We start from the raw sequence: 144179 nt of genomic DNA, 5'->3' as shown, positions 1-144179 counted from the left end.
CACAAGAGACAATCTAAGAAATGATAATTAGTAACCGGACTATCAAAACGAGCAACTTTATCAGAGTCAGGCAAACAGGACGCACCCCTCCATTCCATGTTGGACCCCCTCCTTGAAGGTATTGATTGCAGAGATTGATCAGCATCACATAACGGTGGCAGAGATGACCTACCAAAAAATGTTTCTATGTCTGATGATAGATGTTAACTAGATGTTATTGCAGTGACCATTTCACAATATAAACAAATTTTGAATCTTCTACCTTTAGAGAAGGTAGAGACTAAGATTTAACAGAAGGACTGGTGAGAAGTTTTGGTAAGCTGGTGGAAGTCAAACGCTGAAGACTAAAGGAAGAGGTGTTGTGAAAGTGGACACATCCAAAACAGACTAAGTCAGGCAGTGAAAAGGAAAAATGGGGTCACACATAAATAACGAGCAGTGCATTATCCATTTTTATTTAAAGAAAATTGTATTAATTGAACCTAGTTGCCATAGTTAAGACTACCTAAAGAAATTAACATTTCTATAGTTTTAAAATTAGAAAGTAGATTTCTGCCACTGTGCTTTTTCTGTAATTTTGCAAAACTATGTTAAGGAATTAATTTTAAGTAGATTCCACATTAAGCAAAGAGCACTAGGCTAGGGCAGAAAGAATTGGCTCTGTCAGAACCAGCTGCACAACCAGAGGCAAGTCTCCACCCTTCTCTATGCCTCAGTTGTCCCATTTACAGGATGCCAAACAAATGATATCTAAGCTTCCTTCCTTCCTTCCTTCCTTCCTTCCTTCCTTCCTTCCTTCCTTCCTTCCTTCCTTCCTTCCTACCCTCCCTCCCTCCCTCCCTCCCTCCCTCCCTCCCTCCCTCCCTCCCTCCATCCCTAAAATCTAAAGATGCCAATTTGAGAAAAGATTTACCTTCTAGTGCCAGTTACTGTTAGTTACTGTTTCCTAATGGGCTTCATTTTGACCCTACTAAACAAAGCTGAAGGGCAGAAGAAATATTTTTTATTAAAAATCTAAATGATCAATAGAAGATACGCTTTCATTTTTGTAACAAAATCACCAGAAGTGCTATTTAATTCAATACAAATATATGTGGTACTGATTAAGAGAACTGATGTATTTACTAGCAATATTTTCAGAGAAAATTTACAAGCACCAAGCTGAGACTCCATCTTTTAAAGAGCATTTCTGTATGCTCTGCATAAAGACTTGATTTATAACTCTCATTCTTTGGCTTTAATAATGTGAAAATTTTCCATAGGAAACTGGGTCTGTCCTTAGCTTAATGTCTTAATTTCCCCTTGTCAAAATAGCTTTTTTTTTAAGGAGTCTCTATTGTTCTCAGTTAATTTTAACACTAAATTAAAAGTTTCATATGGTGGTGATTTTAGAACATTTTGCTTCGTATGCCAAAATGTGCCTCCTAAACTACTTTTAGTCATAATTGTTACCATCGTTACAATAAGGTTTTCATATAGAATCTCTTTTAGACCTCAAAGTGTTCAATAAAGACCACACTTTGAAATTTTGTTCTCTCAAAACATACCCCATACATTAGATAAGGGGTCTCTGACCTCATCCTACAGACTTAACAGTCATGAGAGTGCATAACTTCCCACTGGATTCAAAGGAAATAGTGGCATTTAAATCCTAAATCTAATAATCTAATGCTATTCCAGTGGCTTACCCTCTTTTTTGCCTTTTTTTTTATTCCAAGTTTTCTAAAGTCATCTGGGAAGTAATAGATCATATTTAATTGTTCTGGCTTTTATGCTGTGCTTTCTGAATCACTTCTGATTTGTGGTCTGGCTCTAGTTCAGTATTATCCAACACTAGGTTTATTTCATCGGCCCAGTATCAAAGCTTCCTCACTTTAGCCAGAAATTAAAATAATAGCTTTAAGTTTCTCCTCCCTGTCAAGGAGCTAGTCAACAACGCAATTTGCCATACTTTTTAGATGATTCTGTATGCTCCCCATAAAAGCTGGATATGTAATCCTTGTATTTATTTAAGCACAGGCACTCTCAACTTTTCGTGTACAGAGAGAGAATCTTTTTTTCCATAACTTTACTTTCTCTTGGTGTCCCAAACTGTCATGAAACCTGCAAAGGATAAACTGCCAGATTATACCTGGGTATCTGAATAAAGCCTGTGATACCTGATGTCACTTTTCCTTGCATCTCTTCTCCAAAAAGTTTTATGCAGCCAATTACCAAGTGAGGAGGGAAGAGTAAAGATACCAGCAGTGACCAAAATGGTCAGATAGTTTTAAGATGATTAAAAACAAAACCTTGCAAATACAAAAGTTATCAGAAAAAAAAAAGCTCTGTGTAGTATAAGTCATAGAGACATAACAAATACCTTCAGAGTAATCTGAACTCTTGCCTATCATTAGCACTTTTTAAAGCCCAAATGCAACCTTGATTCGAGGTATTCAGGTGCAAGGCCAAGCAATCACAGTGCCCAGAAATCTTGAGTGTTGGGTTTGCTTCTTGGCTGCCCCGAGTGACCTTCAGCAAATCACCTCAACATCCCAGTTGTAGGAAATGGAGATAATTCCACAAACTATTTACTCTCTGCCATGACTCACAGCTCCTGCCATCACCAGAGAGTGTGATATGGATTAGAGACAGGTCCTATGAAAATGAAAAATTATTATCCTATAGATGACTATTATGTAATGAGACTAATCCTCATAACATATTCCATAGTTCAGGTTAAGCCCCAAACGTTAGCACTTAACTTCCTTTCCTTAACATACTCACTTGAAAATTGAAGGTTAAGAGTTCATGACTGCAGATTCACTCCATTCTCCTGTTTACACCTAAATTTGATTTTTTAAAAATTCTTCCTTACTCGCTAACTCTTCTCAATCAAAACTACACAATACTTCAGGCATTTATACTAAAACAGTGTTCTAAATTTTCTATTTAACTTATATAGACTAAAAATAGTCATCCTAGTTAAAAGAGTAGGTGTACTTAACTTATAAATGGCAAGGTTTCAAATCTCCTCTGTTTCAAAACATAGAATGTTAGGAATAAAAAGTTAATTGATTGATGACCGAATAGCAAACAGTTTTTTGAAAACCAATGGAGATTTGCACTACCAAGGGTTTTGCTGTTCTTTGTTGTTGTTTTTGGTGGAACATGGCAAGCTGATTCAAAAATTTGTCTGAGTGCAAAGGGCCAAAGATAGCCAAGCCACTCCTGAAAAATATGATGGCAATCTTTACTCCAGCCTTATCATTAAGCTGCCATAAATAATGTGATGTAATATTAACACAAATAGATTAATGGAATGAAAAAAGACAACCCAGAAAGTAACATAGACATGTACAAATGCTGGCTATGTGGCTGAAAAGCAATGCATAGTACCATGACAAGCAGCTACACAAAAGGATCCTTCCTCACACAGTCACAAATAATTTCCAGGTGGAATCAAAGATGTAATGGGAAAGGCAAAATTATAAAGCATTTTTTAACTAAAAAGATTTTAAAAGCTAAGAGAATATTTTCATGACTTCAGGATAGGGGAAGATTCCTTAAGTGTCCAAAAGACACTAAACATAAAAGATTGATAGATTTGTCATTAAAATTAACAATTTCTGTTTATCAAAAACACCATAAAGAGAATGAAAATGCAGAGAGTAAGGATATTTAAAACAAATATAACCAAATAATAATTAGTATCAAGTATGTCCTACAAATCAGTGAGAAAAGACAGCTAACACACAACAAAAAGATGGACAAAAGACTTGAATGGGCCCTTTTCAAGAGAAGAAATACAGTGACCTATAAACATGAAGATGTTCAATGCCATTCCGAATTAGGGAAATACAAAATAAAACCACAATTATCATCTATTATAAAAAGATCATATTGGCTAAAATTAAAATTTGACTCTATCAACAGGTAATGAACTAGACGGGGGTGGTGGCAATGTTAAATGTTGTTAAAGATGTGCATATCTTATATTCCAACAGTTAAAACTCCTAGGAAAAATACCCTACAGAAATTTATGTGCACTTCACAGTAGAATAAAGTGGCATTAATGAAATGGCACATTACACAACAATGAAAATGAATAAACCACACCTGCACATGACATGAATTTTATAAGCAATCTTGAGTGAAAGACACCAGACACAACATACACTATGACTGCATTTTTATGTCAAAAGTGAGCAAAACAAATTAATCATATTGTTGCATATATAACTGGTAAAACCATTTTTTAAAGAGGAAGGAAGGATTTTCCAGTCAAGATGGAAGAGTAGGTAAACACTGTGCTCACCTCCTCTCAGGACCACATCAATTACAACTAAACCACAGAACAACCATTACTGAGAATCGCCTGAAGTCTAACTGAACCAAAGCACTAGAACTGCAGACATACAGAAGCGACCACGAGACTGGTAGGAGGGGCAGACATGCTAAACGTGCTGGACTCACAGCCATGTGTGACCATTAAAAATAGGGAGGGATAGCTTGGCCGCTGAGGTCCCCCCGGCCCCCAGGAGCAAGGGGTCCCAGCCCCTCCCCAACCCCTCTCCAGTCCAGTGCCAAGGAGAGAAGTCCCCATAAATTCTGGCTGTGAAAACTAGCACAGATTGTGGCTGAGTGAGACAGAGGGCAGCTTCATTCCCAGGCACTACTCTTAAAGGACTGCGCATGGACTTACTCATTGACGGAATCACTCACTCTGAGCTCCAGCGTTGGGGCAGCAGCTTGAAAGGTGCCAGGGACATATGGGGAGGAATGGACTTACCTAATTTCAGGGCGAGGGCCAGAGGAGCAGCTTTCTCCCAGATGGAGAGGCTGGCGGAAGCCATTGTTTCTTTGTTGAGCCCTTTCCCTCCCTTCGTGCAGACACAGGCAGACGTCATCACTCAGTCTCCATCAAACTGGCTACCACTTTTCATCAGCCCTGCCCTAGTGATTCCCTGAGACCATGCCCCACCCGACTTTCAGGCCCACCCAAGCTGCTTCCAGTGGCATTCCATACAAACGGCCTGCCTTGGCTCACGCTGAGGACTTTCCTCAAATCTCTCAATGGTTCACAAAACCCAAACAAGCAGCAACTGCCTTCAGCATGTCCCATACCTCTGGCTGAGCAGCCCTAAAACTAGCAACAGCTGCCTTGGTTTTCAGCTTGGCCTCTCAAGTCACCTCTAAGCACAGTGCAGGAGGCAGCTATCTCTGGATTGCTTTGTGGCTCATGCCAGGCAGCCCTAGGTAGGAACTTGGCCTGTAGCAGGTCCCCTCACAGGAGGCCCCAGGGCTGGTAGCCCAGTGGCCAGCGTTGGACCAGACTGGAACATCACCCAGCCATCTCCAAGGATGGCACACCCACAGAGCAAACTGGGCAGGCACCAGAGCCCCACTAAAGCAAACCCTGCTCTGTAGGGTCAGCCCCTTCACAACAGTGCCTCCACTGTAGTCACAGCCAGTCCTCACAACCAATCAACCTGAGGGTCAATCCCTCCCACTGACATGGAAACAGCAATCAAGTCTCACCTACAACAGGAGGGCACACACAACCCACACATGGGACACACATGGAGCACCGTGCTCAGGTGACAAGGGAGATTGTACCACTGGGTCTCACAGGACACCTACTACATTAGGCCACTCTACTAAGACCAGGAAGCATAGCAGCCCTACATAGAAACAAACACAGGGAGGCAACCAAAATGGGGACAAAGAAACATTTCCCAAATAACAGAACAAAGCTCCAGAAAAAGAACTAAACAAAATGGAGACAACCAATCTACCAGACACTGGTTATAAGGATGTTCAATGATCTCAGAGAGAACTTCAACAAAGAGATAGAAAACAAAAAAAAATGGAGGTAGAAAACATCAAAAAGAACCAGTCAGAAATAAAGTCTATAATAAATAGTATGAAGAATGCATTAGAATCAACAGTAGATTAGATGAAGCAGATGATTGAATCAGCGACTTAGAAGATAAAGTAGCAGACAATACCCAATCAGAATAGGCAAAAAGAAAACAGAGGAAAGTTTAAGAGGCCTATGGGACAACATCAAGTATATCAACAGTCATAGTGGTATCGGAAGAAGAGGGAGAGCAAGGAATTGAAAACCTAGTTGAGGAAATGACTGAAAACTTCCCTAACCTGGCAAAGAAAAAAGATATACAAGCCCAGGAAGTGCAGTCTCAAACAAGATGAACCTAAAGAGGCCCTTTCCAAGACACATCATAATTAAAACGCCAAAGGTTAAAGAGAAAGAATCTTAAAAGCAGCAAGAGGAAAGCAGTTAGTTACCTACAAGGGGGCTTCCATAAGACTTATCAGATAACTTCTCAACAGAAACTTTGCAGGGGATTGGCACAAAATATTCGAAGTGATGAAAAGCAAGGACCTACAACCAAGATTACTATACCCAGCAAAGCTATCATTTATAATCAAAGGACAGATAAAGAGCTTCCCAGACAAGGAAAAACTAAAGCAATTCATCACCGTCAAACCAGTATTATGAGGAATCTTAGAGGTACTTCATTAAGACAATAAATAAATTAATTAAATGGCAATAACTACATATCTATCAACAATTACTTTAAATGTAAATGGATTAAATGCTCCAATCAAATGACAGGGTTGCTAAACGTGTAAGAAAATAAGACCCTTACATATGCTACCTGCAAGAGCCTCACTTCAGATCAAAAGACACACACACAGACTGAAAGTAAAGGAATAGGAAAAAGATATTTCATGAAAATGGAATCAAAGAACAAAAAATCTGTGGTAGCAATACTTATAGCAGACAAAATAGACATTAAAACAAAGGCTATAACAAGTAACAAAAAAGGACCCAGTAATCCCACTTCTGGGTAATTATCTGAAGAAATCCAAAACACTACTTCGATCAGACGTGTACATCCATATATTCATTGCAGCATTATTTACAATGGCCAAGATGTGGAGAAAGCCTGGGTGTCTTTTGATGGAAGAATGGGTAAAGAGGAGGCGGTACATACATACAATGGAATATTGCTCAGCCATGAAAGGGAATGGGTTCTTGCTACCTGTGGCAGCATGGTTGGACCTGAAGTGTATTGCGCTAAATGCAGTATGTCAGACAGTGAAAGACAGATGCAATGTGATTTCGCTTATATGTGGAATCTAAAGAACAAAATAAACAAACAAAACAGAAACAAACTCATATAGAGAACATTTTAATGGTTGCCAGAAAGAGTGGGGGTGGGAATGGGTGAAAAATGGAAGGGATTAAGAAATACAAATTGGTTGTTACAAAGTAGTCATGGGGATGTAGGGTAAAGCATAAGGAATAAAGTCAATAATATTGCATTAACTATGTATGGTGTTAGATGGGTACTAGATTTATTGGGGCAATAGATGGGAGGAGAGTTGGGGGACAGGGTGAAGAAAGTGAAGGCATTAAGAAGTACAAATTGGTAGTTACAAAATAGTCACAGGGATTAAAGCATAGGGAACATAGTAAATAATATGGCAATAGCTATATACAGAGCCAGGTGGATACTAGTCAGGAGGATCACTTCTTAAATTATATAAATGTCTAACCACTGTGCTGCACACCTGAAATATTGAAGGTCAACTGTAATTGAAAAATTTTAAAGGTGGGGGAGGTGAAGGGGAATAAGAGGTTTAAATTTCCAGGTATAAAAGAAATCAGTCTTGGGGATGTAACATACAGCATAGGAAACATAGTCAACATTATGATAGAATAGTACAGTAGATAGAATAGTACAATAGAATAGTACAGATGGTTCTTGGATCTATAGTGATCACTTCTTTAGGTATATAAGTGTTAACTATTGTGTGCATCTGAAATATAATATAGTATGTTAGCTATATTTAAAAAAAAAAAAGAAGAGGGTAGTACCATAAAGTCAGGAGAGTAGTTATCTTTGAGGGACAAAGGATGAGCACAAGGGGACACACGGGGAGATTATGGAGTTCTGGCAGTAGCTTTTCTGCATGATTTGTGATTACATAGCTCTTTACGTTATCCATTAAAATACACGTTTTATGTACTTTTCAGTAGGTTATATTTCACAAAGTTTAAAAGAATGAAGTACTTGTACTACCAAATACTAATGCTGATTAAAGCTATAATTATCAAAGTGTGGAGAAAACTAGAAGGCCCAAGAAATTGGTCCAAGACCCAAAAGACACATGGAAATATTCTATTACAGCGTTACAAATCAATGGGGAAATGGTGGTTTGTCATACCCATCCAATTGGTCAACTATCTGCAAAAATTAAAATTAAATCTCATTTCGTACAATATCCCCAAATAAACTTGAGATGGATTAAAAATTACCTTTTTAACTAAAGGTAAGTATAAAAGTAAACAAAACTTTAAATTACTGTAAGAAAATAAGGATAAATACGTACCCATCCTCGGGGTGGAGAAAGCATGCCCAAGCACAACTGCATGGGCAGACCCCTAAAGAAAACTTCCACACCCTAGAACCATGGACTGTATCAAAAGGCAAATAACACACTAAAACAGTAAGAATACATGATCAAAGATGGGCACCTTAATTGATAAAGAACTTAAAAACCAATACAATGGCAAACTCCCCAAGAGAGTATCGTAAAGATTATGAATAAGCAATGCTCAAAAGAATGTATATAAATGGTCAATAAAGATGAAATACCACTCAACCTTCATTAAGTGATCAAACACATTTTGAAGGTAATCTTTTTGATAACTATTCAATTTACAAAGATTTGAAACAGCAATTTTCAATTCTGGGACTTGATATACTGCTATTGAGAACGTAAAGGGACACAGTCTTTGTGATGAGTGATACATCCTCAATAACTTAAAACTTTCACGGACCAATTTCATTTCTGGAAAGGGATCTTCTGAAAATGTCCTTTTCGTGCAGATGTTCTCATCTTTTAAGATGTTGATCACATCGTTATTTAGTTGCATTATATTTAACAAATTGTTAAACAATAAGTTAATTTTAAAAGTTATGGCACATCCATAAAACGGAATATTCTGCAGCTACCTAAAATGCAAAATATTTAATATGGGAAAATGTTTAGAATATATAGAACAGACTATGAGTTAATGTATAGTATGATCAGACTATTGAAAATATAAATGTATAGGTATGCATAAAAATGTAAAAGTACATATACCCAGATGTTCAGAGGCTGTCTCTGGAATTACAAGAGACTGCATGGGCATGTGAGCCCTTTCGTATTATCCGGCTTTTCAGATATAAGATGTATTGTTTTATTCTATAATGAAAGAACATCAAATAATTGTTGTGAAATAATTTACTATTAGCTTTAAAAACTAAAAATAACGAAATTGTTAGCTCAGTATAATTTTACATTTGCTTTCTGGGGGACGATGCGGGGATGGAAAGCAGTAGCTGCACCTGGAAGTGTGTGACACAGAGCTGAGCCTTTCCTACCACCTGTGCATCTTACCTAAATGTATTTTCAGTCAAATTACATATATGAGAAGTCTCTTTTACAGCAAGTTATATTTAATTAAGCACCAGTAAAACATCACCATTAACATTTTGAAGTTCTAATTTTTTATTCTTCCTTTCAAAACTGTTTAAAAGGCTCCAACAGATTCGACAAAATCTTTGATAACGTGTTAACTTCTCTGAAGACAACCATGTAATCCTTTAAAGTTACATAAACGTGTATACATGAGATTGAAGTTTCTGCAGCCTACATATGCCTCTTTGGGGGGAAAAAAGCGATGTACTAAAAATAATTCAATTGTAGCTAAAAAAACAAATTGGTTTTCTTACCAAACTGAACCTATCATTTGCTAGAGCCATGAACTCAAGTCAGGTCAAGTGTAAGAACAGCTACTCCTTTCACCTGCTACATCAGTCATCTTAGACTTCACTTCATGTTACTCTGGGCAAATATAGTCATTGCGAAAGACTATCCACCCTCCAGCATCAACTAAGTATGTAGTTATACATGATTTTTGATTGGGCAGGTCAGCACCCCTAACTTCTGTATTGTTCAAGGGTCAACTGTACTCGTTATTCATAATCAGAAAAAAGATAACATTCTTCCAAGGAAAGACAGAAGAAGGAAATAAACATTTAAGCATTTTCTATGAGTGTCCTCCTAAGTATTTCACATCCAATAACACCATGCAAACGTGCATAAAATTCTTTAGACCGCTCCCTTCATTACTCAAAGAAAGAGGGAAGTGTATCCTCCTATTTCATTTTAGGTGATACAAGGGACAACTAAATATTTCACTGAAAGGCATGTAATAAATGCTATTTGATAGAGGCAAGAATACGGAAAAAAGCAGTCACCTGCTTTCATTTGGCTTAGAGAAAAAAAATGTGCTCTACTATGTACTAAAATATCAGACAACACACAACATACTGCAAAACTTTAATACACTGTGGTTAAACACAATATTCAAACATTAAACTTTTTCAAACATGTGAAAGTTATCTTCTGAAATACATACTGAGCTATTTTTAGTTACCTTTGTGTAACTTTATAAAATTCTTTCCCTCAACACTGCCTGATACTGATCTCGATACTTGTTAGAAAGACTGATTTAAGACAATGACATGTGAACAGGCAGACTTAGGAGATCACCCCAATGCTCATCTTCAGAACTCATCGTCAGAGGCCTTCTCGTCATCTTCATCCCTTACTTCTCGGTATTTTCTCGAAGCCTCCCCTTCTGGATTATAGCTCTGCATTTTAATATTCAGTCTTTCAGCTAATTTTTGTGCTGCGAGCTTGGCTTGCATCTCCTTGAAAACAAAATGTAAAGCAAAAAGTTACACATTCACACCGTTTGTCTACCATTTTTTGCTGGGAAGTCATTTAAACAGAAACAGAAATAAAGGGGCAAACCACTGCTCTCAGTGCTCGCTACAGCAGTGTGACGAGCCTGACCGTTGCGCCTACCAGGTACCACGGCTCATCATACTGGGGAGAGCTACCAGCCTGCTCGTTGTAGTTACAGACGTGCCTTAATAAACAGCACATGGCAATGTCCCTCCTCTACATGAGAAACAGTAATCAGCTTAGCACTACAATACTTAGAAACATGGATAGACTTTTAAATATGTGGGCACACGCATGTGTATGTACAAACTCACAGAACAATCTGAGCTACCAAATGTCAAACACCACGAATGCTGTGTTGATTCTCCAACTGCCAGAATCATCTTTCCTAGATTAAACCATGGCTTCTAGGCTTAAGAGTAACATTTCTGTGCTACAATGAAAATCAAAAAATTAATACTAAAAAGCTGACTACCCTTCTCCAAATAAAGTTCCATGGAAATTACTATGCAACAAAAAGTCCAAGCAAATTTCAGACGCTGACAATGTGCTTATATACACGCAAGGACATCACCACCGACTGATGGCAGTGGCAATGCTCATCCTAATTTGGCTCTTCACTTTTGTCATGCTTCCTCCCATACCATTTGAACTTCTTTATGTCCTTTCCCTCAGGCGGTGAATATTATGGAATGGCAAGACTGAAGCAGGAGACTGAAGTGGGAGCTACTATTACTGCACTGCCATGGAAGCCAACTTCAATCTGAGAGTATAATTCAACCTAAAAATGTCTCAGGGCAGGTATTTAAGACAATTTGAACAATTCCTCAATGTTGTAGCTGAAAGTAGGCAATAATTTTAATGCACTGAAAGGAAGAAAAATGGCTTTAAAAAAGAGTGCCTTGAAAATTCCAATCCATGCCAACTGAGCTTTTATAAAAAGCTACAGCAGCATAACAGCCTGGTTTTGTATTAACTGTATTAATCAATACTTGATTTTTTAAATCAGTATCTGATTAAAATCCAGCTAAGCATATCAGGAAGTCAGGTTGCTGTTTTCCTGGAGGCTCAAATTATTGCTATCTGAGTATATTGGGCCCTTATTTTTCCTTGCTGTGGTTCTCACTCTTATTTCCTCCCATCTGGTTATTCTGTATACAAATTGTCAATATACATGTTTAAAGTTCTATGCAGAACACACAGATCTATGAAGAAAAAGTGCTACATAAACTTAAGTAGGAGATTCTTCTATCTTCACAAGGACTGGCAGATTAGGCTTTTAAGCTTAGTGTCCAAATGTCTGTTGGCAACACAACATTGCTCGCTCACCACTTTCATGTTCTCACGTACTGCAGGAGATGGAAGCTGGAAACCACATTTCCTTGATTCTCTTTGCAGGGTTCTCAGTTAGATTCCACCACTGAGAAGTTCTCTTATGAGTTTTACAAGGTGGAAGACAGGAAGCAACACTACTATTATATTAAAAGCAGGGGCTGTAACGATGTGAAATTTTGCAGTAGTCTCCTCCCACTTCCTGGTAAATACCAGAGTGACGATGCAGGTAGCTATGATCATCTCCAGCTGTTTCCTGCAAGTCTAGCAGGAAAGACCGAAAACTAGAGGTCCAAGCCTGAGCTAATGGCATCAAATGACCATTTTTCTAACACCTCATCCCTTTTGTTTTCCATCCTCCTTCAACTACCTGGAGTAAACTCTGACTTATGCAAGCAGCATCCAACATACAGACAAGAAACAATTCATACTCTTAAATACCTCATAACTCTGTTTTTGCTGTTTCTGTAGTGCCAAAGATTCTTCTATGGAGAGCAGCTGTGCAGGCATGTGGTGAAGGGGCAGAAGCCGAGCTGCTGTGATGTCATCAAGATGCTGCTTATCCCTGCGCCGCCTTTCCTCTGAGGAAACAGGAGATGCTCTTCTTTCCTGATGACCAGATGGATCATTTTGTCGTGAAGGTAACCTGAAGGAAAAACTTACGTTATACCATCAGACTACTTTCTTTTTATAGATACACATTTACAACATTCACAAACACGACAGCGGCCTTTAATTTTAGCAACTGTTTTACAAAAGTCATAGTAAGCCACTTACTGATATTGACATTGGTAGTAAGTATCTACCTTTTGAAAATATTTACTTCAAATAAACAGGAGTATTTAAATTAGCACCTCTGTTAATAGAGTATAGAGAGATAGGCTCTTGACATTTTCCTTCTCTCTTCAAACCTCATAGTTGAACTGAAGCTATCTTTTCATTTAAAAAAAAGAAATTGTATAGGGGCTTTCTGTCCAGTAGAGGGAAATAAACTTGTCAAGTTTCAGTGCAATTTACCACAGGTACCACAGGTACTGTGATACACATCTATACATAGTACACAGGAACTTACAGAAGGAAATGGTCAGTTCTAACAGGACGCAGGGAGGTTGTCAGAAACGCTTCAAAAGAGAGAAGTCTGAGGAGTCTTGGAGTAAGTGCTCACCATGTAAAGGAGGGGAGAAGGGCACCCCAGCAGGGAGTGAGGGGCACTTGGCTGCAGCACACAGGAAGTGCAAGAGGTGGAGAGCACAGAAAAGGCAGCAAGATAAGCCTGGGAAGCAGGCGGGTCCAGACAGTGGCGAGTTCTATTCTACGTAACAGGTTCAGATTTGCATTTTATAAATTTCACTCTGGCAGCAGTGGAGAAGATGGACTGGTAAAGCCTAGAGGCCGGAACAGACCAGTTACAGCCCAAGAGAGGGATGACAGTCTTTCCTTAGGAGAGAGGATGAAGATAAAAATGATTAGAGACGAAGGTCAAGGAATATATTATTTAGGTCTTCATGGCTAACAGATACGGAGATGAGGACAACGGAAGACACCTTGGGGGAAAAAACTAGGAGGGGGCACTATTAACTTAAGGAATATGGGAAAAAGTTGTGTGGGAAGAAATGAGTTCTCCTTCATACATGATAAACCCAAGGTGCCACAGACACCCACATGGTCGTGTTACATAGGTAACTGGCCGTGCAAGTCTGAAGTTCTAGAAAGACCCGAGCTAAAGGCAGGTGAGGGGCAGCTTCTAGCAGCCAAGTGTTAATGGAGCCAGAAGAGCATGTAGGAGGTCAAAGGAAGAGCAGAAAAGGAGCCAAAGGACACTACCTTACCCCACTCTCCAATCTCCAAGGGGCTCATGCCTGGGGCCCTTCAATCCCCACTGGCCTATGGCCTACTGACTGTCAAGGCCCAGGATTCCCTGAGCCCTTTCTCTTCAACTTCCTTAACCCTTGGTAGCCCTCACTGCCATTCCCTTACACCTCTCCCTCTTCCAGCTAAATAACTACAATACAAAACTGGGATCAGGGTATTTACTGACTAAGACAATGCTTCTGGTCTTCTGTCTTTCCAGTAGTGAGGAAACATATCTCATTGCACACAATGAGGTTATGTAATCAAAGATTAGTTTTTATTCCTAACTAAAAATTAATGTAATATAATCCTGATTTTCTAGATAGAAAAATAAAATGTTTTGAGGTTAAAAATAAGGAATGGTGGGGTAGGATTCAACTTTAAAGTCTCTTTATAATAATTTTAAAAAATGGTTTTAGGTATTTTTAATGAGATTTTCAGTTTTTCAAAGGCAGCAGTGCTTCAACTTTGTATGTGATGTTACATCCTCCTAAATCTATTTACATCCTAGTAAGTCTGGGCAGGTACCTGATTTGAATGTTACATTTGCAAATAATAACATCCTTTTCTCTTTAAAGAGCTTATCTTTTACAGGAGATAACAGAAACAAACTGTGAAAAGGAATTTAGAAGCAGGGTTAGTTTACCTGCAATCTGTTTTCAGTTCTTTTAACCCTTCTCAGCTCCCTTACCCCAAAGTTGTTACTATGGAGTTTAATGTTCTTCTAAGTGTGTATGTAAACCTTACCTTGAGCAGGCTTACAGAACCTAAACTCATTGAGCAGACTCTTTACTTCTGTGTCACCGTAGCACCTGCTGCTTACACAAAAAGTGAGCACACAAATATTTTTTGCTGCAGAAGTCTACCAGTTCCTACAATTCCTTTTTCCTTAGCTGACAGTCTAATCAAAGGGGGAACTGCATACCTGAAAATGGTTCTGGAAAAAAGGAGTCACAGTAAATTCGCTGTGTTTATTATGAAATACTGAGTAAGTGTCCTGAAATTTAATACTCCACCTGCTATTTAAAACCTTTTCAATTATTTGGCTAAATAGTAAAGTATTTTTCAACATGAAGCCTCCACTCCAGTCAGGCTGGTCTCACTGTTTCCACAATATGCTCATTCCTCACTACAAGTAGTTCTCACACAAAGTCCACTGAACTTAAAGCATTCTCCCAATTCTTTGAGTTTTACAAATAGTATGTTCCCGTGACTGGCCTGTTTTTGATGGTACTTACACATTGGTTTTAAATTTATGTGGCGAGGGCACTGGGTATTTGGCGCGCATATCTAGCACTTCCATGTAATGAGGCTTCTTCTGCGTCTCACTACAAAGGCCTGTCAAGTTCTCAGTACTCCGGTTTTCTTCTGAGCGGTGTTCACCTGGGTCTGTAATTGTGATCCTTTGTAACCTATCGATAAACAAGCTGTCAGAGCCGCTAGAATTATCTTCTGCTCGACTTGACACTCGATGCTGAGGGAGATGCCCACTAGCTTCGGATAAGGAAGGTGCACTGGCTCTGTCGTTGGAGGCTGGGCACTTGTTCACTGCGTACCCCGACTCTGGGGCCTCTTCATCGCCTTTCTGGGTAGAAGATACAAGTCCTTGTTGTGAGGTTGTTTCAGATGATGTGATGTTATCTACAGAGGAACAGCCAGGAACTGGTGATAAAGTATCAAGTATCTGGTCAGAATTCTGGAATTTATCCGTGTCCATCTCAACAATGGCAATTGCTTTTTGCCTTAGTTTACAGTCTAAACTAACAGGATGAAACAGTTCACTTTTTCCCATAACTTCTTCACGTTCTGCAATGGCAGCTTTCAGTTTGGCAACAGAGTCTAAGATCTTTTTACCTTTGTCGGGCAATTTGCAAATGAATTTTCTGTCAAATGGAAAAAAAAAACACACGTATACATTAGAGCCATGTTTTTAAACTTGAGATATAATGACAAAGCACTATCTTCAAAGGGAGAAAAATCAATCTGTAAGTCAAAAATCTGATTTCCAACTGCCCCGAAACATGAATGAAATAAGACAGTCATTATCCAAATACCCCCCAAAAAAACAAGGGGATCAAGGAAGAATAGGGAATATGCCTCATTTTGTCTCATCTAATTAGAATTTCAGCAAAAGTATTTTAAGCATGTAATACTCATGTGAGACATCCCAAAAGTCACCAGTTTTTAACGTATGATCTCTAAGGCCTTCCTGGGGAGAGGAGGTGAATAGATCTGTAAGGTCAAAAGTATTTTCATAGTACTACTAAGACACTGTTTACCATTTTCACTCTCCTTGTCTCACATGGGTACAGTGGAGTTTTCCTGAGGCCACAGGACATGTGATTACCATTGCTCTGCTGGCTAACAGAATGTATGAACTTGTGTTTACTTGTGCTTATGATTTCTCACTTGTAATTCCCAATACACTGACAAATGTCCACAGATACAACACACATAAAACAAGAATTCTTTAGAATACTCAATAAAACTTATGCATAGAAAGGAGTCCTGACACCACAAGTTAATTCGCTGCTACAAATTAAAAATCCACTCTCACAAAGTCAAAATATTTGCTTCTACTAGGAAGCCCCCACGTGATCATTTGTCCTTTCTGCTGAGTGACAGAGTTCCTTTTCTGATCCCCCTGTCTTTAGCCATACAATGGGGAGGGAAGGTTACCTGTCAGGCCCTCTATTCTTCCTCCCACACTACTTTCATGCCCACAATTTCAACTATTAACCTCCCTCCCGTTGAGATTCCTCTATTTTCCCAGCTTTCTCCTCTCTCGAGCCTCATGACCACTTCTCCAGCTTTTAACTAGATACAATTAACTCTCCCTTCAACTCAGCACGCCCTACGTGAAGTCAGCCTGGAATCTATTCCCCTCCCCCAGTTTCCCTGTGATTAATAGTTCTCCATACAGGCGGCAATACTCAGCCACCTGTCAACAACCTATCCAAATTATTCCAAGTCTGATGAAGTTCCCCCAACTCCTCAACTACTTTTATAGCTCACTTTCTTACAAACTCCTTGTTGGCAAAGTCTTTGAAAATATCCTCCTCCTGTCTTCTGCCTCTTATTCCTTCAAAGCACCTTGCACCAACCTGCTACATTAGGCTTCCTAAAAAAAAAAAAAAATCACTTTCACTATATCGTTTCCCTGCTAAAACGCACTGTCTGCCAACTGAATGAAAGTTCAACTCTCTCTGCCTAATAAACCACTGCTCAATGCCCCTCTTTCCATTTCCAACGGTTCCTATAAAAATAGCACCTCGGGATGAAACTGGCCGATGTTTGGGGCACGATACGGGGGCGGGGGTGGGGAACAAAGGCTCTCGGTACAGAGCCTCCTTCGGGGCACCGACACGGAGGCTGAGCCGACACACCACCGAGGAGCTAGAGGAGCTGGTGCCGACACGCCGCTCCGCAGCGAGCCCCCGCACAGGCGGTGCGCGCCGGGCCGGGACGCGCGCGGCGCTGCGGCTGGAGGCCGTCCGCCCGCGCGGGGACTGGGACGGGGCTTTCGGAGACAAGGTCACCTTCCAGGGACGGGACGGGGTGGGGGAAGGGAGAGGCGCGTCCCTGGGAACCTGAACCGGAGGAGCCTGGCGGTGACTCGGCGGAACCCAAGCTTACTCGTTGCGCAAAAGTCTCTCCTGGCGCTTCAACATCTCCCGCAGCTCCGCCAAACTCCGCTGCCCCAAGCCCTCGGGAGCTTGGGGCTCGAAGCCGCGGGGCTGCGAGGACATTCTGCGGGGGCTGCGGCTGGCGAGGCGGCGGGCACTCGGCTTCCGCGGCAGCGCCCGCTGCCAGCACCGGATCTGCGGCCGGCGGGGACTGCGGAGCACGAGCGGGAGCCGCCATTTTCCCGGAAGGACAGGTCTTCTTCGAGCCGAATCGAGCTTTATTGAAACGCCGGAAATAAACACGGACAAGGAGAAGGGGGCGCCCGGAGGAGCGGAAGTGACGGGCGATGACGTCACGCCCCGGGGGGGGGGGCGTGCGTTCGCGCCGGCTGTCGTTTCTCTGTCCATCCCGTCCTGTGTTGAATGTAAAAAGTATTTACTGAGGGCCCCCGTGACCTCGGCAAATAGCCACAGCCCCTGCTATTGTGGAGTTTACCGGTGGGTGGAGGGGGGCAGACATGAATCAAGTAGTAATAAAACCATAGTAATAGTAAGATTGGTGTGAGGACCAAGGAAGGTGTTTCTAAGATGGGAAATTAAGTCGAAACCTGCGTGACGGGTTAGCCTTCGGTGAGAGGCTGGGGTAACGTGCAGGACGGGGCCTGGGAGGCCCGGTCTATGGCGTGGCGCCCCCTCACCCAAGGCGGAGACGTCCTCCAAAGTTCCAGCTGCAAGGCCCCTGAGGGACCATCAGCGTCCCTCAGTGGGGCTCTGGCCTTGGGAGCTGGACTTTCCTCAGGGGCAGCAGGCATTGCAAGATAGTTGATGTCTGGCTTGAGAACCCCTCTTGCACAATTGCAGATTTCGCCTGTAGGAAAACAAAGGCACAGACCCGGAAGTAAATATTCCCGGCGCACAACACTAGTTAAGCGAAAACACTAGAGTGCAAATTCAAAGGCCCAGCTGCTCTGTTTAGGACACCAATTTGTAAGTCTCCGTTTTCACGTTAGGCCGATTTCCAAGTGTTTAAAATTGTTGAAAAGTGTTTTTTTTAAGGCTGTTGAGGAAGGCAGCGCAATACGCATCACCCCCAGCTCTAATCTATTCTTTATGGTTCAGCTACCAGAGCTGGGTCCCAAAGGAGGAAGGAAGAAGCATGAAACAGACACAGTAGATAGGAATTGGGAGGTTTGAATGCCCCCAGAACTTCCAACACTGCCTCCCCATTCTTTGATATGGAAATTTTAATTTTCTCAATTCTATGTAAGGTGCTATAATAGACAAAAGCAATCCCTCCTAATTAGACAAGCTCTAGAAAAAAATCTGAAGCTACTTCAGGGAGCATGGCTGAAGCCATTTCTGTGTCCTCCCCATCTAGTCCATTCTGGTGAGATTAATGTATAAACATTCTCAACTTAAACCCTGCTTTCAAGGACTTCAATAACCTGCTCCAGCCCTAGCTAAATAAATACTTGAGTAAGGCCTTTGACTTAGCTAGTCACAACTTATTGCATTGTGTATTTAAAATATGTCCAATGTCTATACCATGTCAGTTATACCCCCCAATAAAGCTGTAAAAAGTGCCCCTCTCTTCAGAGATTAGCTTCCTGAAAGACTTACTCTCCGACATATCTTCACTCTCACCAGTGCCATGAATCCTCTCCTGGTTGCCAGACCCAAGGAGCAGATTTTAGTCTTTCTCCTTGCTGCATCTGACCCTGTTGACCATTTTCTCAAAACTCATACCATGAATTCCATGTTACCAATCTCTCCAGGAGTTTCAAATCTGGAGTATTTGTTCTGGGGCTAGAATTAGAGTCAGGGTAAGGACCTTACCACCTGGATATCCCAAAGATTTCTCAGTTTCAACTTGTTCAAAACCAAAAATTTCTTCCCCTGACCCACTCTTTCTTTTTAAAATTCTCACTGTTTAATGGCAAGACCATCCACATAGTTCTCCAAACAAGAAACTAGGTATTCATACCTGACTATTCTTTTTCCCTCAATCTAACTGATTACGAAATCCTACAGCTCAAGAACCTTCTTTTCTGTACGCTCTCCCTCTTGCCACCCTTTCAGCACTTCCCCATACACCCATTGTTGCCTCCGTTGTCTTTGTCCAAGCCCTTGAGTGAACTACTATAATAGCTCCTAAAAGATCTTCCTGCCTGTAGCCTAAGCTGCCCTTAAAAATATCTAATTTTGCTTTCCTCACTTGGAATACTGATGTGGGAAACACTAATATCAATGTAGTAAAGACTGGAAGTGTTCGATTCCACACTTGTTGGGCCTCTCAGTATTCAGACACCTCTGAAGTCTTGCCACCATGTTGGGATCTTTGGAGGGTAGGAAGGGAGTACCACAGGGGGCCAGGCAGAAGCACGCCCGGGCTCTGATTAGAAATGACCAGAGTGGCAGTGGTGTGTGGTCATGGTAGCTGTGACATGTGAGGCAAGTAAATGAAAAATTTAGCCTGATCCCTGCCAAGTAGCCGGAACTTGGACAGCAGAATAATGGTTAGTGGGAGGTTCATCCCAAAAGAGAATTTAAAGGAGAGGATAGGCAGATATCAGAAACAGACAGGTTCATTAGGAACAATGATTATCAGCAAAGGAGTCTGCGATGGTTAATCTTACATATCAATTTGCCTAGGTCACAGTGCCCAGATATTTGGCCAAACATTCTAGGTGTTTCTGTAAAGATATTTTTTGGATGAGATTTACATTCAAATCAGTGGACTTTCAGTAAAGTAGATTACCCTCCATAATGTAGGTGGACCTCTTCCAATCAGTTAAGACTTTACTATAACAAAGACTGACCTCCCACGAACAGAAGGAATTCTGCCAGCAGACAGCCTTCATACTTGCACTGCAAGAGTGGTTCTCCCCTGGATCTCCAGCCTGCTAGTCTATCCTGCAGTAATAATCACATGAACCAAGTCCTTAAAATGAAAGAGGTATTTTAAGAAATTGGCTCATATGATTATATACACACACACGTAGACACATCCTGTTGGATCCTTTTCTTTGAAGAACCCTGACTAAGAGAGTCCAATAGCACTAATGTGTTAGGAAAATCAAGGCTTGATTGATGTCTGGACTTCAAGGTGATAGAGCTGACTGAGGAAAGGGAAGGCTACCTTCTGGTCTGCGCGTGCTACGTGCTGGCCACATGGAGAAGAGATGGGAACCAAGGGTCATGAACAAATTCAAAGATAATTCTATTTTCTTTTGTGTGTTTTTAAAACATCCATTTGGGAATGGAACATGCTGAACTTTCAAACAAACCATAGCAGCCATAGCTACTGGAAATTTAATAAAGAATGATAGCCTAAGATTTTATTAAACAATAATGGCTGACCTCTGTGTACCATTTACCAAACCTCCTCTTCCAGTCACTCCTTTCACGCACTGCTTTCTCAGATGAACAGAGCACTGGGGACTATCCCTATTTCACAGATGGGACTATCCCTACTTCACCCTGCGGCCTTTTCTATCTGTCCGTCAGTGCAGAACTTCACAAATAACTGACAGGAGCCCAGCAAGTTAGGGAAGAGAAAGCAAGGAAGGTAACAGGGAGTTGGAACTGGATATGAAATAAACAAAGTGAAAAAAAAAAAAGGAGAGAGAAAGGAACTGGTAAAGAAGAAGACAAAAAAAAAATGGAAGGGATAGTAAGAGGGATAACATTTCTCTACACAGAAATCAGAAACAGAAAGCTTTGGAGGAAGCTTTGTGCTGAGGAATTCACAAATTCTTCATTTCCCTCCCAGCTCTAAAATTCTATACTTCTACAAAATGTCACATTTCCCCTCTTTGTATTTCACTGTGACCCCACTGCAACAAAAGGTTTTCCTCAGCTACTCAAGGATTCAGGCTGTAAAGAACATGTACTCCACATTAAAAGTAAATTCTTGCATTAGTTATCCAAACTGTTTAAAATGAGGGACCAAATTTTCAGCTCATATCTCACTCTTTATCAGCAAATAGTAATTTAAAGCCATTTACCGGAGCTATGGCTCCCAGGTGACAGACTGTGGCCTATAAAAATTAATCCTGACAGAAGATCCTTGCTGCTTTCTCCAAGCACATTCAGGCTGTTGGTTTATGAACAGGATGAACAGCCGGCCCATCCCAGAGGGCTGGAGAGAGGAAGCACGTTAAAATGGCCGCCTGCATCTTTGTTTGCTCAGCTGCTTGGAAAAACTAAGACTGAGGGAAATGGGATTAATCAAGAGGGCAGTTGCCCATGGAAAAAAAATAGGAAGACTGGTGAGAAAATCCCAGCCAAATAAGGTTCAAATTGAAATAATTTTTTTCTTTTCAGTCTTTCACATGGTTGAATGTTGTTTGGTGACAAATCTCTTTTATCAAGCCACCACAGTGTTTTATGATCTTTTTGATAGTGTGGGAGATCATTTAGAAAAAAACATTATTGAATGTTTGATATTTTTTTATTTCGTTTAATTTTACTTTTTAATTAGCAAATTTAATGAATATTATTGTGATTGAATAACATCTTTCTATGATTTTTCATATGAATAAACTTACAAACCAGAACAAAAAAGTCCTCGAAAGATCACATGTACTGATCTTTGGTAGAGACTACATAGACATTGTAGCTGAGGCTCCCTCCTCTCAGTTTAGAAGACAGAATCTTAAACAAGATTTAAAACATCTTCCCCTCTCCACTTGACTCATTTCACTTCCCTTTGACATATTGGCTGAAATTCCACCAATAAAATTATTTGGTTAACAAGGATCTTCCTTTGAGACCATAGGTCCTTCTAGAAGGCTTGTGGCCTATCAGTCATTTACACATGAGTGTGAATTTGTTCCAAATAACTTTCTTACAAAAGCCTAGCTGAGGTGATGACTTACACTGAAAGAATGGAATTTGATAGGAGGGAAAGGGAAAAAAGTGGGAAGAATTTTGAGCAATCAGAGAGAAAGAGTAGATCAGAGAGAGTATCACAGCAGTGAGTTTAGGGTAGTAGGAAGACCCCAGAGGACCTGCTCTCCAGGACTTGGAGAATACGTAGGGCAGGCCAAAAGGGACAATGTCAAAACCAAACTTTACTTAGAATTGGTTCAAATCCCATACTAGAAAGCAAAGCCTCCTATACGTAAATGGCACGCATCTAACATTTTTCATAAGACATCCAGTACATTGTGTATCATACGTCTGGTTTATTTCATTAATAAAATATGCTCAGATAAATATGTTTGCAATTCTTTTGTGCTTAAGTAAAGATAGTTTACACACATATTTATCAGAAAACAAAAGGAGAGTAAGGGAGGTAATTTGCAAAGTCACTAAAGGGTGAGATTTTATAAATTTCCTTTCAAGGTGGGAGTTGTGGCTTTCATAGAGGGAAAGAAGACCTGGTCTCTACTACAATGTCAGCACACCATATGTCTCACTTTTTGGAGTATAATGTACCTTAGAGACCACGAAATAAAGAAATTGGTGATTGGCAGCAGGAAAGAGAAAAGTGACTACCGCTCTCCTCTCACAAGACCTGGCCAGAATCAAATGTCTGGTCACCTTTAATTTTCTGTCTGGCATGAAAAAGAACACAGCTCTGAAAAGCTTTAACTAAGGAGAGTAGAAAGGAAAGAACAAGCGATCCCCATGTAACATATAGTCAGGGGAATTATTGAGAAAAAAAATGTCCTCCTTGATATTTTTTTCCAAAAATTTGGAGGAGAGAAAAGTCAACCATAGTGTAAAGGACCATAAAAGTGATCCAGATCAGAGACTAAAAGGGTGGTGATGAAATTTATCAATCCCCAACTATGTTTTTTGGGGGGAGAGGGTTTGCACACCACTAACTTTGTGGCCAATTAACTTTTCTGAGCCTCAGTTTCCTCCTGTTTAAAAGGCGGGTATTGAACCAGACAGACTCCAAGATGCCTTTCAACACTTAAATTATATGATTCTAGGATGATTAATGTTATAATACATTCTTTGGCAACATCTGCATCTATTTAAGCTCATAAATGTTGAGAAGAAATATTTGGTATGCAGTAAACCAGGAAGCAGGTAGCTCCCTTTAAATAAATACTCATCCAACATTGATGAAGTTTCAGGTTTTATCAACCTTTGCTGGACTCCCACAGTTGCTCATATCTTATGAGACTGGATAATGTTTTCAATCACCTAGAAGTCTTGGGCTTAATTTAATTTTTATATCTAATGGATGACAGGTCTGAGTAATTTAAGATTGTTTATAAGGTTGAAAAATCTGAAGTTGTCAAAATAGCAGAAGACAAGCAAACTGTAATGAATGATGTGAGAGAAACGTCATTTCAAGCAGACTGGGGGAAAAGGAATAAGTTTTTTCTTTATAATGCACAGAAAGAAAACATTTGACAATGTAAATAAAGTCTTACAAACTGTGGGTCTTTGGCCACCTCCAATCTACAGATAGATTTGTTTGGCCACTCAGAGTTTTTCAAAATTATGAATTTAAGTGACTTTAAGATGGGCATGTACTTAAATGTGGGTGAGCATTCTCCCCGCCCCCCTCGCACCAGCCACTCACCCCCATTATCTACTCCAGACCCTTCCCACCTTTAGCAAACTTCCAGGCCACCAGGGCATTTGAGTTTGGGTGTATGATACAAGTACAAATGAAAAATTTTGCCCAACTCTTTCCTTTTCTGAAAGGCTACAATTAATAGCCACAGAAACTTCCTATATCATTAACAGAAGATATATACTTTTTTCAGCAAAGTGTCCTTTACCTCTAAATCTCAAAGTCTTCCTAAGCTTTCTGTGTTCTAAGAATCCCTACAAGTAGTTCTCAGATAATTCATATTTGAGGGGATAATTAGTATCTCCACAGACTATAAACATTATTGAAATTACAGGGTTTTGTTTTTGTTTTTGTTTCCCTAGAACCAAGTGTAAAACATGAATTTTAATTCAAAAGGATTCAGCCTTGCCTGGCAGAGGGGTAGGGGAACCAGTTTCCTTGTTTTACAGTCAGACTAATAAGTGCTCTTGTCAAAGCATATAATCCTGTTATTTTGGACAATTCCTGAAGAATTGTTTGCAAACATCTCAAACAACACATAGGCATTGTTTACTAGCCTTGATAAGGCATTTTTTTTTATCTCTACATAAAACAAAAGTCATTTTACAAGGTCAAAGAAAATAATGAATCTTTATGATCTCTGTGGACATATTAACAACTTTACAACCGCCTTTTCTACTTTAAATTCATATTGAGAATTTTGTAAGGAAAAAAAGTTTAACTTGAGACAGCCCTAATTTCCTTCCCCTCAGCACCTGCCCCCCAAAAAATGCTTAAATAAATTTGTGGATACCATAAAGACATTTTATTTTAGCGTTGGGCCACAAAGTGACCAGTTAAGTTTTTTCAGGCAGAATGTGTTTTGTTTAGGAGGTGGCAAGTTAAGAGGAAAGGGGAGAATTAAAATATTTGCAAGATGTCATTAATCTCCAGCAAGAGCCTATAGTTGTTGTTTTTTTTCCCCCCCTTCATTTCAGAACTAATCCAGCTTTCTGTTATTTGGCTCAGAAAAGTCTTAAATCTGTAACAAGAGAGTTACTTCCTGTTCTCAAGAGTAAGGCTGCCAAAGAAAACATTTACAAGAAAAGTCCCAGGGCCAAAAAATTGCCTACTAATTATTTCTCAACCCCGCCCCCACCCCTAATTCAGGAAGGTGAATGCTGTAATGCTATATGTTAAAACTCAAAAGTATGTATTGAAAAATTAAGAGAAAACCCCCAAGAACTGTTTGTCATTTATATTTTATTGCATTCAAATTACATCAGTTTTATGACCCTTGGGCACACATTAATGTTTCTTATAATATTTTGTCCGGAATTCCACAAAGATTATACTGTATCTTTATCAAAATACATTATGGAAGGTTTTACCTGGTACCTTCCCAACTGAGAAGGAGAGAAGCAGCCCACGTCATTTCGGAGCGACCTAGTACTGCCAGCTACGCCACGGGGTTGCTATATACTGGCCTGATACTTACAGCAAGGTCTTGGTGTCCTTTTTGGTGATTTATCTATTCAGGGCCATCTCAGCAACCCCTTTGTAGAAACTAACAGACTTTAAAATTCATATGGAAGTGCAAAGTACCTAGAATAGCCAAAACAACTTTGAAAAACAAAGCAAAGTTGAAAACTACCAGCTTCAAGGCCAATGATAAAGTTAATCAAGACAGTGGGTATTGGTGTCGGGAGAGGCAACTGGATCCGTGTAACAAAATAATTATAAACAGAAATAGACAAACAAAAATAGACAAACAAAACAGAAATAGAGCTATGCTTATACGGCCAATTGATTTTCAACAATGGTGCAAGAGCAATTCAGTGGTATGGTAAATGGGTAGACTTTTCAACAAATGGTGTTAAAACAATTGGATATCGATATGCAAAAAAAAACTACTTTGATTTATACTTTTCATCACGTATCAGTAATCTAATTCTGCCTAAAAATTACCTGCAAATTTAGCAGTATCTCCCTCTGGTTTCTTTGCCTCTGGTCTTTCTTTCCAGAAACACATCTCTAATCACATTTTTGGACTGTTCCTTCCCTGACAAAGTCAAATGAGGTAGCCTCAAATTTGCAGATGAGGAAAAGAGACTATAGTTTATTTTTTTCATTATTTTTTTTTAAATAAATACGTCTCTAGTGGGAAGAGTTTATACTTTCTTTTTTCTTTTTTTTCTTCTTTTTTTTCAAGATTTTATCGGGGAAGGAGAACAGGACTTTTATTGGGGAACAGTGTATACTTTCAGGACTTTTTTCCAAGTAAAGTGTTTGTCCTTTCAATCTTAGTTGTGGAGGGTGCAACTCAGCTCCAGGTTGAGTTGCCGTTGCTAGTTGCGTGGTGGGGGGGCAGCCCACCATCCCTTGAGGAGTCGAAACAGCAACCTTTTGGTTGAGAGGACCCGCTCCAACCAACTGAGCCATCTGGAAGCTCAGCGGCAGCTCAGCTCAAGGTGCCATGTTCAATCTTAGTTGCAGGGGGCGCTGCCCATCATCCCTTGCGGGACTCAAGGAATTGAACTGGCAACCTTGTTGTTGAGAGCCCACTGGCCCATGTGGGAATCGAACTGGCAGCCTTCGGAGTTAGGAGCGTGAGCTCCAACCTCCTGAGCCACTGGGCCGGCCCCCAAGACTATAGTTTATTTAATCTCCTGCTTATCTAGCCACAAGCCACATGTTTTTTTTTTTTGCTCTACTTTTCTTCTGCACAGTCCAAGTCTCTAATAGGTATCCAAAAAGAGAAAACCCTTGGGTTTACAAATATGCGTGATGTAACACCTCCTTCCGAGTAATTACTAGTAATAATAGTAGGTATTGATTATTGGCATGTCTCTGGTACAGTTCTAGGACATTTTTCCATGTTATTTTATGTTATCTACACAGCATGCCTATGTGGGGGATGCAATTCCATTTACTTCCTAGGCAAAGCTGCTTACTAAGGCACTGAGCATCAGAGAGCTGAAGTGACAGGACCAAGTGAGTATCACAATTCAGTGGCCAACCTGGGATTGACTTCAGGTTTCCCACCCATGTTGTGGAATCAGACAGGCCTTTGCGTTTGAGTTTCAAATGCCTTATCCACAAAATAGTGGTAGTATGCTGTGCCTACCTCAGTAATCTTGGTCTCCTTTACTTCTCTCAGCCGAGGCTCTTTCTGGATTACTTTTCGTTTGTAGATATCTTCATGCTCACAGAAGTTTGGAAGGGTCCTCTCCAAATTATGGTGTTTTTTATGGGAAACTACCCCCAAGGCACTTACATTACTAAAGAGACAGAAAATGGACGTGACGTCTTCCATTAGATGTTAGAGTAGCAAAGAGGGGGCCAAACATAAGTACTCCTAGGACACAGAGACAGCCAAAGATCAAGAGGGCCTGCATTCACTGGGAAAGGTCCTGGAGAGGAAAAGGATCTGGAGGTGCACTTCTTTGAGTCCCTAGCACTGGCACACAGGACGTGGCATGTGCTGGTTGAACTGACCTGGGCCTCTGAGTCTGGATGCCAAGGAAAGCACTGTGGTCGGATGTAGCCTGAGCCAGGACAGGAAGGAATCTGCCCTTCCTGTCACATCTCCCACCTCACCCCTTGTCCTGGGGACCACCCTGGATTTCCTAGAGCAGGCAGATGGCATTTTATGGGGAGAAAGTGGGTGTCCAGAGTAGACGTACAGACCAGCTCAGGGGTCAGTCTTGGTTAGCGTGCCCTCTAATGGGGTGACCATCTCGTATCACCCAACTCCAAGCACTTCCCCAATGTTGTTCCTCTCTCTCCCTGCCTGGCTCTGAAATCTGCCCTCTGGGGCATGTCCCTCAGATTCAAATCCCATCCTAGGCATGTGACCTGATTTTGTTTTCTCTCCATAGCTGGATCACTAAGCAGCAGGCTCTCTCTGACTCCAGGACCCTGGGGCACACCTGTTCCTTCTAAGCCCATTCCTGTTTCCTGTCGGCTGCCCAGGAACTCTCTGGGCCCTCAGGAAGGATGTAGGCTTACAGCTCACACATGCATTCCCTGAGCTCAGGTATCCAAGGCAATATCCTGAAGGAACTTTTCTCACTGCCTGTTTGTGGGACACGTCTGCCTCAAGCAAACAACTTTAGACCCTCCATTTCTCATCCCCAGTGCTGGCAAAGGGGTCAGCACACCACATTCTCATCCTGTTGGTGAGATTTTCAATGGATTCAAATTTCCACAGACCAAATTGGACCACGTGCACCAAAAGACTTAGACGTGCGTAACTTTTGACCCAGCAATTCCTTTTCTAGGAATTTTCCTGAGAAAATAATTAGGTAAGTGTACAAAGACGTGTAAGATATGGTTCATCAGAGGATTGCTGAAAAAGGAGTAAAGACAACCTCCAAAATTCCAACAATAGGGAGTGGATTGAGTAAATCATAGTACATCAATAAAATGGAATCCGATTAATTGTAAGAAACAACGGTGTAGATAGAGGTAAAGAATTATCATAAGTGAAAAATGGTTACAAAAGTATGTAATAATAGGTAGCATTAAGTACTTATTACACGCCAAGCACTGTTCTAAGAACTTCACGGATATTAACTTGTTTAATTTTCACACCAACCCCACTTAGGAAAAAACTGTCACTGTTCCTGTTTTACAGGGGCTTGAAGAGGTTCTGTGACTTGCCCAACACACACACTAGAACACACACACTAGTGATGGAGCTCAGCAGACACCAGATTCCACCTCCCTAAAAACCATGATTCTGCTTCTCAGAATAGGGTTGTATTTGTTTTAAAAACAAAACAAAATAAATGGAGAGAGAGAGAGAGAGAGAGAGAGAGAGAGAGAGAGAGAGAGTGTGTGTGTGTGTGTGTGTGTGTGTAAGAAAGTCTAGAAGGACTGGAATGAAAATATTGAAGCATTATTATAGGATATTGTTATTTTTCATTTTAAAAATACTATATATATATATATATATATATATATCGTTGTTTTTCATTTCAACAGAATAGCTTTCCTATTAATATGAGAGTTCTTTCTCCCAGTTCTATACATTACCCATGCTCACGAGGAGTTGAAGCACGTAAGTCTTTCAGATGGTGGGTTGGAAGGTCCACTAGAGTTAATTTTGATAAAGGATCAAGAAGAATCACCTCTATTTCTTCCAGTTTCATTCGGTACTACTTAGGAACTTTCTTCGTTTTTCTCAATAGTTCAACTAATATGGAGAATTCTCCACATGTTGAGAATACAAAAATACAAAAGGCCCAGATAGAAACCACCTTTAATGCTATAGAATGATCCCTGGCATTCTTTGAATGTAAAATTACTTGCTAATTTTTTGGTTTTCCTTTATCTTGCTAGCTTTAAGAAAAAGAGAAAGGAGGGAATATAGTGGTACTTGCAGAGCAGTTTTGATTTCTGCCTTGGTCTCATTAAAACTGACATTCTTTGTACCACTGCATTTCATTTCGAAATGGCTTCCAGATCAGCTTCTCTAGGGGCCTAAGGGCTCCCAGGACCCTCTGCCACTCTAAGTCCAGCTTCTCTCTCCTGGCCCAAGGACTGCCTTTTTCTGAAATGCTCCTTTTTTCAGGATTTGCCCAGGGCATGGCTTCTCACCACCAGAACGCCTCCATGAGTGAAGGGAATCAAGAGGCAACAGTGCTTTAAAACAAACCTGCAGAACGATCGCGCTCCCCCTTCTGCACTTAGCACCCACAGTGTCTCTGTGAGAACACCTCGTGGGACACTCACATCAGTCGGTCAGGTAGCTGTGATGATCCCAAGGTTTTAGAAGATGAAGTTGATATTCAGAGAGCGTTGATGACTTGCCCAAGGTCCCAAGTCATTGTAACTTGCACAATCATAATTTAAAGACAAATTTGGTTTCAAAAATACACTTTTTTCTTTTTCTTTACACTATCCTGACTCACAGGGATTTATCCAGCTGAGCTGTTTTGCTGTCTTTCCCTGGGTTTTTTTGAAGTGTGACAATAAGGGTGTAGGGAGCTTGGGCCCAAGGGTAGGTGATATTTTTAAAGTAAAAACTATTTTTGTATTTTATAACCATGAGTATATCTTACTCTTTTCAGAAGGTAGGTTAACTAGCTAAATTTCGGAGTTTAAATTCACACACGCACACACACACACACACACACACACGCACACCCTATCTTACGGTTTATAGATGCTTCTATGGGCTGCACTGATTGAAAGCTCACTGTGCCCTGACTTTGACACTCACTCTAGAGTCCGATTCCACGTTCTATCCCTTGTTCGTGGTCCTGGCTGAAACACAGAGACAATATCAGTAGAACAAAATATATGGCATTTATTAAACATGTGACATAGGTTATAATATCAAAGTAGAGCATGCATGAACAAATTACTCATTCGTTTCACAAAAACACCAATCAATACTGAAAACATGAAATGATTCAATTTCCACAACATAAAAAAAATTGTCTTTCAGTTAAAGTGAGAAAGAAAGGAAAAAAAATCACAGGTTGAATAAATACAGTGATTTCAGCTGGCTCCATAAAGGCATAAGGCACAAATTACACCAAGGAATTAGCACATGAGACAAGCATGTGTGCCTGCACGAGGGCCATCTTCAGCAGCAGTTCCCACAACCCTGCGCACATCCTTGGTACCGAGAGGAGACAGCACTGCGTGCTGGGAATCCTTCCCTCCCAGGGTCAAGTTTCCCCAGGTGCCCATGGTCCTGTGGACAGGCTTCTCTGTGCCAGAGAAACACTGCCTCTAATACTTTTATGGGTAAACAAAGCTTTCATACAGTAACAAATGATCCTGGCGTGAATAACATATAATTTCAAATGAATGTCCTTTTCCCTCCCAACTGAAGTCTAGTAAAACAGAAAATAAATCGTGAGGAAATGCTTCTGACAGGACTTCAGTGTCCCCATGGAAAACTAACGATGGCCCAGTACAGCCTGGTAAGCTGGTTGCGTGTTTGAAATATGACCTTGTAAACGTCTCTCCTGCCCACCCCCTCCACCTCCACTTTCCTTCATGTTTAAGAAATGGATGAGAACCTTAGTAATTTCCATTCTGTCTTAAACTGTGTATGTAAAGAAGCAACAGTCACCCTTTCCAGACTTCAAGCCACAGACTTCCAAAGCATTTGTCCGTCTGTAAAAAGTGCAAGTCTCTGAGTACCTAAGTCAGAGTTTTCTTCATGGTTAGCTCCAGGACTCGTGCGTATGGGGCATAGCCTCTGGAAGGCATTGCGATTTCACGGGGTCGATCTGTTTGGCTGAGAAATGAGAAAAGGCCGGTTAGGAAGATAAAACAAAACTCTCCATACTCGTGGGTAAGACAACTCTAAGAAATGGTTTTTCAACACTTAAAAATAGACTATAATAATGCAGTTGAATGTTTCATTTAAATGTTACAAAAAGGACCATTATTTTTAGCAACTTTTAAAGGTTTAGCATGTGCTAGGCATCGATGATTCAGAAAAATATAAAACATGCATTGAAGGAACTCATAATTTGGTGGGAACAATTTGTACATAAATAATTTTAATATGATACATGGACTATTACAATAGAGACATAAAGAGCTGTGTTGAATATTTTCCATTTGCCCATTCAGATCTATTCTCCCTCATCTCCACCTCACTCTGCGCCCTGGGAAGCTGACCTGAAGGTCGGCATCAATGGGCTCCCCCACTTTTAGCTTCCAGTTGGTTTTGACTGGGACGTGGTAGCAGGGGATGAGAAAACAGAAGGACAGAGAGGTCAGGACATTTGTTCCCTCCTAGTCCGGCAGCAGCTTGCTCTATTCCTCTAGCAAAGGCCCTCAGCTACAGCCCTCCCCTCCATCTCTCCCACCGGCTTTCTTCCCCTGCTTCTTCAGGTACAGGCTGATAACAGCTCCCACTGTTACTATCTCCAGAGTACGCCATTGTCCCTTGGTTATTTCCCTTAAAGCTGCCCAAACCTTTGTAAATAGTTCTTTCATTTACGTTTCTTCAATCTCCCCTTCCTGGCAGGACCCTGAGAAGCACAACATTTAACATTATGGGCAAACTGAAGGCAGAACAAGTTAGCATCACTTGGAGGGCACTGGGAAATTCACATGGGAAGGTGAATCTTGAAAGATGCCTGGGCATTCCTCAAGGAGGCAAAGCGGAGATGGGAATTCAAAGCGGAAGGGAGAGTATGTGCAAAGGCAAAGAAGGGTGAACACAAAGGCCATGGGGTGGAGGGGAGACAAGTTTGGTACAACCAGAGCAAAGAGTTCATAATGGAAAGTAGCAGAAGATGAGGCCTGGTGGAAGAGGGCCCTGTGTGCTCTGCTAAGGAGTTCAGAACGGGTCAGGAAGCCACTGAAATTTTTAAGGGGGCGGAGGGGACATGATATGCTCATATTTTTATTCTAGCAAGATTCCTGGGTACCACTGAGGACTGACTGCAAAGGACTCAGTCTGGAGGCAGAAGCTTAGTTAGGAGACTCTTTTTGCTATTTAGGATGTGAGAGAGAGATGACAAGAATGTGAATTCTAACAGTAACACTGGAGGTAAAGCAGCAAGAAAAGGTTTGGAAGATATTTAGGAAGAAGGCTTAATAGGATTTAGTGACACAGATGGAGACATATCCCATTTTTTCCCCTCCTGGACATATAATACAACTACATTTCCCAGCCTCCCTTGCAATTCAGTGAGCCAGTGACTAAATGGGCAGAAAGCATTTACAGTTGACCCTTGAACAACATGGGTTTGAACTGATAAATCCAAGAGTAAGTGGACTGGTGCGTTCAAACCCGTGTTGTACAAGAGTCAACTTTTTCAGTCAGCAGTTGAGAATCCATGTATGCAGTGGACCAACTTGTTATATGTGGATTTTTGCCTGCACTGGGGTTGGTACTCCTAATTCTTGCATCATTCAAGGATCGACTGTATATTACTTTCAGATTTAGCTTGTAGAAACCTTCTACATAATTCTGTATGCTTTCTCTCTTCCCTTTCATGCAGAGGGTGTAGTGGAAGACCCAAGAGGACTCCAAAACCAGGCTGAGTTGATAGATGGAAGAATCCTGTGTTCCTGAATGACTGTGTGGAATAAGACCCATGCCAAGCTTGGACTGTGGTGTGGAAATTCAGCCTTTACTGTGCTAAGCCACCAGAATCTCTGGGTTGTCGGTTACAGCAGCTACACCCCTTATCCTGACTGATGCAATGACCAACTGTGTATATGAGATATAAGACTCAACCCCCTTGCCCCTAACTTCCCATGACCCATCGTACAACAAGTAGTAAGGAATCTACCTCCCTAAATACTGTTTTGTCATCTGTCCTCTCTATTCCCTCAGCCACTGCCTTAGTTCAGGCTCTCATAATTTATCTTTGAATATTGGAATACTGTCCTAAATGGTCTCCTTGTCTTCAGTGTTGACAAAGTCTTCCTCTCCCTGAATCCACTGTCCATTTTGCTGTCAAGGATATCTTCCTAAAAAAGAGCATTATTACTGTTCTTGAAACTCTTTGAAGTCCCCCCCATTGCTCTCTGGATGAAGTTGAAACTCCTCTGCATGGTCTAAGGGCCTTTTACCGTATCCTTTTATATCTCCTGTTTGGCCTTGCTAAGCAACACATAGTTCTCATCATTTACCGCACTGCTGCATACGTCTTTGCCAATCTCATGCTGTCCCCTCCACCTTGAATGCTTCCCTAATCAAATGGATCTGATGAACTCCTGCTTATATTTCAAGACTCAAACCAAACATCACCTCCTATATGACACTTCCCTCTACTCCTTGCACCAGCGATAGAAATGATCTTTTCTTTCTTTATGCACTCACACTTTCCTTGAGCAGTGCTGCTCAATTTCCTGCTTCCCAAAGGTTCATTTTGGCTAAACTTCCCCCATCAGTAATACCTCCCATTACCCTGCACTGATTTTCAACTAAAGAGTAGTAGGGAGACAGCTTCTTAAAGAGGTCTATTAGAAACTTGGGGGTAATTTTAAACTTCACATGTCTCTCCCCAGAGATTCAATATGTCCTTTTCATGCTCACCACTCCACCCTTCCCATATACACCTTGAAAATGACTGCCCCACCAGCTTCTGACAAACCACTGGAAGCATCTTGAACCCATTAGTCATGCATTTGTCTCCTCTGCTTGGTGTATTTCTTGAAGGGTGAAAACCATTTCTCACCCATCTTCATAACTCCAGAAGCTCACTCAGGCCAAGCACAGAGCCCTCATTGCACATATGGATGACAAAGGAAACCAGAGGATGACAAAGGAAACCTAAGGGATTTTGAGAAGTGGTCAAAGTGTCACCTGCCACACAGAGGAAGCCACAGGATCTGGCAACTGAGGAGTCCCCAGTGACCTCACCAGGCCGTTTAGTGGAATGCCAGGGACAGGAGCCAGATGGCAATTTCTGCCAACTACTGTGACTATTCCACATAACAGAAATGGTCTCTGGTGACAATATCCTAAAAGCCCATAAAATGCAGAAATATTTATAAAGGTGGACCTTCTGGGTTTCAAAAGCTCTCATATCCCAAAAAGAGGTGAGGTATTTTATTTAGTTGATCAGTAGGAAACAAGATTTCAAGAATGCAAATAATTTCAACCTCATAATTGAAATTCGACCATATTTTTTAACACATTAAGGCTATTGTTAACCTTTTATGAATCCATAAAGGGGCAGTTCCCCTGTGGGAAACAATAGCAGAATCAGCAACTAAAGCTTTGACAAAAGCTACTTTGTGTTCTGATCTCTACAACAGAAATTTGAAAATGTAGGCATTTTAAAGGGCTTACTATGTGCTAGGAACTTATGACCACAGGGAATATTTTTCATTAAATTGTACCTATTAAGAAATAATTTATGAGTTTCCTGGAAACCAAGTTTCACTTGGAGAAGGAGAAAGAAGTCTCTTCTTTCGGTTTTTTGTTTTTCACTTTTCTCTGTGAACTAAGGTTAGCTGACCTGAAATTGCTCTCAATGGCTTTAATTAACATATATCAAACATTTCAAATCAAGCTCGTCAGTCTTTTATTTAAAAATAGGTGTTTAAAAGCCCCTGAAGTCACAGTGAATACCTTCTCACCTCTCCCCTCTCTCCTCGCTCTATTAAGAGATCTCTGCTCTCTAGAAACTCACGTAACACAGAGATTAGATGAAGGAGGGGAAGAATTTGAGGAGGAGTAATTGGAGGCAGATGGTACTGATTAGATATAAAGGACACTAGTCTCAAGCAGGCTGGTGGCAGTTGGAATGGAAAAGTATGAAGCAAATCATGAAGAAAGAAGACAGCACTGTATGAATGAATTGGTTTAGGAACAAATAATTCAGGCTCAAAGGTGACTGCAGTATATTGAACTTAGGTAACTGGGAAAGTTAGCAAAACAAAAATATGAAAACGTGGTCATTGCACTGGGGACATTATGCCTGTATCTCACTCAATCATTTCAGCAAGCTTCTGAGGGAATCACTATCAAAATTTTGCTATTCTAGGTGTGGAAACAGACAAAAAGAGGTTAGGAATTTGCCCAAAGCTATAGATGGAGCAAGAGGTAGATCCAAGACCCAAACCCAGATCTAACTTCCAGCCAGTGTTCTTAATCTCCACTAAGAGAAATCTTTACATGAAAAAAATTGACTCACTCAGCAACAGACAAGGTGAGTATGAAGATCAAGCAGACACGAGCTGAGAGTGTTCAGCAGGCAGCCAGAAATGAGGACTTATCACAAAGGAGAGGTTGAATTACGGGATGGCTAACCAATACAGAACCCTGAAGAGTTCCCGTGGTCTTAGAAGAAAAAGAGGAGCCATCAAAAAAGATGGAGGACAGGCCAGGGAAGTAGGAGAGAGAAGTCCTACAAGGGTAAGAAGTAGACATTCTTCTGCGTAGGAAGAATTGTCAGATGCTACAGAGGGATGGCTCCAATCAACAAATATTAAGTGCCTACCATGTGTGAAGCACTATTCTAAGTCCCAGGGAGATTGCAATTAGTGAAATGGATAAAAATCCCTGCCCACGTGGAGCTTACATTCTAGTGGGGAGAGAGAGATAAATAATAAACATAAAGAAGTAACACATTCAGCAAGAAATGCTTCTTCCTAGTTCTTTATTAAATAAATAAATCATATTATAAAACAGGTCTGCTGCCGAAGTCCCCAGTTGCTGTGTACCTTTTATTTAATCAGCCAACCAATGTTTAGTGAGCATCAAGTAAATGCTAGACCAGGGATGGAAGCCTGTGGTCCCTGTCCACAGGGGTACACAGCATTGGCAGGGACAGGTGAGATGCGGGGAGGGGTAAGGAAAAGGGCTTGATAGCTCTATAAGAAAGAAAAGGCTGGTTTCATTTATTCAGCAATACATAAAAATAGAGCAGCTCTGACAAACACTATTAGCTGTAGCACAGCATTATAACCCTTGCAGCTTCTAAGGACAAAGGACCCGCATTGGTGCCAGGTGTGCCTGGGACACGCTGGGACCACTCTGATGTCTCAGCTGACAGACCTCATCACCTACTGGGCCTTCCAGGGTTTTATGCAGTATCTAGAGGGCTTCAAAACACCAATAGTTTAATTGAAGAGCTCAGTGCATACTAAAGCCCTATATACTTGATTAAGCTTAATACATTTAATAAAATGAGCAATAACCACCAATAAAAATTAAGTTAATGGAATTGCCTTAGTACACTCAAATTCACTTCTATTTGATAGTGTCTTACATGTAAAATCAGAGTTTTTATTTAGTTAATATAATAACAGCTATTATCTGTTAAGGGGTTAACTTCGGTCTAGTTATGCTAAATAAATACTGTACATACATTTTCATGTAATCCTCATGCAACCCTATGAGATTTGATATTGCCATCTTCCTTCCCATTTTAAGGTTGAAATCACTGAGGCTTAAGAGAGATTAAGTAGCTTGCCCAAAGTTGTGTTCAGTTGACAGCTGGCGGGGCAGGGAACCCTAGCAGCCTGAGGTTCCCCAACTGGACTAAACTGCAGGGTACTTTGTGGGAGAAAAACAGATAGTAAGAACAAAACTCTTCTGAATCAATGAGACTTAATTCAATACTTTCCTATATCTACAATATTTTGGAAGAGGCTGTTCTAAAAATATTCTGAAAAACACCATGGAATCTTTCATTACTTAGATGCAATTTTGAAGTCCAAGTAAGAACCAGGAATTTTGTTAGACTGTATGCAACACAATTCAGCAACTCTCTATGCATTGAGTATTTTAAAACCACGAATGTACCACCCCAGGACTCAGAAGACCTGGTCCAAATCCTGGTTGCGTGGCTGCCAGTCAATCACTTTGTCTCTCTGAGCCTCAATTTTTGTATCTATAAAACATGGGATTAAACTAGACCAGGGGGTTCTAATTTGTTTTGACCATATAAAAAAATAACAAAACAGCTTGTTTTTGTTATTCAAACAAAAACTTATTTGAAATCCAACATATAAAACACACTAAAAGTTAAGTTTTTCTCAGCTTGTTTTCTTTTTTGTATGCAAGAGGCTCTCCACAGGTCAGCTCCTGCTAACCTCCACACCCTCAGAGACCTAGCACAGAAGAAGGCAGTTCCAAGAAGCGCAGGTGGAAAACTACTGCCCTGAATTGTCTCTAAAGCTCCTCACCACCCAGACTTGCATGGCGCCTGTCACATAGTAGGCACTTAATAAATATTTGTGAGGAAACGAATGAAATATTATTCTGCCTTTTCGGAAATACGGATATGTAGTTTTCATTTCCTCTGCTGATTGACCTAGGTAGTTAAAGTGCTAAGATGGATCCTGGGGGAAACCAAATGTTACATTTATGGAAAAGCTGCTTTTAGATACTGAAGTGGCTTCCAAGTTCACCGTGGCCATAAGTTAGGGGTCTGTCAGCACTTCCATTATGAAAACCGCTTTGTGGTTTCATAACTTCACCATAAAAGTTTGCTTCAGGCTATCCTTCGGCATACAAATTGAAAACCTTGTTTTAAGCCAAAATGTGGGAATTAGAAAACAAACAATTTATTGGTTTCAGACATAGTTTTGTACCCGTCTTAGCCAAACAAGATTTATTACGTGGGCAATTAGAGTGGACTAAGCCACTTGGTTCTTGAAAAATAAAAAAGGAGGGAAATGGCCAACTATTTATATTTCAAAAGGAGTCCCTGGACATGATCAATCATTCCTTTTGGCTATATTTTTATTATGTACTTTGTACCCCACATGGATGAGACCTGGAGTCTATTTACATATTCTTTTCCCTTTCCTAACATTTTCTGTGTATTATATCAGAATGATGAAATTGCCTTGTTTTTACCAGACAGCAAGCAATGTAAATGAGAACAACGTGACTTTGTGACTTTGGTTACCTAAATCACAAGGTACATGTAATTGGCGTCCTTCTTATATGTTTGTTTTATGCCCTCTTTGGGCCAAGCACAGTTTTGAGCACCTAGAGATGGTGGGTTAGTTACTGGTTCACAGGCTCCAATCTTACTAGGGAAAGACCCAGGCGTAGGCATGTGGAGCAGCTTCACTCCAAACACATCAGTCCTCTCGCTCAGAAGTACAACCGAATGAAGCAGACTATGGTTATTGTATATCTGCTCATGACTGAAACACATCATTTATTTTAGAATCTGATCCAGTGCTTGACAATATTCTGTTATGCTGCTGGAGAACAGATGAATTTTATTCAAGATGTAGACTTTCCCTCCTCTACATTACCAAAGCATCTCACAGGCTCCTCTTACACTATTTTAAATTACTGCTCAATATCTGTCTCCCCCTCCAGAGTCCCCCTGCCCTCTGGGACAGGAACTAAATCTCATTCTCCATATAACTGCCTGGCACAGGGAAAGTACTCAATAGATGTTTGCTGAATGAATGAATGAATGAATGAATGAATGAATGAATGAACGAATGAACAAATGAATGAAGGAACAAATACACGCACTAACTGGTAGGGCCAATTTCTCTCTGAAGCACCTTCCCCAGATCTCTCCTTGGCATCCCCTCTGCCCTGCACAATGCCCCTGCTCCCACAGAAACTAGTCAGACGCGTCAGCAGCCACCACTTATCTTTGCAGACATATTTTTGATAGAAAGAATGCAATTCTGGGAATAACAGCCCAATAAAGTATTTTCTTATGTCAAAGAAGAATTTGAGTCCGAAAAACAGGAAATTCCTAAATACCTGGGTAGAAGATCACAGCCCACTCCAATCTCTCTGGTTTCCACTTCAGACTTGGGTTGGGTTTCTGTTAAATAATCCAACCTGCTTTGTAGTTCATTATTCTAGAGATGAGGGAAAAGGTACTTTTAGTAAAGCAAATATGTCCCCCCACAGATATGCATGATACAATTTATGTGTATTATCAGACTTTCCCCCCAGGACATGGACATCACAATGTACTTACTGAGCACCTCTTATACAGTAAGAATTGAAGAAATGTATCGATTGAATCCTTTACAGATAGCTTTCTCTGCATGCACACACATATGTATCCAATTCTACATAAATGGAAACAAAATATCCTAACCTATACATAAATCTGTTTTTCTCTTAACAGTTTGTTGTGAATACCTTTCCACATTTATTAGTTTTCTTTTTATGTCAACAAACTATTTTAATGGGTTCATAGCATTCCATTGTATACATGTACATTATTTATTTAACTACTCTCTTATTGATGGGCATTTAGATATTTAATACTTTTTTTGCAATTATAAATAAGGTACAGCTCAACTTTTAATACTCCCTTATTAAACTATAAAATGAGTAAGTCTATTAATTTAATTTAGTGGGAAATACCTCTATAACTTAATAATTAGTATTTCATAGGTGTGGAAAATTCAGAATCTCAAACATATAAAGTAGAACAAGCTCCTTGGGATTAAAATTAGCATTCTAAATAGATTTTTTTTTCCAGGCCAGGGCCAAACATTACGTAGGTTGATTATTAGATGCTCAGGAATTGGAAATTTGCCCCATGGGGGAAATAAAGGAAAAAGAAGCGAAAAAGTTGAGGATATTAGAATGAAAACAGATGAAGTGATGGTGTCTGAAATCAAAGGGCAAAAACATACACAAAAAAATCATAGAGAGGTTAACAGTGGTTATCTCTGTATACTGAGGTTTTTGGAATTTTTTTAAAAAGTTCTATATTTTCCTGTAACGCTAGGCTAAATTGTCATGAGGCAATGACCATATCTATCTTCCTGGCTGTGTCCTACGAAGCACAGCACGTAGGAGGTGCAAGAAATATTTACTGAATAAATAGCATATTATTTGCATAACTAGAAAATGATTAAAGCATTTATCTTCTTTTAAATTGGAGCTGAAGCTGAAGCACTATTCTAAGGCATTACATAGTACATGAAAGTTGAAAAGTTCTATGGAAACAGAGGCTCATTTGTTTGAAAGAAAGAATGTGGGTTACAGCTCAGTAACTCCTGCTCTGAATGGGGGATATCAAGAGCAAAGCAGCAGCTCTGATACAAGCTTGTGTTCTGTAGGATATAAAGGACTATGGACTCTTTCTAATAAACGGGAAATGGTGTAAAGGAGGAGAACGCATTCCAGATTCCCTAGCAGCTGACAAGCCGTGACAGGTCTATAGACTGAATCTATCACCTGATACCCAGTATGGAAGCATGGTGCTGGCTCACTGCCAGCGGTACATCAATATTCATCCTCTCTCTCTCTCTCTCTCTCTCTCTCTCTCTCTCTCTCTCTCTCTCTCTCTCTCTCTCTCTCTCTCTCACACACACACACACACACACACACACACACCCTTCCCTGGCAATATCTGGACTCTCCCATTCGTAAGAAAAGAGAAAGGCAAAAGAGGCCTGCCCTTTAACAAGTTCCAGCAATTCCATCAGCAATTCCATTTTGGTGCAGACTTTAATCATTAGGATTTCACAGAATGCTGGGACTACCACCTGTATAGTCAGGGGCATAAAAGACAAGGTTAGCAAATATGTCTCAACTGTCACATAGTGAATAGTGGACAGGTAGCCCCAAATCCTTTGTTCTATTTCATAAGAATTCTATGTGTACACATCGGATACTCACTGACGCACTGTATTGAAAAACTTGTAAAAATGTAATGCAATCAGTAAAAAACAAACAAACAAACAAAACCAACAGGATCTACTATATATCAGATAGTGTGTAAAAGTAGGTGAGGGAAAGTAGTCAGCAGTTAAAACAAATAAAGCTTGATTTGCAACCTTTGAGAAACTCTGTCTTGTGGGGTACAGACAACTAAGCAGAAAATAACAAAGTGGTAAATCCATGTCAGAAGGACCCACAGAATATTAAGGGGGAATTCAGAGAGGATGCCTATCTCAAGATTGGGAGAAGGACTGAACTGTAAGTGAAGATTTCCTGGAGTTAAGCAAGGGAAACAGAGTAAAAGAAACAAAGGGGATGAGTATTCCAGAATTGTGGAAACATACCAGCTTGAGAAAAGGCACTTTACTGCAGTATACAGGTGGGCAGGAATTAGTTATAAAGGGCTGCCTAAGCCATTACAAACATCTTACATCCAATCCTATGAGACCATGGTCAATACTGGACTTTATTTTGATCACTTGGACTCTCGAGTTAAAATATGAGAGAAAATAAAACTACAGGTAGGAAAATCAGTCAAAGAGGTCATTAAGATTTTCCAGTTCAAAGTGAGAGCTGTACTTCTAGTGCAGAAGAATAAGTGCTTAACAAACAAGTCCTCTTGCAAAGAATAACTGTGAACTCCGGACAAAGAAGAAAGATAAACAGATTGAACAAAGACATGCAAGTTTTAGAGGGGAGGTAAAACTTGGGGCAAGTAACAAGCATAGAATGGCTTCTCCGTGATTTGCCCAAAGCATGGTAGTGGCAGCACAGATACAGTCAAAATTCAATAGAAAGGTCATCTCTTTAGTAGAATAAACAAGGAGAAAGAGTGCAGGATAACCAGGGCTATCAAAAATAAGGGGGAAGCTGAAAAGGAGATGTTGGAAATCTTAAATTCTGCGTATAGACTCAGCCCACCTCTGGCAGACCGCTGACCCTGCATGTGTGGGGCAAACTGAAAAATGTTTGTAGCCACAGGTCAAAGAACTGAACTGCAATCTGAGTCATCACCCACTCACTACAAGCATAGCAGGTTGTAATTGGGTCTAACCAAATTCATTACCTTCTAAAGCAAACCTCAATGCTCCTCAGAACAACTTAAAAGAGAATCCAAAGTTTCTACAGCAAAACATTTACAATGTCCAGATTATAATCCAGAATTAGTTGACATGGAAGAGCTAGGAAAGTGTGACCCATTCCTAAGGGAAAAGAAAACCATCAGATGCCAATCTTCAGGCAACTCAGATGTGGGAATTTTCATACAAGGACTTTAAGACAACCATTATAACTATGCTGAATGAGGTAAAAGAAAAATATGCTTGTAATTGATGAGATCATTTTTTTAAATCAACAGAAAGAAATAGAAAATATAAAAAAGAACCAAATGGAAATTTTAGAACAGAAAAACACAAAGCCTGAATTAAGAAAAAAAATCACTAGATTGATTTACAAATGGAGATGACAAAAGAAGTCACTAAACTTGAAGACACATTAATAGAAATCATTTAATCAAAATAAGATAAAAAAAAGAAAAGATTGAAAATAAGTGGAACTTCATAGAACCGTGGGACAATTTCTAAAAACCTAATATAGGGGTACTGAAATCACAGAAGGAAAAGAGAGACAAACTAGAGCAGAAAAAAATATTCAAGAAATAATGGCCGAAAATATCCAACTTTGGTCAAAACATAAATTTACAAATTTAAACTTGGCAAATCTCAAAGGGGTTAAATTCAAAGAGATACACACTTTGGCACACCATAATCAAACTACTACAAACCATAACTTAAGATAAACCTTGAAAGTAATCCTGTATAGGTGAACAATCATTTGAATTACCACAGATTTCTCATCAAAATCTTGGGAAGCCACAGGACAGTAAGTACTATGAGAAACTGCCAAGTTAGAACTCTGGATGTTTCAGTAATGATGGTGAAATAAAGACCTTACTTTCAGATAAGAGAAATGAAGTGAATTTGTCACCATTTCACCTGCACTACATGAAATGCTAAATAAGAGTTCTTCAGGCAGAAAAAGAGATGATTTCAGAGAGAAACTCAGATTTTCAGAAATGAATGAAGAATATCAGAATACATAGTATATGAGTAAATGTGAACGGCTATGTTTCCAAAGAAAACCACATTTAATATTTGGCATATTTCCTCTTGGGCCTTTATTATCCCCCATCCTCTCATGTGTAATTGGCTTATACTATAAATACTTTTGTACTTTGTTCTTTTAATTTATAAGCATTTCCTATTGTAAACATTTTAATGGCTGCATTATATTTTCTTTTAATTTCTTTAAAATACATATGATTTTAAAGCAAAAATTGTAACAATGTATTATGGGTTTATAATATATGTAAGTATAATATATATGTATGAATATGTGTGTGTGTGTGTACACATATACACATACTGGGGGTGCAAAAATTGTACACATTTTAAGAGATGTTATCTATGTATTACTTTTCAAAGTTGAATTGAATTATGGTAGTAATGTGTAGTATGACGTTTGCTCAAAAGACGGCATTAATCAAATGAATGCTAGCATCATCATTCATTATATCACAATTTTAATACAGTGTTTTCCTTTCTTAAAATGTGAACACATTTTTTGGATACGTATATATATCCAACAAGGGGAGGGGTAAATAGACCTATACCATTGCAAGACTTCTAAATTTTACATGAAGTGGTACAATATTACCTCTAAGTGGACTGTGAGTTGTTAATGATGTACATTGTAATACGTAGAACAACCACTATTTGAGAAAAGATACATAGCAAAATGCCAATTGATAAATTAAAATGTAATTCTAAATAATATTGAAATAGTTCAAAGAGAAGAAGAACAAAACAAACAAGTAAAAAAAAGAGTGGAAATGGAAAAGTAATAATAAAATGGTACACTGAAATCCAACCATATCAATAATAATTGTCAATGGACTATATACTCAAATTAAAAGACAGAGACTATCAGAATGTATATAAAAAAGGAAAGCCCAACTACATATTGTCTATAAGAGATGCCCTTTAAATATAGAAGCATGAATCAGTTGAAATAAGTGGATGGAAAATGTATACTATGCAAATATAAGGGCAGGCATGGCTATACTCATCTCAGATAAAATAGACTTCAAGACAGAGTATGAGCAAAGGTAGTGACCAACATTTCATAATAATCAACAGGACAATTCATCCCCCAGACATAACAATCAAAAATATGTATGTACCTAATAACGGAGCTTCAAAATACCTGACATCAAAAATGACAGAATGAAAGAAATAGATGATCTAAAGCCATAGAAAAGGATTTTAGTACTCTTCCTTCAGCAATTGGTAGGACAATTACACAAAAACCAGGAAAAACATAAGTAATTTAAACAATATTATCAGCCACCTAAATCTAATTGATATTTATAGAATGCACACAAAAACAGCAGGATATGTATTCTTTTTACAATATTTAACCAAGAGAAACCATATGCTGAGCCATAAAACAAGTCTCAATAAATTTAAAAGAATCAAAACCATACAAAATATGTTCTGTGACCATAACAATTAAATCAGAAATCAAAACCAATAAGATATCTAAAAAAAAACCCCTCAAATATTGGGAAGTTAAACAACACACTTCTAAATAATCCATAAGTCAAAAAAGACTAACAAAGGAAATGAGAAAATATTTTGAACTGGATGATAATGAAAATACATCATATCAAAGCTTGTAGGATATAGCTGAAGCAAAGCTTAGAGGGACATTTACAGCTTTAAAGGCTTATATTAAAAAGAAGAAAAGTCTAAAATCAATGACTTAAGGTCTACTTCAAGAAGCTAGAAAAAGAAGAGAAAAGTAATACCAAAATAATTAGAAGGAAGGGAATAATGAATATCAGAGCAAAACTCAATAAAATGGAAAACAGACAATAGAGAAAATCAATAAAACCAAAAGCCATTTTAATTTTTTTAAATCAACAAGATTGATAACCCTTCAGCTAGACTGATCAAAGAAGATGAGGGGGAAGTAAGGGAGGTACAAATTACCAATATCAAGAATTAAAGAGATACCAAAAAGAAACAATTAGGTATCTACATGGGGAAGAAATCCTTAATCCTTACTTCATACAAAACACAAAAATAAACTCCAAATTGATCATACATCTAAATTACAAAGAAAAAACTATAAAATTTTTACAGGAAATCATAGGAGAAAGTCTCTGTGACCTTATAGTGGGCAAAGATTTCTCAGGATAAAAAAAGTATAAACCACAAAAGAAAAAATTGATAAATTGAACTTGATCAAAAATAAAAACCAAAATAGCAATATCTTCAAGATATATCAAGAAATTGAAGAAGCAAATGAAATGAGAGAAAATGTTCATAATACATACATCTGACAAAGAACTGGTATCTAGACTATATCTAGATATAAAGAACTCCTACAAATCAATAAGAAAACTAAAACACATTCATAAATTAATACATGTGAAACCACTATGCTGTACACCTGAAACCAATATAAAATAATATCAAATGTCAACTATACCTGAAAAAAAAAGTCCTGGGAATATAAAGTACAGCATAGGGAATACAATCGATAATGTAATAACTATGTATGGTGTCAAATGGGTAAGAGATTTATTGGGGTTATCATTTTGTGAGGTATATAAATGTCTAATCACTATGCTGTTTTATACACCTGAAACTAATAAAAAATAACTTAAACGCTAATAAAATAATGGGCAAAATATTTGAACAGACACTTCAAAAAAACAAGATATATAGATGGCCGATAAGCATGTTAAAAGATACTCAACATCATGAGTGACCACAAAATACAAATAAAAAATCACAATGAGAGACCATCACACACTCTCTAAAATAGCTAAATTAAAAAGACTGACAATACTAAGTCAGGGTGAGGGTGTGAGAAACTGGAACTCTCGAACTGCTGGTGGAAATATAAAATATGAAGTTGGTGCAAAAGTAATTGTGGTTTAAAAGATTAAAAATAATTGCGAAAACTGCCATTACTTTTGCAACAACCTAATACCACAATCCCTTTCACAAACTGTTTGATAGTTTCTTTAAAAGTTAAGCCTACGTCTACCCTAAAACCCAGATATTACACTACTAGGAATTTACACAAGAGGAATAAAAGCATATGTCCACATATGACTTGTCCAGTAATGTTCATAGCGGCTTTACCCACAATACTCCCAAACTGGAAACAACTCAAATGTAGGTCAACGAGTGAAGGGATAAATTTTGATATAGTCATATTAGGTTGGTGCAAAAGTAATTGCAGTTTTTGCAATTGTTTCTAACCTTTTAAACCTCAATGACTTCTGCACCAACCTAATACACGAGAATACCACTCCACATACAAAGAACACATGCAACGTAGGTATATCTAAATCATTATGCTGAGGGAAAGACACTGGACACAAATGAGCACATACTATATGATTACATTTATATAAAATGCCAACAGGTACACAGTGACAAAAAGTGGTAAAAGTGACCCCTACCCCTCAAAAAAAAGTGGTTGCCTGGGGGTGAATGGAGAGAAGGATTGCCAGGGGACACAAAGAGGCAGTCTTTGGGGAGTGATGGAAATGCTGTGTCTTGATTGTGGTGGAGGTTTCACAAGTATACACAACTGTCAAAACTCATCGAATGACACACTTGATTATTTCATGGAGGTGTAATTGACACATAACATATTAGTTTCAGATACACACCATGATTTGATATTTGTATATATTACTAAATGATCACCACAATAAGTCTAGTTAACATCCATCACTATGAAATGTAAATAGATACAGTTTATTTATGTAAATTAATATACAACAAGGGAAAAAAAGATGGTGAGAGCCTGAACATGGATAGTATGAGGAAAGTCAGAGAGGGAGGGACAGATTTAAGAAATACTTAAAAAATAAAATGGACAGGACTTGATATAGAAAAACAAAGCCTATCTGTTCTCAATCTTGCAGAATATGACTTAACAAGGACCGACAAAAATCAGCTCAGACTGCTGCCTGGCCTGTGCCCTGTAAAAGATTGCTTCTAGGATTGAGAATCGAGTTCCAGGGTTTTCCTGCTTTCAAATACCACCCCCTTGTGTTTAGATGTGAAATGCAAACCACACGATGGCTTGGGAGGCTGTATACCTTCCAGGAAGGAAGGACCTAGTATGGCGCCTTTGGGCATTTGGGGGAAACTATGTCACAGATGTATGGCAGCCACCTCCTCCCCCAACGCTCTCAGGCCCAGGGGAGCGAGCAGCAGAACTGTAGCACATGCGCTAAATAAGAATGTGTGTCCAATAAAGTGTGTACGTGGAGCTCTGGTTCCTGGTGCTGCTGCCCCAGTATTCCACAGGAAAATTAATACTACTCCCAGGAATGCACAACAGACACGTGGAGAGGTTTATGGACCAGAATACATATTAACAGCAGGATGGACACAATCAAGACATTTGACTCCTTTCCTCGGACTTTTAAATGTAGCTGTGTATGTAGGATTTTCCGCAGAGAAAAATGAAATGTAATCTGTTTAGAGTTTCAGTAAGCTTATCATCCTAGGAAGATATATACTTGTCATTTTAGCTTAATAACATCTTCTATATCAAAAATAGGAGATGGGGTATTTCTTCTTTAAGAGGCGTGCAAGTAAAAAATTGTTTGGAAAAAAGAATGGGCATATTTTTGTATCAGGAAGATTTTGAATTGGATGATGAAAACGCATCTGATGGGGCCAGGCTAGACAGACATTTAGGGGTCTGGTGTGGGTGGGGATTGCAAAATCAAATGAGTTTAAGCATGAGAAAGTAAAAATGATGAATTCAGGGACCACATTTTTAAAATAATCCACATTTTTCTCTTCAAAAGAAGAAGTGGGGAGAAGGCAGAGGAAGAAGAGGAAATATATATATATACATATATATATATGTATATATATGTACATATATATATACATATATATATATATATATATATATATATCAATGACAATGAAAGGAATCCCTGGGACCTAGACAATTGAAGAAACAGTAAACACATATGGCATTTACTATGAGCCACGTACTTTTCTAATCACTTATTGTTAACTAATTTAATCCTTGTAACAACTCTATGGAGAGGATAACATTTTAAAGAGAGGACCCCTTTGACAGATGAGTAAACTAAGGCACAAGGCAGTTAAGTAATTTGCTCAAGGTCACAAAACTAGTAAATGGCAGAGCTGAGATGTCAACTCAGGCAGTCTGGCACCAGAGTCTGCAATTAGGCCCTTAGAAAAAGGTAGCTACTTCATTAATACGACGGGATATAGGAGGTTACTAGATTTGTCCACCAAAACTTTTCAAAGCAATCTGAAACACCACCATCGGCATCATTACAGTTTAAGGCAGAGGATGGAAAGTCATGGCATAAAAATGACTGGTGTTTGAATATGTCAACATAATAGAAATGCTTATGGCCAACAGAGCCTTGTATTGTAAAGCAATTTAATTACATAAACTTAGAAAACATCAGTGTGACTTCCTAATCTTAAAAAGACACATGTTTTCCCCAATTCTGTCACCACTAAAATTAGCCTAACAGTAGGCACAGCACTTCAGCCCATTATCAATTCTCAGATAGTCTTCAATATAGTTCTCCCCTAAAATGAACTGGAGCTCCTTGGAGACAAACCAATATCACATCTCAGGACAGACATGGGGATAGCTCGTAAATACCTTGTTGTTGCCTACCTGGGTAAAGAAGTTAAGGGAGGAGAACACTCCCCAGCTGAGCTGTGACAATTTGAGCATCAAAGCAAAGAGGGGAAAAAAAAGAAATAATTATTTGGGAAATAAGGTTGAGTCTGAGAAATGCCTTGTGTTCACAATGTCACTCAAAAGGAAAGTTAATATAAAGTGTACAAAAAGCAAGTTTTAATAAAAAAGAAGGGTGACTATAATAAGATATGTTACAATTTGTATTGATTTTTAAAACTAGGAAGCATTAATATATAAGGCAATGCAATTTCTTTTATAGAGTATTAATTATATGTGTGTTGATAAAATGTCTGTGTTAGGTAGGAAAGAATAACAAAAGGAATTGTATGTCAGGTTGTCTCAGGGTATCAGGGCCCATGGGACGTGTGCATGTTGTTGGTGGTCAGACAACAACCGGGTGGAAAGAGGAGCAACAATTCACTGGCATTAGTGGTCGCACACAATTAGCAAGGAGACAACAGTCAGCAGTGTGTTTGTAACAGGACAAACCAGTCACACAGCCTAAAAAGGAAAACCAAGTACTCAGACTCAATCTCATTTCCTAGGAGATGAAATCTCTACATGGTCCAACTAAGCATGGTGAAATATTAATAAGGTATGCATCATTTTTTAATAATGCTAAAGACCAGATTAATGTATCACAGTGATAAAGGGTCCTGAGTTTGAATCACCCTGAAACCACCTACCTATTCCTGTGACCCAAGAATCAGCGGGTACCTACGCATGTCCTCTAACCTTAGCTATTCAGGAAAGCAATTCTGTCTCCTTTGGATCTGAAAGATCATTGCACCTACCTGGAAAGTGCCAAAATGACGTTAAGTCTAAGGGAACACTGAAATAAGTAAAACAATAGCCTTTGGAAGATATAAAAAACGAACAGAAACAATGAAAAAATAAATCACACTCATGATATTTAATATTTTAGAATAGGTTAAAGTGTAACTGTATTATTAAATCTTGTCATTATACAATTTACTTTGTAGACGTTTTATCTGCTGTTTAAGGTGGATGCTTAAAGTGATCAAAAGGAATTAGCCACACTAATTTTGTAGTGAAATTTAAACAGTTTAAAGGGATTTAATCTATCACATTTATAATCCATGTTTAAATGCTCAAGAAAAACTGGTTTCAAAGCCTTACTTATTAGATATACACAGTAGAAATGCTAGTCCCACTCACCATTGGACACTCACCATTTCCTGACCTACCACTTGTGACTCTTAACCTGGGGGCTTCCTCTGACCATCAGAGTCCAATCGGCTCTGCCCAGTGCACGTCAGAATTGCCACAGCCCCCAGGAGTAGGCCTCAACCAATGACTGCTGGGAGTTAGTGAACAAATGCCCCAGCTTTCTGACCTTTCAGAAAGGATAACTAAGAGCCCGTTGCACATTACCACTGTGGTAATCTCCTCAGGAAGGCACCCGAGATAGCCTTTCATCCCTTCCCTGTCTCACTGTCCCACTCAGCTACTGGGACATCCTGGGATCACCACTCAAACTGTGTCGACTGATATCCATATCTCAGGGTCTGGGCAACCCTAACTAAGAGAAGAAATGAATTTAAGAAATTGGGCATTAACCAAAGCACAAATATGTGTGCAAGACCTTTCTCCATGCACAAATCCTCTAGGATAATTCATAATCTACCAGGAGGACAGCTGGCTTGAGTCGCATGGCCGGGGGAGGGAGAGTGGGGATGGGCACTGCCTTGAGTGACCTTCTGTCTCTCTTGTCAGCATCTCCTTCCTCTCTCCTGGAACCACCTTCTCTCTAGACCCACGAGCTTCCACCGGGACACTCACTCTCTGACTCTCACTGGGGAAGGTGTGATTCCTCCTACAGTGAGCTGCGATTCCAGAGGGCAATCTTAGAAATAGAAATGTCCATTCACAAGGCTGGGGCTGGACCCAGTGACCATGGAGGGGACATAGAGGTGGACAGGACAAGTATCCGTTTACTCAGGTGTCAGGACACTGAGACTCTTGGGCCTTGAATTTGCCACCAGGGCCCCATGCGCCAGGAGGGACATCTAGTCATTTTTGTAGGCAGCCCCTCAAAAACAGAGTAAATGAAGACTGAGCGCACCACCCCTATAAACACAGTGGTTAAGAGCTCAAGCTTTGAATTCAGGCTTACTCATCTCTCCTGTCACATTGGGCAGGTTCCTTAACATCCCTGAACCTCAGTGTTCCCATCTACAGAGTATACCCCCCCCCAAAAAAAATGTATACACATTTTAAGAAAGGAAAGAACTGTATAAAATTATGCTGATAGTAACTACTTTTACCACCTCTTTTAATTGCAGAAGTCAAACATGACTTGTACTCGTCTTTTGTTATCAGTATATATTGAGTATTACAATTTTAATAGTTTTTTCCTTTCTTAAAATGTGTATACATATTTTTGCCACCCTCTATATAAAATGGGGGCAATACAATGTAACCCATAGGGCATCTCTCTTAATAAAGCGCAAACAACACTAACACGTTAAACATCATCAAGTGCTTAGTAAGTACCAGGCACTTTCTGTGCATTCTTACCACATGGTCACACACTTGTAGGTGCAGCTATCGTCCTCATTTCATTAATTATAAAAAACTTCCCCAGGGTCACTCAGCTAATAAGAAGCAGAAGTCTGATTCCACTCTTAGCTTCAATGTTATAGAAAGGATGTGGGAAGTAGTTAATAGCGCCCAATGAATACTAGCTGCTTAGTAAATGCCGCTTCTTTCTTGGCTTCTTACTTCATCCTTCTCTTCTGGGCTGCCTCCCACTGGGGAAGATTACAGTGAACAGACAGACACGGAGATTCATGGAGCCTCAGGAGGAAGAGGCTCAATGCCAAGCTCTTAAGAAAGCTCATTTAGAGCAAATAGATTTTGGCTTCTCCTTCTATCAATACTTCAGCTCTTAAGGTTCTTCCAACTCCATAATTTCCTTCTCTGGAACCTACACAAAATCCTCAAAATGACTTTCAAAAAAAGCCCGGAAGTCAGGAATACTAAATAGCTTAAAAGTTTCAGATGTAATTAAGTCACCGCTAAAACTTGACTCTGTGTCATAGGAGAGCACCGAATTCGGAGTCCATCTCTCAGCCAGGCTCTGGCATTTACTCAGCAGAGTAATGCTGAGTAAATGCAGAGTAATGCTGAGCAAAGCCACTTGCCTTCTCTGTGCCTTCTTTTAAAATGTTGGTAAATGCAGACACAATAATCCTTGTCTTACTTGTTTTTAAGTTGCTATGAGAATCATATGAGGCATGCATGTGAATATACGTCACAAATTATAAAGTACTACATAAATGTGGGCAATTATTAATATTAATCAAAAGCTTATCGAACTTGATAAGAAAATTCTTGAACAAGGAAAACAAGAGCCAAAATGCCAAGGTGAGCAGTAAGTGGGAAGGAAGAGAGCCAGGTAGTAAAGAAAAACTAGCTGTCAGAACCTCATTTTCAGTGTTGGCAGTTAACCTTCAATCAATTTTATAAGGCCAGGAAATAGCCATATTTTTAATTAAGTGTAGATGGTAGGCTCAGCAACATAAAATTTAATGGTAGGGAAGATACCAACTTAAAGAAACACAACTTCTTACCTCTCCTTCTAAGAAAGATATCTTTTCTAAAAGCTGCAATATTAAGAGCTGTTTCTGTTGCACCTTTTTCTTTAATGATTCGATCTAGAAAGAAACCAATTGAAAATTGTTAGTCAAAAATATAGAATTGTACAAGTTAATCAACTAGAAGAGATGCCTCTGGTTTTCATTTAAACAGAACCTACATATTGGTTCTTTGTGTTTCAGGAACAATATTCACATGAGATACTCCATGCAGAGGGGAGTCTATGCCCAGGTAAAGTTGGGACATCAGACATTAGATTGGTGTCATTAGGTTTGTTTAACCTAAACTACCCACACTGATACTGCTCTGTAACCCTTATTACCAGCCCATAGGTATCCCAGAGAACATGCTTTGGGAAATGCAGACATAACTCTACATAAAATAATTGTTCAGCTTAAATTCATGAGGCACTCAGCATATCAAACCTTCAGCTCTGTTATTCATGGGAGTACCTTCATATTTGTTCAACCAGGTGTCAAAAATTTTGGTCTGGGGAAAGCGTCACTGTCACTGAAAGTGCTAATGAAATTCAGAGGACTGGGAAATCATGTAGCCGGGGGAAGCAAGGAAGGCTTCCCAAAGAGAGAGACTTGAGCTGAACTTTCACCTTTGTTTTTTCAATAGATATGTTCTATCATGGACTACTCTTGGTCTTTCATTCACATATCAAATCTCCGTAGATAAACTGTAGGTTCCCTAAAAGCAGGAACCAGGGTACTCTGTACCAGGCCACATTTTGGACGCTAATGGGAACAGTGTGGAGGTTCATTAAATAATTTGTGATATTTAAAGAAAGCACTAATTTTCCCCACTATCTTGTATACTGAACTTTAGCATTTGCAAAATCTTTTTAAAAAATACCACTCAGTGTGAAATTACACAGTTCCTATAGAAGGGAATCTAGCAATACCTAGAAAAAGTACAAAAATACAATTGCATTTTACCCTTTGACCCAGCAATTCCAATTCTAGGAACAGATCCCAGACACATTGGCCAACATAGGAAATGGACAAGCAAAACTGCAAAGAAAAAATAACATTGCTATTTTGAAACTATTTGATGTATTGTAGTATGATGTTTGGAACCAAGGTTTTTAGTGTAAGAGAAAGAAATGCAGGTATGAAATCCAAGAAGTAAAAAGAGTTTATTAAATTTGAAATAAAAATATTAGTATAAACTCATCATCTTTTCTTTTCTTTTGTTAAACATGCATTTCCTAATTGTGTCCACTGAGAAAAATTAGAAACAACAATAAGCACATATATATGTCCAGATCCTGGCCTCTAAATACCATCCCTCACCAAAAATACAGACTGTTTTGAAGGAACGGTCCACTTCGAGGGGCAAAAAATATACTACGTGAACCCAAGATACCTTTTTATGCCTGAAAACAAGGACATGAAGGGTCTCCCTTGAGCCAAGCATAGGACAATTTGAGCATCAAAAAAAATAATGAATGCAATTGAGTGAAACACATGGAATATATATAACCCTGAGTGTTTTATGATTCTTCAAAAACAAAAACAAAACAGCAACAACTCATTGGACATCATTGGAAGTGACAAGAGCACAATCCCCTTATTTAGAAACTTGGCAATTCAGAGAAAAGAGTTAAGTCGTTTATTCTGCCTTTCTTCTACAAACGACATTTGAGATTACTGAAAATTCCTAGTTTATGAGGGAAAATTCCTAGTTTATTCTTCTTTTCAGAATTCCAGTTAATCAATGCGGAAAGAATGACAGACTTAGAAAAAACCCCAGCGTGCAATCCCTGTGAAATAACTGACTTAAGTAGCCATCATTAATAGATGATGAGTTGCAAAGCTGATAAAGAACTTTACAACTGTGTTTGGGGCTGAATCCATGATCAGCCTTAGCATCACCCAAAGTGAGACCATCAGATATTATGTGTCCCTGAAATGATACCAAATGAATCACATAGACACAGCACGACCATGAAGTAGTTTTGCCTCTCCCCACACACAAAAAGTTGAAACCGCATCTAGTCAAGCTTCTAGAGCTAATAAGGAAACAAAAAGTCAAATCCAGAATATGGGAACTTTTATAGGACAACTGACTCAGTTCTTGCAATGTCACTGGTGGGGAGGGTAAAGTTGGAGGGGGGAGAGGTAAATAGAGAGCAGCATGCTCTAGGTTAAAAGACCAGAAACATAACCACCAAATGTAATGGCCCTTCTCTATATGCTGATTGGAACAAAGCATCAGTAAAAAGACATTTCAGAAAAATTTATCACACACTGGTTATTAAATGAATTATCATTAATTTTGGTAGGTGTGACAATGGCATTGTGATTATATAAGAAAAGTCCACATGTTTTAGAGATGCAGAGTGAATTATATAAGAAACATATGCAGAATGTCTGGGGTTTACTTTAAAATAATTACACAGAAGGGGAGAAAAAGAAGAAAAGAAGGGGTAAGTAAAGCAACGGTAGCTAAATCTTGCTATTTGCTGAATCTGGGTAATGAGTCTAGGGAGCTTCATCAATTATTCTCTCTGTCTTAATTGCATTTGACATTTTTATTATAAAATATTTTAAATTTCCACCTGGTGTCAAAAAATATAATCCTTCAGCAAACCATACAAAATAGAATATAACAAGAAACAGACTTAAGAAAAAAAAGTCGTGTTGATAATTAAAGAAATAAACAATTAAAAACAGTAGTGAGTTACTCTTTAATACCTATTAAATTTGCCCAAAACGATTGACTAAAGAAATCAGTGTTGGAAGGGCTGGGAGGGCAGCTACTCTTCTGTGTTGCAGGTGGCACTGTAAATTAGAATGGCCCTTTGGGCAATTTAGCAGTAAATATCAAGCGCCATAAAGCTGTTCTTACCCTTTGACCCACTAATCCCACTCCTGGGAATTTATCCTAAGGATATAACTCAGATGTAGCAAAAAAACCTATATATACAAAGATGTTCTTGCTCCTATTATTTATAATACAGAAAATGGGAAATAACCTTAATGTATAGCACTAAAGGAATGGGTAATAAATTATAGAATATCAATTTGATGAAATATATTATACAAACACTAAAAACAAATATATTGCAAAATGGAAACGTGTTTACAAAAAGCCCAAGGGACAGAAAAACAATGTTGAAGGTAAAGGCTAGAAGAGAAGTTAGATAAACAAAATCAGTCTGGGGTTGGGGTAGAAGTATGGACAAAAAATAAATAAAATTGTTTTGTTTAAATTTCCTTCAATTTTTATAGGAAAAAGTTTCAAAAATCATACTTATAGTGTTCCTCGTTCCTTCCTATAGTGTTGAGATTTTTAAAAATTGACTTTTACAATCTTTAAATGATAGGCAAAATGAGTACTGAAATGAACTAAAATGTTCCAAGAAGGTCAGGGATAACATTTCATCAAATAATATAAAAAGTGACTTCACACACACAAGTCACACTGTCTCTGAAGTAATCAGAGCGGTCTGTGAGTCAAGAGAAGCGAGAGATGTGCTTTGAATTCACCCTACACAACTCATAGGATTTTCATTTTAAAAAAGAAACAAATCCAAGGCAGAGATATGATCTAGATAAAGAGGTGAGGGGAAAATTCTGGGAATTCTAAGAGAACAGTGGGTTGATGCTAGAGTGAAGAGGTACCTGGTTCTGGGGAGGAAGAACTGGCTGTGGGAAGGATTTGGGGGTACTGAAGCTTCTGACCTCAGGCTCGTGTTTTCCAGCCACTGCTGCTTCAAGAAGCGATTGTGCTGAATGAATGCTGTGCATGCACATTTGTTATCAGCCTAGAGCGTTTCTTACAGAACCATCTTGCACAGTATATTCTATGACCAGGGATGACTTGTTCAGATTAGAGGAGAAAGGACACTAAGACTGGCAGGCAGTGCACAGCCGGCCCCTCGTGCCCTACAAGGGGTGCCAACTTTGAATCCCAACTTAGTCTCCCCTGGAGTCTGGCCCTGGAGCACATCCCATGCCTTCTCCCAATGTGGTACTCAGTTTCTAAAATAAGTGGACTCACCTCTTTCTGGTTTTGATAACGTTTTAGGTAACATCTGACTCCCAAGTCTTTGGCTCTTTTTACACAACTGCTAAATTACACAGCTGTGTGGGAAATGGTGCTATTTTTCACTGCCAGCTTCAAAGAGCCTTGAAATATTGTCTCCTATAACACATAGCACATGATAAACTCTCAAAAAATTAGCTACTATGTTATTATTGTATTTCTCCCTCCCTAGACTGTGGGCTTCTTAGTAAAGAAGCTCTCAGTAAGCTTAAAGACCTTGGTCATCTTTATGTTCTCAGACAATGAATGAATGAATCAACCATCCATCTCTAAACCATCCCTCTCTTAGACTAGAGGCAAGCTTGTCTGGAACAGACTCTTGGAGGCCCTGATGGTGAACCAAGGTGAATGTGGCACCAAAAGCAGCCCCCCAAAATCAGGGGCCACCCGAAATCTGGGGTACCATACAGCTGGGATATAAGTGAAATCCCCCTGGCACCTTTGCTCTCCTTTTTTTGAGTGTTTAAGTTTGTAAATTTGACCTCTAGAGGTGCCCTTCCTGAAGGTGCATTTAGGTCTAGCTGTCACCAGGTGGTGGTAAACGACCCAAGTTAGCAGGCTCAACTCAGGACATTAGGAAATGAGAAATTAGAAGCACTCCTTTGCCAGATATCACCCGTTATCCACACAAAACATAATCTTGTTGCAACGGTTAAATTGAAATGTCAACTAGTAGACCCCTTATAGAACAAAGGGAAGAAACCCTTTGGTAAAATCTGGAAGCTTTTAACTGATGTTAACAGAATTTTTTCTAATTTTTATCTCACTCATTTCGTATATTTTTTGATAACTCAAACTGAACATATGTCTTGCAGCCTAGCTGACCATGCAGGATATTAGATCTCTAAGACTACAGGCCAGTTTGATATTTAAGGGGGTGGAGGGCCTTCAAATTTCTTAGAATTGATAATGGCTTTTCCTCACATTAGCTACCATTGAGTTACCTGCATGGATGGTCTGAGCTTAGCAATCCCTCTTATCCATAGCCATGAACTGGAATCACCAGGGGGGAAGATTTTATAAAATACCAACTTCTAGGCTCAACCCCCAGAGATGCTAAATATATCACTCTCCTACTTAAAAACCCGCCTAAGCTGCCAATATTCAAACTCCCTATCATGGACAGGAGGCCCTTCTGCTGTGGTCCCACCTGATCTCTCCAGTTTCATTTCATGCCTGCAATGAACGCTATGTAACAGCCATTCCATCCTGGCAGCACTCCATGGACATACAATGGTCCTGCCTCCAGGCCTTTGCATAGACTGTGCATTTACCAGGATGCCTTTCCAGCCTCCATCCCCTTCTCCGCCAGGAAACCTCCTGCTGTCATAAAGTACTCAACAGTCACTCCCAGCCCAGCTCTTCCCAAGTTCTTTAGTCTGGCTTCATGTCTCCGTCCTCTGTTCTACCTCAGCCCTTTGAGCAAACCCCTGATAGGACACGTGACTGCCACTACCATCCTTTGTTTACATCTTGCCCTTCCACTAGACAGCAAACCCACCTGGAACAAACATTTAGTGTATCAATTATCCAATATGAAAGAGCAGTTCTCTGAGGAGGTGAAATCACCCTTATCAATCCACACATTTTTATAAACTGCTTTGGAAACAGATTACTATAGTGAAAGGATTCCTCCCAAGTTGTTTTGAAAAGAGCTTGTATGTCAACCAGAGCAAAATGAAATTGAATAAAAATTTAGTAAGGTCCTGTTACGGATCCAGAGCAATCTTGGAGATTGTTGGGCTTCTCAGCTTCCTGGAATTTTTTTCCATTAGTGACAGATGCGTAGGACACAGGTCACTTGTGTTAGATGACGGAATATGATACAGCCCCATAATTAGAATTATGTGAGTAATACTCCACTGTCCAAGACTCATGAAACATAACTCAGTATTACAGTTAGAGATGTGAAGATAAATTAAGGAATATAAGAAACGGCAGCAGTAAATAAGTATTAAATTCTAGACAGCACTTGAAAGGTTTTTTAAAGAAATTGTACTTTGGAGTTTTCTTTTACCAGCTGGCTAATGATAATATACACGTGTGTGGAAAATACCTTACATAAAACAGTAAACACACTGAAACAGAGCACAATTCTAGAAGGTATATTAAAACTGATGGTCACATTGAATGAAATTATTTAAAATCTTCTAAAGGAAAGGGAATTAGATTTTTTTTAATCCAAAATGTCTGTTTTTTATTTTATTGTTTATTTTGTTTTCATTCCAATTTTTAAAATAACCAAGGCCCACAGGCACTTTTATTCATAATCAGGGTATGAGGGCTCCGTGTATGTGTGTGCATGCGTGCACACATGTACACCTATTGTGAAACTTGACACATTTAATACAGCTTCCCAACCTCTATTACCAAGACCCCCACTTTGTTACTCCTTCCCAGGGGCCTTCACTTAAAAAGAGTTCCTACTTGAAACTGCATTGATGAAGAAATAATTCATTTTCCCATTGAAAAATATATCCAAGATGAATAACTGCCAATCAAAGCTTCTAATCAAAATGAGATAACCAGGGTTCTGGATTCTATGTCAAAGTAAAGCAATATGACACTTTGCTGTGAGTCCCTGTAGACTTTTCACAGGAAAATGATGCTATTAGTTTATTTGAAAATTTCACAAGAAAATACCATGAAGATTCCTCATTATTGTTTTCAAAACTCCTAGAGATCCAGTGAATCAGTGAACTGACCGGGGCAAGGATGGAACAGAACAGGCAAGAACTTTCTAGAGCTCACTCAGGACTTCAATCACCTTCTCTCTTTGCTTCCCCTTGCCCTAATACGTCCTTGTTTTCAACCTAAACTTTGTGGTCTGGCGAACAGCTGTCTCCCTTGCCCTCAACAAAACAGAAATCATGTTTGCTCCTCAACTACAAAAAAATGAGAATAATTGATATCTTATACTCTTCCTCTGAAAAGGCTTTTATTTTTGCCACAGTTTCTCTTAATTCTATTTTAGAAGTCTTGTAACACTGTAATTTCAGAGTTATGTATTTTTAAAGTGCATTCTCCTTGATAAAAAAACCACCATAGTAATAATTCAAAAAAAACACAATAAAGTTACCCTCTTTTCCTAAAAAATAATAAAACACCAGGAAATATGACAAGAGCAGAATCTGGCCGGCACTAATGCAGGATGAAAGAACAGTTTAAAAAGGACAAGGAAAATGGTACATTGTCTCATTTTGGGGGGAGTGAAGGAAATGAATGAAGGCCACAACAAAATGAAACTGAACAATTGCTAAATGAAGCTCTGAGTAGGGGAAATGAAAAAATCAATGAAGGAACGGAGGGAAAGAGGTACATTTTTCATCTTCATGATGCTTGAGTGGGTTTGTAGAAATTCATTTTCAATTAATGTGTCTTGTGGCATTCAGCCAGGCTAGATATGATCAGGGCACATATTTTAATCAATTTTTTCGATTAAGTTTGAAGTAATATATAATAATAGAGCTATACCATTCAAAAGGATCAGCTGAAACTGCACTCGGAGGTGAAATAATCTAATTTCGTCTGATTTCTATCTTGTATTAAAGGTAACCCAACTTCTCTTGAAGGAGAGGAATAGCAACCTGAGTCTCCTGAGTGCCTAAACATGACTGGGCTGTATAAATATCAGGGTAGGATGAATGAACTGGCTTTGCAACCTGCTTGCTTTCACAGGAAAGGAAGAAAGAGGGGTGCACTGTGCACCAGGGCTTTCACTAGGTATTATTCTCAGAAGTAACCCTAAGAGTGGCCATCCCTACAGAGGAGGAAACTGAGGCTCCTGAAACTGAGAGTTTCATGATCAGTTCCTCCCTCAACAATCACCTGTGATTATATCTGCATTGGGCCCAGTGTTAGATGCTGGGAGCACAGAGAGCTAGGAAGACTTGGTTTTCCTCAGGAACAAACATCCTGGTGAGGAAGGCAGGCGGTAAATGGGGGAAGAAATGTATAAGAAAGTGCAATAAAGGCAACAGGCAGACTGATATTTGGTACCCACACCCTGACCCCAATACAGGATGTACCTGCCAGCGGCTGATGGTGGGAGGGAACTGTTCAGACCATAGGGCTAAAGAAGGTGACCAGCTCATCCCAGCTTGCCTGGGACTTTCGAGATTTTAGTACTGGAAGTCTCATGTGCCAGGAACTTCTCATTTGCAGGCAAAGCAGGACAATTGATCACGTGAGAGCTCGACATCTCTCTGATGTCAAGGCCCAGGCTCTTTCATTCACACCACACTGATGTTCAGAGGTTTGCCTCCATCCTTCTGGCTGATCACCTATCGCTGCAATGCCAGCCGGCAATTAGGCAAGGCTGGGAAGCATGTTGGGAGATGATACCTTCTTTGACAAAGGATGTGCTGGGGCCCTAAGTCTTTAAGGTTGTTCTTTTTTCCTCTGTGACTTTAGAGGAGGAAGGTGGAATGAATAAGTGGGGAAGAGGGTTTGCTAAGCTTCTCTGTGCTTCCCTCGATGGATGCAGTATCAGGGACCAAAGAACATACACTGAACTGGAATATCCAGGGAGAGAACCCTTTCAGACTAACGTAATGAGATGATTTATATGGAAGTACCCAACTCCACACCTGGCACAAAGCTGGGTACTGAGAAAAAAAAGGTTCCTCAAGTACATGTGCCCTGGGATATGGAGCCTCACTTGCACTGGCGAGGCCTCTCCCGGGAGCCTCCTAGCTGCCCTTCCTGCCCCTCTTTCCTCCTACTTGCCGACCACCCCATGCCAGAGACATCATGCCAGGGCTCTGATGAGGCAACGGTGAGCCATTCAGGAATTTGGAGCAAAGTAGTAACAGACATTTTCTTGGCTTAGTGCTGATAACCCACAATGATTGGTTTCAACCTACATTTCCGGCCTCTTCATTACGATTTCCTCCTACGGTCTAGTCAAACCAGATTAGTGCTCCTTGAACTATCCCATACAACCTGGTCTCCACGGTTTTGTCGGCGTTCTTTTTATTTATTCTATATCTTGTCTGGCCTGTCCCTTTGCACCCATTCAGTCTCTGCCTAGAAAAAATCCAATCCATCTTGCAAGACTCAGTCAAATATCACCTCCTCCCTAAAGACTCCCCACCCACACCAGAATTAGTGAGCATTTAGGGCACTGGGAGAAGCTTAGCATGCATTATATCAGTCACTCCTCATAACAACCCTGAAGCAGATGCTATATATCATTCCCATTCTGTTGCCAAGGAAACTGATTGTCACAGGATAAATAACTTGCTCAAGTATATAAAGCCCCATCAGGAGCAGGGGCGGGAGGCAGAGCCAAATTTCACTTATTCGAAGTCTATGAGCTTAACCATTGTCTCCAGTTCCTTTGCCCCAGCACACAGCTCATACCCCTGATGAACACTTATGATATTCTGCCTTGAGTTTTAACAGGCTTTAATGTCAACCAGAAAGTCCTTTGAGGGAAGGAACTCACATCCATTTTTGCATTCGGTTCATAAAAAAAGCTTCTTAAATGTTCACTGAGTGACTCATCAAAGAAGAACCCCTCCCATAAGTTGGACCTAGCTCCTCATCACCCCCACTCAAGGGCTGGGTTTCCTGCATATGTGAGCACAGAGGCAGGAGAATGAGACTATTTGAAGACAGTGGCACAAGGGAAACAGCTCCTGCTTGATATAAAAGAACTCAGTGGGGCAAGGATAGACCATTCAATAAATGCAGTTAGAGAAACAAGCTTTACATGAGCTCCCCCTGTTCATACCATATATACAAAAAATAAATTCCACATGGATTATTCTTTATTTGTTCAATAAATATTTATTGAGCACCTCCTCTATGCCAGTGATTATTCCAGGTGTTACGGATACAGCTAAGAACAAAACAGACAATAGCCACTGCCCTTAGGGAGCTTACATTCTAGTGGAGGGAAACAGACAACAAATAAATAAGCAAAACAGATAAATGTAGAATATATTACAAGATGACAGGATAGATAGCTATGGCAAAAAGCAGAGTACTGAAGAGGTTGGAGGATATGAGTTGGGGTGGGGGTGTAATTAAAGACCTAAAGGTGAAAACAGAGCTCTAAAACTGTTACAAAATATTTTCTTACGACAAACAAGACAACACAACACAAAAAGATTGAGACTTTACACCAAAATAAAAACTTGTATATTATACAAGACACCATAAACAAACAAAAACCATTGATGTGGAGAAGATAATGGCATCCAAATGTTTTTTGATAAATGATGAATATTGATAATACACAGAGTTCCTACAAATGAGCAGGAAAAAAAAATAAACAACCAAACGGAAAAATAAACAAAAGATATCAACAGCCAACTCATAAGGGTGGAAGCCTGAATGGTCAATAAGCTTATGAAAAAACGCTCAACCTTTCCAGTCGTAATGAGTAGTAATCACGCTGACACAAATTAAAATCAAAACAAAGAGATTCTATTTCACAAATGGCAAAAATTATAGTCTAACAGTGCCAAGAGGTGGTGAGGCTGTGGGGAAATATGCCTTCCCATACATGACAGGTGGAAGTGTATGTGTACTTTGGAAAGAAATTGGGCAAGATCTAGGTGAAGGTGAAATTGTGCCAACCTGAGGCTCTGGCAATTCCTCCTCTAAGTCCATCCCCTAGCTAGAGATGCACAGAGACACATTTGGTACTGTTTGTAACAGAATAAAAATTTGGAAACAAGGTAAATGTCTATCAATAAGATACATTACAATATATTCACATAATGGAATATGAGACAGCCATTAAAATGAATAACTTAGATCTACATGTAACAACATCGAAAACAAAATTGGGAAAAGGAGTAAGTTGCAAAATATATACAATAAATTTTACTTATATATTATTTTTAAAAATTACATACATTTTCAAACTAAGCTATATTCTGATAATAAATATATATGTTGTAAAACATGGAAACATGGTCTGGATAGAGACCAAATTGCCTCTGGAGAAAAAGGGAGGGGGAATAAGGAAAAAGATCTTAACTGAGGAAGAATAAAAAGAGAACCTCTTCTTTGTAATGTTTTCTTTTTATTTAGAAAAACTCTGAAATATGGCAAAATGTTAACACTTGTCAATTTTAGAGAACAGTACCGGCGTTTTTGTTTTTATGGTTCTCTAAAATTTTCCATATTTAAACATTTTTTCCAATAACAAAAAAGAAGCAAAGAACAAATGCAGGCTTTAGAGTCAAAGATCTGGGTGTGGACCCAGCACCATTATCATTTGCTAAGGGACGGCCAGCTACTTATTTTTTAAGACTCTTTAAGTCTCAGTTTCCTGGGCTAAAACAAAAGGTGGGGGTGGCTAACAATACCTCCCATAGAGGGTTAAGGTGGGAATGCAAGGTCGAGATGCAAAACCTTGAAACATCCAATAGCTGGTAGTTACTTGGACAGGAGTGCAGCCTCACATATTCTCTATGGCAGAACCTGGGCACCTAGTCTCTAAGAAATATTTCAGAGCCAATTAGAAACAATCAACAAAGAGAAAGTGGATTCAGTGACATTTACCAAAAAACGACCTTCTCCCTTGAAAGAACAATTTGTATTGTGAATACATTCATCAGTGCATGTCATACAAGGAACCTCCAATATACCTTTCTATAATGCATAGGAAAAAAGGCTCCTATATGTATGCGCTCTCTGAGACCTTCTAAAAACTTTCCATTTTAGATTAAGTATCTAAGATTTCAAAATAAAGTGAATAATATAATGTTACATACTAGAATCTGAAACTATAACATTTTCATTTACCCTAAATAAATTCTTCCTCAGACTTTTGAGCAGCACTCCTGTGGGTCGGGGCCTGAGTGGCCATGAGACAGAATTGCAAACTTAAGAGCCCAAGGCTAATGATCCCGTTAAAGGGAGGAGCAGGGGGAGGATGTGAGCACCTCACTCAGATTTGATAAGCAATAAGTCAAGTTCACCCCATATCACAATCCCAGCAAGAAAGGGTGAAATGAGGGGCACAGACAAGGGCAGGGGGAAGTGGGTGGACGGAGGTGCTATCCAGCTGGGACCCAGATCGAGGAGATCACCAATTAGCCCAGGCCCCAGCGCCAGTTCTAGGAGGAGATGCATGAGGCGCCGGGGGCATGAAATTTGGGAGGCACTCTCAGGGTCCTGCAAACCACCTAGGCACCTATTCCACTCTCTGTGCACAAAATAAAGCCTATCTGGCTTTCAAGTACTCTGTAGCCCAAAAGAAGGAAGATGGTCCAAGGGCAGGAGAGAAGCTCATAAGGGTTGGCCCACTTTCAAGTCATTACATTCCCATTTCACACTATTTCATTTTTTGAATCTGGGTAACAAATCTACTCCACTAGAACAAATACCAGAAACTTTTCCATCAGAGACTTAGAAAACCATGAGGGCAGTGAAGGTATGTATCCCTAGACACAGTGTAGGCCACGAGGCTAGAGTGACATCTAGACAAGCGATTCTCAAACCCAACTGAAATCTCCCTAGTGGAAGTCTGGATACCCAGCAGAGTATGTGGGGATCTGCACTTAAACAGAGTGTAGGTTAACTGCTTTAACAGTTCATTACTGGTATGGAAAATTCTTCATCTGCTACCTTTCCCATCCACTGCCTACTTGCGTAAGCTGAGCAGAAGCATCTAAAATGAAAGACCAAAGACAACTATTGACAAGAACACATCTACCTGCCCACTTTGCTACGAGGAAGTAGTGGGAGTGGAGAACTGTCCAAAGTCTAAGTGATGCTCGGCCCCTTAATGAACTTAATCCATAGCCCCGTCTACAAGCTTATACAGGCCACGACCCCCCAATGACTATTTCTACCACTGCTGCTGCTACTGCTAGTTTTCAGCAACACTGTTAGGTTTTGATAAGAAAGCAGCACCTGTGGCTGTCTCAAGAAGACTTCCATAAAAATAAATCAGGCATGGTTTCTATTTCACTTCAATATATTTCAGCCAAATATATTTCTCTCTTCATCAGATATACTTCTCCTTTTCATGAAGGTAGTTGAACTGTCTATCCAGGCAAAACGTCCGTGGTGATAGAAGCCAACCAAACTTTTCTTAAACAAACAGGAAGGATGCTACGTTGACTAGTGCCGTTCATCTCCATTCAGAGCCTTCTCAGGGCCACCTCCCACATACACATATGATCAAACTGCACGGGCACTTGGCTGCTTCTGTTTTTTCAGGGGTGTGATCTGGTGGGGAGCACTTCCTTCCTGGAGCACTGCAGTTCTTCAAGCCCGTTTCCCATCTTCTTAGCAGGTGTTATCAGCAGCTTTTCCATCTGTAAGGCTCCATTTCCCAAGATCTTAGCACCAGCCTCCACCTGGCACTTTCTGAATGATATTTTAGTACAATTTTTCATTGCAGTTCCTTCTTTGGTATCTAGGAACCCAAGTTTCTAAAAATACTTTGTGGATCTTTGAGTTCTCTTGACTCTGCAGTGTGAAGTTGGACAAGCTGAGGTAATAGTATTTGGTGTTTTCAAAAAAGAGAGCCCTACATGGTCACATTTTCCTTTCAATAGCATGTCCTTCCTGTTTTGTCCATTAGCTCCTCAGATACATGCCACCTCTTCCCAGCAGAGAGAGTGCAAGTGTTCTTCTAATCACCAACCATAAAAGGAATTGCTTCCAACCCAGAGCAGGCTACCATTTTATCATCTTCCAAAGAGCCGGAGACTAAATCTGGAGAAGAGTTCGTGTGACATGATCTGGAAACAGTTCAATTGAGTGGATTATTAGGGTTGTGGGCTCAATGCTACGGCTCCTTTCCCTTACCCCATTTAGCTAATTATCAGTGATGGAGATTCATCTGAATCCTCCAAACACAGGCATTTTGGCAAATGTACATTTGTGTTGCACATTTCACCACATCACACAATAGTTTTAAAATAAATTGTGTGCTAACAAATGTCTGATCCATTCCAAATGGAAGATTCTCAGGATGAAGAGAATTTAAATTTTTTAAATTGCTTTGTGTATAAAGTCTACTCAGAGGACTAATGGCTAAGCTAGAATGCCACACAAAGCACAGAAGAGAAAAGTTTACCCAAAGATCCCATTTGGCTCACAAGACTCTCAAAGGAAAGAAGGGCAACCCTACGTATTGGTGAAAAAAATCAACCCAGCTAACTACTTTTGCTTTTAATTCATTTAACTTTACTTTGGGTATACACAGCAGGAACCCACCCACCAGTAATAATAATAATAGCAGCTAATATTTGTTGGGTATTTCCTATGTTCCAATTAATATTCTGTATTATATATACAGCTGATCCTTTAATAACACATGTCTGAACTGCATGGGTCTATTCATACACAATTTGTTTTTCACTAAATATAAAAAATGTATTTTCCCTTCCTTATGATTTTCTTAATAACATTTTCTTCTCTCTAGCTTACTTTATTGTAAGAATACAGTATGTAATACACATAACATACAAAATGTGTTAATTGACTATGTTATCGGTAAGGCTCCAGGTCAACAGTAGGCTATTAGTAATTAAGTTTTTAGGGAGTCAAAAGTTATACGTGGAATTCAACAGCATGAGGGGCTGGCTCCCCTAACCCTCATGCTGTTCAAGGGTCAACTGTACACCATCTCATTTAACTCTTACAAAAACTCCTCTCAGGTAGATACTGTTATTAACCCCATTTTACAGACAAGAAAACTAACTTTTTGAAACTCCCGTAACTAGTAAATGCAAGTCGGTCTATTTCTAAAGCCCATGTTCATCTCCATTTCCTAGGCCACCTTTCATGTTACCCATAAAGGTCTCTCACTGTACTTGTCTCAGGTCTCTAAATGCACAAGATACATGCAGACTCAAGGCCTGGGAGCTAAGTTATGGGGAGTTGAAAAAATAGAAGAGCAGCCCCATTTTGCTGACTGCCTAAAGAGCCAGAAAGCAGTAACACAAACCTCCACTCTCAGAAGAGTTACTCGTCATCTATTCTTCCTGACCTAGTTGGTCTCCCCCGAAAAACTGCTGTATTATAACAAGAGAATCACTCTTAAAAAATCTAAGGCATGATAATTAAATACTTTCAAAACAAGTTCTTAAGAATTGCAAAAATGTGCTGCTTTGTCTTGCCCTTGAGAAGTGGTCACTGTTAATACTGTGATTTCAACAAGATCCCATATCCTTCTCTTTCTAAGGAGGGAAAGTGTGGCCAAGTGTAAGGTCTTCTGTGTAGACAGAATTGGTTACTTTAAACCAAGGTGAGGCACACACAAGCACTCTGGGAAGAGGACCCATGAGAACCACTTTTGGTCTCTTTGTTAGTGGTAGGTCCTCAGCTTCCACTGGATTGGATTCTGTCCCTTTACATCTGTTATCTGTTTAAAAGTATGGCTAATCTACCTGCCTTGATAACAACGTCTCTCTAGATGGACATGGTAGCCTCTGGGAAGTTTTTATCTGGACACCACCAGGCCAGCATTGCTACTAAGAGTGAGCAGTGTGGATGTGGCTTTCAAGAAGTGCTAGATCCCCGGACAGGACCTTCAGATGGTCACACACTTGGATCAGCTCTTCCTCTTCAGTGCTCCTGGTCCCTGCTGACGGGTTTCCCAGGCTTTCTTCCCTGGAGCCTTTCTATTCCAAGTTAACTATCAGCTTTCCACCTCACGGATAGCAGCTTCTAAAGGAGGATAGCTGAATACATTAATGACATGATAACTCAACATGGAGACTCATGCCATTGTTCTAAGAGTCCAGAGCATTGGTTTTCAATCCCCTCTGCATAGTGGAATCTTGTGGAGCTTGAAACACCGACCACTTTGCTCCTCCTCGAAACCCCAACACCCAGTCCCTCCCTCCTCCCCTCCCATCTGCCAAGTTCTGGCACTTTTTAAAACTTCCTAGTGATTCTAATATGCAGCCTGCATGGAGAAGCACTGATAAGAAAATCAATTCCTTGCACCTTTGCACTCATTAAACATCTAAATTACAGAAGGGGGTGAGGGATGCAATTGCTTTCCACGAAAGAAATTTCTAAAGAATGCCTCTTCTGAAAGTGAAGGGAAACCTCTTCAGACACTTTCTGTTGGAAGAAACATTTCGCCCATCACAAATGCCAGGGAAAATTAAACGATGGAAGTGATGAAGAGAAAGGATGCCTATGGTTGATGTGGAAAAGAGTAAAGGAACTCTTTATTAAATTACTATTTATTCAGCTGAATAATATTTTCCCATGGACAAAATGTAAATCCACCCTTTTGGAGGGCAAATAAGAATCTATTTCTCCCCAGATGATTTTCCCCTTGGCAGAAAAAGCTGTTTTGTTGCTAGGGGACGGGGCCTTGGTGAAGGCAGGTAAATAAGTGTGAATGACCCTGCTGATTGAAGAAATAATATTTAAAGATGCGTCATGGTGTTCACTGCTCTGACTTCAGGTGCCTCCCAGGCTTTTGCTCCTCCTCGATCCCCTGGATTCTTTGATGACACGCTAAAGAATGCAACCTGATTGGAGGCAAAGCACCTAATCCCAAAAGAAGCAGGAAGCTCAAGCCAAGGAGGACTCTGGAACTCAGGTAACCAGACTGGAAGATCCATGAGCACAGGGCCACATCTGTCCTGCTCCCCACGGCTACGCAGCCCAGCACAGAGAAAGTGCTGGTGGATACATGCCACATGGATAGATGAGTGAATTTCCCCACGGTGCTGTTTTTTTCGGTCACTCTATGTTTTCTGGCAAACCCTTAGAAGTCAAAAGGGGCACATACAGGGCTTCTTTTCATATTCTTCTTTTTGTTTTTGTCATAGCCAGAACCAGTTGGAAGAACTAGTAATGGCAGGGAGATAACCAGTCTCTGACATTCGGTATAAAGATCTAGCCTCGCGGGGGTCGTTGGTCCCACACTTCACGCAAGGCACTTGTGTTATCTGTTTTCAATGAACTTGACCCCATAAGATATATATTAATCCTTCACTTCATAAATGCCCACCGTATTCCCTTCTTATATGCACACGTCCTTACTGAAATATACTGTCCCACACAATGAAAATCATCATCATTGAGCTAAGGACTATAAAACCTAGGCCGTTTACTTTTTATTTAGTTTATTATTATTTTTTATTAAGACATTACATTCTACTGAGATGAAAGGAAATACAATACCTAACATTAAGAATACCAAGAACCTCAGTAATAATACCTGGATGCTTGGAGCTGAAAAAGGAAGCCCGTCATGTCTTCGTAGACATGATGACTAAAATGACACCAACAATGGATAGAGGCTGGATTCCCACCCTTGGTGAATGGGAAGCTGTCACACTGACAAGCTTTCCAACTTCATGTGAGAGAAGGAAAACGTTCCCTAACATTCGCTACATGTAAAGGCTGCCTCTATTTCTAGGTCAGATGTGTCCTAACATCTGGGTAAGCTGGAGTTCATGGATAAACACATACTTTTCTTTTAAAGTCAGGGTCCAAAATTTCACAAGTAACTAATTTAGTAGTCAGGATTTTTCAAAATTTGATCCAAATGTCCTGAAGTGACTTAGTTATAATTTGTTAACTTTGCAAAGTAATTTAAGCAAAGTAACGATAATGTTGAGACCATAACAACAGGCACAGCCTAAGAAGCAATAGGGAATTCTTTATTTATAAAGAGCTCTATCTCCTTACCTCATAGGAATGCACTCGTGGTGAAGGGCTACATACCTTCCCAGGGCAGCCAATATTAGAAATGTCTTCTTTAAGTTAAACAAAGAGCTGAAATTTGCCTTTTCACAAGTGCCACCCAGTGGTTCTAGCCTGGCTTTGCATTGCAATACAAAGCAAAAATATATTCTCTCTTCTTGTTGACTGTTTTCTAAGGTATCAATTCAGCTCTTGTGTCTCTCCTGGGCCATATCTTCCCAAAGCCCTTCAACTATTCCCTGAATTACTAGAGTTCTCAACTCCTTTCCAACCTGGTCCAGCTCTTCTGAATGTGCTCATTTGTCAATGTCCCCATGTTTCTAACTTAAAAAAAAAAAAAAAAGTATTCCCATAAATGGTTACAGCAATTGAGATTTTAAGCCATCCTTTTGTTGTATAAGTTCACACGGTGTACTGGAAAAGCACATTCTTACTACCTGATTTAGATAGTTGTTTACATTTAGAATAAAAAGTTTCTCTCCCTAATTCTCCATCCACTGTTGGAACCCAGTGGGCCCCTGGGAGGTGCTCCTACTGATGGTGTCATCCTAAAATTCAGCCCGTGATTTCATTCCAATGACTGGGTCTTTCAGATGTCATCATCAGGGCTTCGAGAAGCTTATTTGGGAGATATTAAATCACAGGTAGAAAAAGAAAGGCATGGACAGTGATATTTATAGGCCTCCCTATTTTCATATGTAGACATTCCCCCACTCCCTTCAAATTGGTACGTCCATCATATTCCAGAAGTAAGTTAGAAAACAGAGAATCCTAAATTTCTTTGAAAATGTGTTTTAAAAATGTATCTCTGATTTGGGTACCAATTGCAAACGCTTAGACAAAATAATTGAATCAGAAGCCAACCAACATGAGGTTTTGTTGATTGATTCTCTAATATTAGATACAAAAACAATACAGACCACCACCCTGTGGTAAGTGGGAGAAATGCACTGCTCCACAGTCAAGGAGCCACAGGAGAAATACCAATAGCCCTGCCCCAGACTTAATGAGTGTGAAATTCAGAAGCAGAAAAATATGCTCTGACAGCCATGGTTCACTGAGATGCTAATTGTGACAAAGTAATGCTTCTCCTTAGGAAACACACTCCTGACATCTATCTGGTGTTGACAACGGGCAGGATTTCCCCAACACTGTTGCTTGCAGTGCCCCTGTCCAGGTGTGCAAAGGGACTATGAAGGTGTATCCATGGGTCTCTCATCTGAACATCTGCTCCCCATTCTTTTATTCCACTGCTCCCTCAGACTTACATACAAGCTGACAAAAGACTCATGGATTCAACACCGTACCACTGGATTACTTGTTTGGGAAGCAGATTTTATCTAACATAGGTGTATGTCCTACACATAAGAAGAAAAAAAAAAAAGCATCCCTTTCCATCCTCACAATTTCCTGACTTTAACCCCACTCCACTAATTATCTCCAACATTTTATAGATCAATCAAAGAGATGTACTTTTAAACTTTTGTCTGTCCTGTGTATGAATTATTTATTAGAAGTAGATACACTTTTAATTTTAGTAATTCTTTAATAAAAGAGATTACTTTTCATAGTACTTAATATAAGAAAAAAGTTTTTTTTCAGTTTTTCCACTGCCACCCAAATGTTTAATAAATTGAAACTTTTTCTTTTCTTTGCAAATTAGGGACTTAGACCCTCGGGAATTCTTATAGCCCTGTTAATACTAATTGCTCTTTTTTCTATCTAATTCTTTTCACTGAGCAAGAAAAAATTATAACAGTATGTGATTAGTTTTACCACAGCATGGACTTTCTTCTATTGAATATCGCCACAAGAAAAAGAGACAGATTATACTAATACGGGTTAGAAGATTTTTTTTTCTCTTACAGAAATATAAATGTTCGACTTACCTGTTTTTTTCATTTAGAAAAACAAAATAGTAAACTATGTGTAGTGTATAGTAAACTTATAATGGTTTCACACTACATAGACGGTTAAGGAGAGAAAGTATGGTGGAAAAAAGATGAAGAAGAAACAGGAGAGAAGAGAATGAGGGAAGAAGAGAGCAGAAAGAGAGGAACAGACAGGAAAAGGGAGTAAATGAGACACACCCAGAAATGAAGAAAGGACATGAGTGATAGCCTTTGGAGAGGCAGGCAGAGGGGGAGTGCAGAGAAATGAGCTGAAGTAAATTTTCTTGTCACACCCTTTGGTCCCTGAGCTGTACACACCAACGTATGGTATTGCTGTTCTCTAAAAGTGGGTGCACTTATGAACTGCATGTCATAGCTTTCTGAACTGTAACCCTTTGATCTGGAGAAAGTCCTCTTTCAGTGAGAGAAACACACAGAGGACATAGGAGGAAATCTCCCTCTGAGTCAAGATGGCAGTGACCTGAACAAGTTCGCTGTGAGCCACAGAAAACTGAGCTGAGTGAGATTGGGCTCTTGAGCTGAAATGTCCCCACCACAGGAAGCAATCATGGGCCCATGACCTTTCACAAGAGCTCACCTCCTCAACCATCTGCTTGACTTTCTTCTGCTGGCAATGCACCATGTCATCTAGGTGTCTGATCCGTTCCCGGAGGCTGGCAGACGCCTCCTCCAGCTGCTGATACCTAACACAAACAGAAGAGAGAGCAACTGAGTCCTACACCAAAGCAGCAACACAAGCATTGAAAGACACCTCTTAAAAGAAATATTGCCAAGAACAAGAAAGGGAACTCCAAGATGCACTTCTAACTTTGTATGTACCCTAGGTGATTAACTACCAATTGACCATGCCACCGTAGAAGAAATATAAAACTTTTTTTCAAGTTCCCATTTGTAAGTTTTACCCTGGACAGTTACTATATTTTCCAGGGACTGAGAGAGAACTATTTTTGTACAGGTAAGAGAGGCTCTGTCTTTTGGGATTAATACAATATTGGCACATCCAGTAAATTATTTTGATTAGGAGAACAGAAGAACAGGAGTCTAGCAACACAACAAAATATCTGAAATCAGAGCTCCCAGCAGAATTCTGGGAAGTCTGAAATTATCATTGTTCTATATAACATTACTTTGGGAAAATGAGAAATACATTGAAAGACCTACTCTGCATCAAAACAGAGTGAACCACATTATAAACATTTCATACTTTAGTTTTTCAACAGCACAAATTATTCTTTGACTTTGCTTGTTTTAAAAAAAACAAAAAACAACACCAACCAACCAAAAGATGAGCTCTTCAGTTCTTGGGTGCCACTGAATCAGAGTACGGGATGAAGGGTCTAGTGGTCTGCTTACTACTTCCTATCTCTGCCAGGTCCCTCCTCAGTACTACGTTAAAGATTAGGGAAGACTCCCATAACTTTGCAAACTCTGAAGTTGCATAAGAGGAAGGAAAACAGGTCTTTTTCTGTCACATACCATACGGCAGGCAGTACACCCAACAGCTCTCTCACAATAATAACCCAATGAGAAGGACACTGCTATTACCGTCATAAACCCCTCCTCCTTTAAAGAAGAATTCCCATTTTACAGACAAGCAAAGATTCTCAGGGTTAAGTAACTTGCCCAAAATGCTCAAATCATCCCAACCTTGTTTTCCTTCACTAGAAGAAGGACCTCTCTGCCTTTTGATTTCTAGAAGAGAACATGTACTACTTCTGCATTTTCTACACAGGGCTTTATACTCTCAGAGCCAAGGGACAAGGTAAGGTTTGACTGAGCAATGTTTGGAAACAAACAAACAAAAAAGATATTTTAAAATTCATTTCCATGGCAATACTATTAGTCACAGTTGATGAGTTTTCTCATTAACAAGATGCATTCTGGAGCTCAAGGTTACAGATAACATTGATAGACTGAAATTTAGCACTTGAGATAGTGCAAAATTAAAATGTGTTCCAATGCACAAGCCATGGGCTATAGGATGTGGCTGTAAGCTCTTTAAGAAACCAGTTCCATACTGGAAGCTCTCAGCCAAAGTTTTGCACACGTAAGTCTGCAATAAGAGATGACTAAATGAATGAAAATGCAAAGGCCAAGTGAGCACACAAACATACAGCATGTCCACCACCTAAATCCATTACAAGATAAAAGGCATTATGTCTTACCTTGCATTGTCAGACTCAGTTATTTCCCCTGACATTTCTGTTTCATGCTCTAAGAGTTGTAGTTGCAATTGATGACGTTCCTGAAACAAACAGACGCAGACATTTTCATCAATGGATTAAACCAAGTTGGACAGAGAATGTATATCAGGCAATTCCAGCACTAGAGAGTTCAAGTCTATATAACATCCCTTGGGTTTTACAGGCCCACTCACCGGAGTCCAGACAAAGCTAAAATATGCCAAACCTGTTGGTGTGTGTTTATAGACTTATTTATGAATTAGAGACAAACATCCTAGATAAAGCCATTCACAATTTCTTTTTTTTAAAGTATTCTGTCAGCCTAGGCTCAGAGAGACGTTTTGTGGAATTTAGAGTTCTACAAAAATGATAATCAATACTCTAAATCAGTGGCCTGTGGTTATTGGGAAATTCTTGATTATTTTCTGTATCATCAACAAAAGAGGCTCTAGAATATAGGAAATATCCTATACACCAATCAGGGTGGTGTTCACACCGGTGTGTTCACTTGTAAAAACGAGGTGTGGTAGTCAGGACAATGGCCCCCAATGATGGCCACATCCTAATCCCTGAAAGCTGTGAATATGTTGCCTGACATGAAAAAAGGAACTCTGCAGATGTGATTAAGGGTCCTAAAAATAGAGAAATTATCCTGGATTATCTATCCAGGCCCGTATTGGAAGGAGGAAGGAGAGTTAGAATCAGAGAGACAGAAATTGGAAAATGCTACACTGCTGGCTGCAAAGTTAGAGGATGGGGCCATGAGTCAAGGCATATGTGCGTACGTGGTCTCAAGAAGTTAGAACAGGCCGGGGAAGCGATTCTCCTCTAGAGCTTCCAAAAGGAACCCAGCCCTGTTAACATTTTGGTTTTAGGACTTCTGACCACTAGAACTATAAGAGAACAAATTCATGTTATTTTAAGCCACGAACTGTGATAATTTGTTACAGCAGCAATAGGAAACTAATACATAGATTAAGTTGTGCATTAAGATTTGTATCCTTTGCTGTTTCTATGTAAATTTACACATTTACCCCCTGAAAACAATATAAAACTATGAACAATTATTTATTTGGACAGAGTGGAAAACGTTACCAAAGCATAGTATTCACCATAACCCAATTTGCACTAGAAATACATGACCAATGTTAAAGTGTAATAAATTTCTTTAAAATGAAGTTTACCAAATCCTGCTCACTAATTGGGAGATGATTTTACTTTAGGCCCTTCTGTAAAGAGTACTAAGCTTCATCTTTATTCTCAGAAATTCTCCCCAACAAACTTTTTCTCGTTATACAGATGCCAAATCTCTTTCCTCACAAGTTATTCAAAGCAAATGTCTGAAAACTTAACACCCTCAATTTCTAAAGCTATAAACTGTGGTATACCAGGGAACAGACCAAAGAGATGGGGGAGCAATCCACCCTGGAAGGAAGAGTATATTATCATCGATGTATTTAGAGTCATAAGGGAAGACCGACTTTTGGTGGGGTTTTGTTATTATTTCTCAATCTGTACAGAGAATACACATTCTTACTGCCCAACTTGGGCAGAATGCCCCTCTTGCCTCCACATGGCAGGCCACTCGTTTACATTAGCTCTGAAATAATAGTGATGAACCTTTCACAGGTGAACTCTCCTTCCAATGCCCCTAAAAAAGCTGTCATAAAGTAGGGCAAAAGGCCTCACTTATAGCACACTTTAGAAGTTTGACTTTTTCCTAAATTGAACTCTTAATACAATAAATCTTAAGTGGACATGACACAATACTTTCTTCCTTTGTATGTACCTGATTACCTGGTGAAACCATCGCCCAGACAAGGGTTAGAACATCATCTGTTCTGCTGAAGGGTCCCTGGGAGAATACATTCCTTAAAAGATTGTTAACTACTAGAAAAGAACTGGTCCAAATACAATGCTCAAAAAAGAAACCGTAAAGGTATATAGGAGAGTAGCCATTCAAAGCACGTGGTTTATCCTTAAGGAAAATCAAAAAACTCAGTGTGAGCCGGACACAAACACTGCCACAGTTCATGCTTGTGGACACACTGTTCACATAGTGTGTGACACAGATTTGGTACAATTCCTGCTCTCAAAGATTTATCCCTAAAGGGGAAAGAGCACTACATTGGTATATCTTAGCTAAGTAAAGCAAGCATTTCTCTAGTCTAAATGGAAAAGATTTAGGGAAAGGATAATAAATTTTCAATCACTAAAGAAAAAGCCAACAAGACTTGGGGAACATTTTGTTACATAAATGTGGGCAGGGAGTGCTGGCCTTACCACTCCCCTGGCTCCTACCCACGCCTTCATACCAGCTCTACATAGAAATCAGGGGTTAAAAGCTGGGAACTTTCCGATTCACAAGGGTACAAAGAAGATAAGCTATAAAACAGGTCCAGCTAAAATAATAATAATAATAATAATAATAATAATAAATAAATAAATAAATAAATAAATAAATAAATAGAAAAGCTGACTCTGGGCAGACACTTAGGCAAGTCTGTAACAAAATAAAAATCAGAGCCCCCAATTTTTGAACCCTTACTATACATATGTTGACATCGTGCGTAGCACTTTACATGCATTTTTCTCATTTACTCCTTACAAAAGCCCTAAGATTAAGAATTAGGATTATCAGCATTTAACCAAAGAGCATACTGAGTTTGCAAAAGCCAAGTAACAGCCCACAACTAGAAAGAGAGACAAGACTGAAACCCCAGGTCTATCTCATTCTAAAACCTATGCTCCCAACCATTGCAGGGACTATTTCTCTGTAAGATGGCTCCCGGCACAAACCACCTCCCCTTGCTACCTGCTCACCTTACTTCTTTATGCTGCAGGACAATCTGTCACCCAGAGGGAGCCATCTTACCAGCATCTTCTGCTGTTGTAGGAGAGCAGTAAAATGGGAGAAAGCTCTCCCAAGTTCTAGAAAATGCCCTGTTGCCCAATCTTCACTACTGCCATCTTCAACCAATACTGACAGTCTCAGCCCTGCCACTTGTCCTCTCTTCAATAAAAGACAGGATTCTGCTTTCCAAGGGCTAGAGGTGAAACTGTAATTGACTCATGAGTTAGCTCAAGTCCCTCCCAAATAAAGATATTACATACCACGGGAACCCCCAGCAAGCCCTGAAGCTCCATGGTACTGAATTTAATGCCATTTCCTCTCTGGTTACACCTCACCTTGTCAGGGGACTGTAGAGAGGCTTATGCTGCAGATATCAGGGGTAAGGAGACTTCTTCTCAGAACCACTTGGAAGTCCAGATATTGACCTTGCTCATATTGTCATCCCCTCTCCCTCCATCATCAACCTGGAGATTCTCAGCATCCAGCATGACGTACTCGTACATGGTAATATGACACAGTCTTGGAAAATCACTGCTGTTCTGCAAACTTACATGCAGCTAGGGAGCCGTTTTCCAGAAGCCAGTCCCAGCTTTGGCCCTCAACTACCACCCCTCCCCAGAAGTCAGCTGTCACCTGCCAAAGGTCACCCTCGCTCTTTCTTCCCTGCTTCCTTCCTTTTCTCTTTCCTCTCTCCCACCCCTTCTTCCCTTTTCTCCACTTCCTGCCCAATCTCTGGCCTTTTCCCTTTCTCTAGGCTGGCTTCATTATCTCAGCTGTACTTCTGCCTTCCCCATGTCTTTCCCCATTCCCACCCATCAGCCTATTTACTCCGCCCACAGAGAAATGTGGCCCCAATCTGACATGTGGCCTGTTAAAGAAAAGCCAACCCTTCAGAAGCACGCCCCAGAAACAGCAGGCTTGGTGTATGGATGTACTGTCTAAATAGGGCCGATCACTCAACAAGGGAACTAAGTTCATGTCTGGGGCACCAGAAAAGCAAGATCACTAAAATATTCATTTTTATAAATAATTTTACATATAATGTTTTTTAAAGCATCGAAATAGTCACTATGGGAAAAATTAGAACTGTCTTGGGATTCCTCATACTTGACAGTTTTGCCTTTTTTGTTTCTTTAATCCAAAATTGCAGGGATAAGAGGAGTCCATGTTGAGGGTAACTCAGACCTTCAGATATGCCTGCAGGGGAACTGAGGAAATGCAGGGACATCTGGGCAAGTAGCAACAGGCCGAAGCTGTGTTTGTTACCTTTTCCATGCGTTCGATCAGCCTGTCCAGCTCCCCAATCCTCTGGTCTTTCTCCTCTAGGCTGATCTCTGCCGCCTGCATCTTTTTATTGGCTTCTTCAATCGCTTTCAGAAAATTATTGGTTTCTTCCTGCAAAAATAACACACTGTCCTCAGCAGAGCCATGGCGTCCCTAGGCTACCAAGCAGGGTCCAAACAGTTCTGGCCTTGCTAAATAACAACGCTTGTTTAAATGCATGAGCTTGGGGCCTAGAAGTATCTCACAGATCATGAACTCAACTTCCATGATTCTGGTTCTCACCTGTAAATAAAGACACATCACATGGCTTTGTAATGGGCCTAGTTATTTATTTTTCCTTTTTACCCTTGAGTCCTTCTGTCTAAAAGAAGCCTACGAGTGTTATTGATCCCTTGACTAGGTGCTCAGAGTGTCACTGTATGTGCCGACAATGTAAAGAGAATTGAGGACAGATTTGGAATTGAATGCAGAGCGCCCAAATCGTTCTTCCATATTGCAATGCACCAACTCAATCCATCATTCAGCACACTTATTAATCCTGTAAAGACACAAGATAAGGCAGACATGGAGCCCCTACCTTCAAAGAACTTATGCTCTGCTAGAGAAGCGAAGATATGAGACATGCAGCCCACTCTCATAACAGGTACAAGAGAATGCCACAGCACCGAGCAGCGAGAGGGGGGCTTCCCAAGGGCAGGGACACTTCTGGCTGTGGGAATGGGAAAGACTTCGTTCATGGAAAGGATGGCATTTTCAAGGCTCTTTGGGAGCGTAGGCAGGATCAAGGACAGGGAGGGAGAAAATTTCAGGTGGAGGGGAGCCAAGTGGAGTGAGGAAAGGCACAGCTGCAGGTAAGCCCCGGATCTGCTTGGATGCTGGCAAATGGTCAGATTAGCTGGAGAGAGGAGTGTATTTAGAAGCTAGAATTGGGGACTATTCTGAAGAGGGAGGGGAATGAATAAAGGAAAGGAGAGAGAAGGGAAGGGAGTGAATGGGCAAACAATAAATTCCTTGACCCCTCACCCAGTCATTACTCCACTAACATACCTCCAAGCAGAAACTCTATTATTTAAACCTCACCAACAATAATGAACCAGAAACTGTTATTTTACTGGCAGCTACAACACACTCACCAGGAGAGCTTCTTTCTCAGCACCGTGCCTCTGCTGCTCTTCATGCAGCTTTTCCTCATACTGGCTGTACAACTTCTTGGTCATTTCTCTCATCACCTCAGCATTGGCTTCTTGGGAGGACTCCACCTACAAAGAGACTCATTTCAGAGCGACAACTTTTGAAGGTTCCAGGGCCTCAGCCCCGTTCAGTCTGTATGTATGATGTGTGGACACACTAAGTGAGCCCATCGACCAGAGTTCTGCCGTGAGACAGAGGCAGCAGGAAATAATGGGGTCAGGGACAGAAGGCAGAGGAAAAGCGTGCACACGTGCACAGAAAATAAAAAGTGGCTCTTACCTTCTACTAATCTACTTGACTTTATCAGGAAAAGCTGTTCCACATGAGTACATTTTTCAAAAGGCAGAAACTTACTGAAGTATCAACTCCACACCCCAAATTTAGCCATTTTTACATTGAATTCTCTCCAAATTGACCATGCTCCACTGACTTATTAATGATCCCTTTCTTCAATGACTTTTCCTGTATAATGGTCTTTTGATCCTGGAACTTTACTATTTTTCATTCTATCAGTTTTAATAAACCTTTTTCTCTGGATAATAGGTCCATACCCGAATTGGTCCCAGAAAGATGCAGGTTTTTTAATCCTTGAATATTCTGTTGTGTGCTGAGAAATAAGATCACTACATTATTAGAATTGGGTCAGAGTAGAATAAACTATAAAATTAAAAAATAAAAAGTTTACCTATAGGAGGAAGCAGGGAATAAGGGAGGAAAGGGGATATTACAGATATAAATATTCTATTTTTGAATATATTTTGTTTTGTAACATTGACTTTGAAACCAAGTAAATTTAGCTGCATAAAAAAAATTAAACTTCAAAAAATTAGTCATCAAGACTACTCAATGGGAAATGAATAGTCTTTCCAACAAATGGTACTGGAACAACTGGGTAGCAACACGCAAAAGAATGAAATTGGATTCCTAACACACCATATACAAAAATTAACTAAAACTGGATCAAAGGCTTAAATATAAAAGCTGAAACTACAAAACTCTTATAAGAAAACATAAGGTAAATCTTTGTGATCTTTGATTAGGCAATGGCTTCTTAGAGATGACCCCAAAAGCATAACTAACAAAAAAATATATTAGACTTCATCAGTATTCAATATTGAAAACTTCTGTGCTTCAAAGGATACCATTAAGAAAGTGACAGGAGAAAATATTCGCAAATCACATATCTAATAACTTGTACCCAGACTATATAAAGAATTTTTATAACTTGATAATAAAATATAAATAACCCAATTAAAACATGGGCAAAAGATCTGATAGACACCCCAAGGAAGATATACAAATGACCTATAAGCACAAGAAATGATGCTCAATGTCATTCATTACCAGGGAAATGCAAATCCATAATGAGTTACCACTTCACATTCACTATGATGGTTATCATCAGTAAGAAGTAACAAGTGTTGGTGAGAATGTGGAGAAATCCGAATCCTCTTATACTGCTGGTGGAAATGTAAAACAGTGCCAGCATATCTCTAGATTACGTTTCATATTGTTTGACTTCCCCTCCACCCCTCTATGTGCATACATTACTTGGAAAAATACTTTATGTCAGGAAATCAGGGCAGCCTTTGGAGAGAAGTCCACATGGAGTTGAAGCTGTCCCATTGGTTGCACGGGCCAGTCAATCACTAGGAAAGACTTAAGCTCATATAAGAAATCTGGACTCTTCCTTTCCATCCCTTTATGCTTTCCCAAATGTTGCATTTGGAAACATTCCCACCTGGTTTGGGCAACACTAAGCTGGGGACTCCTGGGGGCGTGGGCAGACCCAGTTGGGAAACAACAAAAAGTCAGCAGAATTGTGGGTGAGTCGGGCTGAGGATGGAGGTGGCTGGTATTTCCTTTCTGCCCAGGCCCTGTCCTTACCTGTAAACTTCATGCCATTGATTTTATGCTACAGGAGGTTTGTTTGTGTCCCTTCCTTCCAGCTTATTGCTTGTTAAAGCTGAGTCTGCTGGATATATAACTCTGGATAAGTCAGGTGTACTCCACCCTGAATAGGTTACATGGTGCTTACTTCAAAGATGCCCTCTAATTCTCCCTTCTCATCACTGGGCAAGTTCTGCTACCAAGAAGCCACAAAAGGGAAAATCCTGAACAGAGATTATCATCAGCTGAGAGAGACCCAGTCCATCCTGCATTGTGTTTCCACTGCAAACACGGACTTCTAGAAAGGGCTCTGTGCCTCGAGTCCTGTTCACTCTGCATCCAGGTCATGTGAAACACTCAGAGTCCCATAACTTTCTATTTTTTTTTTTTTTTTTTTTTGGCAGGAGGATGGGGAGTAAAGTAAAGCATTAGTCTCTAAAATAGGCAACTGTAAGCTGGATTTTGAGGCTTGGTATCCATGGAAGCAGCCAGACTGCCAAACTGCCTAATGATGTCCCCAGATGCCTGATGTCACATCACCTCTGGAACAAAGGAGACTATCCAGGACAGACATATACAGTAGACACTCAATACATGATTGTGGAGTGAACGACAGGATAACGATCTTACGCTGAGGAAAAGACTTAAAAGAGTAACTTCAGACTTTTTCAGCTATACTCTTCTTTTTTTCAAAGTAATTTTCACTCAGAAATACAATATATGAAACAGTAAAGAAAGAGCTGCCCTGTTTGAGGCAAACACAAAGAGGAGCTGATTACTCTAGAGCTCTCTGGTCCCCCCTTCCCACAAGCACAGCAGGTGCTTGTGTTTCGCGAGTGGACTGTGGCACCACCCCATGGCAGCAATCGTAGAGACTAAGTGGTACAGTGTGGCAGCCCCGCCTCCCATTTGAGGCAGCCCGCAGGGAGGGGGACCACATGTCCCAGTCTGTTCCCCTAACTAAATTCTTAATAGCACCACCATTCACGCCCTAATATATTCCACTTTGAACAATAAGTTACCTGGATGCACTACCCATAAGGCACTCCGCTCTAGGATAGCCTGAGGCTACACTGAACACAATTTGAAAACCACAGGCTTAAATACAGACAAATTAATTCAGTAAATAATTTGTTGAGTGCCGTATATGAGCTATCTTTGGGTCTGCTCCTGCCACTGGGGAAAAAAATCTATCTATGTTTCAAATTTTGGAGGAGCATTCACACTTCTGCTCCACAGAAGCCCAGCAGTGAAATAAGCATAGCCTGGTGGGCAAGAGGGACATCGCCCAGAGTCCTTGGTCACCCATCGATTTTCTTTCTGTGTGCGCTTCAGCTCTTTACTGTCAAACCAGACAGAAGGGCCTTGGGCCTCAGCGCAAATCTACACTGTGAAGCTGCTGACGTCCCAGGCATGTGGGCACCCCAAGTGCCTCTCAGGTTATAACGGCGGTGCCACGATGACCGTCTCAGCAGCTCCTGAGGCCACTGGGGCCAAGGAACGAGTGACCAGGGCGAGTGCCCCAGATATGGGGCTCCTCCCAATCTGAACTGACTGTTGTGAACACAGAAACCTCCTCAGTGCCAACCCTGTGCAGTTGGCCACAAAAGGGTGAGAAAATTCAGTGAAGAAGAGAAAAGAGACAAGAAATGGGAGAGCTAAAGATGGGAGGAGAGAAAGGAGAAGGAAAGAAGAAAAAGGTTAATAGGAAATCTGCGCTCCCATACTTTACCTTCATTTTCAGCAGCTGGTTTTCAACTTGTGCTACCTCTAACTGCCTCTGCTTTTCCCGCAGCTTATCCATGGATGCTTCGTATGTCTGCTGCAAATTTCTGATTTGATCCCTAATGTTGCTATTTTCCAAAGTTACATCCACGAGCGTTTTCTAGTGGGATGAAAATAAAAACAAATCCAGGTCTAGTGGTATGAGAAAACATGGCCAGAGTTATCAACAGGGATATCCCTTTGTCATTAACCATCGAGGTAGATGCCAGGCCCCAGGAGCTACAAACCTGGGACCCACTGAGTGCCCCACAGTGGTCAAGATGTCTGCTGCCCTGGAGCTGGGTGGGCCAGCTCCCCTGTAACACCCCACAGCTGCTGCCAATCCTACCTGCCACTGCTTAGGATGGATGGAAATGGATTAAAATGGAGTCTTGCCAAAGAAAAGTGCTCATTATACTTTGGTGTTTCACATGGGGAAAAAAAATGGGTTTGAAAACAGTCATTGTAGAACAATCTCATTTTGAAAAAAAAATGTATAGACATTTGTTCAAATGTATTAAGATGGAGAAAATTTAAAAAGGCTAGGAAGAAATTCACCAAAATCGAAATCAGTTTTCCCTATGTGATAGGATTATGGATGACGTTTAGTTTCCCTCTTTGAGTTTTCTATATTTTCCAGATACCCCAATGAAATCGGAAAACAAAATGTGTGTTTTGTAGAATGGAGACATTTTTCTTTTTTTCTTACAGGGGCTGTCACTGCTATGCTCCTAGACTGTCACCGCTGTGCTCCTAGACTGTCACCGCTGTGCTCCTAGACTGCCACCGCTGTGCTCCTAGACTGCCACCGCTGTGCTCCGAGACTGTCACCACTGTGCTCCTAGACTGTCACCGCTGTGCTCCTAGACTGTCACCGCTGTGCTCCTAGACTGCCACCGCTGTGCTCCTAGACTGTCACCGCTGTGCTCCTAGACTGCCACCGCTGTGCTCCGAGACTGTCACCGCTGTGCTCCTAGACTGCCACCGCTGTGCTCCAAGACTGTCACCACTGTGCTCCTAGACTATCACCGCTGTGCTCCGAGACTGTCACTGCTGTGCTCCTAGTCTGTCACCACTGTGCTCCTAGACTGCCTGCCAGGACAGCAACACCGAGGCTGAGTTTCCTGTAATACCTGGAAATACTTCACCTCCCTCCCTCAGGCAGAGAAGGGTGGTGAGGAAGGAGTACCAGGAACAGAGTTTGGTGACTCAGGTAAGTGCCTGACAAGTGTCAAAAGCCTGGTGACTATTGCTCCAAGCCACCCACTGCAGCAAAAATGTTTAAATTAGTATTGTTGCTACTTAATGCTTCGGGTTCTGTTTCGTGAACTCTCCTTACAGAGAAATGGCTTCCAGAACACAGAATTCCTACCACTGGAAACTGGGTTCTGAGCTCCTCTGTCACCTCCCCAAGTCATTTACAACTTTAAATCATAAGATTTGGAAACTCTGGTGTTGGACACACGTTCTCACATCCTTGTTCTCTTGGTCGATGATCTTTTCTGAAGCTTCCTCAACTCTTTAGCCTCCACTTTGGAAAAGAGGCCACATTCCTTAACCTATTTGAACCAGAGAAAGGATTTTCGATGGTGGTAAATCAGGAAGCCATTTAGAAGCAGGGAAACACAAAACACTGCAGCTGGAAGTGGAGGTAGAAACCACGTCGCTCAAGCACCCCGTCTCCAAGCCCCACTGGCTTTACAAACACTGCTCTTGTGCTCATGAACCTATGTCTGGACTAAGAGGCCAGGATTCTAGCGCTGGCTCTGCCGCTAGCTAGACACCGCGTTCAAGTCATTTCCCTCTGTTGGCCTCGGTTTGTTTATCCACAAAACAAGGGGATTGGAGATCATTTCAACAGTTCTTTCCAGCTCTGACATTCTTTGAAATTGAACCCAGAGTCTGGTCTTACTGTCAATAATAATGAAATGGAAGAGGTTGGGGCCTTGTAGAAATAAGAAGCCGTCTATCTTCAGATTCATTTGAGTTTCCTGGCTGTGAGATGGTACCTTTTCTTTCTCCATTTTTTCCCTCCTTTTTTTTTTCTTCTCCTTCTTCCTTCCATTTCTCTTCTCGTTCTTTTCAACAATGGTTTTTAATCTTTTCATTACAAGGCTCCTTTGTGTACCCTGGACTAAGAGACTGGACCATAACTAGGAATCAGTCTGGGTACCTGGGTTATGGTTGACCCTGTTCTAACACCTGACCTCTGAAGTAAATGTCTAGAGTGTCAGTGGGATGGCAAATCAGAAAGATAAGGGGAAAGAAAACCCAGAAACTTAGTGCAGATACCAACCAGGTGTGAACTCTGGTGAGGTACATCATTTCCTGGTTGACCAGGAGCAAGAAGTCTAGCAGTGGTGAAAAGGGAACCTTCGTGAGCCCCCTTGATGGCAGGAGTCAGGGAAAACGAAGGCTACTGAATAAACCAGACCCAAAGTAGGGCTTGGCCCAAGGCCCGGGGAAAACTGGTAAGCAGGAAAAGGGTGGGACACAGAGGCCCCACCAGAAATGGGCCTCCGAGACAAATCCAAACAAGGGGCCCACCCAGGCCCACTGTGGGACGGTGGCCTAGCTTTGTTTGTGGCACTGCTGCCACAACAGTTATTATTAGAGAATACTGGGTTCTAGGGGAAGTGGATAATCCCAGCATGAAAATTTGTTTGCTTATGTGATAAATTATTTATATAGAGCCAGAAAGGATATGAAATAGCTTGTGGAACTTTTAAAAAGGAGGGTAAAAAGATAAGAGCCAAATAAAGTTGGAGCTGGGGCTTGCATATTAGGAAACTAAAGACAAAGGACGCTGTTTCAGGTGAATATAATGCTTTGCTTTGAATATTTTCAAGTTAATTTGCTTGAACATTTGCAAGTTCATTTTCTTGTCAGATTGGGGGCTCAGCTGGGAGAGTAACCATGGGTAGCATCTAAGAGGTCAACTTCTGGCAAATCAGATTAACCAAGAGAGCAAGTCCCCCTGAAGCAGGCTGACAACACACATGTGCACACAGGTAGGCTCCTGCAGCTTTCTGCTTCCCTGTCTGGTACCCCAAGAGGTTCTTTAAAATGCACCTGATTTCTTTCAATGCAAAATAATTTCTACACTAGGAAAAAGTGCTTAACAGCCTTTGGGAGTTACCAGCCATGAATGAATACAGATTGCCTTTGGTTAAGTTTGGATTTTCTGTGATTGGGTGGAACTTCCTGTAACACAGGGGCTACTGGGAGGGGGGTTGCTAGGCTGTTGTAGGCACTGACACTTAAGACCACTTGGGCATCTAGTGCTGCAGGTGACATCTCTAGCATGGAACTCAGGATCTAAACCTTCATTTCAATGGGGGCAAAAACAACTGCCATGCAAAGGTTTCGAGTCTCAACTTGGAAGCACTTCCTTTGACGTCCTCCACAGCCTGCACTGGGGCTACTCTTAAAAGGATTCTGAGTACTGAGCTGAGGACATTCCGTGAGGGCACCCCATGTAACAGGAAGCAGAAGAATACCTGTAGGTCAATGGAGTCCGATGCCAAAGCTGAGTTCATGGCATTAAAACTGTCCAGGGCTGATGACTGTGTCTGGATGTGATTCTCTAGATAGTTCTGCTGGGCCTGTGAAACCTGGATAGATTGAGGAAACAGTTACACAAAACCAATCCACACATACCCACGGTAATCTCTGTTTAGGCTGAAACTTTCTCCTGAGAGAACCCATCCACTTCAACGATATTTCTAGTACAGCTTTAGATTAAAAAGTCAATATCTAAATGATTTCCACCCCGAGAGTGGAAAGACAAGAATACTTTTCCTTTGGATAGTATTTACACATTCACCCACCAGGCTTTTCTTAGTCCTCACAAGAACACTCCGTGGCAGACAGACAGTCCCCTTTACAGGGAGGAAACAGTATCAGAGAAGTATCAGTACACAAAGAACTTAGAAGTGGCACCACTAGAACTAGAACCTAGTTGGACTATCTTCTTGCGCCCTGGCTCGTTCTACTCAACACAGAAAGAATATACTTTGGGCACCCCCAATTCTCAGGAGTGATTTTTGCAGCTGCTGCTGTTGTGTTGTCTTTGTTGGGTGTGTGTGTTTGACACGTTTGAGAGAGTTCATTAGAGGCCAGTCTTAAGCTAGAGAGAGGTCTAGCTGGATAGAGAGAGGCAGGGAGGCAGCAGAGCTAGAGGAAGGGTTCTGGGAAAGCTCAAAGCTGGACCCCTGTAAGAGCCACAGAAAGCAGCCAGTTGTGACAATGCACCCTGCAAATGGGAGAGACAGTTGAAACAGCAGGCCAGGACCAGAGCAGGTGGCATGTTCTCATGCAGGGGAGTGTTCATATAGCAGTAATTTAGCAATCAGTCTGGCTGCAGTATGGGTGTGGCCTGGAGGAGAAGGAGGCTGTAGGCAGAGATGGACCTCCTGTGACAGTTTGACACGAGAAAACAAAGGTGTGAAGAGACTTGTTTATGCATCTCTTGCAAATCCAATCCTTGGGCATTAATTATAGTTGTTAGTGTCTATCAGTGGATAGCAGAGTGAATTTCCATTTGTAGGTGAGAATTTCACAAATCTCTTTCTCCATGCCAGTGAGAATGGGCAAGGTGGATATGTTTACAAACCCTTGCCCCTATAATCAAGACAGTAGGTCTTACTTAAGCAGATAATTTCACAGCCAAGACATAAAGTAAACTCTAATGCATGACTGTGGTAACTGTGCTTCTTTCCTGTAATTATTAACTTTTATTGAGCGTATGTCATATATATGGACTTTTTTTCTTCGAGATTTATATCACAAATATTAAGAAAAAAATTTTTATCACAAGCATTAGCTTGGTTAAATCAGAGGAAGGTTGTTGTTTTCCTTAAATTTTTGAGTAGGTAATACATTCACATAGTTCAAATATTTAAAACATATAAAAGGTATACACTAAAATAAATCTCCCTTTCACCCATCCCATCTGCTCAGTTACTGCCATGCCCACTCTGTCCCTCAATTAAGAATCATTATTAATTACTTTCTTGAGTATCCTACTAGCAACTTTTTGTGTATACATGAAACAATCTAGATATATGTATTCTCCCCTCCTGTATTATATAAGTGGTAGCACATTACGTTTTCTTTCATCTTGCTTTTTCACCATCTATTCTATGTCTGCAATCTTTCCATATCTCCTTTTGAAAGCTTATCACTGTTTTCATTCTTTTTTTACAACTCTATTTATTCTATTGTAGAGATTATAATTTATTTTAATTTCCCCTTCTTAATGGACATTTAGGTTTCCAATCATTTTACTATTACAAATAATGCTGCAATAATTAAGTTCATAGATCTGTCTTTTCACATATGTGAGAGTTTATCTATACATTCTTCGAAATAGAATTGCTGGGTCCAAGGATATAGGTATCTGTAGTTTGGGTAGATAATGACAAATTGCCCTCCCCAAGAGTATTACAAATGTACATCCCACCAGCCAGCTGCCTGTTTCTCTAGTGTCTTGTCTCATCTGTGCAGCTTTGCCAGTCTACTGAAGCTAAAAATGACATCTCAGGATTGTTTCAATCTGAATTTCTCTTAGTGAGAGTGAGGCAGAGCATCTGATCACACAGTTATGAGCTTTTCATCTTCCCTTTACTATCAATGATCTATAACAAATATTTTGCCTACTTTTACGAGTTGTGGCCTTTTTCTTCTTGATTCCTGGGCACTCTTTAAATACTCAGAAAATTAGCTTGTTATCTGAGATATGAAGGGCAAATAATTTTTCTAAGTTTGTCACTTGACTTTGACTTTGGTGTTTTTGACAGCACAAGTTTTTCATTTTCATGTGGTCAGAGTGATCAACCTTTTCTTTTGTGGTTTTGGGATTGCATGTCATAGTGGAAAAAGGCTTTTTTCACCTCAAAAGCACAAAAGAATTCACACACATTCTCTCATGGCAATTTTGAGTTTCATTTTCAGTATTTAAGTCTTTGATCTGTTTAGAGTTTATCCAGCCGTAAATCTGTCCCAATAGCATATAAGTTGTCCCAATAGCATATATTGACGGTCCATTTTCCTCCCTTTATATAAGACGCCACATTTGTCATACATTGGCGTGCATTTCTCGCTTTGTTTCATTGCTGTCTGTTTATTTATATGCTAATACTATACTGTTTTAATCTCTAAAACTTTTTCAGTTTCTTGTGATAGTAACAGAGTTAGTCTCCCTCGCTGCTTTTTCCCCCCAGAATTCCCCCAACTTCACATTTATTTTCCATAAACCTTGAAATCACCTAGTCCAATTGTAGGAAAACAACATAAAATAAAAATCCGTTGGTGTTTTTGGGTTACATCAAATTTGCATATTAACTTGATAGCACTGACGTCTTATGTTGAACCTTCCTTTCCAAGCACATGGTATGTCTTTCCACTTGTTACAGTTTGTTCCTAGATATTTGGTCATGTTTTTTGTTGCTTTTGTTTCTTCTAATTGGTTGGTTTCGTATATTGAAACCTCTTTGTTTACATCTATTAATTTTTTATCCTACTGCCTTACAGAATTCTTTTATTGTGCACAGTAGGTTTTTTCTTTCATTGGTTCATGGGCTTTCTGGTATATAATCTTATTCTTTAAAAATAGTGATCATTTTACATCTACCTGTCCAGTTATTATACCTCTAAATTTATTTCTCATATTTAATTTCATTGGTTAGTATCTCAGACACAATGTTAAATAATAATGGTGCTAGCCAGCTTCCTTGTCTTGTTCCTGACTTCGGAGAGAATGCTTTGACTATAAGGAAAAGTATTCTTGCCATAAAAATTCCTTTCAATAATAAACTTTATTCTGTGATAAAATTCCCTAAGTTCATTTAAAATATGATTCCATTCATAAAGAACATCATAAACTCAAATATCTTCAGATACTAGCCACTGAGAGGGAGTTCTAAGCTCTACCCATCCCTCCAGATCTCCAAGTCACTGAAATATTAACTTACTGACAATTCCTGGGTGATCTGTCGAAACTTCTGTCTCATTTCGTCATAGTCTCCATACATTCGCTTCCTTACTTTTTCCAAAGTGGCTCTCACCTGTAGCCCACAAAGATGCTAGTTAGAGATCAAGCTGTAACATTTTCATGCAAGATTTCCAAAACTTTTAAGAATCTCTAATGAGAAAAAGGCCCCATAGAGAACCAATCTTAGGAACAGGACAAATTGGGGAATTAAGGGATAAGATCACTCCTGATATCTAGTTAGAAACCAATGGAATTATCTTAATAATAATAATAATAATAATAAACATATTATGAGTATACATAATTATAATTATTAATAAATATTAATTATCCAAATAATAAACCCTGGGGAGAAAATGTCTTGTTGAAATTCACCCATCACCTTCAAACTATATTTGGGCAAAGTTTGCCCCTTTTCCTATCACACATTTTTACAAGTAGAAAAATTTTAAAAAGTTGACTGCGAACACGAAGCTAAGAGGACTAGGAAACCAAAAAGCAAAGGCAACCTCTAATTTTCCCTATCTCTGCTTTGACTGTCAAAGAGCAATTAAATGTCTGGGAATTGCTCTAGTAATGCAGGGAAGTATAAGCCCTGGACAGCTCATAAATCTGCAAGTCAGTTCCACAATAACCACCAATAATAACAAGGCACTAAATATAACAAAAGTCAAGGTGATCCCCAAAACACCTTTACAAAAACACTATTTAAGATTTTTTACGGTAGCACTTCCATAGGAGTAATGCGGCCTTGAAATTTTTTTTTAATCAAAACAAACAAAAAAAAAACCTACAAACAGCCCCTGTCTCCTCCCTTCTTTTGGTGCCCCAAGATGGACAAAAGCTCAGGGACCCTCAGCTTATACAGGAAGCCTCCTCATGGGAGCCCCATCCAGAGAAGCTCCGGAACTCTAGGAAGGGCTCAAAGGCAGCCGCTTGGTTAGAATGACTACAGGCGTGCAGCGCACAGCATGGAGGGACTTAGTCCTGAAGCTGTATTTGCCGAGTTAGCACGTTTTAAATTGGACTACGTGTTTATTTGGGGGTGGGGCTGGATATTGGTGGAGATTTCAGGGCAGGAGGGCAAGTTAAGACCCCAAGCCTTCCTCAGATGAATTCTAATAATAGAGTCTACTTTCTTGCCATTAACTACAAACATTTTGGGAAAACGAGGCCAAAAGCACAACTTTTCATTCTAGGCAGGCAGAATGGCTTTCATCCATAGCTCCGAGTTGGTTCTTGTGCTGCTCACCAGAGGGAAGTAGGTAGGATCTCAAGCTGGGTGGCAAATATTGCAGGAAGCCAGCTGGGCCAGAGAGTGAGAGAGGACAAACAAGTCCATAAACATGTATAGGAATGAACAGACCAAGGATAGATTTGAAGCCAGCTACAGAAGGTGGGACCTGGAAATTAATTTTAAGTTGCAGAGCACAGTGGACCTTGGCAATTCCTGTCAGAACCACCCCTGTGACGTGGGCTCATGTCATCCTGGTTTATGATCAGGCTGAACCTGCTGTCTTTGTCTTGGGCGATGCGCAACTCTTCATTCTGCTTAGAAGCTTTACCTCTGAAGCACTGCCATGTTATCTGGGGCATTTAAATGAGGAAGGACTAAGTATTTCCATGAAAGAAATACAGGAGACTAGGAATGTTCAGGCTGTTCCTATATAAGAAATATAGGAATGAGATACTCTAAATGGTTAAAAATTATATTTTGGGGGTCGGATGACTAGGGACTTGAGGCTGGTGGTTGTCACACATATCCTGTGTGTTTGTGTATATGTGGAAATTTTTTGGCTTTTCTTCATTTTCTCTGTTAAGCATTTATTATTATTTTTAATCAAAACAAGGTTTTTTATTCTTATAATTATACAAGTACCAAAAACTTTCAAGACACATTAAAGAAGGTGATAGTCAATAAGAGCTATTCTTTCAAAAACCCACACAAAAGTTGACATAACTTTGTGATTTATCTGCAACCCACCAAGTAAAATGGGGTACACAGAGCTGCAGGTTTTGACTTTAGGGGTCCCCACAATCTACGCATGAGAAAACTGAAACCCAGAGACAGTTTCAGTGTCAGAGAAACTCATTTTCTCCCTATGTAATCATGCTAACTTGGTCAACAGATGCATTTGTCAATCTACAGAGACCAAAGAACCCAAAAGGAATGGAGACAGATACAGAGAGAGAGAGAGAGAGAGAGAGAGAGAGAGAGAGAGAGAGAGAGAGAGAGAGAGAGAGACAAAAAGAAATAAAAAAAATTAGAAAGAAATGCTCCACAATGCTAAGAACTGCTCTAGTTGAATGGTGGAATTACGGGTGATTTTGTTTTCTTCTCCATACATTTTTGTATTTTTCCAAATTTTCTCAAAAGAACATGAGTTAAAAAGACAAGAAGTATGATATTAAATACACAGAAATGACATTGATTGGTCTAGGGTGAACAATGTCTATTGTGGTTGTCTTTGCAGCATCTGTTTCAACCCGAATGATTGGTCTGAACCAGCCACAACCATCCCATTCCCCTTGCCAATGACGGATTTGGGAGTGGGCATGTGATCCACTCCTGGCCAACGAGACATAAGGAGAAGCCTAAGAGAGTGCCTCTAAAAAGAAATCAGAGAAGAGTGGTCTCTTTTCTTCTGCCAGACACTGTCATATTTTGAGACGATGCCATGAGTCTGAGGCTGAAGGAGGAAACAAACAAGGGACACTCAGAGAAATAGACCGGAGCCAAGATGTGTCATGCCTGGAACCCACTTACCTCTAGACTTATTCCCACTTGAGACAAGTTTCCTTTTTGAGTTGGCTCCAGCCAAAAGCATCCAAATGTATGCATTTAATGCATGTCCAAACTCATGCATTAGGAGTATCCAACATAACAAACAAAACTACTTAAGAGCCACCATATCATACATGGAAGAAGAAAGTCATTGGTTTCCTGAGTAGCCCTACTTAGTAACATCCAGAAGTTCACTCTACACCTCACTGCAGAATTACATCTGTACTTTTAACACTACCATAAAGACATGTAGAAACATTTCCATCCAAAATGATAACACCAAGAATTCTTCCCAAACGCCTTGTTACGGTCACAGCAATGCTTTCAACTCCACCCTCCTACGTGCTACGGAAAGCATATAAACCAGAAAAAAAATCCTTCAATGACTCACATCTTTGATGTAGTTCATCTCTTCTTTTAGCTGATTGGTAGACCACCCATACACCACCATTTCTTTCTGCTGATTTTGATCTGATCTTCGCACCACTCCGTAGACAACACCCTGAGGGAGTTTCCTGGTTGGTTCTCCATTGCTTGGGTCAGGATACTAAAAGAGGGTAGAAAATAGAGAAAAGAACAATGACTCTTTAGGCCTCATGAAAACAGCTATAACTGGCCCACTGTATATGGTTATGCAGGTTATGCCAGCACTGGAGAACCTGGAAGCCGGGAGAGAGACTGGCAGAAATCCAGCCCAGTCTCTGCTCACCATGTCACACCTGGCATGGGCAAGCCTGCTTTTATCCTGGAAGAAGAGCACCTTTTTCTAATTTCTACCAAGGCTCTCTCCACCCACCTAACAGTGCATCTGCAGGGCCCCATCTTCCCAGAGGGGCACCTTCTTCTAATTCTCACAAAGGTGCCACATACACTCATGTTGTCCCCAATAACAAGAGTGTCTGAACTCTGACATTCTTAGTAATGCTGTTTTTCCCCTTATACTAGTTCCTCTGTATGCCTTCTACCTTATCACTAAATATGTGGCCTGAAATGCATGATTCTGAGATACTCAGCGGGGAGAAGGGGAAATGTTGGCTGCCATCTGGCAGCCAGACTGTCCTCTCAGGAATGTCTGAGAAAAGGAGGTGGGGTGGGTATATAATGTTTTGTGACCATTCATGAAATATTTCTGAAAAACTAGGCAGAGGGGCATGACTTCACTCCAAAATAATCTTCCTACTCCTTAATTCCTTTAATTAAAGATTTGATCAGTGTTGAAATGCAAATACCCTTGGGAAGCAGTAACATGTCCGAGTCATAACATACCTTTCTAGAATGCAGGCTCAAGAAGCAGGAAAAAGGGGAATTAAGACTTACTGAGTACGTACTGTAAGCTAGAAACATTCCTTAGCATGTTTAATTATCACAGCCACTCTGTGATATAGTGACTATCCCCTCTACTTTATAGCTGAGAAAACTAAAGGTCAGAAAAGTTAACTTGCTTACGGTCACACATCTAGATGCAAACCCAATTCTGTCCGACATTGGGCACACCTCTTCACACTGTAGGCTTTGTTAGCTGTAGGCGGACAGAGTAGGAGCCTTCACACCATCCAAGGGAGGGGGCAAGGAAAAAATCAAGACCAGGGACTAATACTTTATAGATAAACTGGCCTATGCCCAATTTTCTCTGGAGCTAACACTGGTACTTCAACAATCACAGCACAGAAGCCTGAATTCCACAATGACTACTCTGCTTTCCCATTAGTTTTGTTTTTTTTTTTTTTTTTTTTTTTTTTTTATTAATTAATTTATTTATTAGTTTCAGGTGTACAAAACAAGGTAATACTTAGACGTTCATCATTTATATCCCTCATCATGGCATTGTACATCCCATTAGTTTTTAAAGCGCCTTTGCGTAAATTCTTGCCATGCACTCGCAAGATATTTTTGACATACAAAATTGTAATTTTCATTTTAAAAATCATTCATTGTGAAAGAATAATGAATACTTTATGATCTTATTCACTCAAAGTTTGTAAAAGCAAAGAAAAGTCTAGAAAGATACATGACAAATTATTAACAGTGATGAACTCTAAGGAGGGCACACCAGGGTGGGGCAGGGGTACTAGAGATCAGGGTAGCTTTCATTTTTTTCTTTATACCCTTTTGTATTTTTTTTTTTTTTTTGCAATGTGAGCTTTTTAAAAAAAAAAAAAAAGGTAAGAAAACAAAACATTCATGGCTCCCCCATGCTTCTGCATATATTTGGGGAGAAATGGGATATGAGGGGCTGTGACACTCTACGTTTGAGTCTGGAAAATGCTTCCACTTGAGTCTCTCACACTGGGGTCCCACAGGCACTGATGGAACTCTTGAAACTTGTACATAAATTGAGGTGAATGGGCTGTTCAATAACTCTCAGTGCAGTGACAAGCTGGGATTAGACCTCCCTGGTTTACGAGGCATATAATTAAGAAGAGGAAAAGCTCTAATGTAACTCCCCTTGTACCAGGAAACAAAAGCATGCTCTTCCAGTCACGAACTCCACCCAATTCCTGCAAAACAAGCTGATGACCACATAAGGCTTTGGTGACATGCATTTCTGCAAAGCAAAGGCTTTTGCGGGTGTTTTGGCTGGTAGGAAACCACTCAGATGGCCAGATACGGAGGACTCTGCCTCCCTGCCCATGGAGAAAAACACAAACAATGCCAAGGAGAGGTTCTGTGAAACACTGCTTTGGAGGTCATAAATCTAAAAGATATGCACATGGAAAGATATGGAAGATCCATTAAGTGAAAAATAGTAATTTCCATATCCCCAGTTTTTGTTTTAAAAAATGTGTTTGTATGTATATGACATTGAGAAAGATGGAATCCAAACCTTTAATGCCAGTTTCCTCAGTAAAATGGGATTTCATTTTTTCCTTTATACTCCTTTGTACTCTTTGAATTTTTTTGGACAAAAAGAAAAGGCATTATTTTTGAATTAATATTGTGATTTCAATTTTCAAAGAACTAAAACTAAAAGTTATTACAAAGTCAGGGTCTAAATGAAAGACTCACAGGGAAGGGCTCAGTTCAGGAGCAGGGCCACCAGCATGGGCCACCAGGGGGATTCCTGAGGGGGATTCCAAAACCTGAATCAGAATCAGTATGAGGAGGTATTAGACTGTGACAGGGAAAGAGAAGGAACATTTATGAAGAAAGTGAAAGAGAAAAATATTTGTTGTCTAGCCATTTTTATTATACAGTATTTTCTTTAATCCTCACAAAAGCCCTACTGTGTTAATATTAGTTCATCCAAGGTGGCAGCATTCAAGTGCCTTGCCATACGTCTTACCAAAAGTAAGCACTTTCCTTGACTACAATGCCTTTGAAATAGCTAAGAGTCAGGAGAGAAACTAGAAGTCACATCTCCATGTGGGAAGAGGTGGGCCCAGGATGGGGAGGCTCTCTTCCAGCATTCTGTGATCCATCTCCCCATTGGCTTCCTCACCACCCATTCCAGCCTCACCGCCTCCTTTCTGTTCTTTTATCAGCCAACCTTCCTCTTACTTCAGGGCATTTATACAGGCTATTCCTTCTGCCTGCTGTGCCCGCTGCTGGGCTGAAATGTCCCTCCCTCAAGGACATCTTCACTGGCCCTTCAGCCTGATTAGGCCTCCTCAGCACTCACTGCAACTATAATGAGTGTGACTAACAGTATCATTATACACGTAAGGCCTGTTCCCCTATCGCTTGGAAGTCTAGGGCCTTGTTTGTCTTCCTTTCCACCATAATCCCTTGCATCTAACAATGATTGACATGAAATGAGTTTCTCAATAAATATTTGCTGAATGAATAGGGAACTTTAGAAGTTGGATGAGGTTCTGGGGAATTACCCAGAATATGTAAACGGGGTCCCGCTGAAGGGAATACCCTTTGTTCCTCTTCAATGGAGGAATAGACTGCTGATGTTTTTGCCCTTATCATAAATTTGATGTCCAGAAAAGCTGCAAAGGAGCTGAGTCTACTCTCATTTTTACAAAATGTCAGTATGCTTTTGGTCAAAAACTGGAGAACACAGGAAAAAATAAAAAGAGCTGATACGTTTGCCAGTGTGTGGCTGAATTTTTCTCCACTCTTAGCCTTTAAAATATCTCCCTACAAGATAAATATTAACTTTTTAGGCGTGATAATAGCACTGTGATTATATTAAAAGATAGGCTATCATTTAGAGAAATGTGCTTAAATATTTATGACACCTGGATATAGGGTAGAGGAAGTAGCTGGGGTGTAGACAGGGCAGGACTGACCATGACTTAAGGGTTGCTGGGGCTAGGTGAAGGGTCAGTGATTACACACTTCAGTCTCTGTTTGTATATGTCTGTTTTCTCCATCATTAAGTTTTTTGAAACTTCTTTATAATGCTGTTTAGTATTTTAAAAAGTCAAATTCTAAAAAATGTACACTAGGCCTACTAAAAGCCTCCTGGGCATGAAACAATACAAGGCAAAATCACCCTGAAAACAAAAGCCCTAATAAATGCATGGGATAAAAAGAAACTTACTGCCAAAAATGAAAAAGGAAACAATCAACTGAAAGGCCATCCCAGAATCCCTACATGAAACGCAGCAGAATTAACAACAGGCCTAATGGGTAACACATAGAAAGAATCTCTCCATTATGTTCCCTGGGATGTACTCCCAGCTTAAAATTTACTTACAAGCTTATGCTATGGGTATTGTCCTTAAAGATATGTTTAGCGGTCAGTACCTTAGAAAGGAGAAACTACAGGAAAGTAACTCAGCCTAAATTCTTGACGTAAAGGCTTTAGTGATGTCAGTGATAGGTGACCATATTTTCCAAAACCTGAATCAGAATATACGATTTTTACAATGAGATAAGCTCGATAGAGGCAGAGACCGTATCTGCAATATCCACTGCTCTATTCCCCAATACTCAACGTCAATAGCTGTTTCGAAGGGAGGAAGAAAGCAGAGTATTTGGAATTGGGTCTATGCCAGAATATTTGGAGTGTTTGGTCACCCCAGACACTGATTTGTGCAAAGGAAGAAAGTCACTTGGTCAAGAAGGGTTCTCAGGGGATAAAGAACAGCAGAAACTCTGTTTAACATAAATCCGCTGACAGTGGTAGCCTGCCATAGCCAGCCCTCAGTCCCAGGGGCCAGGATGGGGGGCTGGTCACATATCCAGGCCGCCAATTGACTCAGATGGACCATAACATGAATTAAATGACTTGCAAACTAGAAGCAGAGTTATTTCCAAAACATTTTGCTTTGGACCTCCTCTTCCAGCCAGAGGGCAGCAGCTGACCCAGGGACGGCTGAGCACTAAGCCACTGGGCATCCTATCCATCTTGTGGGCACAAGACGTCATTTTCAGGAATGTGCCCTGACCTGTCCAACCTGTGTGTCCATCTCAGCAAATTACTGGTCCCCGGTCATTACCCACACTTGACATTGTTTTGCCTTCTCGTGACAAAAATGGATGTTACAGCTGAGCCTGAGGGGTCTTTGCACAGCCTGTTGGAGAACCAGGCAGAGGATGGGCAGCCCCTGGCTCCTCAGAGAAATGGAAACCTTTGATTTATCAAGATATTTGTTATTTCTGACAATCTCACAGACTGACTAGAGACCCCTTCCTAAATAAATTCCAAGCTGGAAGAAGACTGATCTCTTTGAATGCTTAAAGATGAGAGGTAAAAGAAAAACTTCTAGCCATACAGAAATCTCAGAGAGTGTAGTTCTGATGACAATATCCTGATAAGAGGTAACTGCTTAAAGATATTATTTTACAGCTTCTGACCGACAATAGGTGCTTAGGCCTAATAACCCCAGGGAAAAAGAGAATATCTGGGGGTGGAGGGGAATCAGGAACTTCTTTTCTGGAACCCAGTGGTACAGTACACACCTTAGATAACTTAAAATGTAAATACCTGCACAGACTTTCCCTGACAGGAGAAAGTGTGCAAGTTGATGTCCCAATGGCAACATGGCCCAGTCACAGAACTGAGTTGGAACTGCAAATCCCCTATGTACCAGCTGCATGGGCCTGAGCGACTTATTTACTTCACTGAGTTTCAGGGTCCTCAACAGTAAAAGGGGCATAATGCCACCAATTTCGGAAGGTTGTTCTAAGGAATACATGGAGTAATATACATAAAACACCCAGTATGCTGCTGGGCAGACTAGTAGATACTAATGGATATTATTAGTAGTAGCGTCTTTACATTTCTGAGTCTCTGGGTTCCTCCTAAAGTTTGCATGTTGGTCTGGATGCTTCTGTCTGTATGTCCACCTCTCTCTTCTTGGATCTTTTTTGCTGTTCCCCTCACAGTCATCAAATTTGCTCTGGGAATGAAATGCTCACCCCTCAAATGGCCTTGGTTTCTCTTCACCAGGAGAGACTCGTGGAGTCTCAGAAGATGATGGAAAAGAGTTCTATAGTCCAGGGGGTTTGCAAACCAGCCCCTTCTCAGTGTTTGATAAAGTTGTGGGACGGGGGTGCGGGGGCCTGCTAGGGCAACACACACAGTCCTGACCTATTTGAAATTAGAGCTACTGCACCTTTACTCTTTACTGGTAGCACTTCTACAGATAGATAGATAGATAGATAGATAGATAGATAGATAGATAGATAGATAGATAGATAGATAGATAGATTCGAATAAAGAACTTTGGACAGATGCTGGCTGTAGGCTAAAATTTCCATGTGCTAGAAGAGGAATCTGAGGCCCCTACAGATGCCCTGACTAGTCCAGCCACAACGGCAGTTGGTGAAGGAGCCAGCACTAGAGGGCAGGCCTCTTCCCGTCCTCTTCCTGGGGCCACTGTCTTTGAGAGGCACGTAGAGTCCTGTGGTGTCACTCAGGGCAGCCCCAGCCCATCTGAATCATGGCACCACACTCCCTCACCTGGCAACAGCAGCTGATGTCGTGTAAACAGTCACACCAAGACAGGAAATCAGCAAGCTTATTCATCCAGGGTTTTTAAGGGAAATGGGCACTATAAAACCCAAGGGCAAGGGCTTCCTCCTTTTCAACATTTTATTGGGCTATGAAAGTTCCCAACTTTTCATACATACACATATATCTGCTCTCCTTCGCTCAGAGTTCTTAAAGGTCTAGAGAGAAATAGTCTCTTTAAAAACACAGGTCACTATCACTGCACTGTACACCTGAAGCTGAAGTTGAATAATATTGTATGTCAACTATAATTTAATATATATATCTGTGTGATACAATATATATATATAATATATATATCACAGGATGTGGAGTACAGCGTAGGGAATAGAGTCAGTGGAACTGTAATAGACACATGTGATGTCAGAGGGGCAATAGATTGGGGGAGGGGGGTTATCACTTTGTGAGGGGTGAAATGTCTATTGCATTGTTTTGTACAGCTGAACCTAATAAAAAAACAAAAAAACAGGTCACTAAAGGACACTTACAACGGTGGTACATTACTAACTACTGCAAGTACTATCTGCTTCAAACTACTTTGTCAATTTGCAAAAGACTCCACCATCACATCAGTGGAGCTCAGACGACAGTCACTAAAATGCAACTATACAGTGAGACTCCAATTCAACACATAAATCTGTAATAGCTGGCATGGCTTCTGTCTGTTATTTCTCTATGTGGAAGTGTGTGTGTGTGTGTGTGTGTGTGTGTGTACGCATGTGTTTGTGTACTTAAGAATACATTGCATATAGATTTGGATAGAAATATGGACACATACATTCAAGAAGTTCTTTGAAATGATAGGAGTTTAATTTCAAAATCATCTACTACCAATTTTAATTTTAATGTTCAACAATTTTATAAACATTATAGTCTACATTTAACAATTTCTCAACATGAAATTTGTGCCTACAAACCAACAGCATCTCCTATCCCATATTACTACTGATTTTTAATAGAAAAAAAATATCTGAGCTGTTAATACAACTTAAGGTGAATATTCTACAAAGAAACTTATAATGGGTTGAATTGTGCTCTGCAAATAAAGATATGTTGGCACCTCAGAACTTGGCCTTATTTGGAACTAGGGTCAAGTTAAAATGAGGTCATTAGATTGGGCCCTAATCCTAATATGACTGGTGTCCTCATAAAAGGGAGAAAAACTGGATACAGAGACAGACACACACAGGAAGAACACAATATGAAGACTAGAGTGGTCCTGCCACAAGCCAAGGATTGCCAAGAGCTACCAGAAGCTAGAAGCAGCAAGAAAGGATTCTTCCTAGAGCCTTCGGACAGAGCATGGCCCTGCTGATGGACACCTTGATCCCAGACTTCTAGACTCCAGAATTGTGAGCTCATACATTTCCGTTGTTTAAGCCACCCAGTTTGTGGTACTTTGTTATGGCAGTCCTAGCAAACTAATAAGAAACCAAATCATCATAATTAACAATCATTAAGCACCTACTGTGTGTAAATAGAGAGCTACGGTCTAGGGAGACAAAACAAAAGCACCTCATTGCTATATGTGCGTATACTTGCATAAGTATATGTAGTACACAAGTTTCGCAGAAATATGTATATACACATATGGGAGTTCTTAGCAATGCCACATGAGAGGTGCAGCCTGGGGAGCCTGTAGTTCCAGAGAGGAGATAATCACCAAAGCATGAGGCAGTCAGGGAAGGTCTCGGGGTAAGCAGGCCTTGCAGAATAGGGAAGATAAACTGAAAAGATGATAAACTGAAAGATGGCTAGGAAGAGACTCCAGGCCTGGGGTAGGGCCTTAGCAAGAGTTCTGAGGAGGAAGTAGATGCCATCAGTTTGGAAGATAACAAGTGAGCCTGTCCGGTGAGTGCAGGCCAAACGGGAAAAAAAATGGAAATAATATTGAGTTGGTTTTAGATGGGCTGAGTGATCATTCAAGAGGAATTGGCCAGCTGGCTTTGAGACCTGCAACCCAACCAGTAGTGCCACACTGGAATCAAATCAAAATACCAATATTTTGGCATTTGCTTTGTTACAACAAAATATAGTTGTTTTATTTATCTTCTTCTACCCTTTGTCTTCATTTGCCATTTCATTTGGGAGAAGGTCAAGGCCTAGGACTGAATCTCCCAGGTAGGTTGTTTGGGGAAAAGGTGCTAGTACAAATAAATTATCCTAGGGAAGGAAGTGTCAGGCTCTAAGAGAGAAGGGTGTTGGCTCTGGTGGATATAAGGCAAAAGCAGTGGTGGGGAAGGCGGAGTCAGACTCCAGTGAGGGACAGGGAACTGAGTAGAGAAACCTGCCTCCCCCATTCCCTCTTGTCTCTCTCCCTCGAACTTCCATATACTATCTTTGTGTTACCCTTAATGTCCCTGCCCCATTTCCAAGATGACTCCAGCAAAGTCCCCTGAGAGCAGATGAGACCCAAATGGCTTTGTGGGAAATACATATGACAAACAAATAGAAGAAAGACACCCCTTCTCGCTGGTAATTGGGAAATGGCAATGTGAGATATGTTGGGATCTCTGTTCTGGTGGGGTCAGAACATTTTCTAAATGGGTGTATCTATGTTCCATTCAAAAAGTTAATGCAGCTTAGAACTTTCTCAGTATATCTGTTTACATAAATGAGCCAAATTTCATATTTTTAAAGAGCAAAATAAAGGGAATCTACCAGTAAAATATCTGTATTCTGTACGTAAAAATATCACCATGTCAAGAATGCTGAAAACCAACATGGCCACCCATAGCATGGGGCTCAGGAGGGCAGAGCGGACACATGGGGTGGGTGTCCTCCCAGGGAGGCGGCTCCAAACTGTGTGAGGATGAGTTCTTGGGGGGGGGGCAAGAAGAGGAGGCAAGGCATGGCACTATGAGCAGAGAGATGCTCGGATTTAGAGAAGGGCATGGTGACATCAAACAGAATGCGTCAGGCACAGTCCAAGAGGGAGAAAGAGACGCAGGACAGGTAGTCCTAGAAAGGCAACCGACTCAGGAGGGCCCAAGGGAAAAACAGCAAAGAACAAGGGCCACTGGGTTTGACATTCAAAGGGACCTGGCATTCAGTCACTGCCTCTTTCTAATCAATATTATAGATCAGACACTGCAGTCGGTCCTTTGCATAGATTAGCTCATTTGTTCATTGCAACCAGGCATTATTGTGCCTACTTTAAAGATGAAGAAACTGAGGAGCAGAGAGCGTAAGGGCTTGGGAGCTCCTCTGAGGCCTGCAGAAAGCAGCCTTAGGGCAGTTGACATTTTTTGTAACAGAAAAAGGAGTAGGGAGCCTCCTACATCCACTCCATGAACCCATGGCTCCAGAAAAAGATGCAGCTCCTGGTGTGGTTGCCCCCAGAAGCCTCCACACACACCACCATGAAGCTAGGCAACATGTACCATCTGCCACACCCCTCCACTCTGACTAATTCCTCTCTCTGATGATTTGAGAACAGGGGACAGAAGAATGGCCCAACTGGCACTGGTGTCTCTGTGGCCACTGCTCCGTGGTAGCTCAGGACTTCAAAGTACACTAAGCATCGTCCATGGCTGTGGGAAAGAATAAGGCCCAGTACTGCCCTCCGTTGGCTGCAGCTCTATCAGGAACCTGGAAACCCTCTGAAAAGTTTGGCTTCATCAGAAGCCACTCAGGCCACGTACATCTTCCTGCTTCCACAGCTGAGCCAGCTCCACTCCCCAGGCTTTGCACACCACAGATCCCCTCCAAAGGGACCAGCCATCTCACCAGGGAGGCTCATTCCAAGTTCCTGGCACCTTGCAACTATGTAGGCTGTGACCTCCCAGGGAGGGGCAGCCACCCTGGCACTCCCAGGGTCTCCTCGCTTGTTCCTGCCTCTGGCTCCCAGTGAGGCAAGACCCGGAACCCAGCCAGGACTGGTGACGAAATCACCCAAAACAGCCTCACAGCTATCACCAGCACCTTCAAGTGCTGCCATCGCCCAAGGACTTCAGTCCTGGGGAAGCAGCCAGCCCCACCCTCCTGCTCTCTACCCCAGTTCTTCAGCAGTGAGTCACCAACACGTCACAGACAGACACTCAGCCTGCACACCTGGTCCACCCAGTATACAAAGCTTTGTGGCACAAACTCTACACCTGCAGTTTCCACCCTGAGCTCTCAGGCAGCAGGGAGGCTGGGGGGTGAAAGGAGACTGGGAGGACGGTGCCCCCCCCACCCCTTTCACCTCGATTAGACATAAGGGTTCAGGATAACATTTTAATCAAAAGGAAAGGAAAAGAGAGTCTAATTGCTTTTAAAAGTTTGCAAAGCACTGTTTGAGACAAATAGACACATCAGTACCCAACTTGACAATGAACACGTGTGCCTGTTTCTTTGGGAATACTTAATTCTTCTTCAGCAGTGACATGCCCTCCAGGGCTTCACAGCACCTACTGCCCCGGTGGCAGCACCAGAAACCCTTCCCAAATACCTCCCAGGCAAGCAGCGTGGGTCCGTTCCGACAGACCCAATTCCCCACTTCCTCTACCGTGCATACATGGGCCGCCACCAAGGCCTTTGTCCTGTCACCCACTCCAGCTTGGGCCCCTTCTTCAAAAAGAGCTCCTTCTGAGTCCCCATGCGCTAAGCTGCCCGTGTGCCCCTGGACACAGCCCAGGCCCACTTGTCTGACAAATCTATCATCTCTAAGGGGGATAGGCAGGGAGGGGGGATCAGTGAGGGCAGAAGTGGACACCCCCCAGCAACACAGGGCCCCACTTAATCCTGGTCATCAACAAGGGTCTAGTGGCTGAAGTTTGGCCACTCCTGCACTCTTTTGGGTTGTGAGCTTTTAACCTCCCTTTTTCTTTAGAGAATGTTCAAAGCCACAGAGAAGCTGAAAGAATAGTTCAACTACATAACCAAAGTACCATTATCATAAGTACTATTATCACAAGTAAGAAAAGTAACATTGATTCAATTACATCTAATACATGGTTCATATTTAAAATTTTACAATTATCCCAATGTATCTTTTGTAGAACTTATTTTGATCCACTCATTGTATCTTAACACTGATGTTAAACCTCTTTAATCTCCAACAGACTCTCATTTTTTAAAATATTTTTTTGAATTTATTGAGAGATTATGGCCAATTGTTTTGCAGATAGTCCTACATTTTCATGTTTCTGTTTCCTTATTACTATATTCAGTTAAACAAGTTTGGTATGAATATTACATAGTTAACAATGTGCCCTTCTTCATCTCATCACCTCAGAAGTCACATCACTTCGGGTCGTCTGTCCCACTACTCGCTGCTGAATTGGATCACTTGGTTGCACTATTACCTGCCAGAATGTACCTTTAGAATCAGTAAGCAATCTGTGAGGTATTACTTTGAGACCACGACAATATATTGTTCCACAATAATCCAATAATCACTTACCAATTAGTTTTTGCATCTTCTGATGACCCGACCTAATAGTTACAAAAATAGAGATTTTCTAAATTTATCAGCTGATGTTCTATAAAGACCAGGTCTCCCCCCGCCTCTCTGATTATTACTATATACTCATGAGTCATAACCCATTACTGTCATTATTCTATTTGATGTTCAAATTGTTCCATTTTTGCCAGTGAGAGCCCTTTCCCACCAGCTTCTGGGTCCTTTGATATGACTCCATTGTCCTCTGAGTGCTACCTTGCTTTCTAGCACAGATGTCTCAGGCTCACCTTGTACTCTCCCTACTCCAACCTGGAACCAGTCATTTTTCTTGATGTTTGTAGTGGGACTCCTCCTCTCTTTTTCAGCAGATAAGTAACTTCACATTCACTCTCCTTGCTTTAGTCATAATTTCATTTTCCTTCCTCACCTACCTCCTTTCCCTGTAATTCATCATTTGCATGAGCACAAATAGCTCCTTGTCTTTGGTAGAAAGTGGGGAGAAGAGGGTATGAGAGAAGGGAAGGAGAGACAAAGACTTACAGTAAGCCTGGGACCTCATTAACCATTTACCAGTCAGTGAAAAGCTTCCTTTTTTATCAATTACCATATGATCGGTTCATTGCAAAGCAAGGCCTATTGTTTTGAGAAGTCATTGTCTTCTGATTCAATTTATGAAATTTATATTATATATCATATTATTGTTTTATTTTATACTTACATAAAATACATGCACACGGAAAAGTACTACCTATTCCCTGTCACTTCTGTCCCCTGCTCTTGTTTTGTTTCCATCAGCACTTACTACCTTCTAAACTCTAAAGAATGTGCTTCATTTTTAAATTTCCATTCTCCTCCCAAGAGAATGTAAGTTCCATAAATGAGAAGCGTTTCTTTTGTTTACTGCTTTGTTCACCACTCTACTCACAGTGTCTAGAATAGTGCCTGGAACACAATAGGTGCCCATTAATTCTTTGTGAATGAGAAAAATGGCCTGCCTAGCACCACAGGCCTAGAGGTGATCAGGATTTGCTGTGTATCCATTCAGCCTCTGTTTCCATGTCACTCCCCAAGCAGTCAGTTATTCCCTTCCGCGTGCTCCCAGAGCCTTTCTTACACTTCTGGACCCTAACATTTGAACTATCACACAATTGTTGTTTACTTATACATCTATCTCACTCGAAAGAACTGTGAGCTCCTCTAAGGCAAGGACAAGGTCAGACTTAGCTTCACGGCCCAACACTTAGCACAGCACTTAGCACAGAAGTGTCTGAACTCCTACCTTGAGGCAAGTGCCCTTGCCATATGCCAGAGCTGCATGTTGGGTCTTTCCTCTCAGGGCAGCCTTTCCACCGTGAGCTGGGTTCCGGCTGTAGCCGCTGACAAAGGCTTAGGCCCTGCCGGAAGCTCACAATGGGCCCTTTGACTCAACTGAACTGGGCTCTTTCAGGAAAAACACGTTCCCTGCCATAGCACCTGTCACTAAAGCCAGAGTCCCTACCGCTTTGAGGGAACACAGAGCCAGTGTTCATCAAGAAACAAGAGCAGGGGCCCAAGGCCGGCAGAGCCAGCTTGGCAGAGCAGTCTGACTTCTGGGAAGATGGGAGATGGGGTGGCAAGGTCGCAAGGGCCTTTCATCAACAGAGTTGCTGACATTCAGGCTCTGTGAATAGCCTGCACAGAGGACGGGAGGGGGAAGGGGGTAAAATAAAAAAGAGTACAAAGAGTAGAACTTGTCAGAGCTTTGCCTCAGAGATGCCTTACTTGCTCTTTTCTTTCAACCTTCTTTTCACTTTGCTCAGAAACCGGACTCTCAGGAGGTACGGTCAGCCGTAGTCTGCAGACATTTGCCTAGGAGAGACAGAGAGGAGAGGCCAGTTATAAATCCATGTTTGGTGTAGAAAGAGCTGGGTGACCTCATGCTTCTCAGAGCCTGTTTCCCTCCTTAGCAATGGGAAAAATCATACCAGTCACACAGGGAACTCTGAGCATAAAACCAGCCTTTGCCTGGCCCGTCACAGGCACTCACCATCCTGCTGCTCATAACAAGAAAACTACTGAGTGATTTCACAGTGTTCAAACAGCGTGAATAACAGCATGTATAGAATGATCTTATTTCACATGCATAGGCCAAAATACAGCCAGAGGGATGGAGGTCAAAATACATACAGTGGTGATTGGGGTGCCAGGGTACTTTCTACTTGACTATATATATATTGAATTTTTATAATAGACACATACATGTTTAATCACAAATTGTTTTAAATCTCTGCACCCATCTTCATAGCATCAGTATATTCACAACAGCCAAAAGGGGGGTGCAACACAAATGTCCATTAATGGATCAATGGATAGGTAAAATGTGGCATATACATAAAATGGAATATTATACAGTCTTAAAAAGAAAGGAAATTCTGACACATGCAACAACATGCATGAATCTTGAGGACATTATGTTAAGTGAAATAAGCCAATAATACAAAGACAAATACTATATGATTCCCCATACATGAGGTACCTAGAGTAGTCAAATTCATAGACACAGAGAGCAGAATGGTGGGTTGCCAGGAGCAGAAGAGACAAGAGAAGTGAGCAGTTATTATTAAATGGGTATGGAGTTCCAATTTGAAAAGATGAAAAATTCTGGAGCTAGATGGTGGTGATGTTTGCACAATGAAAATATATACTTAATGCTACATGATGTCTATGTCGCCCTAATGTCACAGCAGGGTTCTGCTGTGTCACAGCAGTGTTCTTCTGTGACATTTCCCTGGGAGAAGTAATCCTGCCATAAAAAAATAAACATAAAAAAATAAAAAAGCCCAAAGAGGGTCCCAGGAGCACCCTGAGTATCCAACCCACAGACATGTGAGCTTAACTTACAGGAGTGCTACCTGCCCCCCGTTATGGATTGATTGGTGTCCCCCTAGAATTCATCAGAATATGACCCTATTTGGAAACATGGTCCTTTAAAAGGTTATTAAATTAAAATAAGGTCAAAATGACTGATGTCCTTATAAAAATGGTAAATTTGGAGACAAGACACATACTAGAAGAACACCATGTAAACATGCCCAGGAGAGAAGCCTAGAACAGATCCTTCCCTCGCAGCCCTTAGAAGGAACCAACCCTACCAACGCCTTGACTTTGAACTTCTAGCTCCAGAACTGTGAGACAATCAATATCTGTTGTTGGAGTCATCTGGTTTGTGGTACTTTTTACAGCAGCCCCAGCAAACTAATATACCCCCCAACCTGGTATGCAGGGTCACGGGTCTGCACCAATTCACAGGGTGGCCTCTGAGAGAAACTACCCTACAGCCTAGAAGCCCAGGGTGGGGTGGGATTGTAAAAGACCATTTAAGTCCACCCTGCCAGCCTATGGGGGAATGAGTGAAGAAAACAAGATTAATTCAGTAGTGCTACTGTGTTTCCCCAAAAATAAGACCTAACTGGAAAATAAGCCCTAGCATGATTTTCAGGATGACATCCCCTGAACATAAGCCCTAATGTATCTTTTGGAGCAAAAATTAATATAAGACCCAGTCTTATTTTCGGGGAAACACAGTAAGCTCACTTAAAATGAAATCTGTAGAGTCAAGCTGACAAAACCGGTTTAGACTAAATGGGCTGAAGCATGAGGAATAGATTTTACTTTAACTAGACTGAGGACTTAAAACTTTTTAACTTTTCAGTTGTACATCAATGCCTGGAGATAGAGATAGGTATAGGTATAGATGTCAATGATATAGATAACCTCTGATTACCCTCTGAAAGATTTAATGTTCAAGTGTCCACACCACCTGACATCCATTGTCCAGACCATCGGATATCTGGAAGATTATCATCTCGGACCAATCCAAAGGCTAAGAATGTAGGGCTGATTCTTCTCAAGAATGTACTTTTTACCATAAGAACTCAACTTTTTTTTCTTCTTCGTAACACTCTGGGTATTGCCGAGTAGTGTTTCCAGTTTGCAAACCCTAAGACCCTTGAATAAAACTTTGCTATTTTTAATTTTAGCAAAGCCTGATTCATTTACACTTGGTCGACATTATGAAGGAACCCCCACACCTAACAATATAACCGGTAGACAAATATCCAATCTGGGGATAACGTTTTCCATGCACAGGTGAGAGGGCCCATTTGGGACGCGTGTTAGCACTTCCACATACACCATCACCTCCCTCTGAGGTATCCCATTTTGCTATCCTGGCACCTCTAACCTCAGAATTCCCACCTAATAAACCCAAGTTGCCCTCAGGGAATGCAGCCTACTTTCCTTTTCTCTAGGTAGGCCTCCTGTCCCCTGAACATCTTTTCTCTGGATTAAACAACCCCAGTTCTTTCAACCACATGACTTGATTTCAAGAACTCTACCTTTACTCTCCTTTGGGCAAGCTTCACGGCCCAAAGACCCCAGGGCTATCTGCCTCTTATGTGGCCCACTTTGCATCAAACCTTCAAAACTCATCACCAGTCATGTTGGCCAAAGAGAAACCAATAATTCCACAGATAAATCTCTTAGGGGACAGGCAACAATTCTGTTGGGAATCAGAGTCCTTCCAAAGAAAGGTAACCTTCTAACTTCAAGCCCCCTGAACTGGTTGAAACCAGCTGGCATTTGTATAAACATCAAAGTGTAACTCATACCAGGCAGGCAATCCAAGTCTGTGATGCTCAATAATTTTCTCTGATAGGCTGGATCTAATCCACAGCATAATTCTGCAGAGAAAAGGAGGTGCTTTTTTCCTGCACCACATCCCATGCACACACGTGTGTACACATACACACAGGTACATACATGCCCACACTTGCACAGATGCACACACACAGAGATTCCTACTGGCTGTGTTGACTATGGGCAAGGTATTTAAGCTCTCTGAATCTTAAGGGCAAAATCTGGATAAAAGGTAGATGTCTGGCAACTAGTAAGTCTCACTCAATGTCAGGTATTTTTATTATTATCTAGATATTATTATCATCCTACAAGCTCCCAAATAAAATAGGACTACTTGGTTTCACAGCTTTGTTTGCCATGGAAATAACAATTTGGTCCACGGATCTAGTGGGCATTACCACTGTAAGTGATATCTTTCTATAGGTTGATTGCCCTAGAGGAGTATCCCTAATGGTAATAATTTTCAGAACAAACTGAAAATCTGAAGAGGAGACAAGGCGTAGAGGGATCCCTGTGAGTTCAACCACCCAAAAGTGAGCTGTCCCCTTCCCTTGCTTGAACCCCTTCTTCATCTGTGTACCCAGAATTTAGATATTCCTCAACACACTTCCTACAGCTCTCACTGAGCCATGTGTACCCTGGGGTAGACAAAACCACAGGATACACAGAATGCATTTCCCTAAACGATCAGTCTTATCTGGTGACAGATAATGAAGTAAAATAAAATGAACTTGTAAAATAAAACATTTGGCATCAAAGATATCTGGCAGTTACAGCAGATGCTTGAGGCTACACTCAGACCCCTGTCTTAAGTGTTTAATGATCATTAGAGGTGCCATTATGGAAACACTAGGGAACACTGCTAGCATTCTTTAATCAATCCCAATGAAGTTTCTGGCACTGACGACTAACCGTAAAGAAGCACTTTAAACCCAGCTTGGAAGGATAAGACTCCTTCCTAATAAAATGGCCACATGTATTGTCATGTGAACAAAAAAAGGAAGCTGCAAAAAAACTGGTAAGAATCCCATTTTTGTTTTTTTAAACACATTATGATCATTTATGTAGCTTTATGGGGGGGAAATGACTTTAGGGAAACACAACCAACTGGTGATGGTGGCGGTGATCTATACAAAGTGGGATTTCTACATTGTTTGCAACTGTTCCAAGTTTTTTAACTGAACTAATAATAATAGTAGTAATAACACTAATAAAAACTGAGAGAGAATGTATCAGAAAGATAGGAAGAAAGGTAGCAACCCTTCCTGAACCCACAGGATTGTCTCAGGAGCAGCAAAGAGAACATCCCAGTGGTCTAGAAGGTTCTCTGAATTCCTTAACAGAGGTGCTTAAGAAAAGTAATCCCTGAATGCACCCACTAGGTGGACCTGGCAGGACCACCTCTCATTTGTTTTCAGATATCGCCCTGTGGTAAGATCAAGGCAGTGCTTCTAATCTCTCTTAGCATTTGGTGATGCTGATCTCCATGGTTTCCTGAAACTCAGCTACACAATACCCAGAGTAGCCCAGGCTGGGCAGTACCTGAGAGGCAGGTAGAGTACCTCATTCCCAGGGGTTCTCACAGTGGCTGGCTCAGCCTTCTGTTCTGAACAATGAAGAGAGTTGAATGTTACTGTGCCTGAATACCACTGCTATTGCACCAGCTGTCCCTACAAGTGGGAGTCCCTTCCGGTGGATAAAAGCAGGAGGATGGACTCAGTGCATTTCATCACTCAGTTACTGAGCACCCACTACTTGTAAAATATTTTTAAGGGCTCTGAGGGTCCCAAGCTGAAAAAGAAACAGTCATGTCCCCAGGAGCTCAGAATTCAAAAGCACACCCAAACAAGGCCATCAAGAACACTTAGTGTCACCAACACAAGGTCCTGAGAGACGAGGCAGATGGGTGGTTAAGGCATGACAGAACTCTACTTCCTGGATTCTAATATTGATTCTGATAGCTACTAGCTATGAAACCTTTGGAAAGCTACTTAATCTTCAGCTCCAAGTACCTTAGTTGTAAAACAGGGTGAACAATATTGCAGAACCACTCTCTTAGGACTGTGGTGAGGATTAAATTAGCTAATATATGCCAAGGGGGCTTAGAACAGTTTCTGGCACATATTAAGCCCTCTGCAAGTGTTCTTTATTACCATGGGAATATAGGAAGAAGAACAATCATCTTAACTGGAGGTGGGAGTATATGGGAAGGCTCCTAGAGATGACAGCTGAGCTGAGTACAGAAGACAAAAAGGATTTGTCAGGTCAGTGAGGTTTGGAGAATCCATTGCCAGAATAACAGACAACTACCAGGCAAGGTGTTTATTCCAGGCTGGCTAAAGGCACAGAAGCTGGCCTGTTCCAAGAATGATAAGGGGGCTTGCAGCCTAAGCTAGAGTGGGAGAGAAAAAGGACAAACAGGCAGAGGCTAAACTCTAACAATCTACAAATGCCTGCTGGAGAAGCAAGGCCTCTAGTGAAAGACAGCAGGGAGCCATCTTTGGAGAAAGGACTGACAGTCAAATCTAAGTTCAATTGGTAACAATTATTGAGTACCTCCTTTTATGTTCCTATGCACTACACCATGGACCGAAGGGAAAAAATAAGGGGAGAGACTAAGCAAGCTTTGCACCTTAATTGCATTTGGTAGCGCTTACAGTGCTTAGCATAATATCAACACATAATAGGCACTGACTCTGTAAATGTTAGTATGGGTTTGTTTTGGGGATGAACTAAAACACTGTAAGGAGGATGTACCTGAAACTCCCCAGATAGCCTTCCACTTTCTTCAAACCAACCCCCATGGGAGGGAGAGCAAGGGCGGGGCAGACAGCATTCAAGCCTCCACCACAAGAAAGCCCTTGTCTGCAATTCAGGGACCTGGGAGCTAAACAGGTCCTCTAAGGCCTGTTTCTGACCCCCTTTGGGGAAGCAGAGGGCTGGGTCTCCATTTAGGGGGGATCCACATACCATCATGCTCTCAGCTTCAGACACCTGGACTCACCTGAGGGAAAACTATCCATTCAAATGAAAACGGTGGAGGAGATGACCCTGGGAGGTGACAGGGGTTGCTGATCAGTGTACAAAGATGGATTGCCCTAAAAAAATTAGCCAATGCACTTACATTCTCTCAGGCCCGGTCCACGCTGTGACTGTGGGGCGCTGCCCAACTCCACCTAACAAAAGAAGGTGTGGCCCCTGTAGTTGTGACCAGGAGGACAACCCCCACATTCTCTCTGCCCACTGCAAGCATAAAATCTCTAGAATGCACAGGGCAGGCTTCGTGGAACAAGGCATGCCTGTTCTGGAGTAGGCCTTTTAGCTCTGCTGTGGCCCTGGACTTGCAGGCCTATGATTATCTACATCAGGGTGGGGCAAACTTCTTCTGTAAGAGCCAGAGAATAAATATTGATGCTTTGCAGGCCACTATAAAAACCATGTTTAGCTCAGAGTGTACAAAACAGGCCGCGGAGGGCTGGATTTGGCCCAAGGGCAATGGCATGCCAAACCCTGATCTACAAACTTGGACACTTTTCCCAGGTGACGTAAAGTGTCCTAGAGCCCCTCTTTCCCATGTCAGGGCTGACTCCAGATACAATTCATACATAGGAGGATGGCAACCTCTCCTTCCTATCTCGCTGGCTGACTTCTGTACCAGGCACACAATGTGCCCCGAACTCCAAGATCAGAAAAGATGAATGCTCACAGAGATACCTGTGTGACCTGGAGTGTTATTAACTCCCCCATCCTGCCCCCTTCCAAACCTTGCCCTTCCACAAGGCCAAAGGGACTTTCCAGAACACTGTCTCAGGAGAGTCTGCATTTCCACAAAAGCTGTAAGGGGAGAGCAATATTTAAGAAAGGAATTCCGATCCTTGGCTGCGCATTCGAGTCAGCTGGGGAGCTTCCTAAACAACACGGATGTTATTCTCTACTTTCTGAGGTTCTCATTTAAATAGCCTGGGGTGGGGCCTGGGCATAGCTATTTTAAGCTTCTCGGTGATTCTCTGTGTAACCAGGGTTGAGAACCACGGACTTAACCAAAGGAATGAAATTCCAACTGTGCAACAGGATGAGGCAACTGGAATATTTGGAGATCTTCCCAGAAATGTCAGTCTCCTCACCTGGACCAACACTCCATTTGTCACCTGCTTCCTGCCCAGGTGGGCCAGAGATGATGAGCTGGCCTTATCCCAAGCTTCCCTTCCTGTTTTCCCATTTGCCAATTCAATGTCAAGTGTGACACTCCTCTGTGCAAGCATCTATTACACCAGGCCTGGGGAGGGAGGGTCCCTAAAACCTCTTCTCGAGTAGGCAAGCAGTGACAGGGTGCACACTAGGGGAACAGGGAAGAGGAGGGTTCAGGGAAGGCTTCCTGGAGGAAGACACAAAGCAGAGAGGCATGAAGAAAGCAGAGAGACAAAGAACAACATGGAAAGCTTGGGGAATGGAGAGGCATTTGGAGTATGAGTATCTGGAAAGAGTAAGCATGTAGAAGGGGACAGGAAAGGCAAAAGCAGACCAAAAGTGCCTGATGCTAAACTAAGGAGTTTGTACTTTCTCCTGGAAGTACTGAAGGGGCTCTTGAAGCAGGAGCCTGGTGACAGAATTTTGCATTTTAAAAAGATGGCTCTGGTCTTAAAGAACAAGTAAGAGTCAACAAGGTGATTGACATTCAGGAAATATCACGCATCTAAAGAGGGAAAAGAAGTAAATACCAGTGTGTTACTCTTCAGTGTGTTGGGGAATACTGGAACTGTTTTAGGCTGAGAGGGATCATCACAGGAAGTTCTAAGACTATAATGCCCACAATCATTGAAAGTATTTTAGATCAAAACATTTCAGTGTGGTCTCTAGCTCGTTAGCCCTCGAGCCACAGCTCCCTGAACTCAATTTTGGAGACTGACTGACTTGAAAGGTTTCCCAAGCGAACTCAAGTTTCTTTAAGATCCCCAGGACTCAGGGATGTTCATCCTACATCGGACACAGCAAGATGGACTACCGGTAGAAGATTTTTTTCTGAGATTCGACTGTCAATTTTTAGTAGCAGAGGCTTTTTGGCTCAGCTCTGAGGAAGCCAATTTCCAAAACCTTACAAGTCGGCTTATCAGGGGCTGGCTCAGGAAGGACGTGGTGAGAAGCCAGCCTGTTTTCTGGGTGCAGCAGGCCTCCTGCCCACCTCCTCCCAGGTAGACACTGCAGCCAACTTTCCTCCACCACACGCTGAGGTCCCGCAACCCTCTGTGTCCCTCCCTGAGAGCCCATATGACAACACGGAAGTTATGCACACAGATGTTTCTGTGAAAAGGAAAAGGAAGTGAGATAAACACCTGTCTGATCCATTCACCGGCCAGCTAAGAAGAGTTCTTTATTTTGAGCCAATCAGACAGAAATGGGACCCAGGAGAGCGGTGCATTAGCTAGGGAGAGATGACTGGCAGGCCCATTCTGATTTTTAACAGAGGAAGCCTTTGCTAAGTAGAAAGAAATATGGGCAAGAGCAGGCTAGGAGACAGTCCTATCCTTGTGGCCTTGTTGGGTTTTGTTTCATGTTTCAATGTGCCACCGGGGGGCCACGACACCAGTAATACCAGCCAACAGTCTTTTGTTACCAATAGGAGATATTGACAATATCTCATGGTGCTGGAGGAAACCCTTGCCAGGTCTCACACCGTACTAGCTGGACTGTTTAACCAACAATATTTGGCTACACAAAGCAACACATGTCTTCCCCCCAAAGCGCACAACCTGGCCACACAACTGACCTTTCATTTCAAAGGCTCATTCAGTGGGATTAACTGCATTTACAAAATTCCTTTCAAAATCATGAAGCAACGTCAATATTTTTGTAAATGTTTTCCTCATTCTCCAAGGTCATCATTCTGTCTATGGTTATTCTCCAGCCAATTTATCTTCCTGCTATTGCCATAGATAAAAACTATTTTTAGAACACAACTGGTTTGAAAGCAGATTTTTTTTTTTAATTTCACAACCTCTCATGGCTAGCATCCATAAATGACTCTTAGAGCTTTGTTTATGAGCTGACAGAAATTATTCCCACCTGTTTGTTTTTTTCCTTAAGAGATGATTTCAGATAAGAAGGAAGTATACATTGTAGGTGACAGCCATTAAATGAAGAATAACTGGTGACCGTCTGGTCTAGCCACACCACCCTTGGCAGCTGACTCAGAGAATTCCCTGCTCAGTGTCAGCTGTCACCACCATTTCTGGTTGGCTTGAATGTCTGGACCAACACAGCCTGATTCCCCTGCAGCCCCTAATTTGGTAAGCTCTTTGGATGAAAGAGAAATCTGTTTTAATGGCTAACATGTTATTGTTCAAGACCATCCAACATCAGAGAGGAAAGACATACAGAGTTTACTGAAAAACTTTCAACTTCAGGACCACTTTTCATGATAACTTGTTTGGTCTACAATTTTATCTTCAAGAAATCCTGTTCTTGTTTTTTCAAAAAATTAACTGTTTTGCCCTAAAGCAGGTCCAGTACGCCATTGTTATACAGTATACACCAAGAGTTCCATTTAATGAATGATATTTCCTACTTTCAGTATCCCAATGTCAATCACCCTACAAATTCCTACTCGTCCTGTAAGACCAAACTCAAATGTCTCCTGCAGAGGGAGGCCTTCCTCAGATGCTTCAGGAAGAACCTGTCCTTTTAGCTTCTATCCAACTTTGTCAACATTCTACCCCATTATAACCACCACCACTTTGTATGATGGCAGTCTGTGACAATGTCTGCCTCCACAGAGAGAATGAACCACAATGCCTAGCCCTGCATCACACAGAGGGATATCTATAAATGTTGTTTAGTAGATCGATTAATCAAGCAAAGGATCACAGCCTCCCATGACGCCTCCCACAGACACATATAAACACAGATAGTACCTGTGACACTGGCAAATCATGAACAGAGTTGTAAATCATAAAGGGAACCCTAAAAACTTTAGATATCTTCTTCTCAGAACAAGTACCTGTGTGCTCAGAATGGCCCTACATGGTTTGATTCAGGGCCCTGACCCCTCCACTCCAAAGTATTTAGGCTGTCTTCTTCTCAATAGTGTGCCCACTGTTCTGGACACCAAAGCACTTATAACTAAAGAAATGGTAGGAAGTAAATATTTGAGGAAAACAATCTTCAGAAAGGTAACCTACTATACTAATCAAATTTGTATCCACCCACAATATCACTCTATCTGCCTCATCTGTCCTCATCTCTGAAGGGGGACTTAGACAATGTCATGCAAGTCATGCAATCTAGTTCCATGTATGACTGTCCAGGCTCAGGACTAGCTTTTCAGTGACTTCATTCTTTCTCAATAGAACTGTGTTCCAACTGAAAAGGTTTTCCATAGAAAAAGGCAAATACCCATCTTGGAGTAAGGCTGGAACTGTGGTTGGAAACACACTTGGACCTGATGGGGATCTTGTTTTAGGAAGCTAATGATTGAATAACCAGAAGAATTCTGTCAACCCTAAGTGTCTGGTTATGTGCACACACGTGCGCAAATACATACCCCAGAACCCATCACTTGGCCCATACCAAGGAGTAACAGAAAGGGCTAAAAAAAGGACAGCATATAAGGCAACTGTTAATCACTTGGCTGAGGTCTATAAAAAGCAAATACGCATGTCTACAAGACTAGAAAAAAGACTAGAGTACCAAAAAGGCCCTTGACGGGGACTTAACCAGCCATTTAGCTAACCCTTGGGGAAACATAATTAAAGATGTCTCAACCACAGAAAAGAGGCATCAAATGATAAGTACTGGATATCACGATGAAGAGATGAACGAAAAGCCACAAACCAAGGCTTGGCAGTGTGCTCTGAGACACTGACCTTGGAAGAGACATGGAAAGATACAACCGGCAAGTGCCTACCGTTTCTTTCCCAGAGCATCTGGAGAGGGAAGAAAAGATGTAACAAAGATCACAGAGAAACAGAGCATTTCCAAAGGGCAACCTTCCTGGAGATCGTGCCCAGGGCGGCCCCTGAGGCTACTGTGCTAATATTTAAATCAGAAAGAAGAAAGTGTTTTGCATAAACCCAAGTCACTTGCAACGGGGCTCCAGCTGCTGATCCATACTTTGTCAGGTGAAGCCTACCTTGACGAAGCCCACTCCAGGAGCAAGCAGTATTATTCTCTCTCTAGTGGGGACAAGTGACCTTTTTTTAACCGCTGGAAGGAAGAAAATTGGGGTGTTAAGATGTTCATTACCCTTGAGTCTTAAGCAAAGGACAGTACAAAAATGTCTCTGTTGCTTTTTAAACTGGTGCCACCAATAAACTTGGCTTGATAGAGATGTCAGGAAGGAGAGGAAATCTCTGGGAATTCCAGAAAGTCCCTAAACCCTTCTTGGAGCCTGGGGCGTCGTAAAGAAGGGTCAGGGCCAGAGCCGGGACAGAACCGGAAAGGGAAGCCCAGGGTGGGGCGTCAGGGCCAGGGGCTTGCGCCCGCGAGTCCCCACGCCCAGACCCCTACAGCGAGCAGCCAGCGCGGGAAAGCGGAATGGTGGCAGCCCCGGCCCCCAGCTACTCACCCTCCTGCTGGGCGCCCCGGGTGTCCTGGCGCCACCGCCCGAGAGCAGGGTGACCGTGGAAGTGGAGCGCAGCATTCCGCAGCAGGGGTCGGTGCCGGCACCGCAGGGTCCTCCGGGTGGAATCAGCGCTCCCAGCTGACTGCCTGCGTGGGGATGCCGCGAACCAGTAGCAGCAGCGGTGGGAGCCAGGCAGGAGGGGACCGGAGCAGCGGGGGAGGGGGCGGGGCCCGGGGAGGAACCGGGGGCGGGGCCCGAGCGCTCGCCCGACCTGTCCGGCTGCATTTTCTCCCGTGGGCTCAGACCCTGCCAAAGTTGAGTACCGTCCTCTATTTCCCCGCGCTGTCCAGGCGGGAAGGAGCCCTGGACCTCCTGGACGCCCAGGCTCTCTCTGCTGCCTTTGGTGTCAAGGTTCGCTGGCCCTTTCATCCTCACGGTACTCTGATTGCTCTAGGAGATTCTGCCACACCCTCGGGGATCCCTGGGACCTTCACCCCATGTCACTCATTCAATATTTATTGATTGTCTACCATGTGTCCCTCCCAGCAGCCAACACAGTCGTGGCCCCTATCCTCATGGAGTTTGCAATCTGGGGGGGACACAGAGATGACAGGTGTCAGGAATTTGGTGGAAGAGGAGATAACTATGGGAGCGTACAACTCTGCCTTAGAAGCTGACTTGTGTAGGAAAAGGCCTCCCAGAGGAAGTGATGATTAAGCTTAAGACCTGAAAAGTAAGTAGCATTAAACCACGTATAGAGTGTTTATCCTAACTGCTCCTTTTCAGCATTCACTGATTACGGTGGGTCAGGCTAGCAAGAACTCTGCAGGTATTACCTCATTGAATCCTCATAACCGGCCTTTGAGGTAGGCACTATTATTATCCTGTACCCCCATTTTGCAGATGAGGACACTGACTCACGAAGAGATTGAGTAACACAGCAGGGGCCCACTGGCTGGTAAGTGACACAGCAAGGATGGACTTTGCAGCCTTATCCTAGTGCCTTGCTTGTCCACTCATCCGCACCCGTAGCAGACGGAGGAGGAGTTCCAGGCCAAAAGAATTGGCATGTGCAAAGATGGGCATAAGGCAAGAGAAGGTATGGTATATTTCTGATGAACTGAAAATAGCACAGTGCAAGGGGCTAACGACAGAGAAGCAGTAGGTCATCGAGGCAGACCATGAACTTGGTGTGTTTTTCTTCAGGAAAGACAATCTCTCCCTACTCTCTTTTCAAAGCCCAGATCAAACATTGCCTCCCCACCAAGCTCCCCAGGACCCTCCTGCCCTGCACACCCACCCTCATGAACCTAGTAGCTCTTTGGGACTGTATACGTGTATTCTGTTAGAGTCATCTATATGTGTGTGTCCACTTCCTCAATGGTTAGCTTCTGGACCATTCTGGACCCCTACTGTGGCACCAATATGAAAGATGCCCAAGAAATGTTGCTGAACAGAATTCCAAATGATCCTATGAAACTGGCTCCATCAGCAGATGAGAAAACTGAGACCAGAGCTAATAAGTGACTTTCCCAAAGTCACCCAGCCCAGAATTTTACCATCTCTGACATCATCATCACTACTGCTGTGCCTGCATTTCAGGTGCTTGATATGCATTTTCTCATCAAATTCTCACCATGACCCAACAAGGTGGATACTGTCATCATCCCCATTTGCAAACGAGGATACTGAGGCCCAGGGATTTTAGGTGAATTGGTGAATTGCTGGAACTAGACCTCCAGTCTTCTAACTCCAGGTCTACTGCATTTTACTACACGCCCCGCTGCATCCTCCCACGCACTCACTCTTCTAAAAAGGTGTCCATCATTCATAAGAGGTGCTTTCCATCTACTTCCATGCAGTCCCTACTCCTGTGAGAGTTTTGTAAGACTAAAATCTGGGTCTGCGTTCAATAAAAAGTGGTCAACATGTAGCTATTGAAAGCCAACAGGGCTTAGAAATAGCCAACAGGGCTTAGAAATATCCGCGTGGTTACCTCCATAAAAAAAGGCTAATGATTACTGTTGTTTTGTTATGTTGCCCCGAGGAGAAAGAAAATAGGCTGCTGTTCAGACAGTCAAAGTAACCTGGCATCACCAACATCTGTGTATATTATGGCAGCCACTCAAGTGACCACCCAAGTCAGAGTGAGCATTTGAGAGGAAGCAGGGCCTATGGATTCATTTTCCTTCCATCTATCCAAGTCTTTTTCATACTGTTAACATAATACTTTTCAAACTGTATTATGATTTATTACAAAAGTAACTGACTGCATACCTGCTTGTGATCTCTTTGTGGAAACTGGATCTGTTTGCATCTCTGCTTGCCCAGTACCCAGAACAGTAATTGACATGTTGTACATGCAAAGTAAATGTTGAATGAATGAAGAAATGTTGTTACAGAGCAATACTTTGACTCAGTCATGGTCAATCAAAACAGAAACCAAGATCTTTGCCAATCCAGCTTCTAGGGCGGGCAAGAGTCTCCAAGCCATTTGCCAGCTGAACCAGCCAGAGCCCCAGAATGGTCCCAGCCAGGAAAGTTCCCCACATTGGCTGTCACTAAGAGCTGTGGGTGGTGGGATGGAGCACGTGCCAGGCTCTGGTTTATGCCACAGCCCCTCTCTGCCAGACCAATATGTAAGGAACTACAAGAGAGAGGAGAGTGGGAGGCTCCTGAAAATAGGAAAAGAGAAGGAAGAGAAATGGGAAGACAAGTAGGGATTGAGAAATCAATGGAAAGGTGACTCTAGAATGGAAAGGAAAAAAGTCAAAAATTAAGTCATAGTCACAGGTATCTATGAACAATTCTGGGAGAAGAAGATAAAAAAGAATGATCGACTCATTTCGAAAGTGGAACGAAAGGCTGAGCACTTCTGCCCCAGCCAGAAGTCCTCCGTGGTCTACAGACCTGAGAGTGGGAAGGGGCAGATGTGAGGGGGACAGGGCTAGAGCTCCGGTGTGGAGGGTCACCCTGTTCATGTTCAGCATTGCCCCAGTCTAGTGCAGGCCCTCACTGAGCATTGGGGACAGAAGATTGTCACTGTTTAGGCTGGAGGGCACAGGAACTGTGAAAGAATCATCTTAGCTGCCGTCCCTTCCTATCCACAATAATAGCCACATGTTCCTAAAAGCTGTCCTGCATCTTTCGGCTGAAGCACAGGTCTGTAGAAAATCTAGATGTCTGTATAAACACCCTTCCTTTTCTTGAAATCAATCACTGAATTGCACCTACTTCTCCCATCCTACTCCTTTCCTAGAATTCTCACTCATATCCTCCCAGCCTCTTCTTTCTGAACTGTCCCTTGTTGCTCTCTGCTGAACTCCCTCCAAGCTCTCCATTGGCATCTTTAGTTGAAGGGCTTGTCATGCGACCCATTTATCCAGCAAAGTCCTGAGCGGCAAAGACTACCGATATGTCTTAGCAGAAACAATCAGGAATCAAATCACTGGACAAGGACACAGGGCAGGTGAGCCCAAGCAATGCCAGGCTTCCTGATATTTCACGCCCTCTTCACTCTTACATCTCTGAGGCTTCCCTTTTCTTCCTCTTCCACTCAGCTGTCACAACATCCCAAAGTCCTGGCATATTCTCCCGTTCTGAATGCCAGAGACCCAACTTTCACAATTAAAAAAGGACACGTTTCCAACCTAAGGACAAGGGTATTGAATTACAAAGCTCCTTTGGATAAAATAGAACAAGAAACACCCCGTATTCACAGGGTGTCCGAGAAGTAGAGAACGGGACCTAGAGATAAGGAAAGCAGACTGAGAGGAACCCTATACCCTGGCCAAGTTACCCAGATACACAGTATTTATAAACCTGTCTAGACACGGGGTCTGGAACCTGCTGCTGACCCACCCTGGGGAATACAAACTCACTGAAAATAACTCTGCTCTCAACAGTTAACCCATGAACAAATGAACCACTGGCAGAGTAATAAGAAGCCAATTCATTGAAGAAATACGTACCAGGTGCCTACTGTGTGTCAGGCATTGGGGACACAGAAATGAGTTAGCTAGCCCCTGCTTTCTAGGAGTTCACATCAATTTGGGAAGAGAGACAAGTACTTAGTAAAATGATAGTTACACAGCACTTATTTTGTGCAAAAGCTGAAAATGCCTTGACTCATTTAATCTTGCCAGCAACTCAATGAGGAAGGTGCCATTATGTTCCCTATTTTGCAGATGAGGAAATCACGTCACAGGGAGGTGAAGTGACTTGCCTATAGTACCAATGCTGGTAGGTGGTGGAGCTAAGCTTCAGCGCCAGGAGAGATGGCTCTAGAGTCTGTGGACTTCACACTTCATCTGCTATACTGGGATAAGAGCAGACTTGAGGCATGTCCAAAGCTCTGTGGCGGGCAGAGAAGGAGGGAACTCACGCTGTAGCAGCAACAGAGAACAGGAAACGCTTCCTGGGGAGGGCATATAGAAGCTGGCCCTGAAGAATGAGGAAAGGTCAGAGTATTTAGGGGCTGAGGAGCCAGAGGAAACAGTGAGGTCAGAGGGTCTGGGAAATAACTGTGTGTTAGCCAGTTAGCTTGGACTGCAAGGCAGGAGGGAATGGCTGGACACAAAGTAGGGTGGGGTTAGACTGCAAAGGGCTTTGAATAAAGTTGAGAATCGATCTGCAGGTGATGGGGAGCTACTGAATGTTTGCAAACAGGACAGTAACATGATCTGGCAGCTTTGTACTCAACAGAGAGATGGGTACAAATGGAAGGCAGGGGCTGCAGGGCAAGTACAGTTGACTCTTGAACAATGTGGGGCTTAGGGGCACCAACACCCCCGCCCCCCCAGGCAGACAAACATCCACATATAACTTTTGATTCCCCCCAAATATAACTACTAATAGCCTACTGTTCACTGGAAGCCTTACTGATAACATAGGGGATTAACACATATTTTGTAGGTTATATATATTATATACTGAATTCTTACAATAAAACTAGAGAAAAAAAATGTTATTTAAAAAAAATCAAAAGGAAGAGAAAATACATTTACAGTCTTTATTGAAAAATATCTGTGTATAAGTGAACTCACACAGCTCAAGCCATGCTGTTCAAGGGCCAGCTGCACTTTGGCATCTGCTGAAATAGTGTTGCTAGGAGATAAAGAGGCTCTGAACTAGGGTGGTCAGTGGTGGTGGGAAAGAGGCGATGAAGGCAAAAGACAGAAAATCAACAGAACTCAGTAACCAACCAAAAGTTGGAGGATTTTTGTGAATGGAGTTCACCCTGCTGAGTAGTCAACCAGTAGTCCATCCTGAGGGAAGGGGAATCATTCTAGAAAACAGAAGGTGTCAAGGATGAGCGATTTCTCTCTCAGCCCTGGGGCTTTGTGTGTTAAGTCCACAGGGGCAAACATGGACACCCAGAGGAAGGCATTATTCTGACTCGTCCAAGTAACTAAATGGGCTGGTAATAGAAAACTCACAGGTGCAAAGGCAGAATTAATTTTTTCAGGAAGACATCCTGGTGACTGTCTTTAAGAGGAAATAGGCTCCACCCAATGTCAAAAAAAAAAAAAAAAAACCCCACAACACAGAAGGGAAGGAGTAAATCAGATGACAAACGTTAAAGGAATCCGGGGCCTCCCTGAGCAGTATGGCACAAAGAACAGCTCCCTTTGTCACCCATGTGCTTCCTTGAGTAATTTAGGAGATTCATTCCGAAAGAGACTGAATTGCTGACTGCTCAGTAAATCCCATTTGAACCAATTAAAATGTAACTAATACCTATATTTGAATTTTTACCAAAAATGGAATAGCTAATCTGTACCAGAGAATATTTCTTTTTTTTTTGGGGGGGGGGGCGGGGGGTAAAAATAAAAAGTCCTGAAATGTTTATATATGCATATTCATGTAGAACATCTAATACATCTTTTCATGCTGTGACTATCATCTTACATCAGCTTCTCCCAAAAGCAGACTCTGAGTCCAAAACTCATGTGTAGGGCATTATTGAGAAGGTGCTCCCAGGAGAAACCAGGAAGGGAGTGGAGATGCAGGAAGGGGAAGAGGTGAGCAAGGGCACCAGCTTAGAAAAAGTTCCAGCTCTGGAGTTCAAATTGCACTGAAGAGTTAGTCCTGCCTCCAGACAAAAGAGCTGTGTGTTTACTCCTACGCTAGTCAGTCATTCACTGGTATAGAAGTGGAGGACAGGGGACATATATCACTCCAAGGCACTTGTGGCACTCCACAGGGCAAGGAACTTCTATGTCCATGGAAAATCGTCTGAAGGTCACAGGTACAGACTATTAGCATCAAATCACACAAAAGCTGGGAAGCAGACACACAAAGCTGGTAGAAAAGGACCAGGAAGATTTGGGTGGGCACCAACCATATCCACCACATCTTGATTATCATATCTATATAAAATCTGGATATGCAAACAGATATTAAGGGGTATGTAACATGTCACTGCTCAGAGTAAAACCCCTGGAATAACAATAATCATACACTGCTGTGTGGCCTCGACAATCTGGTATAAAACAGTGTGAATACTGACAGTCTGAAAGAATCAGAGGAAATAACACTCAATCTACTGATGGAAGAGGCAGGGTCCAAAAAACTCAGGAGTCTAGAGCAAGGAGCAGAATCTGGCAAGATGGAATCCTGCAGGGATAAATCTATGGTCCTCCCCTTGGGTCCAAAGTCAACAATGGTGCCAGTGGAGTACCCGGGAGACCCAGCTCAGCAGCATCATGTACTAAGGATAACTGTGGGACTCAGCTTGGCCAGTAGATCCATAGAAGCACCCCCTTCAGTGACCCAGAACATCTCACCCAATTTTAAGTTGCATTTAGAGGAAGGTCTGGAACCAGAAAGGCAAAACTCCCTACTGTGTGCTGCTGAGCCCACCATGCCTGGAATGTGGACTTTAGCTCTGGATGCCATGATTTAAAAGGACATGGGCCATCCAAATGATTTTGGAAGAACATGACACAGATGATATAAGAACTTGACACTAAATAATGGGAGATGCAGGTGACAGAACTGGGAGTACCATCTCTAGAGAAGAAAAGGGCAAGGGACAAGTTAGGTGACGTCAATTCTTGAAGGACTGTGGTAGAGTGGTTAGATTTGGGTTATGTGTGACCCAAAGTGTCGAATGGGGCCCGGAAGGTAAAAGCTACTGGGAGATGGAGTTCATTGCAACCTAAAGAATAGCCAGAGTTAGCCAAGGAGAGGGGATAAAGGAAAGAAATTGGGTAGGGTAGAAATGATGGGTGGGGCTAACTTGATAGGCAGGCAGGGAATTCACCATCACTGGCACGTAGCTCTATCAGTGGTCTCCAAGCCCAACTACACAGCACATCCAGCTGGGGACTTGCAAACAATACATTTCTGGGCCTTGACCCACAGACATTCTGATTTAGTGGATCATCCAGCATCCGCACTATGACCAGGACCTGGGACCACTGGTGAAAACATGTCATCAGGATGATTTGAGGGACCTCAGGTATCAGGTATGGGAGAGGGCATAGAGTAGATGGTATTTATTCCCTTCAAATTCAAGAATCTGTGGCCCTGGGAGCAGGAAATGCTAGGTTTCACAGCAGATGAGTCAGTCTAAGGAACACTGTTTAATAGAGATCCTGGGCTTTGGAGCCAAACTAACCTGAGTTTACATTCAGGCTCTTCTACATGTTAGCTGAGGGGTACTGGGAAAGTCACTTCCATTCTCCAACCCTTAATCTCACCTGCAAAATGGGAGATAATATAGTCCCACCTCTTAGGCTGATTGTATGGCTTAAATGAACACACGAAATGTAAACTATATGACTACAGTATGTCATGAGGAAGATTCTAAAGAAAACCATGAATTGTCGCGTTGTTTTGGGGGAAATGCTGAGTGTGAAAGAGAATGAACACTTCTTTAGATTTGGAGCAACTTCTTCAAAGCAAATATATTGAGTGTTCCATACCAGTGCTAATATAAAACATTTGGGAAAGAATAAAAGCCATTCTTTTCCTATATTTGATTTGTTCTATTCAGAGATTAACATAAAGAACTTATCTGCTCAGCATGTAATGGAAGAGGATCATATAACTTCAAAACAAAACGGCATTCTTTTATTTTTTCCTAAGACCAACAATACTCCCTAACATTATTTTTCTACCTTTATACCTCTAATGAAATCATGCAAATAGGTTTCCTTTATAGCTGCTGAAGCAAGTATAAAGTTTTGTATTAAACGTGACCTAGGGATATGAACAATTATTTCCCTAAGTTCAGTTTCTGCTGTGACAAATATCTACCTGGCCTCATCCTGCTTGCAGGGGTCTTTCTGATATGCCCATAGTTACTGCAGACAGGTCTCTCCATGTGGTTGTGAAGGTTGTTCACAGCACCAGGGCTGCAGGCTAGAAGAGCTAGTGATCCCCTTGACAAGCTATGCCCCCAGCATGGGGCTGTGTCCACTAGAGGAAAGGTTGCCATTTCTAATCCACACACACCTGTATAGACTGACGTGGCCCTGCCTGGAATCGGGGGCAGGGGGTTCTGCTATTTCTGCGTCAGACCCCTTCTCCCTCCCCCACCCCCAAAAAATACCTGTCACACCCTTCCCTAGTTCAGTTAATGGGTACTCCATTCTAGTAGCTCAGGCTGAAATCCCTGGAGTCATCCCTGATTCCTCCCTTTAATCTCCTATTCTCCATTTTTTCTATCTGGCTTCACCTTCAAAACATGTCCCAAATCTAAGCACTTTTCATCACCAACGTTTACGCCATCATTATATCTCCCATGGATCCTTGAAACTGCCTCCTAACTAGTCTTCCTACCTCTGTCCCTGCCCTCCTAGAGTCCAAATACAACACAGAAGCCACCACGATGCTTCTTCACCCACATGCCTCTGCACAAATCCTTCCAGTGGCTTCACGGCTCTTCAGATAAAAGACCAAGTCTTGTGCGTTTGGTTTGTGTCCATCTCCCCTAATATCCAAGGTCTATGGCACGGGTGTTAGTCTGTTTTGTTCATTCCTTGAATCCCAGAATCTACAATAGCACCCGGCACAGAATAGACATCAGCAGCTCACTCTTGAATGAATGAGTGAGCAGTCCTCTGCTCTGATCCCCGGGACTGCAGCAGGCTCAAGTCAGCCTACCCAAGGTCCCAGCACCTTTGGATGGGAGTGGTGTTGGGCTCCAGTGCTCACCATTGGAGAAACATCTACACTGTTACCCCGAAAATAAGACCTAGCTGGACAATCAGCTCTAATGCGTCTTTTGGAGCAAAAATTAATATAAGACCCAGTATTATATTATAATATTATATTATTATACCCAGTATTATATTATATTATATATTATTATATTAAATTATATTATGCTATGTTATGTTATATTATATTAGACCCAGTCTTATATTGTAGTAAAATAAGACCAGGACTTAACACTAATTTTTGTTCCAAAAGACACATTAGAGCTGACTGTCCGGCTAGGTCTTATTTTTGGGGAAACACAGTATGTCTGGTCCAAACCTCCCTCTGATATGGCTATTTCTGCCTGCCCCCTGCAACACGTCACTTTATTACCTCCCCTTCTAGAATAAATGTCACCAATATCTCAATAAGTCAAAGCTTTAATGCACAAAGGAGCTTCTGATGTGGACCTACAGAAAAGGCCCTAGATCAAGGGAATAACAAGCCTTGGGCAAAAACCGGAGAATAAGGAAAAATATTTACAGCAGTGAAAACAAGGGATAAATTAATCACTCTACCAATTGTGCTGCAACATGCCTTAACTTGATTGCTCTCATTTACAAGTACTGTATTTCCATACTCTACCACTCTCTGCAATTGTGAGTGAGCCTTTGATGTCAGAGACTACTCATTCATCAGAACAGACATCTGGGTGATCCAGAGAGACGGCACACAGTCCTGGGTCCCAGGTGCTTAACAATGGCGACAGGGCTGAGGGTACGGGAGGAGTTGGAGACTGCAGCTTCTGTTCCCTGGCAAGTGGGTTCTCTCTGCCTTCCACACAAACCCCTCAGCCAGGATGGGATGGGGTCAGGCTCTGCCCAGAGTGGCAAAAAGGGAACGTCAGGATCTGCCTCAATGCTGGGATGATGAAGAGATTGAGTTTAGCTAAAAGGTGAGAGAAGAGGTGGGCATTTAAGCAACTTGTGGTCACAGCCCAAACCATTAATCTGGAGCAGAGAGTTGAAGGTGAAATAGCTGCTCATTCTCCCAGGTGGACTGAGCCCAGTGACAGGGCATCCCAGGGGAGGTCTGGGAAGCACCACAGTGGCTGCCAGCGAGCTGCAGGACCGCAGGAAAGGAGCAGGGTTCAGGACACATGGCCCACATGGCCCTGTTTGCCTGGGATGTTCTCAGCATTAGTACTTGAAGTCCTTTGTCTCAGGAAGTTCCATTAGTTTCAGGCAAACCAGGACCAAGAAGCAGGAAGCCACAGAAGCAAGGCCAGACCCAGGAGTGCAGAAGGGATACAGAATGATGACTGTAGTAGAGTAATGCAGACAGAAAGCCTGGTTGTTATGTTTGGGGGGGGGGTATTAAGTCTTCAAAATCCAGTAAGTATGTTACGGTCACAGCACATTTCAGCTTAGACTGGCTACATTTCAAGTGCTCAATAGCCCAGCTAATAAGAGGAGGAGCCAGAATAGGGATGCCTTCCTCGGACCCTAAGTGAGTGCCATCCCTACGGTTGTAAGAACCAGGACAGAGAAGAGAAACGGCTCAGAAAGAGGTAAGGTTAAGAGCCTCCAAGGAGATTTAGAGGTGTTCCATTAAAAAAATAAATAAATAAAATTCTGTAGTCAAATAAAATCGGGAAAATCTAAGTTAAACAGAAGTAGGCAGGTTTAAGAGGGGGTAATTGCCCTAAAGCAGTTGGAGCATCTTCCAAAGATAAATAACTAAGCAGGGTTTCTCCAACTTAACTGACCACAGGATCCTCCCCAGCCCACAGAAGAACTAGTGCTTCAACCTCATAGGAAGCTAGCAAAACGCAGACCCCAGCTGGGGAGACACGGCTCCGAGGCAGCTGAGGAACATGCCTAATCTGGAAAGAGAGTCTGATTGTGTGGGTTAATAATTGTCAAGCCCCGAAGCCAGCTCGAAGGACAAAGTCGCAGTTCTAGACATGACAGCCCTCATGAAGCTCTGCTGTCGCCAACACAGGGATGGGTCTGGAGTCATCCATTTATCAGCGGTTAATGCACTGCGGCTGAGGACTGCTGTTGGTCACAACAAGTGCCCTGGCTAAAGGTCAGCTTAGCTTATACCCCTCCCCCCAGAGAAGGGAGGGGCCCAACTCACCCAGGGAGTGTGGTGATGAGAAGCCACTGACCACATAACCGGCACTAAACACTGAACAGCTGTGCGAGTAGGTAGAGCAGCCACCATTGTGATCTCTATGGCTTCCACATGTGTGTTGAACACGGTGAGAGAAAAGGCAGCTGGATTTGATCTGACAGGGAATAGAGGAAGCACAGAAGGTTCTGGGACTTTCATGGGCCTGGCACCAGCAAAACAGGCTCACTTTGTGGAGCCTTGTGGAGAATTGCCAGAGCCCTTGGGGGAAGCTGAGAGGCAGTCTTCTTCAAGGGCATTTTATACTCCGTGGACAAGTCACTGTCGGAGCACAAAGAGGAGTGAAGCTTCAAGGGCTTATGTTTAAGTTCTCACTAGGTATGAGGTGTGCGCCTCCTGAGGTGGTCCTCAGGAGTGTGGAAGGGCCAGTGAACTGGAGGCAGGACACCTAGGCGCCGTTGGTGGCTCTCACACTCTGCATCGTCACCTCTCTGGGACTTCACCCTTCCAAGTGGGAACTGAGGAGGGCTTGGGACTGGATGCGTCTAAGGCTGCTTTTTAGTGTAGGCATTCCAAAAGCATCCAGAAACCAAATGATTCCCAAACATTTCTTTGTTGTTATTCAGGTTACAAACTGCCAACCGATTTCTCCAAATCGTAAGCACTTTATTTTTACAATAGTCAGAATCTGTGGCACTGGACAGAGTTGCAGGCTAGGTTCTGGAGAAACCTAGATAGACTAGGTCCTTCACTGGCTGTTCAGAAAGAGCCGCCTACACCGAATGCGCTACCCACCCCCACAGTCACAGCCTGGCAGCCTTGGACTATTTTCACGTTCTGGAACAGATACCTTTACACCCCTATGCTCCCAGGTACCTTGCGTTTCTTGGGACACGCTCTGAGGTCAGCTTGTGTGCAGAAGGGTCCTGGAGGGAGCAACGCAGGACTGGTGGAGGAAGCACTGGCCTGAGATGCAGTCACACCAGAGCCTCCGCTGATCCCACAGGGGCTCTGGAGCTGGAATGGCCCTTCAGAGATGAATGGCTCAACTGAGGCAAGGGGGCTGAGCTTTTGCACCCAGCTTCCCCTGGGAAGGGGGCCTAACACTGGGCACGGCAGCTCTCCCCAGTTGAGGGCAATTCCGGTACACCATCAGCATCCACAAGTCCCTGCAGCTGGGGCAGTGAGAGGGCTGTGGGCCGCATCCCCCACAGGGCCTGCTCTTGTGCTCCCCTGCCGTCCCTTGTCTCCCCCGCTTCTCCCTCCTGTCACTGCTGGTGCAGGGTCTCCTCAGTGTTTAGGGAACCAGGAACTCCTAGAGGGTAGGGCTGCCTCATGCAGCTCCGTTGTATCAAATATTCACATGGCGCCGGTCAAGTAGCAGGAAGGAAGCAGAATACACTGAATAAGAGTGAGGTCTCTGCATCTGACTATGAGTTCAAATTCCCAGGCTACCCATTATGAAGACAGTCAATTTCCTTCTCTGAGCCTCAGTTTCTCAACCTATAAAATGGGGAAAATGGTTATTATCACTGCCTTTAGGTTGTTAGGATTAAATGAATGATATAAGTAAAACGCCTGGCACGTGGCAAGTACTTAACAAAGGAAAGGAAAGGAGGAGAGAATACTGTCTCCTGTAGCCTTTTCTCCCTCACCTATTAGCAAGGATCTGATTATTCAGTTTCAGGAGGGGGTGGGGGAGAAGTCAGGGATGAAGGCACCTCGAGTAGGTGTGGCCATGAGAAGGCATCCTGGGGAAGCCACGGCCCTTAGCAGTGTAGACGAGTAGAGGAGAAATGAGGCCAGAAGCTGGGGCTGTGGTGGTCAGAGTATGGACAACTGGGGAGACCCTATGGAGGGCAGGAAGTTGAGGGAAAGACCCAGGGATAAGCTTAGCCTAGCTGTGAGACCTCAGTCCCGTTTCACATGTCATCAGTGTCTTAGCCCATCATCAGGACACTATATTCACAAATTATCTCTGAAAACACTATCTCCTCCATGCTTATTATCTCCCCCAGACAACCTTCTCAGCGAATAAGCAGATAGACATATCATAAATGCCAGGCGTTTCCTCCCTCCCCAGTTTAGATTTTAGGACAATGAACTTATCATTGTTGTATCACATGGGCCACCACATATATCTCTGAACATAGGAAATGGCCTGAGGAGAGGGGGCTGGAGAGCCTGGCTCCCCTGTATCCTGTCTCTCCCAGGGCCAGGCTGGGCCGGATACCCCATTGGAAGCCTACTTCCACCCGTCTCCATCCCCTCCCTCAACAAAACCATCCAGGAGAGAAACATTTTCCTGTCCTGGGCAGTGAGAGACCTTTGTCCTGCCTATATGAGGGTAAAGGGGGAAGCTACACCATGACTGGACAATAAACTCTCCGGTTTCCTTGCAGATGTCAATGCAGTCTCCTCTAACATGACTCTGTTCAACACATTTATATTCACATTGTGGGTATTTTATTTTACATTGTGTCATTTTATTTCATTTTGCTTCAAACCCTACAGGGTGCAGACAAATCCCAACATGCCAGGAGTTAAAGCTCCATAGAGCACCCTTATTTGTTATGAATACTTGACTAACATAAAGCTTCCTCAGTTCAGCTGACCTGGCACAGCATTCAGGCCAGTTTGAAATGGGGATCAGAATTCAGCCAACTAAAAACTAAAATAAATCACACGGCTTGGCAGAACCATGTACACCTTCGTACAGTCACTTATTTTGCCATCTATTCATTTACTAATTCAATGGTAAATGTATCAAGTACATTATAGTGTATTGTATTGAGTATTTTCGATGTGCCAAGTATTGTCCTAGGGCTATAGGAAATGCAGGGTGCATGAGAATCATTCCCTGCCCTTGAGAAGCTTACAGTCTAGAGGGGTCAGTGGAGAACAGGGCAGGGCTGCATGAAACAATGATCATTTGGAGCCTAAGATGGTAGCAGAAGATGGGAGGTAGAGAGAATGACAGGGAAGGTGGCTAGGCTCCTAATACGCTGATATACACCGACTGTTGGTTGCCATAGATTTTGCCATTAAATTTTATCCCAAATTTTTAAATACCACTGAAGCATATTAAGCAAAGGGGTCCCATCATGACATGTTTCCATCAGACTGTAAACAGCAACCCAACACTGATCAAATGAGGGATGAAGACAAAGAGCATAGCTTATTTAGTTGTATGTCCCCAACCACCAGCATGTACCATTCAAATGAAGCCAAATAAATATTTGGTGAAAAATGAACAAGTGCATGGAGATGTTTCAGAATAGCAGAAGAGATGGCATCTCTGGAGATGACAGGAATAGGGACTTTGTGAAGTTTGGAAAATATTGGAATACCTACAATGGGACTCCAAGAGATGACAAGCAAATGATGGATGAAACGATTGCTAGGCTACTCAATATCAATAGCCATCAGGAAAATGCAAATCAAAACCATAATAGGATATCACTTCACATACACTAAAATGGCTAAAATCAAAAAGACGCATAATAACAAGTGTTGCCAAGGAGATAGAGAAATTGGAACTCTCCTACATGGCTGGTGGGAATATAAAAGGATGCAACCACTTTGGAAAATAATTTGGCAATTCCTCAAAAGGTTAAACACAGACTTAACATAGGATCCAGGAATTCCACTCCTAATTATATACCCAAGAGAAATGAAAGCATATGACTATTTACAATTGTACATGTATGCTCTTAATAACATTATTTATTTATAGTAGCCAGAAAGTGGAAACAACCCAATGTCCACCAACTGATAAATGAATAAACAAAATGTGGTATATTCATACAATGGAATATTATTTGGCCGTAAAAGGGAATAAAGTGTTAGTTAATACATACTACAACATGGACGAACCTCGGAAATATTTAACATTAATATTAATAAATAAAATAATTAATAAATATTAATTAATATTAATAAAATATTAATATCAAGTGAAAAAAGAAAAAACAGTCATGAAAGACCACATATTGTATAGTCTTGTTTACATGAAATGTCCAGAATAGGCAGATCTAAAGAGAAACATGTAGATTTGTGGGTGCCTGAGGTTGGAAGAGGAGCTTGGAGAAAATGGAGATTGACAGCAAAGGGTATCGGGTTTCTTTTGAAGGTCAGAAAAATGTTCTAAAATTGATTGTGCTGATGATTGTGCCATTCTATGAACATAAAAACTATAAATTTGTACACTTTGAATGAACTGTATGGTATGTGAATTATGTCTCAAGAAAACTATTACAAAAAAAACACACCAGACTGCCATGCATAATTGTTGATAAAACTTACACACACACACACACACACACACACACTGTCTCTGACGTCAGGCTATGGGGAGGTCCAGTTGGGGAGTATGGTGACTGTAGCAGAGACTGGCTGTCGGATTCTCGAGCTTCCTCTGAGCAGCCCCAATGGTCAGATAAAAAGACAGAGCCAATAATAGCTAACAGTTGCTGAGAGCATCTGTGAACTAGGCACTATAGAAAGTTCTACTGACATTATCTCATTATGTGTACGTATACATATATATATATATATATATATATATATATATATATATATATAATTATATATCACATCCTTCCCAATGAAGTAGGCAATCTCACAAACCCATTTACAATGAAGGAAATTGAATTTTGAAAAGATTAAGTCACTTGCCCACAGTCTTACAGGTTGTAAGGAAGGTGCGGGGTCGACATCCCAGGCAGCCTGCCTCTGAGCACATGCCCTTAATTCCTGGTCAATGCCATCTTCCTTAAGGGTGGGGGCTGGAGACACAGGAGAAGGTCAAAGAGAGTGGGGCATGAGCGCACTGGAAAGGCCCAGGCACCTGTGGGCTCAATGAGGGTGAAGAAATGGTTCTGTGAGTATGACAGTGGCATGCAGAGCTGCAGCATAAACTAAGGAATTTGTGCTTACAACTCTGACTTAGTTTTTGGAGATGGGGTAGTTTAAAGCTTGGTGCATTCCAAGGTGTGGTGTAAGTGGGGCTGAATAAAGAGCTTGGGGGTTAGTCGTGGGGCTGTGACAGGGATGACAGTTGCTCATCGTCCCAGATGGCAAAATAACTGAAGTCTTCCAAATCTCAAAACTCTATGAATTTTGGAGGGATATACATGCCAAGGACATTCCCAAGGGAATGTTTAAGGGAACTCTGTCACTTCCCAACCAAATGTGGAGACAAAACATGCAAGAACCAGAACCTTGAAAAATACAATTACTTCTGTCAATGGTTCCCAAACTTTCCATCACCAATTACAACTTAATGAGTAATTAAATTGTTTTCTACATTTTCATTAATCAGATAGATTTATAATTGTAAATTAGAGCTTCTGATCAGCTGAGACCACCCACCTTGCCTGGCTGGGTTGCTAGAAGCCCCAAGTTAAGAAACTGACCTCGTTGGCCAATGCAGCAGTACTTGGGAAGCTGTAGAATTTCTTTCTGTCAAGCTTTCCAGAATAGTGGAATAGCTTGCAGGTCCCCTGAGTACACCTGCAGCCCCCTGAGGGTACTCCGGTCTTCTGTCAGGAACACTGTCCTCACCTCGTCTCCTCTGGTTAGGGCTGGCTTGTTGCAGGCAGTGGGAAGGGTTGGGACAGCTGTAGATTGGGCCTGGGTTTGGGATCCTAAAGGACAAGGTGCTACTTAGTCAATGTACTGAATGGAGGCTAAGGCATTGAGATTGCATCAACACCTCTCCCCAACCTTCTAGAACAGTGCCAAGTCTGTGTGACTTTGTTCTTTTCAATAAAAGCAGTGCATTAGGCCTAGAGTCTAGGTTGGCGATGTCCAATAGAAATATAACGAGAGCTATTTTTGTGATTTTAAATTTTTCCAAGAGCCACATTATTAAAAAGTAAAAAGAAACAGATGAAATTAACTCTAATATTATATTTTTAAGCCAAAATATCCAAAATATTATTTCAACATTAATACTAAAGTTCCTATTAATAATAGTAAAATAGTAATGAGACATTTTATGTTTGGGGGGGGGTATTAAGTCTTCAAAATCCAGTAAGTATGTTACGGTCACAGCACATTTCAGCTTAGACTGGCTACATTTCAAGTGCTCAATAGCCCAGCTAATAAGAGGAGGAGCCAGAATAGGGATGCCTTCCTCGGACCCTAAGTGAGTGCCATCCCTACGGCTGCACAAGTCCTATGTGTGTTCCAACACAAATAAAGGGCTTCTGGGAACATACCCTTAAAGATCACCTGTTCAGCCACCCATCCAGGGTGTGACTGCCTGTTGATGCAGTCTGGGGTCTGCAGGGACATCCCAGAATGAGACAAAGCCCCTCAGGGAAGCCAGAGACCAGGGACCTAAAGTCTGTTCACTAGATGACCCCCCTTTGAGCTCGACAAAGAGCATGTGCTTCCCACTGGGACCTCCCTTCTGACTTTCCAGAACCTGGCTCTCATGTTGCTCACCCTCTTCCAAGTGTCTGTCCAGCTGCTCCATTCAGGTGCAAACTCAGTGGCTATTTTCTACTCTGAGGACTGGGAATCAGACAAACGAAGCAGGCACAGGCCAGGGAAAGCATAGAGAAGCAATGGAGAGAAAGAAATTTCTGGATTCCCTATGGTGCCCCTGTCCCTGGTTCAAGTTCCTTGCTCGTGGGCTCTCCAACCCTAGAACAAGTTCTTTTTGTCACTTATGGTAACCCCAATGGTTTTGGGGTGCTTGCAGCTAACAGCCCAGCTTCACCCAGAGGCCCCAGAGCACATTCCTATCTGGCAGGAGCCACAGGCTCCAGGACCCTGCAGACTTTGCTCCGGTTCCTCTCTAATGGCAGTGGGGTCACTCCAGATTTTCCCCACAGCCCCTCAGCATTTCTGGGGATTTCTAAGCCCATTTTAGGGAGAAGGGCAGAGAAGGACGCGTGTGCCCCTTTGTATGGTCTGCGGGGAGTGCTGGGCTCTGTGCTCCTGCTATCTCCTCTGCACTGCCATGGAGGCCTCAAGACCTCTGTGGGCCTCTGTCCTGTCCACCTCACACCTGGAGCTCTGTCTCTCCTGGGAGCCCCAAGCTGCCCACAAGTCCTCTCTAATCCCCAGCTGGTATCTCATGCTCCTTGCTCTGCATTCCCACACCTTTCACTGATCCCACATCTTTCTGCCTTGCTTTAATTGGTAAGTTGACTGCATGCCCAACTCCCTTACTTGGTTAGAACTCCTTCATGGCGAGAACAGTATTAATCACCTTTCATTTTCTCAGGTTTCTCCCACCCACCTTCCTCTCTGTGCCCAGTAAGTAACAGGCGCTCAATACATGTTCATCGAAGGAAAGGACAGGAAGGAAGGAGCAAGGGAGGAAGGGAGGGCAGAAAGAAGGATCCTTAGGCCAGTCATTTAAAGTACAAGACAACATCTGATCACATTAAATTCTGGACCTGGCTTGACTCCAGCATGACCTTCCCAAGGAAACACAGCCAGCCACTGCTTTGTCATCCAAACTGCAGCCACCATGGTGCAGTAAGGAGCAGCCCAGGAAGGACATCATTTCTGGGAAACCAACAGCAAGTCCCCATCTTTCAAATCCTGAGTTCCCTAGAGGATCCTGCCACTCTGACATGTTTCTGCATATGCGTTTGCTACAGTGTGCACGTCTGTGTGCAGAACAGGGACAGCCTTGAAGAGGGATGTTCTAAAATTGAAACCAACCCATTTAGAGATTTAGAAAATGGATCTACTAAATTCCAAGTAAATGTTTTGTGAGAGCCTAGCTATTCCAAGTGGTCCACTGGGCTCTGGGAAGACAGTGGTCAGCAAAATAAGCACAGACCAAGTCCTTGTGGAGTTGGAAGACTGTTGGGTCATTTGCATGAAGCAAACTCTAAAGAAAATCAGAGCTGGGTGGCCGGATGGTTCAGTTGGTTAGAGCTTGAGCTCTGAACAGCAGGGTTGCCGGTTCGATTCCCACATGGGCCAGTGAGCTGCGTCCTCCACAACTAGATTGAACGACAACAACTTGGAGCTGATGGGCCCTGGAGAAACACACTGTTCCCAAATAAAATTTTTTAAAAAAAGAAAAAGAAAGAAAATCAGAGTTTAAAGGCAAGTAAATATTAAATATTTGTTTGGAGAAGCAAAAGTGAGATAATAGAAAAAGGTTTGGCTTCAGACAGAATCAGAATTGATTTCTGTAAACACCAGCTATTGACTTTATTTAAAAGAAATAAAAGTTACACATATGCATGGTTTTAAAAATCCAATGGTTCTACAAGCTTTGTAATGAAAACAAGCTTCTCCTACTCCATCCTCTAACCCAGATTGCCACTCTCTAGACATAAACACTCTTAGCTCTTTATTCTCTTATATATTTCTACATGGTAGACACCCCCCTTATCTGCAGGGAATACATTCCAAGACCCCCAGTGGATGCCTGAAACTGCCAATAGTATCAAACCCTACATACATTATGTTGTTTTTTTCTATACATACCTACCATGATAAAGTTTAACTTATAAAGTAGGTACCGTAAGAGATTAACAACAATAACTAATAATAAAATAGAACAATTATAGCAATATACTGTAATAAATTTATGTGAATACGGTCTCTCTCTCTCTCTCTCTCTCATAACTAATCTGATAACTGAGACAGCTATTAAATGACTAACAGGCATGTATACAGCATAGATATGCTGAACAAAGGAATGACTCATGTCTTAGGCAGGACAGAGTGGGACAGTGAGAAATTTCATCACGCTATTCAGCATGCAATTGAAAGCTTATAAATTGTTTATTTCTGGAATTTTCCATGTAATATTTTTGGACCATGGTTGATGGAGGGTAACTGCAACCATGAAAAGTGAAACCACAAATGAGCGGGGACTACTGTATATTCCAAAGACACACTGACATGGCTATATCTAGATCTTGTTTAGATTTTAGATCTTATCTATCAACTCTCCATACGGAAGCTGAAGTTTTGGTCTCTTAAGTCTCCCTGTCCACTTCCCCTCCTCCATTCTCCAAATAGAGTGATATCATGATTTTGGTTAAATTACTATTCAATGCGTATACCCTATTGCCACGTGCTAATCAGGCCATGAAGTGCACCTATATAGTAATATTTTCTTTCTTACACAACTTTTTGTTTTTCCTAGAGTTAACAGGTATCACTTATTCTTCATTTATTTAACTTTCTATGTACTTATTGCTAACTCATCACTAACTTGCCTTCAAAAGTAGCAATCGCTTGGTACAACAAAAACTGATTTCATCCTGTATCAGTGGCGTCGTTTTCTGGAGACAGCTCCCACCCCACTTCCTGGTAGAGCTCTCCAAACTCCTGCTCCAGCCTGGACTGGTTGTTCTCCGAGCCACCCCCCAGCACCAGCTTGAGGCTACCCTCACCATCATCCTGGGGATTCCTCGGGTGTATCTTGGGATAGATCACCTGCTTCCTTTATCTCATGTCTTCCTCTTTCTCGGATAATGCCCTAATTTTGGGGGAACACCGCCCCCCACCAGGATAAACATAATTAAAGTTTTCCAAACTTTGCATTTCTGAAACTGTCTTGATTGATGGTTTCGATGTGTATAGAATTCCAGGTATAAAAAAAAATCATTCTCTCAGAATTTTGAAGGTTTACTTCATGGTTTTCTAGCATCAAGTGTTGCTTTTTTTTGAAAAGTCTGATACCGTTCTGACTCCTCCTAATATCCCTTTCCCTCCACCCAGAAGCTTTTAGGGTCTTCTCATTGCCCCTAGTGGCCTGAAATTTCACGATTGCATGCCTTGACATGGATCTATTGTCATGTACTGTGCTTGTCACTCTGTGGACATTTTCCATCTATACATTCATGTCCTTTCTATATATGGAACTTTCTTGAATTATGTCTTTGATAGTTTTCTCTCCTCCATATTCTCTGTTCCCTCTCTATGGAACTCCTATTATTTGGGTGTTAGATTGCCTGGATAGATCCTGTAATTTTATTATGGTTTTGCTCCTATTTTCCATCTAATTTATAGTATTCTCCCTTTCTGTGTGATTTCCTTAACTTCGTTTTCTAACTTTTAATTTTCTCCTTGCTCTCAGACATTGAAGTCCCCAAAATTATTTCTGTTTTCTGGTCCTTTATTACAATCTCTCGTGCTTGAGTATGTATTCTCTGGGGAAAAACCAATCCCTGCACCTTGTTGTTGTTGCTGTGATGGTTTTTTCCTTCTGCTGCCTTGATTGCTGGCTAATTCCCGAGTTCCTCTGGGTTTTTTCTTTTTCTTTATTTTTATCTCTGTCTTGGTTGCTCTCAAATGCCTGATGACTCTTGGCTGTCCACTCACATTTGAGACTGGGCACTAAGTAGCTGTTGGGCAGCCCTTTGTCAGGGAGCAGTGTCCAACTGGGGGGTTCACTGGAGTCAATGATTGGGCACTTTCCCTGGGGAACTCTTGGCCCTTGGCACCATTAATTTCTATGCCCTGAGCCAGTCATTTTCTACAGAAAGGAATCCTTCAGGCTCCTGCCTAGAAGATAACAACACAGAGACCAGTGCTCTAGGAGCCGGGTGGGGGAGGGGCCAGAGGGCTCACCATTCAGTGTATAGACTATCACTCAGTCCCTGTCCTCAGCTATGTCACTTCCCAAAGCCAGCAGCTTCAGAGAATTAATGTCCAGTCTGCTAAGATGAGAAGATCTGTTTCACGTACAAACTTTCAACAAATTCTAGTTTTTAGCCCCATCCAGACCCTTTTTTCAGAAGATTGGGCATACTTCAAGCAACCCTTACTATCTATCTAGGTTACTCCATTCTATGGTCTGTTAAAGTGACACATGGTATTAATTTGACAAGAGTCTTTTGCAAAGGCTATCCTTTTGAACATGCAACAGTTGTGAGGAATGTTCTCTCAGCATAGAGAACTGGCTTATGGACAAGAAGGAAGGAACTCCTACACAGGAATTTTAGTAACTTTAGTAACTTTAGTAACACAGTAATTTTAGGAAGTTTAGTAACTGAATAACTAAAATGTTCAGTTATTACATAGTCAATGTTAGGAAAATTAAAATAACATAAGCAAAAAGAAAAATTCCTTGGAATCCTGCCACCAATCTTAGCTTTTTCATAAATGATCTTCGTATAAGTAAAAAGATCTAGAAAATTTTTTCTGGCTTGAACATGGTATTGCATTCCTACCACAATGCATGCTTCCGGTCTGGGTATAGAGGCGGAGTTCTCTAAGGGCCCGATTTGAGAGGGCCTCAAAAGCTATTCTACTCTGTTGTAGGGCCTGGCACTCTCATCATTACACATTCATTTATTCTGGGCACATAGTAGAACTCAGTGAGTTCCCTGGTGACTGGTCAATATCTTATTGTCCATTAACACACCTTAGCAGGGCTTACGTTGCTTTAGTAAGGCCGAAACTTTGCAAGCAGAGTACGAGGCCCTGAAGGAAAAGGACTTAGTATAGTGCTTTGTAAACTGAAAAGAACTGTACAAAGAGAGTGTTAGTATTAGTCCTAAGCAATGGGATTCTAGATATAAGTGTGATAGAGCGTCTACACTGAAGTCATTGGACTCACACCTCACCGATGCCAACAAAAGTCAGGAATCAGCAGGAAAACTATGACCCACCAGGAACAAGGATCTAAACAATATATGCAATCATGAGATATGAAGACCTAACATACCTGTGAAGTTGTCTTGCAGAAAGATCATGGCTGAGTTGAGAATTTCCTCTGTACTCTGGAACTGTGAGCTGGGGAGCCAATGGGCCCGTTGGCTTGTGACTGCCTGGCTTTTAGAGACTGTCGTGATGACTGCAATAAAAAACAATGCATGAAACCCTCCTACAGGCCGGGGTGATTGGAAAATCATGCAGCCACTTTGGAAAACAGTTTGGCAGTTTCTCAAAAGGTTAAACATACAGTTGCCTTATGACCCAGCAATTCCATTCCTCGGTATATACCCCCCCAAAATTGAAAATATATGTTCACACAAAACATTATTCATAATAGCCGAACAGCAGAAACAACTCAAATATCCATCAACTGATGAGTGTACAAACAAAATGTGGTATATTCTCAGAATGGAATATTATCAGCTATAAAAGAGAATGAAGTACAACATGAATCAACCTTGAAAAGATCATGCTAAGTTGAAGTCAGACACAAAATACTACATTCCATTTATAGAAAATGTCCAGAATAGGAAAATCCACAGAGACAGAAAGCTCATCAGTGGTTGATAAGGCCTAGGGGGAGGGAGAAACAAGGGGTGACTACTGATGGGTATGAGGTGTCTTTTGGGGGTGATGAAAATGTTCTGAAATTATGTAGTAGTAATGGTTGTTCAACTCTGTGAATGTACTAAAAGCAATGAATTGAACACTTTAAATGGGTGAATTGTATACTGTGTAAATTACATCTCAATAAAACTGTTACTAGACGAAAACACATGAAAACCCAAAGATTTCTCTTTTTTTTCTTGTCTGTTACCCAGAAAGATCTTAGCTTTCCTCCCAATACACCAAATACACGTCAGTAAACAGCCTATGAGAAAGGGTGGGGATCTAGCAGGTGGAATAACCTGGGTGGGAGACTACGCCATTGTGAAGCAGCCAATGCCATTTTTCTTTAATAACTGACCATGAAAATGTGTAGGTATTTTCATTAGAGACAAAACAGCAGAATCAGAGGGACAGAACAGTCCCCCAACAAAATCTCTGGTTTTGGATGCCTATTTCAGGAAGGAAGAAGCCAACTCCACAAGGCCCCACCCTGGCAGGTGTGTGGAGCAGGAAGAGGAACGAGAAAATATTGACGTTGATGGAACAGACAGAACCACACCAAGCCAGATGCTGCTATCACAGCGCTGAGTTCCCCTCAGCAGGTGAGGACACGCAATGGAGAAAACCCAGCCCGATGCCAGGAGCATTTCAGATGGGTCTGTCCCCAACCAATTCTACCTTCTCCTAACAATTTTACCCCAGTATACACAGCATCTAGCAAAACGCTCAGCATATGTGGGAACTGAATGAATATTTGCTCAATGAATTATATAATAGTAACATCATTTATGACAGCAAACAAAAAAGAAACAAATGTCTTACAACAGACTATTTGTTCATATCTATTTGCGATGTCCCTATAATTAGGCAAGTTATTTAATATTTCAATGCCTGAATTTTTCTTTTTGCTACAATGCAGAGAATAAGGGTACCTGTCACAATAGGTTTATTGTGAGGATTTAAATGATATTATGTATGTAACCTCCTAGAATATAGTAAGCACACAAAAAAATGTTAACTATTATTATTATTCCATGGAATACTGTGGAACTGTTAAAACTGTGTTGAGGAAATAAGTTTTATACATGGAAAAGTTGGAAAAGTTCATAATAATTTGAAAAGCAGGTTATGTAACAGTACAAACAGTATGATTCCAAATTTTATAGAATAAACATACACATAGAGAAAAAAAGCCAAGACACTATCCATAAAAATATTTATTTCTAGATAGTGAAACCAAGGGTGACTTTCCTTCCCCTCTCCTCCTCCTCCTCCTTCTCATTCATATTATTATTATTATTATTTACCTCTCTGTATTTTTTTTAACAATGAGCATAAATTATTTAAATGAAAAAGTTGATAAAAGTTGGACACAAAGAAAGCATTTGATACAATAATTCCAATTTGGGGATACTATTCCAAGAAAATAATCCTAAATAACAAAGAAAATATTGCCTATGAGAATTCGGTAAAGCATATTTTTTATACATTATAGAATAATATATAGTGATTTAAAATGATATCCAGAATGTTCAAAAACATTAGAATAATGGTTTGAAATATCAGAAAATGTTATCAATATTAAATAAATTAAGATAAAAATAACTAGTATCTGATCTCAAGCATATAACAAAAAAGAATAAATATCTTAAGCAGAATATACTAGAACAAACCAGAGAAAAATATTAACAGGGAAAATAAGTCATTAGCACAAGGCATGCTTGATTCTGTCCTTCATTGATTAAAGTTAATTCCATTTCTCACCTTTCAACCAGAACAGGGTGGATTCTTGCTCAGTGATTCACAAGTTAACTTAGAAACCTGTAGACTTATTAGACTTATTCTTCTTCCTTGGGTGGA

At 41.4% G+C, this 144179-nt stretch overlaps 2 protein-coding genes across 3 annotated transcripts; both read right to left on the bottom strand.

The window, feature by feature from the left end:
• Positions 1–7186: 7186 nt before the first annotated feature.
• POLR2M (RNA polymerase II subunit M) lies at positions 7187–17895 on the bottom strand. Its single transcript, XM_081049408.1, has 4 exons — positions 17638–17895; positions 15240–15884; positions 12592–12796; positions 7187–10781 (listed from the first exon to the last, which is right to left on the bottom strand). The coding sequence occupies exons 1-4, from the start codon at positions 17748–17750 to the stop codon at positions 10635–10637; spliced, it is 1110 nt and encodes a 369-aa protein (XP_080905534.1). The 5' UTR covers positions 17751–17895; the 3' UTR covers positions 7187–10634.
• A 12543-nt stretch (positions 17896–30438) lies between these two features.
• Positions 30439–119300, bottom strand: MYZAP (myocardial zonula adherens protein). Of its 2 annotated transcripts, XM_081049405.1 has the most exons (13): positions 118776–119300; positions 107300–107386; positions 93634–93789; positions 90438–90530; positions 86964–87077; positions 83432–83584; positions 79752–79877; positions 78601–78729; positions 74463–74542; positions 72875–72980; positions 52651–52734; positions 39332–39432; positions 30439–31408 (listed from the first exon to the last, which is right to left on the bottom strand). In XM_081049405.1, exons 1-13 carry the CDS (start codon positions 119199–119201, stop codon positions 31312–31314), a joined length of 1752 nt encoding a protein of 583 aa, XP_080905531.1. In that variant the 5' UTR covers positions 119202–119300; the 3' UTR covers positions 30439–31311. The 2 variants fall into 2 exon arrangements, with proteins under 2 accessions (XP_080905531.1, XP_080905532.1); XM_081049406.1 differs by lacking the exon at positions 52651–52734 and having other exon boundaries at positions 118776–118953.
• Positions 119301–144179: the final 24879 nt, after the last annotated feature.

This window comes from Rhinolophus hipposideros (assembly GCF_964194185.1).
Source record: "Rhinolophus hipposideros genome assembly, chromosome: 5".
NCBI lineage: Eukaryota > Metazoa > Chordata > Mammalia > Chiroptera > Rhinolophidae > Rhinolophus > Rhinolophus hipposideros.
Note: the sequence above shows the minus strand (reverse complement) of the source record. Positions and strands in the feature narration are given on the sequence as shown.

Coding starts and splice junctions, on each gene's coding strand:
- POLR2M (XM_081049408.1), bottom strand. CDS start 17,750: ATGTCCTCGCAGCCCCGCGGCTTCGAGCCCCAAGCTCCCGAGGGCTTG. Junction 12,797..15,239: donor CATAAATTTAAAACCAATGT/GTAAGTACCATC, acceptor TTTTTCCTTCAG/GTTACCTTCACGACAAAATG. Junction 10,782..12,591: donor AGCAAAAACAGAGTTATGAG/GTATTTAAGAGT, acceptor TTTGTTTTCAAG/GAGATGCAAGCCAAGCTCGC.
- MYZAP (XM_081049405.1), bottom strand. CDS start 119,201: ATGAAAGGGCCAGCGAACCTTGACACCAAAGGCAGCAGAGAGAGCCTG. Junction 39,433..52,650: donor TATCTTTCTTAGAAGGAGAG/GTAAGAAGTTGT, acceptor CCTCATCTCTAG/AATAATGAACTACAAAGCAG. Junction 31,409..39,331: donor GGCTGTGATCTTCTACCCAG/GTATTTAGGAAT, acceptor CTCATTTCTCAG/CCAAACAGATCGACCCCGTG.